General features: G+C 41.3%; 1 protein-coding gene across 10 annotated transcripts; it reads left to right on the top strand.

The window, feature by feature from the left end:
* The first annotated feature begins 3,809 nt into the window (after positions 1-3,809).
* RNF38 (ring finger protein 38) lies at positions 3,810-118,963 on the top strand. Of its 10 annotated transcripts, none has more exons than XM_070431191.1 (13): positions 3,810-3,884; positions 40,514-40,584; positions 61,516-61,665; positions 73,180-73,373; positions 81,131-81,344; positions 89,965-90,132; positions 91,587-91,757; positions 93,808-93,969; positions 94,272-94,378; positions 95,822-95,906; positions 99,539-99,660; positions 102,337-102,436; positions 104,514-107,975. In XM_070431191.1, exons 4-13 carry the CDS (start codon positions 73,267-73,269, stop codon positions 104,574-104,576), a joined length of 1,299 nt encoding a protein of 432 aa, XP_070287292.1. In that variant the 5' UTR covers positions 3,810-3,884; positions 40,514-40,584; positions 61,516-61,665; positions 73,180-73,266; the 3' UTR covers positions 104,577-107,975. The 10 variants fall into 10 exon arrangements, with proteins under 10 accessions (XP_070287292.1, XP_070287294.1, XP_070287295.1 ...); XM_070431193.1 differs by having other exon boundaries at positions 61,516-61,563; XM_070431194.1 differs by lacking the exon at positions 61,516-61,665.
* Positions 118,964-138,575: the final 19,612 nt, after the last annotated feature.

Here is a 138,575-nt window from a genome sequence, read left to right on the forward strand (position 1 = left end):
GAAATTCAAATACACGGTTAAACCATGAAAACATTACCCTAGGTGAAATAAACCAGACACAAAAAGACAAATATTGTATGATTCCATTTGTATGAGGTACCTATAATAGGCAAATACATCAAGATAGAAAGTGGAATAGAGGTACCAGGGGGTTGGGGGGAGGGGAGAATGAGAGTTATTTAATAGGTACACAGTTTTTGTCTGGGATAATGAAAAAGTTCTGGAAATGAATGGTGGTGATGGTTGAATAACATTGTAAATGTGGTTGCTATGAAGTAAATTTTGTGTCCCATCCCCTTCCCCCACTCATATTGAAGTCCTACCCCCTAATGTGACATTTGGAGATGAAGCCTTTGGAAAATAATTAGGTTTTGAGGTCATGAAGGTGGGGGCCTCAAGATGAGATTAGTAGTCTTATAAGAAGAGAGACCATAGAGTTTGCTCTATTCTCTCCCTATCAAGTGAGCACACAGAATTCCGCCATTTACAAGCCAGGAAGAGACCTCTCATCAGAAACCAAACATCTTGATCTTGAATTTCAGGCCTTCAGAATTGTGAGAAAATAAATTTATGTTGTTTCAGCCAGCAGCCTATGGTATTTTGTTATAGCAGCCTGAGCTAAAGACAGGAGTTAATGCTACTGAATTGCATACTTGCGAATGGTTAAAATGATAAAATGATGTTATGTATATTTTAGCCACAATTAGAATGGAAACAAAATGTGAAATGGGCAATTCTGCTATCTTGCATCTCCTTTGCAAATCTCTGTATGCCAATCTCAGAAGGGCATTAGTAACTGTATTAGTATACTAGTAACTCTAGTCCAATTCCCTCAGCTCTTCTGCCTTACATGGATGAAGACAGTGAGGGTCATAGAAATGAACTGATTGAACTAGGATCACAGTTATCTGTTCCTCATCCTGTATTCCATCTTTAGGGATGGCACCACTATCACCCAGTTGCCTGAGTCCAAAATCTTTGTTATCCTTGATTCTCGCTCATTGTCCTCAACAGCTACATGTCTTGGTGATTCTACCACCTTAATATTTCTCTATTCCTACCATCTTTGCACCAGTTTGGGTCCCTTTCATCCCTTGCTTAATAGCTTTTTAACCACTTTCATTGTTTCACTTCTTGTTCCTCTCCAATCCATTTTCTACACAGCAGCCAGAGTCTTTCCAAAATTCAATCTGATCACATCATTCTCTCCCTAAACCCTTTAATAGCTTCCTTTAGTTACTTGTGTTAAGTTCAAATGTCTCAACATGGCATTCAAGTCTTTTCATGGTCATCTGGTCTCCTCTCAACTCTCCACTCTGATCTCTCCACTCATTGCCCAGGCGATACACTTAAGCCCTATTGAACGTGTGATTTCCTGAACACACCAGGCCCATCTCTCTTCCTGACCCTTGCTGGAGGATGGAAATTTTCAGAGCTAAAGGTCACAGCCCACATGGATATGGTCCATTCTTTCTTTTGTACCCCTTAATTGGCAAGATGAGGTGGCCCAAGACCTGGTCTGGCTCTCTCCTTTTTTCCTTCCTGGCCTGCAAGGCAGCTTCAGGCGGCTCCTTTGGTTACCGACTACAATTGCTTGCTTGCCCCTTTTCTTCTAGGGCCGGTGGGCAAGGCATCTGACTAACTTAGAGTTGTTAAGAGCTGAAACTGGGGTTTGAGCTTTGGGGTGGAAACATTTTGTTCAATGTTGCTGAGACCTATCAAAGGAGATAAACATGCCACAGTTGTAGGGCATTCTACAGTGGGCACTGGGACCGAGGCCCCACGTAGTAATACAATGTTACCTGCCTCTTCTGTGACCAGAAAGTCAAGGATGGGATTTAGGAAATATTAAGTTCCTTGACCAATAATAATATTAAAGTCTTCCCAGCCCACTGTCTCCCAACCTGCTCTACCTGATAAACTCTTACTCATTCTTAAGTTCTTATCTTCTAAGAATATATCTCACCGTCCTCCTCCTCCAAGGAGATTTGTAAAGTCTTTGAATGCTTGGACTATATGTCTTCATCATTGTATCCCCCACTGCCTGGCATTGCTGATGACCCTATGAGTGAAAGATCACGCCCCTAGTAAGTGTCAGGGTGGAGTTTGAAATGTTTTTTTTTTTTTTAAATATATATATTTTATTGTTTCTTTACAGAGAGGAAGGGAGAGGGATAGAGAGTTAGAAACATCCATCAGCTGCCTCCTGCACACCCCCTACTGGGCATGTGCCCGCAACCAAGATACATGCCCTTGACCGGAATCGAACCTGGGACCCTTCAGTCCATAGGCCGATGCTCTATCCACTGAGCCAAGCCGGTTAGGGCCAAAATGTTTGTTGCTAAAGATTCATCTCTCTCATGGGGTCAGCCTACTTCTGCAACACTTTGCCTTGTCAGTTTGTGGCTCGATCTCTCTCTCCTCAGTCCCCAGCTGGTGGCTGCATGTAGGGGAAGGCTGAGGATAATACTGTATTGAAATGATCCAGTCAGCAGTCTAGCTGCACCCTCACCCACGTGGCTGTACTTGCAGGCACTCCTGCACATGGCTGAGTTTTTGTTTTGTTTTTGTTTTTTTTCTCTCCCCTATGGCTTCCATATGAGAGTCAAAAGAAACACGAAAAGGAAATGGGTTCAGGGACCAACATCCCATCCAAGAAGAGGAGGCTGCCCCGGGGGCCATGAATCGGCAGAATCCCCCCGGAGGAGAGCTGTCAGCACAGCTCCGAAGGCTGTCCGCGCCTCCCCGCCGCTCCCCGTGGGAGGGCAGGCCCCGCAGGGTTGGACGGTTTCCCGTCGGTCTTTACAAGGGCGTTTAAAGCACGAAAAGGGGGAGCAAGTCAGAGACTGGGGCGCGGGGCCGGGGCTGAGCCGCGCTGGCTGCCGTCCCTAATCGAGGACGGTCTCTGGACTCGGAGAAGGCGAGGCGTCTCCCCTCGGCCGGGGCTGCCTCCGCTGTCCCCTCGGTCCGGGGGACGGACTGATCGCCGAGACGGAGCCGGCGAAGGAAGAGTTTCTCTCCTAAGTGTGGGAAAGGGAGAAACTTTAAGGAAACAGTCAAGAGAGGAGACTGCGCCTACGGTGTGGGGGGGAGGGGGTGTAGGAGGAGGGCGGCCGGGGAGGCGCAATCGTGGAGCGGGCGGCCGGCGACCAGCACCCACCCCCGCCCCCCGCCCCAAACCCGGCCAACTCGCGGCGCGGACACCGGCGTCGGGTCGGCAGGGCCGCGGGGCCCCAGACGGAGCCCGGCCGGGGTCGCCCGGCGCCTGGATCGGGAGGCCCGCGGCCGCGCCCCGGGGGAGGAGCGGCCGCGAGAGGCGGCTCCCGGGCCGGCGGACCCCAGCTCCCCCGCCCCCGCCCGCAGCCGAGGACCCCCCCTCGCCCCGCCGGCCCGGCCCGGGAGCCGCCGCCGCGGAGCACGCCGCCCATTGGCGCGGCGGCGCGGCGTCCCCGCCCCCTCCGTGTCCCCGCCCCCTCCGCCGCCGCCGCTTCCCGGCTCCGCCTCCTCCCCCTCCGGGAGCCGCCTCCGTCGCCGCCGCCGCCGTCGCTGCTGCCGCCGCCGGCCCGGGCCCAGCCAGCGCCCGCCGCGCCGGAGTCGAGTCGCAGCCGGAGCCGCTGCCCGCGGCCCCGCCATGAGCGGAAGCGCCGCCGCCGCGGTCGCCGCCACCTCAGCAGCCGCGGCCGCCGCGCACTTCCAGCCTCCGTCGTCGTCTCCCAGGCCGGGCCCCGCGGAGCTCGGGCCCCCGCGCCGCCCGCGCCCCCCGCCGCCGCCGCCGCCGCCCCGGCCCGAGCCCGCCGCCGCCGGCCGCCTCAGCCCTCCGGGCCACGGGCCTCTGCGGGCGGGCGCCCAGGGTGGCGGCGCCTGCGGCCGAGCGCTGGGAGCAGGTACGGGTCCAGGGGCGGGCCGGGCGGGGAGGGGGGCGGGCTGGCCCCGGGGCGGGGGGCCCACCGGCGGCGGTCCGGCCGGGCGGCCCCGCGGGGTGGGCGGAGCGCGGGCCGGGTCAGCTTTGTCCGGCCCCCGAGCCCAGCGAGCCGTGTCCCCGCCGCGCGGCTCACAAAGCGTCCCCCGGCGGCAGCCCCTCCCCCTGGCGGCCGGGCAGGACGCTCGGGTCCCCGCTAGGCGGGGGAGGAAACTGAGGCTCGGCTCCCGCCGCGGGAAGTGACTGGCCCAAGGTCACGTCGCGGCTGGGTGTCCGTCCCGGCCGGGACCGGGGCCACCCTGGGCGGCGGGGGCCGGGAGCGGGGGGAGGGGTGGGGGGGAGAGGAAGGGCCCCCCGCTTCCGAGAACGGGGGGAGGCGGGTCCGGGCGGAGGGGGTCCTGGCCCTGGCCCGCCCACCCAACGCGGTTGGGGGTGCTTGGGAGAACGGGTCTCTGCGGGGTGGGAGGGGGCCGCCGGGGGGCTTGGGGGTGCCCTGGGGAGCGGGTGTGGGGAGCCGCGGAGGAAGAGGCTCCGTGCCGGGGGTGCTGGGGCGGGGGGCGGGCTTCCCGGGCGCGTGGGTCCGCGCTGGGAAACTTCTCGCGGGGACCGCCCGGGCTCTGCCGGGCCACCTCCCCCCCCCCCCCCCCGGCGCGGACTGCCCACCCGGCCGGAAGGAGTCGCGGGGAGGTCTGCCTCCTCTCGGGGAGACCCCGGCCCGAGCCCCGCTCCTGCCCGCAGCAGACGTGCCTAGGCGGCCCCGGTGAAGGGTTTCCGACACCGTCTCCCCCGGTGATCTGAACGGTCAAACTTGCAGAACCCCCGGGGAAGGAGTCACTCCCAGGCCCGAAGGGGAACGGAGGCTGGGAGGATTGGGACAAGTCACCGGCTTGCCTGGCATGTCAGGCGGGACCATGTCTTGCATGGGACGCCCATTTTTCTTCGGGTTGGTGATGAGTTGGGTTGTTTTTACTCTGGGTGCATCTTGGAAAGGGAAGGAGAAGGCTTGGGAGTTCCGGAGGAAGGGGGGAGAGAGCGAACGTGCTACGTGTTAAAGGCGATCAAAAGGGGTCCTGAGGAGCTAGTCGCTGTAGAATGGGGGACAGGAGAGGGTACTGAGTCATTGTGGCGGAGGGGAGGGGAAAGGGTGGGGAAAGGGAGGGGGCAGTGTCTAGTCCAGAGGAAAAGATTGGGATGTTTCAAAGGGGGAACCAAATGTGATGCGTTTGAAAGGTGTCTGTTGGAGGTGAGTGGTATCCTGCAAGGTCGAGGAATAGCTATCAGTCTGCAGTCATTTCATTTCTTTAAGTAAAGACAGTTCTAGTACTTTGACATAAATGTTTTAGCTTTCACACACCCACCTCCATTCTCTTTCCTGTGCTAAGGCTGCGGGCCCATAGTAGTGTCTTGGAAGTAAGGCTTGACAAAAGAGAGGAGGGAAGACTAATTAGCAAATGCATTAATTAGGGCCCTTTGTCCAAGATGATTCCTTGTTTAAGTCAGCTGTTTTCTTGCTGCCCTCCTGTACCTCAGCTTTCCAGCTGTGGGGGCTGCTGGGAAGAACTGCCCGGATTCAGACAAGATGAGTTAGATTTTTCTAAAAAAATGTGAGATTTTTCTAAAAAAATGTGAGAAACACGTATTTGGCAGATATATAAAAGCATGAAAATTTATTTATCAAAGACTTGCAATCAGGGAAATGCAAATAGAAACAACAGTGAGATGCCATTTTACAGCCATCAGATTGGCAAAACTTAAATGCTGTGATAATAAAGTGTTAGTAAGGTTGTGGGGAAATCAATTTTTCATACTGCTAGTGGGAATGTAAATGGGTCCAACCACCTTGGAGAGTAATATAGTGAAGTTTAGTTGAAGGAAGGCAAACGTACCTATTTACTCAAAGTGTCCATTTCATTTCTGGTATATACTAGAAGAAGTCCTTGCACACTTGTCCAAGGAAATAAGTACAAAAGAAGTATAAGAATACTCATTGCAGCTTAACTATCCATCAACAGGGGAACACATACATTGTTAGATTGTCCCACACAATTAAAGCATTGTGAAAAAGAAACTATAGCCACGTACATTAAAATGGTTGAATCTCACAAACTTAACATCAGGTGGGGGAGCAAGTAACAAAATTTACAACTATTTCCACTTGCATAAAGTCTGAAAATCATAGCTTGTGGCCACTGTGTACTACGTAGTAAAATTATAAAAATATACATGGTATGCATCGAGAGGTCTCTGGTTCGATTCCTGGTCATTGCACATGCCTGGGTTGTGGGCTAGATCCCTGGTAAGAGAGTGTGAGAGGTGGCCCATCAATGTTTCACTCTCATTGATATTTTTATCTGGCTCTAAAAATCAATAAAATATTTTTTTAAAATGCATGGTAAAAGCACCAAATTCAGGGTAGTGATTATTTCTGAGAGGAGAAGGTGAGCAATGGGATTGGAGGGGATACACAGAGAGCTTTATACTGTAATATTCTATTATTTTAAAAAATCTAAATCAGAAAATTGCAAATTAAGATTTGCTTATCTTGGGTATGGGGTACAGAGGTATTCATTGTATTATTTAAAATATTTTCGGGTGTTTGAAATATTTCTCACATGCAAAAAGTGTTCTTTGTTTATAGAGCACATGGGTTTTGTCCCATAATAATGAAACTAGCCACAGGCTTTAGTCCTGTACAGCCTATTAGGCATGCAGGCAGGTGATTCTTTTCTCACCCGCTTCTGACCTGTAAAGCCAAGTTTTGTGTTGGACTTTTATTTTGGGACTGCTGAAAGGTGTGGAGGATTTCCCAGTGGTTCTAAACTTTCTAGTGTAGCTAGGTTAGCAGTTTGAGCTTTATCAAAATATAAATGCTCCAGGACATTTTGACTTATCAGATGTAGGGGGCGGGAGGAGACCCAGGAATCTAATGCCCACTAAAGATTGAGATCCACTGCCTTGGGCTCCTTCTGATTCTAGGCTGTACTCCATCTCAGCTTTGCCCCTGTCTAGCTCCTTCCTCTTGCATGACTGGGACTAATTTGGATCCATGTAATACTTAGCTCTTTTGTAGGGCATAAAATAATGATAGGGATGGAAACCATTGAGTGTTCATATCCAGTTTGTCTTTTCCTCTTATTTTCATGCAGGTAGCTGAGGGGCCCACTACCCACTATTTAGCAGGTTTTACAAACTTTAACCAATGTGTCACAATATGTGGTTTTATAGTTAGGATAGGAGAAGCCAAAAAGAGTCTAACACAGCAGTTCTCAACCTGTGGGTCGAGACCCCTTTGGCGGTCGAACGACCCTTTCACAGGGGTCGCCTAAGACCATCCTGCATATCAGATATTTACATTACGATTCGTAACAGTAGCAACATTACAGTTATGAAGTAGCAACAAAAATAATTTTATGGTTGGGTCACAACATGAGGAACTGTATTTAAAGGGCTAGAAGGTTGAGAACCACTGGTCTAACAGAAGGAAAACTAGTAGATTTTGTGAAAGTACCAGTAAACACCCAAAGGTAAAATGTATGTCCTCATGCCTTTCTCTGAAGGTGAGAGTGATGGTTTGAGTGGTTTATTATCTGACTTGCAGCTGAATTTCAGCTATTTGAACCGATAGTCAAAGATAAGGGGCTTTAGGAAACAACTGATTATCCCTCGAGATGGAAGTTTCCTTCCTCCCAAATTTGCTAGTTTTCCTTCTCTGCTAGACCCATTTTGCTCTAGTCCTAATATGTTTAGGAATTAATTTCTTTAACAAATGTGAGGATTTCTGGTAATGTAATTTGGAAAATGCCTATTTGTCTTTGATGAGGTTCTTTTTTCTGAAAACCTACTTTGGAGGTGCATTGTTGCCCCAGGTACACTTTTGCAGGGCTGCTGTGCAGGGTTGTATGGATTGTGCCCAGCACAAGGGGACCTGTTTTGAGTGGAAATCCATTCTATGCTCCACTTACCGATATGAAGACCGCGTATGCAACTGTGTCCCCTCAGAGAGGAAGTGTCCTTTTCTAATTCTCACAAAGTGCTTTATGATGTAGTATGGCCCCGTAGTTTTGGAGCTGTTGGTCCAACTGTAACTAATTGTGCCATCCATACTCATCGTGGGCTCTGTAAAGAGGGCTGGTTGGTGCTGGGCCTGGGACTCCCAAGAGTTTTCTCTATGTGAACTTTTTTTTTTAAAATATATTTTATTGATCTTTTACAGAGAGGAAGGGAGAGAGATAGATAGCTAGAAACATCGATGGGAGAGGGACATCGATCAGCTGCCTCCTGCACATCTCCCACTGGGGATGTGCCCGCAACCCAGGTACATGCCCTTGACCTGAATCGAACCTGGGGCCCTTCAGTCCGCAGGCCGACGCTCTATCCACTGAGCCAAACCGGTTTCGGCTCTCTATGTGAACTTTTCATCACCATGCTCAGTTGAATCAAAGAGTTCAGTTTAACATTGTAAAATTTGTTATGGAGCTGGAGAAATAATACAGAATAAATTATTTAGAAAATACTATCATGTATGGCAAGACAGAATGAGAGAGAAAGCGTTAAAAAGACAAAGCATCTGGTAAGTGAAGGAAAGTAGTTATGCACCACATTTGCTCTTGCATTCTTACAGTGCTCACTTTGAGGGGGAAATACAATTTTATTTTCCTCTTCCTATTCCCCTTACATAGCATTTCTGAATTTCTTAAGACCTTAGGCTTTTTAGCCAATTTAAAAAATATTTACCCATTTGTATTTTCCATTAAGTGGTTGTTTATACTTCCTGCTGCTTCATTTTTTTTCTTGGGGGGGGCGGTGCTGAAGCAAGGACAAGGCTGGACTTTCTACTGCTTTTTCAAATAATAGCAGTGTGTTTTTCAGAACAGTTGTCATGGAAGAGTGCTGTTCTGCAGGCTCAAGGGAGAGGTACATTTGAAGTGGTTTCTGTTATCTTTATTATTATTTTAAAACATGATTGAGGGTGATTGATTGAGAGTTCCTTTGTGGTTTTGCTGCTGTTTTGAAGGAAAATTTTAAAGAAAACGTATGTAAATAAAACAAAAAAGGCTTAAAATAGTCTTATCCCCACACAAGAAGAATAAACAGTTCTCACCTATAGACTATACCTAAAGCAGTTTCAGTTTATTTTTTTTTCCTGTTCTGCTTAAATGAATATTAGTGCTATTCTAGCAACTACTTAGAATAGTTAATTGGAGTGATGTTGGGCAGGTGAGGAGGAGATTTGATGGGATTATACTAGGGTTTATCATATTTCCCTCCAGTCATTATATGGAAAATTTCATCTGCTTTTGTGGGGAAAAATGAGGGGGGGGGATAAGGAGAGATTGTGAGTTTTGATATATATAATCATTTGACCTTCTTGAAAGAAAAAAAAAAAAGAGGGAAGAAGTGGTAAGAAGTCAAAGACATACATACATGGAAGAGAGAGTAGCAAGTAATTAAGCAGAAGATATTTTGTAGTGCTTTGGGGATGTTCCTTGAGTTGAAAGTTGCCTGTCTGTATCAGTTCTGCTTCAGCACCTTTGATTTCACTGTCTGCAGATGGTGCTCACTGGTCTTCAGTCGAAACCGGTTTTGTCAAAAGCTAGAAAGTGAGCAGTTTTAAAGACTAGATTGGAAGTAGTAGGATAGGCTAAGTAAAACAAGTATTCATTTCATAATCACTTTTGCAAATAGAAGTTGGGACTGTCATAATTAACAAAAAATATTTTTATAAATTTGTCTTCCCATGTAGATTTTTGTTGCCACCGCAATACATATTTGAGCACCTACTGTATAGCACTACCACCAATACTAACTACTGCTTCACTGGAGTGATGGCCTTCATTGGTAGAGACTCAGAGACTTCACTACCTGAGTTCCTCAGAACAGTATAGAGGTGTGCTTTTTCTCCCTTTTTAAAAAATGTTTTTACTGATTTCACAGAGAGGAAGGGAGAGGGAGAGAATCATTAATCAGCTGCCTCCTACATCCCCCCTCCTGAGGATCCAGCCCACAACCCGGGCATGTGCCCTGACCGGAATCCAACTACGATCTCCTGGTTCATGGGTTGACACTCAATCACTGAGCCACACCAGCTGGGCTTCTCCCTTTTTTAATGCTTCCTTCTGCTCCTTGGCCTTCTGGTCTTGGTGGTGATCTACCCATCTGTCAGGACAGGCCCATCCCCCGTTTCCCCCATGGGCAGGGTACAGAAGCTTTGCAGATCTCTTGGCTGGGCACCCAGCAAATAAAACCCCTCAAACAATATTGAGTCAGACCCAAGGGCCACCATTGTGGTTCCAGCTCCCCTTCATGGCTGCCTGTGTTGCCACCACCCACCCTTTGCTGTGGAGCCTGGAAGGCGCCCCCCTCACCCCCAATCATACAAAGAGGTTTTGTGCTCTGAGGATGTTCTAAAGGCAGGATCATTGTAATTATAATTCCCTAAGCACAACGAAGTAATGGGGGTAGGCAGGGTAAAGATGGTATCCAAGTACTTGTTGGTAGGGAGAAGTCAGGCGGGGATTAAAAAGCATCTGGAGACAGTACCAAAATGGATAATGGAGTGTTGTTGGTAATGCTGATGGGAATGTGTTTAAGTGAATACATTTCAGGTTTTTAAAGTCTAATACTTGCAATTTTAAAAAAGCACAAGACAGCTGAAACTTATTTTTTTCTTTTCTTTTTTAGTCTAGTCTAAATTATACAGTTACTTTAAAAGTACATTAGAAGAAGGTGTGTAGAAGTCCCAATCTACTTTGCTTTATGATTCTGTTGCCAGAATGATTGATTGCTCAAGAAAACCACATAAATAACTTGCTTATTATCCAAGGGTGCTCTTACTAATCTCTGTGTTTGTATGTCTGTGTGTTTTAAGTTTCTAAAAATAAGCACTAACTGACATATTTGGGAAGCTGATTTCCCTGTACTACCACCAGCAAAAAATCGATCTGGGCATGTAAACTCTTATATCAATCATCCTATGTCATGATGTGCTTCCAAGTTCTGTTGGTATTCTTTGAACATTTTTTTTTCTTACTGTGTTAAAATGGACTATTACTATATTACTCTTACTAGTGTCTCAAACTTTTGTGTTTGTTTTTTTTAAAGAAACGCACTAAACAATTGACTGCAGTTAGGATATTGGACTCCAGTACCCCTTCCTCAAGGTGAAGGGAAAGGGGTCCTTTTTGTTGTAATTAGCACTGACATCTGTGGTGAGTGAAGCAGCCAGGTAGAGAATGTTTACTCCATGGAAACCTACGGCTACTGTGAGTTGGCCTTTCCTCTAATTACTTGTTGGAATCAGGTCAGGAGTTGGACCTTTATTTTTACCATGTAGCATGATTTTTGAGGAAATCCACTCTTTTTATTGACAAGTAAAACTGTATATATTTAAAGTGATGATCATATATATATGTGTGTATATATGTATACACACACATATTGTGAAATGATGTTAATACATCCATCACCTCACATAGTTACCTTTTTTTTTTTTTGTGAGAATGCTTAAGATCTATTCTCTTATAACAAATTTCAAGTAGACTAGACAGTATTAACTGCAGTCACCATGCTGCATGCACATTAGATCCTCAGAACTTATTCATCTTATAACTGAAGATTTGTACCCTTTGATTAACATGTCCTCATTTCCCCCATTCTCCAGCCCCTGGTAACCATCATTCTACTGTTTCTATGAGTTTTACTTTTTAAATTAAAAAAAATTATTTTTTTAGATTCCACATTTAAGTGGGATCATACAGTATTTGTCTATTTCCCTTAGCATTATGTTCTCCAATTTCATCCATGTTGTTGCAAATGGCAAGATTTTCTTATTTCTCATGGCTGAATAATATTTCATTGTATGTATGTACCACATTTTTATTCATTAGTCTGTCAGATACGTAGGTGTTTCCCTGTCTTAGCTATTGTGAATAATCCTGCTGTGAACATGGGAATGCAGATATCTTGAGAAAATCTACCTTAAATTTATCTTAACATGATACTCCTGGGTAGTCCATTATAAAGACATCACCCTAGTAAGCCTTTGAAAAGACTACCAATTTGACAGCTAAATTTTATGAGGTTTAAAAATATTCAAGAATTAGCTTTAAAAATTGACCTTGCCAGTTTTTATTATTTTTCATTTATTTGAGCAAGTTGACCTATCATGAATAAATTGTTATATGAAAAAAATAGACAAGGATTCATTTTTATCTACTTTAAAAAGTAAAGTTGATCCCCACCCACCCTCACTGTTTTAGGCAAGTATATTGATTAACAGTGACTTATATTTTAGCTTAATAATAAACTGTTATTTGGCTACTTCATTTGCTTCATCTATAATATCTATTTCCTTTGGGGATTAACCTCTGACTCTTTTTACTTCAGTGCTCTCTGGTGGCCACTAAATGATAAAACATTGAGTGCCTACTATGTACCATGCACAGTGAGGATTTCAGGTATGGTTTACATATGCAACAGTTCAGTGATAGATTCTGACAGTGTGGTAGCAGAGCAAATGCATTTTGGGGTCTGCTAATCCTTCATAGGACAGAGAATGTCACAATTGCATTAATGGTCGTGATATGATTTAACCTTGATAATTAACATCGCTAAAGCACAGATCTAATCAGCTCAAAAAATTAAGTGGCTCCCTTCTAAGTATTTTTTAGACCTTGTTTTCTAGAGAGGGGGAGGAAGGGAGGAGAGGGAAGAGAAAGAGACAAGCACCAATTTGTTGTTCCACTTATTTATGCATTCATTTTGATTCTTGTATGTGCCCTGATGGGATTGAACCTGAAACCTTGGCATATGAGGATGATGCTCCAAACTGAGATACCTGGCCAGGACCATTATTATTATTAGTAGTAATAGTAGTAGTAGTAGTAGTAGTAGTATCATCATCCTCCTCACCCAAGGATAAGTCTTTATTGATTTTTAGAGAGAAAAAGAAAGAAACAGAGAAACAGAAACATCACTGTCATAGAGAAACATCAACCAATTGCCTCTCGAAGGTGCCCCCAACCGGGGATCAAACCCAAAACCTAGATAAGTGCCTTGACTGGAATTTGAACCCAAAACCTTTTGGTATATGGGATGACACTCCAACCAACTGAACCACCTAGCCAGGGCAAATATGTCAATAATAGTGGTCATTTATTCTCTGCTTACTGTATGCAATGTTCTGTTCTACGTGCTTTACCTGGATTAATTCATTTAATTTTCACCACAATACTCTTTGATGCCATCATTATCCTTAATGTGCAGATGAAGAAACTGGAGCACAGAGAGGTTAAATAACTTGCTAGAGATGATGCAGTTAAGAGTGTTATCTGGGATATGAACCCAAGCCGTCTTGTTCCAGAATGTGTATTTTTAACCATCATGCTTTACTACATCTCACTTTAGATCAGCGTGGGTCGCGACCCCTTTGGGGGTCGAACGACCCTTTCACAGGGGTCGCCTGAGTACATCCTGCATATCAGATATTTACATTACGATTCATAACAGTAGCAAAATTACAATTATGAAGTAGCAACGAAAATAATTTTATGGTTGGGGGTCACCACAACATGAGGAACTGTATTAAAGGATCGCGGCATTAGGAAGGTTGAGAACCACTGCTTTAGATAGTCTAAGCAAACTTAGCTGTTAATTTTGGTAACAAAAGATTGAATATAAAAAGTAATCACTGTTTTAGCCAGTGAAGAGGATTTCAGTCTGTAATGTACCTTTGCTCTTCCTGATATTTATTTTCCTTTTTTTTAAGTTCTGAATTATTGTATTAGGATTACTTAATTGATTTTTTTTAAAAGTCATTCATTTTTCACAAAGGGAGTAGGAGTACCTGTATTGTTTACTTCAGATCAGGCATATTTAAATTCCTTCTTAGAAAATCTATGTACTCTGATTCTGAACTTAACTGAGTGCTTGTTTGGGTACTTACACAGAGACAGAACTTTTCAAGGAAAAATTTGACCCTACCTAGAGCAGTGGTTCTCAACCTTCCTAATGCCTCGACCCTTTAATTCAGTTCCTCATGTTGTGGTAACCCCCAACCATACCATTATTTTCATTGCTACTTCATAACTGTAATTTTGCTACTGTTATGAATCGTAATGTAAATATCTGATATGCAGGATATATTTTCATTGTTACAAATTGAACATAATTAAAGCATAGTGATTAATCACAAAAACAATATGTAATTATATATGTGTTTTCCGATGGCCTTAGGTGACCCCTGTGAAAGGGTCGTTCTACCCCCAAAGGGGTCTCGACCCACAGGTTGAGAACCGCTGATGTAGAGGAACTTCTGAATCCCACCTTTTTGTGGATATGGGTACTTCCCCACCACTCCAAAATCAGCATAAGGATGGATGTTAGACTTCTTTTTGGCCTTAATTTGCACACTAAACTGATTTGTCACAAGCTAAAGCATAAATGTATCCCCCTTTATTCAGTAGCACAGAATATGAACATTTCAGGCTTCAGTTGGAGAGCATGGAGTTGGGTTGATGCTGTCTGAAACAGTGAATCATTTGAGGAAATAATACAGTATAGTGGTTCCCAAATGAACTACTTCAAAATTGATCGGAATTCTCTATCTTTAGATGGCCTAAAGTTGGAATCATGAGATTGAGTATATTTTCTCATAAGCAATTATAAATGGTGTTTCTAATATTATTTCATCTATATTATGGGCTTCATAGGCATTGGTGGGCCATCCATTTAGAAAATGTTCTATGGCAAATGGGATGCTAAGGTCAAAACAGTATTTATAGACTTTTGGAACATAGCCTGTCTTTGAGTCAAGTGCCAATTCAATCTTTTTCTCCTATTTTGCTTATGGATACCTAGAAAGGAAAAAGGAATGCTCTGTCTTCCGAATTACTAAGCAATATGGAATTAATTCATAGGAAGGATATATTCTTTTTATTCAGGCGGGATAAAAACTGGTTAATTTAGATAATTGAGGAATTTCGACCCATATATTTGTTTGTTTGTTTAGGAACCTTAGCCTTGGAACATATCTAGAGTTATAATATGTTTGGGGGCTCTGATGGGAGACATTATTGTTAACTATTTTTCCTTTACATCAAGAATATGAGTCATAATCTCTTGTGATCTAATGATTTAATGTTTCTGTTAAAAGGTGTGTATGCATGTATTGTTGAAAACAGAAGTTATTACTATTTCATAATATTTTTTAGCTTTAACTTTATATAAATGCTACCATTGTGTACTTAACAAAAATTAACCCAAAACACCAGTAAAGGCAACAAATCAAAAGATTTGCCTTATTAAAATTAATTTGTGTGCAACTCATGAAGTAAATTTCCTTGTTGAAATCCAAGCTAAAGTCAGAATTTGATTCTAGAAGGTATCTATAATAATAAAAGGGTAATTTGCTACTTATACCAGACGTTTTGCGGATATCATTCTGGACATCCTTCCTGACGAAGCTGGGGCGAGAGGGAAGCCAGCCTCTCCTGGGTGCCTGTCGGCGGCCTGAGGAGGGAAGCCCGAGTCCCAGGTACCAGAGGGAAGCTGGTGCCGGCAGCCAGGGGAAGGAAGGCCTACTCTTGCACAAATTTTCATGCATCAGGCCTCTAGTAGACAATATTGTACATAATTGTGAGTCTAACTTTTTTTTTTAACATTTAAAAAAATTGATTTTATAGAGAGAGGAAGGGACGGAGAGAGAGAGTGAAAGAGATACATCGATGTGAGAGAGAAACATCTATCAGTTGTCTTTCATACGCAGCCTGATGAAACCCGAACTTGCAACCTGGAGACAATGCTCCAACCAACTGAGCCACACTGGCCAGAGCTGAGTCTAACTTTTTGGTAGAACAAAATCTTTTTTAAAAAATGAACTGTCTCAATTGACAAGTGCTTTTAATATAAACAATTCTATGAAGTAAGGATAGAAATCAAATGAGTTTTACCTTACCAAAATCTTTCTATAGCACATTTGAGATGCAAACATGTTTCCTTTCAAAATAAAATTGTTTGATGGAATAGTTTTCCTGATGCTATGTTATTAAAAACCCAGGGCCCAAATTTAAGGCTTGGTTAAAGTACTCTTTGTTTCTATGGAAGAAAAGTTACCAAATTGAAAAGGGGCTTTGAGTCCAACATTGTTTTAGGAAGAGAGAGGCAAGTCAAGTTGGGTATGGACCCCTTAGACTAGAATCCCGTGGTCGGCAAACTGCGGCTCGCGAGCCACATGCGGCTCTTTGGCCCCTTGATTGTGGCTCTTCCTAAGCCTTAGGAGTACCCTAATTATGTTAATAACAATGTACCTACCTATATAGTTTAAGTTTAAAAAATTTGGCTCTCAGAAGAAATTTCAATCGTACTGTTGATATTTGGCTCTGTTGACTAATGAGTTTGCCGACCACTGGACTAGACCATCCTACTTCCTGGGTGTCAGGAAAGCTCAGAAGAGAGGGGGGGCTGTGTTGCTTTGGGGCGGGGCGTAAGCCTGGTAGGAACTAGAAGTGAAACTGGAAGTGCCTTGAAAAGCAGATCGTTGTATGAGGCTAAGTCAGGCTGGATTGAGCAGTGATACTGTATGGTTCTCAGGCACAAATGTGTATGTTGTTCCCATGGCAGATTTCCTGAGAAAGTCACCGTGTTTGCAGTTGACTCAGGACAGACCTGAGACTTTGTGGAGGAAAATAAGAGAAGAGCAAAAGGGAGAGGCTGAGGCAGGTGCCTTAGGTTGCTGGTTTTGAAAGAAAATTTCTGAGCCTTTGAGGGAAGGAGCAGGAAGTTAAAGGTGGAATTCTGGTGGCATTTTTCTGTCCCTACAAGCTGTGTGGAGGCTGAGGCTACAGCATGGAAGTGGAGGGTAGATACACTTGTAGGTGTTGGTAAAGGTATTCTTTTTTTTTTAAATATATTTTATTGATTTTTTACAGAGAGGAAGGGAGCGAGATAGTTAGAAACATCAATGAGAGAGAAACATTGTTCAGCTGCCTCCTGCACACCCCCTACTGGGGTTGTGCCCACAACCAAGGTACATGCCCTTCACCGGAGTCAAACCTGGGACCCTTCAGTCCGCAGGCCGACGCTCTATCCACTGAGCCAAACCGGTTAGGGCGGTAAAGGTATTCTTGAACAAAAGATATATCCTGCCATTTGTTTTAAAATGATAGTGACTGCCAGAGGGAAAGGGGCCAGGGCGGGGGTGGGGAGGTGGAAGAGGGCAAAGGGGGGATAAATGGTGGTGGTGGTGGAAAGAGACTTGACTTTGGTGGTGAGTGCACGATGCGGTGTGAAGAGATGTGTTATGGAGTTGTACTTGAAACCTATATGGTTTTATTAACCAACTAGAGGCCTGGTGCACGAATTTGTGCATGCGTGAGGCCCCTCAGGGTGGCCTGCAGGGATTGGGCCCCAGCTTGTGCCCCCAGCCTTGCAGCCCCAGCTTGCGCCTGGCACCCTGCCGTGGCCTGGTGCTGCCCCCTCACGTGCTCTACCGTCCTGTCACAGTCCCGCTCTTGTCGGAGCCCATTGGGGCTGCAGCGCCTCCACTGCTGCCCTCCAGCACCGCATCACCAACACCCGCCATGTTCCACACCGCCCCCTGGTGGTCAGTGCACATCATAGCGAGTGGTCGAACTACTGCCCGAGGGGACAATTTGCATATTGGGTTTTTATTATATAGGGTGTCACCCCAATAAGTTAAATGAAAATAAATAAGTAAATAAATGATGGGTCCCCTCTACAATATTAGCTATACAAACAAAAATTAGCTAGTTGTATGTAATTTTATTATACCTGGGGTTAAAATTGAAATTTACTTATTTTAAAAGAAAAATGAGAACTTATGATATAATATTGACATCTAAGAGCAGTAAATTTCCAGGGTGGTTTAATGGTAGTTATGTGTTATCTGTCAGGCACAAAAGATGACACTAGTAACATGTTCTGCCCAACGAGGGCATGCAGTGCTGATCTTTCCTACAGGAGTAATAGATTCAAATTCAAAGAGACTAAAAACCACTGGTCTTTCTGCTGGCCTCCTCTCTTCCCAGCCCCAGAAACCACGCATAGATACTGTGTGTGGATGGGTGTGGGTAATATGGATTGGGGTTAGGTTTATGGCTCTGAGGTTGACCATTGCTGCTCACACTTTAATTTACATATGCGTCACCTGGGGTTCTTATTAAAATGCAGATTTCTAGTAGGGGCACTGCACTGGTGTTGGTGGAGTAGTGGCACACATAATAGGTCTCAGGGCTGGTTAAAAGGAAGATTACAGGGCCTCACTTTCTGAGCTTTTGATTCACTTAACTGGGGTGGGGCCTGATATTTTGTATTTTAAACAAATTCCTAGGTGATGCTAATACACTGGGGGGGGGGGGCATATTTTGAGAGCCACTGGGATACAGTATAAAATAATCCTGAGGAGAATCAAACCATCGATTTTGGCTTCTTAAGCATTATTTTATAACAGCTGCAAATGGTGAAAGAACGTTTGCAGAAAGGAATAGAGTAATTAATGCTGTTCCTGTTAAGCAAATAGTACTTCATATTGGTAAAACAATTCTATGTGTTTTGTTTTGGTGAGTATGTGTCTCTGTCTAGAAGAATATTAATGCCAAACCCCACCAAAATGATAATAAAGATTATTACTTCTGGAAAAAGAACCAGGATTATAGAGGGTGAGATTTTAGTTTTCTATGTAAAGTTTTCATTTTTAATGCAGAGATTGTACTTGTTTTTATGTAATTAAATTTATAAAAAGGTATAAAATCTGTGCCAGTTATCTTCCACGTACTTCTCCAGGTGTATCCTCCACCCCTTTCTACCTGGCTTTCTGCCCCAGGCAAAGTGCTCCCAGGTCCTCTGACTTCTTGTGTTCAGCATTAAGAGGAGAGTGAAGGGAAGGAGGAGAATAAGACCAGAATCATTATCACCCCTCCCCTCGGGAGCCTGCGATTCTATTACCTGGGTTCTGGTAATCTTTGTCTTCTGTCTTTTTGGGGGCCAGAGTGATAGTTGTTCTGCTGTTGCTAATCCTAGTTTCTCTTCCATGCTCTGCAGTATCTTGTAGACCTCACTTCTCAAATTTGTAATTATTTCTTTTATAAATAACTTCCCTTCAGATTATATTCTAACTAGAGGCCTGGTGCACGAAATACATGCAGCCCGTCTTGTGCCCTCTCGCAATCCAGGACCCCTTGGGTAGAGTCCCTAGACCTAGCTGGCGATCAGGGCCTATGGGGGCTTTCCTTCCCCGGCAGCTGGCTCCACCCCTGCCGCTGCCACTGCTTGCCATTTGTGCGATATTGTGCCCCTTCCCCCTCACTCCCCCGCCACTGGTCACCTCCCTCTTTGGGGGACAGGTGTGGGGTGCAATTGCTTGGCTGGCCTGGGCCTCCCTCTGTGGGGGGATCGATTGCAGGGCCCCCAGATTGATCCTCCACAGAGGGAGGCCCTGCCCACCTGCCGCAGCACCGCCAGCTGGGTAGCCTGGGCCTCCCTCTTTGAGGCGATAGATCACCCAGCAGAAGGAGGCCCTGCCCATCCGGCCTGGGCTCCGCAATCAATCGCCGCACAGAGGGTGGCCTGAGCCTCCCTCTGCAGGGTGATCGTGGGGCAATGTTGGGGTCCCCCGACTAATCACACTGAGCCTTGTCGGCTGGGCCTGCCTCATTCTTAATAGCTGTGTGGTATTCCATTTTATTTGATATGGACTTACCACAATTTAAACAATTCTTTATATATTTAACATGACATTTTAAATCATACACTGAATTCCCATTTAGTACTTAGATCTGTTTCTATACCCTCTTCTGTTCTATTGGTCTGTCTGTATTTTGGCACCAACATTACATGTTTTACTTGTAGTTTTATACAGATAAATGCTTATTTTGAAAAAGACTTGGCTTTTATTACATACTATTTTCTTTCTAAAATATTTAAAAGGTTTTGGTCAGGATTACAAAAAAATCCCATTGATACACTGATTGGAAATGCATTAGATTTATTAAGTTGATCTCTTCTCACTGAGTCTTTTCATGTGTCAACCTGATTTCTTTCTACTTAACTCTTGTTATGTACCATAGTATTTGCCTTAGTGAAGTTTTGTGGTTTAATTCACATTTGTCAGTTCAATAGTATTTTACATTCTTGTTGCTTTTGACAATGGTATTCTTTTTTTGTTATACTTTTTGAGTTTTGCCATGTTAGGAAAAACTGTTGATTTTTATATACTTATTTACAAACCTGATGATTTCCTGAGCTTTGTAATTTAAATAATTTTTCATAGTTTTTTTGTGTGGGTATTCCAATTGGACAACTTCATTATTGACAAATTTTGATAATTTAGACTCCTTTTCAGTATTTTCCTCTCTTATTAATTTTTTATTTCATTGGCTAGACAATAACACTCAGAAAAAATGTCATGTACTCAACTTTAGTCTAAGGAGGCTGCCTCAGGTGCACTTCACTATTTGTGGGGTTGACTGTGGGTCTGAAACGTAAGTTAAAGAAGTATTTTTATTTATTAAGCATTTCCTTAGAAAGGATAAGTTTGTCAAATGCCTTTAAACAGTTACCTACCTTTAGAGATTTGTTTTGACCTGTTTATGTGCTGAATTATGTTCATTAATTTTCAGTATGGAATTATCCCTAAATTTCTGGAAGAAACCTCATAGCTGGATTGATTTGTTAATATTTAGGGCTTTATTATATATTCACAAGAGAGAAGACCTGTAATTTTACTTTATTTTGCCATTCTTGATAACAGGATCTTGGTATCATGGAAAAATAATTTTTTTGGAAGGAGGGACAGTAACCATTATTATTTTGTTTTTTAGTTTGTTCCATTTAGTCGTCTTCGTCGTCTCCTCCTCCTCCTTCTTTTTCTTTCTTCTTCTTCTTTCTTCTTTCTTATTCTTATTCTTATTCTTATTCTTATTCTTATTCTTATTCTGTCAGGGTGGGAGGGAGGAGACAATTTTGGTGAATTCGATTTTCTTTTTTTTAGAAAATTAATCCTTTTCCAACTTTAAAAAATGTATGAGTTCATTTGTATTATTTTACTTTTTAAAATTCTATCTATAAGTATAACTTTATCATCTTTCTTAATCATATGTAGTTTTAAAAAACATGTCTTTTAGATAAGGGAGGGAAGGAGGGGGAAAGAGAGAGAGAGAGAGAGAGAGAGAGTGAAGAGAAACAGAAACATCGATCTGCTGCCTCCCGCATGCACCCTGACCAGGGATTTGAACCACAACCTGGGCGTGTGCCCTGACCTAGAATCGAATGGTGCACAGGACAAACACTCAACCAACTGAGCCATGCTGTGGCCAGCGCTGTATATTTTTTTTTAATTTTATTAAATTCTGTTTCTGCCTATTCATCTGTAAAATAGGTAAAATGAAATAAGCTGATGTATGTGCATACTACATAGTAAGCAATCAAATGATGGTTAGTAGAATTTTTTTTTGTTACTATAATTTAAAAAAAAAGATTGTCTCTTATTCTTGGATTTATTATTTCTCTATTTTTGTATACTGTTTCAGGAATTTCTTTTCTCATCTTTATTAAATCCTTTCTGTATACCTTAAATCTAAAAACTTGTATATAGTCATGACAAAAATATACATTGCAAAAATTCAAACATTACAGAAAATAAAAGTCCCTTTATTTGAATTCTTAAGAGATCAGTGAGAACAGGTTGGTCTGTATGCTCATGTGGGTGTGTGCTTTTTACTATACATTTACATACATATGTGTATAAATTTATAAAAAGTGGGCTCATACTATACTATATTGTTTTCAAACTTGCATTTTTCCACTTTATGTCTTAGATCTCTTTCCAAGTCAGTATTCATAGTTATTCTTTTTAAAAATCTTTATTTGAGATATGATATACATATAGAATCATGCACATCTTGAAGTTTGCAGCTCAGGAAATCATCACAATGGAAACATATAATGTAACCAACAGTTCAATTAAGAAATATAATATTACAAGTACCTCAGAAGCCTCTCATTGTGATCCCTACCCCATTCTTTTTAAAAATTTAACAACTTTATTGAGATATAACTCACATTTTATACAATTCACTCGTATAAAGTATGCAGTTCAATGACTTTAAGTATTTTGGTATATTCACAGTTGTGCAACCATCACAACTGTCTAATTCCAGAATCTTTTCATCACCCGAAAAGAAACCCTGTACCCATTGGAAGTCACTCATTTTCTCCCATCTCAGCTCTAGGCAACAATGATTTAATTTCTGTCACTACAGCTTTACCTATCCTGGACCGTTTATATAAGTAGAATCGTATAATATACAGTCTTTTATGACTGGCTTCTTTTACTTAGCGCAATGTTACCAGGTTCATCTATATTATAACACATATTAGTATTCATTCATTTTTATGGTCAAATAATATTTATTGTATGGATATATCACATTTTATTTATCCATCCATCAATTAATGGATGCACCCACTATTAGACTATTATGAATAATAATATGAGCATTTGTGTATTCGATTTTGCATGGACTTATGTTTACATTTCTCTTAGACACACACACACACACACACACACACACGTGACATTATTGAGGAATTGCTAAACTGTTTTCTAAGGTGGTTGTACTATTTTATTTTCCATTTCCACCAGCAATATAAGACACTCCTAATTTCTTCACATTCTCATTAATAATTGTTGTTACCTATCTTTTTTATTATAGCCATTCTACTTGGGGTGCATTGATAGTTCATTGTGGTTTTGATGTGCATTTCCCTAAAGGCTAATGATATTGAACATCTTTTCTTGTATTATTGGTCCTTGTAGATTTTAAAGAGACTTAAAGTTTCTCTAATTGTTAGAAGCAGAACTAAATAGTATCTTTTGTGTCCTCATAATTTTTAGGCATACATTTGAGTACATCTATATTTATTCATTAATTTTTTTCTTTGTAAATATAATCTGGAGTTTTATTTACTTATGTTATTATTAATTTTTTGTTGTTGTTAATCCTCACTCAAGGATACTTTTTCCATTGATTCTTAGAGAAAGTGGAAGGAAGGGAGGGAGGGAGGGGAGGAGGGAGAGAGGGAGGGAGGGAGGGAGAAACATTGATGTGTGAGACACACAGCGATCAGTTGCCTCTCATACATGCCCCAATGGCATGTATGAGAGGGGAGAAGGATCAAACCTGCAACCCAGGTACATGCCCTTGACCAGGAATCAAACCCAAGACCCTGCGGTCCTCAGGCCAACACTACAAGCATTGAGCCACACTGGTCAGGGCTATTTATGTTATTTTCATAGATTACATATTTTGTTTTGAGGATGATTTTTTTTAATGTCATGCAGTTATGTAGCCAGATTTATAAGAGTTATGTAGATTGCCGGGACCGGTTTGGCTCGGTGGATAGAGCGTCGGCCTGCGGACTGAAGGGTCCCGGGTTCGGTTCCGGTCGGGGGCATGTGCCTTGGTTGCGGGCACATCCCCAGTGTGGGGTGTGCAGGAGGCGGCTGATCGATGTTTCTCTCTCATCGATGTTTCTAGCTCTCTGTCTCTCTTCCTTCCTCTCTGTAGAGAATCAATAAAATATATTAAAAAAAAAAAGAGTTATGTAGATTTATTTGTATTTCTAATTGTTTTGCTGTTGTCTTCCGTTTTCAGTTATACTAGTACAATAAATGTAAATCAATTTATTGGGTGAGCATTGCGCTTTCCAGGACATGTTTTACAGATTCTGTATAGGAGTATTACTGGTCCAAAGTCTGTATGTCTGAGGCTTTGAAAGGCCAAAACTCAGAACATCAGGGTATGATTGAGAAGGCACTAAACCAGAAGATAGGAGCCCTAGTAGTTCCTCATATCCATCTTAAGAAAGTTCAGAATTCAGGCTTCTTTTATGTCAAGGGTAGGGAAAATGGGAGGAGCTGCTTTTGTAAAAACTCTAGCCCAGCGGTTATCAACCTGTGGGTCGCGACCCCTTTGGGGGTCAAACGACCCTTTCACAGGGGTTGCCTAAGACCATCGGAAAACACATATATAATTACATATTATCTTTGTGATTAATCACTATGCTTTAATTATGTTCAATTTGTAACAATGAAAATACATCCTGCATATCAGATATTTACATGACGATTCCTAACAGTAGCAAAATTACAGATATGAAGTAGCAATGAAAATAATTTTATGGCCCAGCTGGGTGTAGCTCAGCAGTTGAGCGTCGACCCAGGAACCTAGGGGTCACCAGTTCAATTCCCGGTCAGGGCATATGCCCACGTTGCGGGCTCGATCCCCAGTGGGGGGCGTGCAGGAGGCAGCCGATCAGTGATTCTCTCTCATCATTGATGTTTCTATCTCTCTCTCCCTCTCCCTTCTTCTCTGAAATCAATAAAAATATATTTTAAAAAAATAATTTTATGGTTGGGGGTCACCACAACATGAGGAACTGTATTAAAGGGTCGCGGCATTAGGAAGGTTGAGAACCACTGCTCTAGCCCAAGCAGAATTCCTCTAATATTAGCATATCTAAAGCAGAAGCTATTTTTAGCCTGAAGGCCAGAGGGAAAAAACAGGCTTGAAATAGATGGAATCAGAGAGACTGAGCATTTCACTATTACAGGAGTGTAAGAGTAGATGATCTATGTGACTGATAAACCTGACTCAAACATTTCAAAGGTATGATTAAGGTTTGCATTTTATTGACATAATCCAGAGCTTTGTTTGCTTTTAACTCATCAGGAATTTCGAGGTAGTATTTTCTGTCAGTTACCTTTCCAGAGAGACTAGCCTGAGGTAGGGAGTCTGCAGGGAAAAATGATGTAGTCTGTTTCTTGGTGATCAGAGAGATGAATAGGAATACCAGATGGTCAGACTGAAGAGCATGGTTCCATCACTTGGGAGAAGCACTTAATTCCAGAACAATTTACCTACTTGCTTTTGTTCAAATATAATAGGTACAGATCTTCACATGTATCACTGTTCCCTCCACAACTCCTTCTCTGAGTTATTATAATAATTTTTGTTCAGTGTACTTTGCTTTACCCAAAAGTCAAACAGTTTATATTGAAAACAGCAGAAATACTCCTTGAGGAGTCTATAGGGGATGACTGACGAGATGATATTATTGGGAGTTTTCCAAGGCCTAGGGGTGATTAATCCAATTTCATGGGCTCAGAAACAGGGCTTTTTTTGTATAACTATGGGGGATCAGACTTTCACTATCTAAAAAACAGAAGACTTGTATCCAAAATGAAAGTACCAGCTTAATAATTTATAATGTGAAATGGCCTTTTTAATGACTTACATGCCTCAAATAAATATGAGTGTCTACTGTGTAACAGGCTTACTGGGTATACAGTAGTAACAAAACAGATAAAACCTCTGTTCTTATGAAGCTTACATTCTGGTGATGTGAGATAGGCAGTAATTAATATATAATCTATACATATAAAAAGGTAATATGCAAATTAGGCCAGGGTGCTGTAATGGTCACGACCAGCTCAGGAGGAGGGACCTGGCGCGGGCTCAGAGCCTGAGAGAACAACAGACAGGGCGGCCCGTGCCCGGCTTCGGAGCTGGAGAGAACAACCAGCAGTGGGGCCAGCCCCAGCCCTGCGGTCATGGCGCTGGGCTGCTGGGGCCGGAGCAGAGACACAAACTCGCAGGGGGGCCAGGTTCAGTTCTGATCAAGGGCATGTACCTAGGTTGCATGATCCTTTCACAGAGGTCGCCTAAGACCAGCAGAAAACATATATAATTACATATTGTTTTTGTGATTAATCACTATGCTTTAATTATGTTCAATTTGTAACAATGAAAATACATCCTGCATATCAGATATTTACATGACGATTCATAACAGTAGCAAAATTACAGTTATGAAGTAGCAACGAAAATAATTTTATGGTTGGGGGTCACCACAACATGAGGAACTGAATTAAAGGGTCGAGGCATTAGGAAGGTTGAGAACCACTGATTTAAAACCATTGGTCAGCCCTAGCTGGTTTGGCTCAGTGGATAGAGCATCGGCCTGAGGACTGAAGGGCACATGCCTGGGTTGCAGCCCGATCCCCAGTAGGGGGTGTGCAGGAGGCAGCCGATCTCTCATCGTTGATGTTTCTATCTCTCCCTCTCCCTTCCTCTCTGAAATCAATAAAAATATATTTAAAATAAATAAAGCCATTGGTCAAAGAAGACCTCTTTGCTGTGGTGATAATTGAGCTGAGACTTGAAGGATTATGCAAGTGCAGAAGCCTGGGCAGAAGTGTGCTTACTGTATTCAGGGAACTGGAGGGAATCTGGAGTAGCTAGAGAGTATAGTGGTAGGAAGTAGGATGGTGAACTTCTAGGCCATTATAAACACTTTCTTTTTTACTTTTGAGATGAGATCACTGAGTAGAGGAGTCATGATAACCATTCCCACAGCAGGATCACTGTGGCTGTAGGGGGATAAGGATTGAAATAAGAAAAGTGGTTTACGAAGTTGTTCTGGTAGAGGAGGAGATGAGGTGAGGAGAAACAGGTCAAAAGCCAAGATAGAAACAGGCTGCTTAGTGTACAGTCAGCCCCCCATCAGTTCTCATCAACTTGAATCTTTTGACTTCCTGAGACTGCTCTTGCCAAGATCATCAATGACAGTGAATTACCAAACCAAGGGATACTCAGACCACATCTCACTGCTGTGTCTTGCCAGAATTCTCTTTCTTGAATCCCTATCTCTTGGCTTTTGTAATCTCATAATCGTGGTTTTCCTCTCACTTTAATGTGTATTTTTTGTTTATTAGCCCCATACCCCAAATCACTACAGGTTTGAGTTGCTCAGGGCTTGGTCCTGTACCCTGTCTCTTTTGTGATCATTTGTTCCCAAGGATTTTAAATATCATTTATATGCTGAGAATTCCCAATTTCATATTTTACAGGGAGCTCATATTTACATGTCAAAAATGAAAATGTTTATCCAGCCAAAACTGGGGATAACTGTGTCCCGTTCACTCTCTCCCCCTAATTTTTCCCAGCAGATAATGACATCCCATTGCTTAATCCAGTTTCTGGGAGTCATTTTTTTTTTTTTTTGCACCTGTGTTTTTCTCCCATACCCTTCTCCCCCACATCCTTCACCAAGTCCTTTTCAACTCAGCTCCAAAATGTGTCTTGTATTCTTCCATTCTATTTTATTCCATTGGAGCCATCTCATCTATCCCCCTAAACTACTACTCTGTCCTTTCAACTGGTCCTCACACTTCTCTGGCTTCCCTCCAGTTTTCTCTGCACAGCAGTGAGAGCTTTTAAAAGAATGAGTCATATGGCTGCTTAAAACTATTAATTGGCTTTCTGTTGCACTTGAACTTACCTGGTTTTTCCTTTCCCTCTCTTGAGCTGTTTTCACTGCATAGGCTACTCAATGCCCGTTGAGTGCTCACTCAGCTCCTTCTTATCCATTAGCTCTCAACTTTTCTCTGAGGCTACCCTGGCTAAAGGAAGTTCAATCTCTGCTCTCCCATTGCTCTCTCACCCTGTTTTTTCCTTTGTAGTACTTACCACGAGTCACAATTACTCATTCATGGATTTACATATGTGGCCCAGACTCTTGTCCCTCTAGGTTTAGAAAGACAGATGAGTCTATTCTTTGCCAGAAAAATGTGGTCTTGGTTGTAACTGATCACAAAGAAAGTGCGTTCAGATGAGGCTGCAAATGACTTTTCACTTTGTCTTGGGTGTGTTCCCAGAAGCTCATTCTCTTTCTCTTCTTCTTTTTATCCCTTTCTATTCTGATATCCTTCCGTTTGCCCCAAACTGGGAAGATCTTTGACAGCTTATGTTCAAGCTGAAGTTGACTTGTTCCTGGTTCCATTCAGTAAGATAGTTTTTAATCATCATATTCTTCAAAACTGAACATTATGTACAGGACACACCAAGACCTCTCTCTTACTTGGCCATCTTGCCTCATATAACGTTGATGTTATCTAATGTTGATGTTATCCACGTACCTCCTTCCAACAAAGGGATTGGCATTGGTAAGAACAGAGGAAATGAAAGGGCCTGGGGTCTTCCTGTCAAATTGTCTTCGTGACTGTAAGCAGCATTAGGCAATAATGTGTTTCCTGTGTTCATCATCATGATTTACCTGGCGCTTATATAGTGCCTGGTACTTAGTAGCTCCCAGTACATAGGCATGGAATGGAATTTGAGCACAAATAGTAGCTCATCTGACAATTTCATCTAAGCAAGGGGTGGGGAATCTTTTTTTCTGCTAAGGGCCATTTGGATATTTATAACATCATTTGCAGGCCATACAAAATTATCAACTTAAAAATTAGCCTGCTATATTTGGTCAAACATTTAATTAACTCACCCCTAATCCTTGGCAGGGCCAGACCAAATGATTTCATGGGCCTTATGTGGCCCGTGGGCCAGACATTCCCCACCCGAGATCTAAGTGATGGCAGGGGGTGAGCTTGATGGAAAATCTCTTCCTCTCAGCAGTAAATGCTTCTAGTATCCAGACTATTTGTTTGTATTCTCTCCTCTCCCCCCCCCCCCCCCCCCCCCTCAACTGTCTCTTTTCTGGGTAGAGCTAGACATGAATAAAGTTTGGGCTCAGAAACTTTCTCATTGCTGATTGCCATCTATAGGTGGCTCTTTGCTTCTTTTTTTTTTTTTTAATTTATTGATTTTTTACAGAGAGGAAGGGAGAGGGATAGAGTTAGAAACATTGATGAAAGAGAAACATCGATCAGCTGCCTCCTGCACACCTCCCACTGGGGATGTGCCCGCAACCAAGGTACATGCCCTTGACCAGAATCGAACCTGGGACCTTTCAGTCTGCAGGCCGATGCTCTATCCACTGAGCCAAACCGGTCAGGGTGGCTCTTTGCTTCTTTATATGTGCTCATGTAACTGATTAAGCCCAGTAAGTTTCCTGGGCCTAGGAAAAGCCTGTTTCCTACCACTGTGTTTTGATTTACCAGTACTTCACTCTCTGGATCAACCCAGTTCTGGGGTGGGGAGTGGGGTGGTATGCTGCAGGCACTTGCACACACACATACTCTATTGTCACTCCATTTATTCCAATATGTATGTGTATATAATAGCTTCACTAAACCAATTTAGATGAAAGTTCTTTTTATACCTGCCTCTGAATTTCTTATTTAGTTGCTAAATTTGGATTAGATTAGTTTCTTCCTCTTATGGTCACTTACTCCTAGGGAAGTAAACCATCAGTTTTGCAAATTGAAAACAATTTTTAATACCCTACTACCTTTTTTGTTTGCTAGACATTGGGTTGCAAAGAAAGTGTGTGGATAATTAACTCTGTGTTTATATCAAACAATTATGCTGTGCCTATAAATGGGAGAATTGGAATTCCAGTATATTTATTGGCCATCACTGCTTTTAATCTTCAATAACATCTTATAGTCAGTTGATCATGATTTTAAGAAACCACAAGAAAAAATATTATTATTATTATTATTTTTTTAAATAGCTAAGCTGTCATTTTTATTATTTTTTTTACAGGGAGGAAGGGAGAGGGATTAGAGAGTTAGAAACATCAGTGAGAGAGAAACATCAATCAGCTGCCTCCTGCACACTCCCCACTGGGGATGTGCCCGCAACCAAGGCACATGCCCTTGACTGGAATCGAACCCGGGACCCTTGAGTCCTCAGGCTGACGCTCTATCCACTGAGCCAAACCGGTTAGGGCGAAAAAAAAATTATTTTAAATTACATTTGTGATCTCTAATTGGAAGCACTGATTTTGGCCCTGAGTATAGTTTTTAGTAGATATTAATACTCTGCCTTTTAATATCTAAAAAATAAAATAAATGGCTTTTTAAAAAATTGTGTTAAGTTCAAAATTTTACCCTAAAGTGTTGGATATCAATAGCCTAAAAATACATAGGTGTAAAAAGAGCATTTGTGCTGATGTTACCAATCACTGTGAAGAATCTTGTGTTTACAGATTTCCTGAGTAAATATTCCTTCCTCCATTTTTCCTTTTGGAAAACCGTTAAAATTCATTCTTAGCATTGCACATGGTAGTAGAAGATGAATATGAACGTAAAAATTTCCAAAATCCACAAACCTCTAAAGTGAACAGTATTTAGTGGTAGTAGAAGGAAAGGAGGATTTCTGTGTAAGCAACACACAGTATTTTTAGTTAATGTGTTATGTGGTCTGTATATGATGGAGTATGTGTACACACACAACGCACACTCTCTCTCTCTCTCATGCATCCGGTGTGTGAAATATAAAGGAATTCTTCCTTTTTTGGAAAACGCTAAAAAAAGCTCTGTGATCAAAGCTTATAAAACTTTGTGAACAAAGCTTATAAAGCCATGATAATGGATTTATCCTCAAAGTACCAAAATGAGGGCAATTCCCCATCACTGATGTTTGACAGAGAGGTTTTCTTTTGGACAAGTAAAAAGAGTTAATAACTTAACACAGGTTAATAAATTTAACCCTAAGAGATGGTAGTACTAATTGAGATAAAGTAATTTCAGGGATGGTTTTTGCTAGTTTATGGATCCTGGAAGGCCCTCCAACGGTCTGAGGGACAGTGAACTGGCCCCCTGTTTAAAAAGTTTGAGGACCCCTGCTTTAGAATCAGGAAAAGCCCAAGACCTAAGAACCACCTGCAACTGTGGGCCATCTTCACATATGCATCTTCATTCTGTGCTTGGGATGGGTGCTCCCAACAGACCATGTGTGGCCTCTTGCATCAGCTTAAAATAATAGCCTCTTGCTCAGCTTGCCCTGTCGTAACTGATAAATTGAGTGAGGTTTCCATTCTTTTGTAGCCATAATGAAAAAGGGTGGCTGTCTCTCTTTTGTTCAAAGTGTTAGAATTAAGAGTTGGAGTTCACTCAAAATACTGCTATTATTGTGACTCCTCTCTACCCCACCCCTCTTTAGTAGCCCATCACCACTTGTATAGAGCATCTCCAGACTTTGTTTCTTGGTTCTTTCTTTCAAGAAAGCGGCGGGGGGGGGGGTGGGGGGGGTGAGGGGGGGGGTGGCGGGAGAGGGAGAAATGTCATCCAGGTGGAGTTTTTTCCTACTGATGCTAGAAAAATTAAAAATTAGTGTCCTAAGTTTTCTGTGATCTGGTCAAATGGCAATTTATGAAAGGAAAAAAAAGATTAAGGAAAACAAGTGCAGTTGTAAACTGATTTGCTCCTTAGCTTCCTTGTATTGGAGATAGTTGAGAGTTGAGTCCTTTGTATAATTGTACTTATTATTAAAGAAACAAAATCTTTTTTTTCTTTATTTTATAAAATATATTTTTATTGATTTCAGAGAGAAGGGAAGAAGGAGAGGGAGAGGGAGAGATAGAAACATTCATGATAAGAGAGAATCATTCATTGGCTGCCTCCTGCACACACCCTACTGGGAATCAAGCCCACAACCTGGAATTGAAGCAGTGACTTGGTGCATGGGATGATGCTCAACCACTGAGACATACCACCTGGCAGAAACAAAAGCTTAATTGAGATAAAGTACAATACTGCATTGCAGTTACTCTATGAATTTATTTCTGCATACATATGAGGGTTGAATACTGATAAATTTGATTTTCCGTATTTGTAATGAATGAGGTTTACTTGGATACAACACAGAGTTTTTGTTAACTAGTATAAATATGTAATCTTGGAACTCTGCTATCTAGTTATAGGATTTAAAATTAATGTATAATTGATACTTTTATTATGCATAAAGTGTTTTCTCACATTTTAAAAATACCTTGAGAAATACAGTATTTGTGCAGTACTGATGTGGCCAATGTTTTCTGGGGTTTAAAAATATGAAATCTATACACAGTGTTTATAACATTGTAGGCGAAATTTTAATACTTGTTCTGGAAAAGTTCAAACATATACAAATGTAGAAAAACTAGACTAATGAACTCCCATGTACCCATCACCCAGGTTCAACAATTACCAAATTATGACAGTTTCATTTCATCTACATTTTCACTTATTTTCCCCATAACTACCTTGGATTTTTTAAAATTGATTTTAGCCCTAACCGGTTTGGCTCAGTGGATAAGAGTGTCGGCCAGCGGACTGAAAGGTCCCAGGTTCGATTCCGGTCAAGGGCATGAACCTTTGTTGCAGGCACATCCCCAGTGGGAGGTGTGCAGGAGGCAGCTGATCGATATTTCTCTCCCATCGATGTTTCTAACTCTCTATCCCTCTCCCTTCCTCTCTGTAAAAAAATCAATAAAATATATTTTAAAAATAAAAATAAGAAATAAATAAAAATTGATTTTAGAGAGTGAGAGGAAGGGAGAGGGATAGAGAGATAGAAACATCGGTGAGAGAGAAACATCATTGATTGACTGCCTCACACCCCCTACTAGGGATTGAGCCCGCAACCTGGGCATGTGCCCCAACTGGGAATCGAACTGCGATTTCCTGGTTCCTGGGTTGATGCCACATCTGCCGGGCATACCTTGGATTATTTTTGAAACAATTCCCCCCATACCTACCTTGGATTATTTTTAAAAACAATTCCTATTTTTGGGCAGCCATGACACTGTCTTGCCACCTGGTGGCAGCATGTCATAGTTTGAAAGTTATTAAGTCCTTTGAGACTGTAATTAAAAATAAAGGAATGGATCTGATCACAGAGGGAAGGCAGGGGCGGGTGGGTGAGTGGGAAGAAATCAACCAAAGAACTTGTATGCATATATGCATAACCCAGGGACACAAACTATAGGGTGATGAAGGCCTGGGGAGGGAGTGGAACAGGCTAGAAGAGGCCAATGGGGGGAAAAGGTGAACATATGTAATACTTTGAACAGTAAAGGTTTTTAAAAAAATAAAGGAATGGAAATGGGGAGTTATTGCTTAATAGTTACAGGGTCTCTGTTTGGGGTAATGATAAAGTTTTAGAATATAGATAGTAGTAATGGTTGTACAACATTGTGAATATAATTGATGTCACTGAATTATACACTTAAAAATGATAAAATGGTAAATTTTATGTGCTGTATATTTTACCACAATAAACAAATACCAAAAAAAAGACAACCTCATAACAGTATATGATAGCATATAAATACATGAGGAGATTCAGTAGTATGGTTCTTATAAAAAGAACTATTTATTTTCATACTATCTTTTTGGGGGAGAGAAAGACCTAGATCAGCCTTTAAGTCAGTGAGCTTCCAAAATTACTTTGAACAGCAAAACTATATATATATATAAAGAGGTAATATGCAAATTGTCCGTTACAGTGTCACAGTAACAACCGAGGCTGTGCACGCATGGAGCACCGCTAGGTCCCTGCCACCCCCCCCCCCCCCCCATCACGGGCAGCGGCAGTGGCTCCCTCCTACCTCCCCAAGCTGCACAGCTTCCTCCCGCCTCCTGCGGAAGTGACACGGCTCCCTTCCACATCCCACAGAAGCGGCGCAGCTCCCTCCCACGGAATCAGCGTAGGTCCCTCCCGGCTCCCACAGGTGCAGGCGGCTCCCTTCCAGCTCCTGTGGAAGTGGTGCGGCTCCCTTCTGGCTCATGCGGGCGCAGGCAGCTCAGCTCTCTCCTGCCTCCCGCAGAAGTGGCGTGGCTTCTGTGGAAGCTGCATGGTTCCTTCCCGCCAGCTCCCGCTGGTGCACTGCGGCATCCGCTGGCTCCTGCTGAATTGATATGGGTCCCTCGTGGCTCCCGCGGAAGCGGCGCGGCTCGCTCCTGGCTCCCACAGGCGCCAGTGGCTCATTCCCACCTCCTGCGGAAGCGGCACAGCTCCTGTGGAAGCAGCGCAGCTCCCTCCCATCAGCTCCCGCGGAAATGGTGGGCAGCCTACTGCACACGATATTGCGTGCTGGGCCACTAGTCCTATATAATAAAAGGGTAATATGCAAGTAGACTGAACGGCAGAACAACCGAACAACCAATCAAAGTGTAATATGCTAATGATATGCTAAGGCTGCTCAACTGCTCACTATGACATGCACTGACCACCAGGGGGCAGATGCTCCGACCCGTAGGTTAGCTTGCTTCTGGGTTCCATCCAATCGATACTGAGGGAGATGGGCCAGACACGCCCTGGAGCTCTCCCACAGTCCCTCTCCAGCCAGATTGTGCACCAGTAGGGTCCCTCAGCCGGGCCTGCACCCTCTCGCAATCCGGGACCCCTCGGGGATGTTGGAGAGCCGGTTTCAGCCCAATCCCACAGGCCACTCCTCTTGGGAGGGCGACAGACGCAGGGCTCATGGCTGGTGAGCACTGCTGTGGCAGCACGAGCCTCTCCTGATCGGGACTTACTGGGCACAAGTCCGAGGCAGGCACAGTGGGGCCAGGATGAGCGGGAGCGGCAGCTAGGTGCTGCCAGTGGCGTTGGACTACGGGTTTCAGCCCAATCCCTGCAAGCCACCCAGAGGGACCCCACCTGTGCACGAATGTGTGCACCGGGCCTCTATTGGTAAATAAAATATTAAATTGGAACTCCTTGTAAGGGTGTAGAAAGCTTCTTCCATCTAGTTTAGTAAACTCCACTGCTTCCACCCAATTGTAGGGCCCCTACATGTTTTAAACTATGGCAAATCTTGGAACAGTTCCTTTAGACACCAAAAAGCCATTATTCATCAGTTATAGAAAAGATCCAGGTATCAGTGGATGTTACATAACTGGTTTATCGTTCAGATCTTTTTCAATCTGAGATAATCATATACTCAGAACTTCTTTGAGGGGGAGCGGAGATGTAGGCACTTTCTAGGGAACATTGCAAATTATAAGAAAACGTGTAGTGTTCTAGATGCTCTGAGTTCAGAGCTGGAAGTGATCTTATATTATTTAGTCTTTCATTTTAAAGATACGGAAACTGAGTTCCAGAGAGATTGGTTTGAACACTGCCACACAGCTAGTCAGTCAGTGGTAGGGCTGTGCATGTTGTACTTTACTATGGCTACTTAATAGCACAGATGTGTCAAAAAAGAAAATGGCTCTCTGCATATGTCTAGGGACAGGAATAAAATTCATTTTGCTTTTTTCTCTCTCTCTTGTTCTTTTACTTGATGATTGTGAGGTACAGTTATTAAAGACCAGAAAACTCAATCAACTAGAATATCCAATTCTTCTGAGAAGTCTGCTTTGAAAGGTTTTGTTGTATTTGGTCATTTCAATTTGCATTTGCACTTGCATAATACTTTGATATGGTTTATTACAATGAACACAAATCTAGTAGTTGGCAGGGAGATGGTTTGGGGGTCGTAGATCACTGACTTTGGCCTTAGGACCTATTCTGCCCATGCTCTGCCATTACGTTTCTGTATGTCCCAGGGCAAGTCACTTCCTCTCAGTGGACCTCAGTTGTATGCTCAATGTAACCTGGTAGAGATAGACTTGATGAGTTTAAGGGATCCTGCCAGCACTGCCAACCAGAGCTGTTGAGCTTATGTAGGCTTCAGTATTGCAATGAAGAATCACCCTTTTCCATGTATTTAAGTAAAAAGAATTCACCATGTAAGTCGTGGCTTCTGCTTTGAAGTAGCTCTTGGTCTAGAAGCAGCAAAGCATTGTGTGATGTGGTGTGCTATGCAGAGGGCTCTCTCAGCACGGAGGAAGAGTGTCTAAATCATGCTGTTTAGTCACAGTGATGAGACTGTGGAGTCAAAATTTCTAGCCAGATTCAATCACAAGAACTTAGTCTAATTTGATGTGTATTTACACTTAATAAACAGTCAGTTTTTATATTTCATTTTTATTTTAATACAAAGAAACAATTGTTTCCAGACCATTTCCTTATCTCAAATTCAGGACTGACTATTGTATTTTGCAGTGTAATTGTCTCTGGGAACATGACAAATAGCGTCTCTGCTTTACATCACTACTTTGCCCCCTGGACCAAAATCAGTCACTGATACTCTCTGCAGTTGCTCTGTTTCAATCGTGATCTCTTTATGTTCCCTAGTTTTAAACTTTGGGCTCTATTCCCTGACTTTAGTCCTCACTTCTATTCTCTTCCCTCAATTCCACACATTTTTCTGACTCTTCCCAGGATATTCTCTCTTTGTCCTTACAGTACTGCTGATCTAGTTTCTTTTTTTGGTCCCAGCATCTTCTGCTTCCTCAAGTATAACCATTTTTTAATGTATATCGGGGACTCCTTTAGTACACAGATGAAGTTTATAGACCCCTTTGGAGGAGAACACTTTTAATTAATTGCATAAAATAAAATACATGAGATTACGAAGGAAACCAATTATATTGGAATGTAGTTATCAAACTATTAAAAGCTAATTTGTGATAAAATATATTTGCATCTTTATTAATGCATTAAATAAAACATTTTAACAGTGGGTTCAATAGTTATTGTAAATTCATAGTAGTGATAAGTATAAATGATATTTCATTATGCCTACAGCAACTATATTATATGAAAATATACAGACAGTCCTCGGGTTACGTTGGACTCAACGTACATCGTTTCGTGGTTACGTCGCCATCTCCCATTTATTTTTTTAAAAAAGTTCCAACTTTTCGACGTATGTACATATGTGCTTTATGTTTTTTATTATTTATTTACCACAAGTAAAGGTCATGAATTGTTATCTTTCTTTAAAATTTTTTTTTACTGTTTCACTTCATTACTGCTGTGTATGTGCTCCATGTGAGCGATGTAGGTGCTTATGTAGGTGGGTTCGACTTCCGGCAAAAATAGCGTTATGTTGCACCATAGGAATGGATCTCCGACGTAACCCGAGGACCTACTGTATACTTTTTTATTAGTGACAAAGCCACAGTCACTGTCAATACTAATGTGGTTTGTTGCTATATTCATAACAGTGAATTTTTACATTTTAGTTTCAAGTTAATGAAAAGAAAGATACAGTTTTATTCCTATGTAAATCTTGGGTCCCAGGTTAAGAACGTGAGAACTGTAATACTGGTATGAACAAACCATTGAGCGGGTCATCAAGTGGAAGTGCAGTCCTTGTCTGCATGGAAGCATACTGCCACTTTTGTCCTCTGGCACCTGCCAGTCAGCATTCATCATGGGAGAGGATTCAGACATGAACTTTATGCCTTGAATAGAGTGCCAAATTAGGTTTTGAGCAGGAATAATAACTTTATAAAATGCATTTTTTTAAAAAAAGCTGAATACCTGTAAACACTGTCATTTAATGTAATATGTTTGGCTGCTGTCAAGTTTCAGAAATTGGCCCCTTTGTTCTAGTATAGAAAGTTTCTTCTTTTGTGGCTGGGTACTTCATTCTCTGATTAGCTTATCCAAAGCTGCCTAAAATCTGTGTTTCATTCTTCAGAAGTTCAGTTTGAGCTCTCTGTCTATACCCTTTGTCTTATGGGGCAGGGACTGCTGGAGAGAGAGGCTGGTGCTTGTGTGCATTCATTCACTTCTAGGATGCTTCTGCGTTGTTTCTAGCAAAGGGCCTTTCCCTTAGTGGCAAAAGATTGATATTCAGGGCAAAAGGTCAAAGAGAGACCTTGCTCATTTTTACATTGGGTTGAATTTTTTCTACTGTTGAGGCTTTAAAAAATTTTTTTTAATAGTTTTCTTATTGATTTGAGAGAGAGAGAGAGAGAGAGAGATTTTGAAACATGGATCTGGATCAAACCTGCAACCCAGGCATATGCCCTGACCAGGAATTGAACTACTACTGGTGTACAGGATGATGCTCCAACCAACTGAGCCACACTGGTCAGGGTTTACTGTTGAGTATTAAGAGTTCTTTAAAGACTTTCGGATACCAGTCTTTCCTTTATGAGATACGCATTTTGCAAATATTTTCAGTTGGTCTGTAGCTTTGTCTTTTCGTCCTCTTAACAGTGTCTTTCACAGAGCAGAAGTTTTAAATTTTAATGGAGTCCATTTTATCATTTTTTTTTTCTTTTATGGATTATGCTTTTTATGTTGCATTTAAAAACTCATTGTCACCTTCGCCAGTTGGGCTCAGTGGATAGAGCATTGGCCTGAGGACTAAGGGCACATGCCTGGGTTGTGGGCTTGATCCCCCCCAGTGGGGGACTTGCAGGAGGCAGCCAATCAGTGATTCTCTCTCATCATTGATGTTTCTATCTCTCTATTTCCCTTCCTCTCTGAAATCAATAAAAAATATATATTAAATAAATAAATAAAAACTCACTATCAAGCCCAAGGTCATTTAGATTTCTTCTGTGGTATCTTCCAAAAGTTTTGCAGTTTTGTGTTTTACATTTAGGCCTGTGATCAGTAGATTTTTATTGATTTCAGAGAGAAGAAGGGAGAGAGAAAAACATCAATGATGAGAGAGAATCATTGATTCACTGCCTCCTGCACTGGAGAATCATTGATTCACTGCCTCCTGCACTGGGGGTCGAGCCAGCAACTGGATATGTGCTCTGACCAGGAATCAAACTGTGACCTCCTGGTTCATAGGTTGACACTCAATCACTGGGCCACAGGTCTATGATCTATTTTGAATTAATTCTTGTGAAAGGTGTAAGGTCAGTGTCTAGGTTCTTTTGTTGTTGCTTTTTAAAAAAATGTGGATGTCTTTTCATTTATTTTTAATAGTCTCAGAAGTTTCTAAATTGCTAAATAATGTAATTATCATTTTTACAGCTTTCATGGAGTCTTAAGTTTTTGGCGATGGTCCCAAGTAATTCTCCCCCACAGTCATTAGGTGGTATTATGTAAACTGTTTCCAACACTATTTCATCTTTCTTAAACTGTGTCCACTAGAAGTACACGTAACATAATATGTTAAATCCAAGGATTTTGTGTAAGAATAAAATAATGTCTGTTTTGATACCTCTTGGTAGGTATCTAATGCATACTTACAATCATCAATTCTTAGGGTTCTTTTTACCAGTATAACTTCAGTATTACATAATACTAGATTAATAGGAGACTGAAAGTATAATTTTTACTATCTCCTTGAAACACATCGACCATATTTTTGACATAATAGTTTATGCTGTGATTTGATTTGTCCTTCTGGTATCCCAAAATATTTCAATATTTGAGTACATTATTACATAACCTTTTTTCTAAATCATGTTTTGGAATATGTTATATGATGTTAACTGATTCCAGTACCGGAGGGAACTCTTATCCATATTGTATGTTTTTGGCAACTGTACCTCCTCCCCACCCCATCCTTCCCAGAATTGTTATCCAGTGGCAACACTTATTAATAAGGTTATTTCTGAAAAATAGAAATTGATAATAAATGTTAAATGTTTTTTCCAGCTTCTTTTGATGTGAACAAACTTTTAAAAATTGTGTGGTTTTTTTCCCCTAATACTTTGTTGATAAATTTTCTTTTATTGAGGTTAAGGGATCAGGCTTTTCTTAGGTAAATATGAGTAGATTATGGTGACACTTTATTACATATGCTGTCATTTTTGCTAGATAGATACTTTATGCTACAATTTTATATAGTATTCTTATTCCTTTGTTTGAGATGAATTTGTTTTCTTATTTTAATCCTTTTAATATTTTATAATCAATGTCATGCAAAGTGAGTTGGGAGACAACACCTTATACTGGGTAGGTTAGGAACAGTCACTGTCACTGGGATTATAGTATCTGTACACTTGAAGAAATTAACTGGTAAGCCTATGTATAGTAAGGAGTTTTTATCCTTTGAAGTTTAAAAAATAATTTTCTCATATTTTCTGCTATTGCCAATTTAATTATTTTCTTATTTTCTTTTTTATGAATACATGAGTAATATATAATAGAAATCAACCTTTAAGCAAGTCTAAAATAGTAATTTCAATAAGTATGAAATAAACATTTTCAGTATTAGGAAATGTGTCAAAGTTTAGTTGGCAGTATTCTTTCTCAATGGCATATGGAATAATTGGACATCTGAATTGATGGCATCATATATTTTATAAAATATGGTATTTGTCACTGTAATGTCCATAGGCATGGCAGTGGGGTGTCCTAAGGTTCATCTAAATAATTACACATTAGAAACTGTAACTTGTCAGTAAGACAGTAGATCTTTGACCTACCATTTTTCTATATGCTATGAGGTAGGAGCCAAAACTTTTTTCAAATGACTAATCAGTTCCAATCATTTCTCAAATAATCATTTGTTTTCCTATTGGTTAGAAATGTAACTGTTATCATAGAGCAGTTATTATTAAGAGATGGTTCTTCAAATGAAATGGTTGGGCATATAAATAATATATATTTTTAAAGTAGTAAAATCTATTTAAAATCATTTGATTGTGTATTGTATTATTTATATGCTGAGAATTTTTAGGGTCAGTTTTTTTCTTTTTCTAAGTATGTATAGTCTGAAAGGAGTATACTTTTTTTCCTAAAAAGAAGTTTGCCTTAGGTGGACTTACTTTGAAAGCTAACCCCTCAGTATAGTAGAAAGTGGTGAATTAGGAGTTTGAATAACAGGGTTTTAGTCTTAGACCTGCCACTTCACTGACTGCTACTTTGTGCAATCAGCCTCTCCAAGTTTTGTTGTGCTGAGTTAAACTACACTAATAATCCTTATCCTAGTGTTGTTGAGGATTAGATGGGATAATGGATTTAAAAGCACTTTTACTTGGGAAAGCAATTTAAATGTTAGAAATTATCCATGTTAACTTTTCCTCCCTTTCTCTTGTAGGTAGTGTTGGTGCTTCTTTTCAGTGCCAGTCCATCCATCACGACCACATTTGTCATGATGACAGTGACAAGGTGAGGTCCATGTTGATGTTTATCATGGTGAAACTGCATGCTGCCCTTATATGCTGGATCCACATGATTAACGCTGGACATAGGCCGGTGGAGTTTTGAAATGCAGAGGGCCTTGCTGGTTTGTGTGTCTGATAATTAAACTGCTCCAGAAAACTTGAGGATAAAACTGTCAGCTGGATTCTTGGCAAGCCCTCCATATCCTTACCCATCTCTCTCTCCCTGTCACCATGCTTCCTCTTTTCTTGCACAGCCTGAATGGATTATTTTAATACATGAACAAGTGCTCCAGAGCTGATAACTTTCTCAGCAATTTGTGTCTGTTTCCAATTTGAAATATCTTAGACATTCCAATTAGGTTCATTTTTGTAGTTGATTGTGTTAGATTATAATTTCTTCTCATACTTACTTTGTTTGTGGGTATTTTTGTTTTGTTTTGTTTTGTTTTTTTCTGTTTCCCAAGCCCAACTTAAATGTTGAGGATTGAGAATGGAACCTATCTGATTCATGCAAAAACAAACAAAAATACCTGGTGGTTTTGTTTCATTTTGGTGTTTTGCTTCTGTTCTTTTTATCTCTAAGAAACTTGATCTTTTGGGGGCTTTCCAATACTCATCAGCACTCTTGATGGCCTAACTCTTGCAGTGGATGCTAATGTGGGCTTTGTGTTTGGAACATCTGGCTGCTGATGTTTGATGGGCCTAAACTCAGTCTTTTCCATCATCAGTTTCTAATGGCTTCTCTCCAGTTTCCTGTGTCTTGTATGCAGTGTGTATCACTCTCTATAGCTTCTCCAGGCATACCAATCCAGGTGATCTTCTTCTCTGCTGTTTTAATCAAGATCCTCCTCCCTCATCCTGTTGGAGCTCAAACACAAAGTTAGTTGATCACTGGGATTTTCCAAATAGCTTTCTTTGTTCTGTGTTGATCTCTCTGTCTTTGTGAGCTTTGCTCAGACATTTGATTCTGTTTACAAAGAGAGTGGCATGTTTTTAACATTCCAGAATCTCCTTTATTACTACAGTAATCCAGAGCCATGGGTTTAACTTTTATCTTCTTTTACAAGCAAGCCACTGAAAGAACCTTCTAGATCAGTGGTTCTCAACCTTCCTAATGCCGAGACCCTTTAATACAGTTCCTCATATTGTGGTGACCCCCAACCATAAAATTATTTTTGTTGCTACTTCATAACTGTAATTTTGCTACTGTTATGAATCGTAATGTAAATATCTGATATGCAGGATGTATTTTAATTGTTACAAATTGAACATAATTAAAGCATAGTGATTAATCACAAAAGCAATATGTAATTATATATGTGTTTTCCGATGGTCTTAGGCGACCCCTGTGAAAGGGTCGTTCGACCCCCAAAGGGGTCGCGACCCACAGGTTGAGAACCGCTGTTCTAGACTGTAGAGTTGGCTCCATAAACTTCCGTATACCACAATTTTAGAAATAAGCATTTGAAAATAAAAGTGATGATAGAGAGAAAAGGCAAAATCACTTTAGGTAGAGAGAGAGGAAGGAAGAAGGATGGAGAGATGGAATCATCACTGAGATTGATGCCTCCATCATGCCACCTGCTGTGGATCAGGCCCAGAATCTGGGCATGTGCCCTGATCTGGAATCGAACCAGTGACCTCTTGATTAATGGGCCAGTGTTCAATCATTGAGCTACACCAGCCAGGCTGATTTTGTGCTTTTAAAAATGGGATTTTTCCTGAAATACCTGGGGAAGGGGAAGAGAAGTTTAAGGGATTTTGTCACTTAATCAGTAGATCAAAGAACTTTCAGAGATGCTCTCCTCTCTTTCTTGCCTACCATGTGTGTACTTGGGAAATGGGGACAATGGATTAGGATCTCGTGACTATTTATAATTTTTTCAACTGATTCAGTCAGTAAATAATATGTATTGATTGGCACTTACGTAACGCATCATGATACTAAACAAAGATTCCTGTTTTTTTCATGACTGTACAGTCTTAACTGGGGGGAGGCAGACAATAAAACAAATGTAATAGATAAATTATATAGTATGTAACAATGAACACAGTGGATTAAAGAAAATGTAGAGCAGAATAAGTGGGATGAAGACTACCAGGAGTTGCCCTTGCTGATTTGGTTCAGTGGATAGAACGTCGGCCTGCCGACTCAAAGGTCCTGGGTTCGATTCTGGTCAAGGGCACATGCCTAGGTTGTGGCTCAATCCCCGGTAGGGGGCGTGCGGGAGGCAGCCAATCAATGATTCTCTCTCATCGTTGATGTTTCTATTTCTCTCTCCCTCTCCCTTCCTCTCTGAAATTAATAAAAATATATTAAAAAAAAAAAAAAAGACTACCAGGAGTTGGATGGTCAATTGCTTTGAATAGGATCTTAGGCATCATTCTGGGTAGTAGAGTGGTAGGTAGCATGTTAAAAAGGCTTATGACATTTCTTTGTATAACAAATGGGTATTGGATTTGCAAAAACAAAAATGAATCTGCTGCCTGATATATATATGGCTTGGATGTGTGCGTTTTCTCTCTCTCCTCTTATCTTCCTTTGTACCCCTATCTCCTCCCTTCTCCCTTCTTCCCTCTCTTGTTCCCTCCCTCTCTCCCTCTCAGAATTAAAGGGTTTATAGAGCACAGTTAGTCCAACTCTGTGGGAGAAATGACTTCTTCAGGAGTCACCCAACAGTGGGGCTAGACCAGATCTTCTATCCCAATACAAGTCAGGTAAAATAATTCCTTAGCTATTCTGAACACATTGTCAAAACACATATTGATGCTTTGCTTATTGTCCTCACTTAACTTTCAGGCATGGCTCATTTCTCAGATTTGGGAATAAAAGTGATTTTTCTTAAAAGTTGACTCAATTTTAACTAATCCATGTGTGATTGGGGGTGGAACCAGGAGTCAGGCAAGGAGAAAAATGGCCAGTCCATTTTTTGGGTCTTTCTTCTACAGCCTTGGAAGTGGTGGCAAGTCCCCAAATTTTATGGCTTGGCCTGTTTTCCAACTTAAGTTTCTCTGCTGATGTACATTGGCTTGTAGCCTATTGTGCTGGTATCAATTGACCATTTAAGTTTAATAATAAAAGACTGGTTAATGATTACAGTGCATTGAAATACCATCACAAGGAAAGGAGAATGTTTTGTGGACGTGTGTGTGTGTGTGTGTGTGTGTGTGTGTGTGTTTTAAAGTTATTAGTTTTTAAAATCAGTGCTTTTTAATAGAAACGACTTGACCAAAAATCAGCTACAGAATTCTGAGGCCCATTAAAACAAAGTTTAATGAGAAACCTGCATGTTCTTTTGGTCAACACTGTAACTTTCTATTTATACTACTTAGGTAAAAGACCTAAGAGTTGCCCATAATCTATTTCTGGTGTTATATTTGCTGATACTTTAGATTTGGATAATTCTGTTAATGTTTTTTCTGAATGGGAACTTCTGTTTCTTTTTCATTTTGTCTTAAGGGGAGGAATCATCTGTTTACATATTAAAAACAATGGAAGGAGGTCTGTCGGTATAACACTAAATAGATTAGGACAGATAAGCAAAGAGTAACTTTGTGTGTAAGCTAGTTTATAAAGGCCAAATTCTGTTATATTAGAGTCTATGTGCTACATATAAAATATTGTAGTTACATCAATATTGAATAAATTTGTTGGTATGTCAAATTTTTGTTTACAAATACTGACGTAGTTTAAAAACCTAAAGTGAGACTTAAATAGTATTGAGCATTGTCTTGCTACAGTTAATTGTATCTGGATTCTAGGAAAAATAAATGATACTGGGAGTTGAAAAAAACAACACATTGATACTAATTAGCAGTCACTCCCCAGCTCCTGACAATCTCTGATCTTTCTGTCACTATAGATTTGCCTGTTCTGCACATTCTATGTAATAATCTATATAATAAAGGGTAATATGCAAATCGACTGAACAGCGGAACGACCAGTCACTATGACGCACACTGACCACCAGGGGGCAGACATTCAACTCAGGAGCTGCCCCCGGGTGGTCAGTACGCTCCCATAAGGGGAGTGCTGCTCAGCCAGAAGCTGGCTGACAGCTGGCGAGCATAGTGGCGGTGGTGGGAGCCTCTCCTGCCTCCATGGCAGTCAGACATCCCCTGAGGGCTCCCGGACTGCAAAAGGGCACAGGCCGTGCTGAGGGACCTCTCCCTCCCCTCCAGTGCACGAATGTCATGCACCGGGCCTCTAGTTTCATGTAAATGGAATCACACAATATGTGGTTGTTTATGTCTGGCTTCTCTCACTTAGCATGATGATTTCAGGGCTCATCTGTGTTGTAGCATGAATCAGTACTCCATTCCTTTTTATGGGTGAATAATATTTCACTGTAGGGACCTAACACATTTTGTTTATCTGTTCACTAGTTAATGGATATTGGTTTATTTTCCAATGTACCTGCACCATTTTGCATTCCAGAAAATGCGTCAACACTTTTTGATTGTCTTTTAAATTATAGTGAGTGTGAAGTGGCATCTCATTGCGGTTTTAATTTGCATTTCTCTAGTGACTAATGACATCTACCAGGATTCCCTAGAGGAGATCCAGTTCTCATCAAACATGGGGGAGGTTACAAGATATTCACGTGGTCTGATCCACTTAGAGAACATTCTCATGTTTCTTGCATCTCAAACATTTTAAACTCTCTCTCATTACCATGTCCCTTTCAGCAATGCTTTTTCATTGTTCTGCCCAAAGTGAAGGAGCTAGTTGTGCGTCTCTGTTTCTTTTTTTTTGTTGTTATTCTTTTTTTAAAAAAATATTATAATAAGTATTACAAAGGGTATTACATGTGTGTCCTTCCCCCACCCCCCGCCCTTGACAATCCCCTGCCCTCCCTTACCCCCCCAGTGTCTTATGTCCATTAGTTATGCTTATATGCATGCATACAAGTCCTTCGGTTGATCTCTTACTCCCCTCCCTTCTGCCCCCCAACCCTCTCTGGCCTTCCCAAAGCAGTTTGACAATCAGTTTGAGGCAGCTCTGCCTCTGTATCTATTACTGTTCAAAAGTTTGTAATGGTCTTTATTATCCATGAATGAGTGAGATCATGTGGTATTTTTCCTTCATTGACTGGCTTATTTCACTTAGCATAATGCTCTCCAGTTCCATCCATGCTGTTGCAAATGGTAAGAGTTCCTTCTTTTTTACAGCAGCATAGTATTCCATCGTGTAGATGTACCACAGTTTTCTAATCCATTCATCTACTGATGGGCACTTAGGCTGTTTCCAGATCTTAGCTATGGTGAATTGTGCTGCTATGAACATATGGGTGCAAATATTCTTTCTGATTGGTGTTTCGCGTCTCTGTTTCTTAATCAGGGCATATACCATTAATTATTTTCTTGAAGCCCTTGTATAAGTACAGCCCATCACTGGCTTTTCAGATCATATTTTCCTTTAGTGCCTTCTTTGCCTGTGACTATTCAATGGATTTTGTAAAACTATATTAGCAGAGTGTTATTTACACTCAGATTAAGCTTCTGGAGCAATTTAGAGTGAGAGTCTTAGCAACTAGAATTTCTCCTACGATGTGCCTTGTTCACCAGAACAGAATGAGCAAGGGGACTTTGAGATCTCTGCCTCAAAGGTACATGTTAAGGAGGGTCATGCCTCAGAGTCAGCTCTTTCCCATTTACTGTGCTCAGACATGGAACATATATGATGTATAATGCATGTTTTATTTGCACCCTAGCCACTCCATTTCTGGCATGGTGTACGTCTCTTATTTTTTTCTTTCTAATTCGGTTTATTCTGGGCATCTGGTTTATTCACTCATCCCTCTTGAACTCCTTCCTGGCTGATGACTTTTCACCCTGTATCTGTTTTAGCTTCTTCCCGCCTTCACTGTCTTAAGAGTTCTTCCTCCATTATCCCCTCTGCTATGGAGCAGTGCCTGGCATCTCTCACCTGCACTGTGGGTCTGACACTCTCTTATGCCAAAGCCTATCCTATATAATAAAAGGGTAATATGCAAATTGACCCTAACGGCAGAAAGACCGGTCACTATGATGCACACTGACTACCAGGGGGCAGACGCTCAATGCAGGAGCTGCCCCCTGGTGGTCAGTGCACTCCCACAGGGGGAGCTCTGCTCAGCCACAAGCTGAGCTGATGGCTGTGATCGCAGTGGCAGCGGTGGCGGGAGCCTCTCCCACCTCCTCGACAACGCTAAGGATGTCCGACTGCGGCTTAGGCTGCCATCAGACATCCCCCGAGGGCTCCCGGGCTGCCAGAGGGATGTCTGACTGCCAGCTTAGGCCCGATCCCCTCAGGGAGTGCACTGACAACCAGAGGGCAGTTTCTGCATTGAGCATCTGCCCCATGATGGTCAGTGTGCATCATAGTGACCGGTTGGTGGTGGCAGGTGGACATCCCCCAAGTGCGCAAATTTTTGTGCACCAGGCCTCTAGTATAGCTATATTATGGAAGGTTTTCAGTGAGTTTGGATGCACTTTTACAATTATAACTGGCAGCTGCTGATAATTAACCTTTTCATTCTGCAGGGATAACAGGGATGAAAGTGTCTATGCTGCTTGTTTCACATTAGATCAAGTTTGGTCATGCTTGTAGATTCAGCATAGCCTGAATAGTGCTAAACCAATACACCTTTCCTCTGAGTAGATTAATCTTATTACTTCTTTTAACTGGTTTTGGTAGAAGTAGGGGAACTTTTAGGGGAGGAGGATGAGCAGAACTTGCTTCAGGAAATTTTGAAATTTTTTGTGTCCTTGTTCCTCTCGTTTACTACCCACTCTGTTTCTGTCCCCCATTTCTCCCTGGGAATTTACCTATTGATAAAAACATTAGAAATGTCACTGTGGTAAAGTATTTACATATCTTTGATGAGACTCTTGAGCTCTTGCCATGTGCTAGACCCCTTGCCAGAGTCAGTGAGGCTTAGTCTATAGCTTCAAGGAATTTACTGTCTAATGGGCAAAAGAGTCAAGTAAATGTATATTTGCAAAGTTAAGAGGATTAATGCTATTTTAGAACAGAGTAGAGGCTACTAACTCAGCAGTGGTGGTTGAGATTGGAATGAGGTTGCAGTCAGGAGACTTGGCAGTGGATATGATGGTAGCACAACCCCTTTTCTGACAGTATTAACAGTGGGAAACTGCCTTCTTATCATAGAGGTCACAGACTTCCAGCAGGAAGGCCATTCTCTACCCAGCACTTTCTTTGGCAGGGCAGGGCCCAAAAGTGTGTAGCTTTTCTTTTCCTGATCTTTTTCCTTCATGCGCATGGTTCTTCGGCATCTGGACAAGTGCTTCTTTATCTTCAGCTTTTCAATCATGCCTTTCAACATGTTAAACTAGGAGATGCCCCTCCTTCTTTCTTTTTTTTTGTTTCTTCTATCAGCCAACATTCTCCCATTATGGATGTCAGTAATATACAAAGGAGAAATGGGACCTGCCCCAGAGGAGCTTATTAGAGGGGGAAATAGCCATTTAAAAAATACTGTCAGGTGTTGTGATACACGTGTGTAGACTAGGATAAGAAACCTACAGCCTGTGATCATTTCTTTTGTATAAAGGTCCTTCAAATCAGCAGTCGCCAACCTTTCAGACCTTGTGGACCACCAGTGGTCCGTGGACCACCAGTTGGCGACCGCTGCTTCAAATAACTATTATTTAGATACTAGTGGCCTGGTGCCCGAAGTGCACGGGTGGGGTCCTGCCGGCCTACCCGATCGGAGTACGGGGGGCGATTGAGGGTGGGGCTGTCCGGGGGGAGGGGCCATGGGCAGTTGGCTGGCTGGCCCTGCCCCCTGGCTGAACTCCCAGTCAAGGGGACAATTTGCATATTAGCCTTTTATTATATAGGATTCTTTGATATCTAGAAATGAAAAAAATTGAGCACAAAATCAAATTTTATATTTACTGTTTGGCAGACTACTATTACTTAGGTAAAATTTATGTGTAAGTATTACTTATAAAGTGTATTTGAAAACATATTTCCAGCAGTAGTATCCTTCAAATTGACAAGATTGTGAGATAGTTTTCTAGAAGCAGATTGTGAGTTTCAGAATGAGGAAAAGACAGAAAATCTAACAAGAAATCCATAATTATTCAAGAAATTTAATTCCAAGTTCAGTTGACTAACCAGAAAATTCTACCAAACATTTAAAGAAAGCATAACACCAATCTTACAGAAACTCTTCCAGGGAGTAGAAAGAGAACACTTTCTGATTTTATTTTCTGAGGCTATTATAACCTTTGTAACAAAACTTGACAAAGACATTACAAAAATATAAAATAACAGCTCACCTCATTCAAGGACACAGATATAAAAATCCTAAACAAAATATTGGCAAACCAAATCCAACAACACATAAGACATGTTTTGATATCAGAGAGGGACAAACATTAATGATGAGAGAGAATGATTGATTGTCTGCCTCCTGCAATACCCGGAGGATAGAGCCCGCAACCCAGGCCTGTGTCCTGACCTGGAATTGAACCCATGACTTCCTGGTTCATTGGTTGACACTCACCCATTGACCCACACTGGCCAGGCAAGACATTTTTTTTTTTTAATTAGAAATGTAAAGTTGGTTTAACACCCAAAACCAATCATTGTAATTCACACATTAACAGAAAAAATCATATAATTAGCTCATAGATTTAAAAAAAAAAGTAAAATTAAACATCCATTTATGTTAAACTTTAAACAAAATAGAAATAAAAGAGAACTCCCTTAATTTGCTAAAGAGGTTACAAAAAAAACCTACTGTAAAAATACTTAAATGTGAAATGTTGAAAGTTTTCCTGTTTTGAAATAAGATAGAAATGCCTGCTCTCACTGTATCTGTTTAGCACTGTACCAGAGATCCTAGCCAATACAGTAAATCAAGACCAAAAAAGAAAAAGAATAAAAGGAAAATGTGTTGGAAAGAAAGATACTGAACAGTCATTATTTTCTGCCAACAGGATTGTATGTATAGAAAATTCAAAAGAATACAGGTAAACTATTAGAATTAATAATCTATAATAATAAAAGCATAATATGCTAATTAGACTGGACAGCCGAACGACCTTCCGGGCGTCCTTCCAGACAAAGCTGCTGCGGCGGGGGCCGAGGCAGCAGTGGTTAGGGGCAATCAGGCAGGCAGGCCAGCAGTTAGAGGCGATCAGGCAGGCAGACAGTGGTTAGGGCGATCAGGCAGGCAGGCAGAGTGGTTAGGGGCAATCAGGCAGGCAGGCAGAGGTAGTTAGGGGCAATCAGGCAGGCAGGCAAGCAGTTAGGGGCATCAGGCAGGCAGGCAGAGGTAGTTAGGGGCAATCAGGCAGGCAGGCAAGCAGTTAGGGGCATCAGGCAGGCAGGTGAGTAGTTAGGGGTGATCAGGCAGGCAGGCAGAGTGGTTAGGGGCGATCAGGCAGGCAGGCAGGCTAGCGGTTAGGAGCCAGTGGTCCCAGATTGCAAGAGGGATGTCCAACTGCCGGTTTAGGCCCGATCCCTGCAGGATCCCTGCAGGATCGGTCCTAAACCGGCAGTTGGACATAACCTGAGGGGTCCTGGATTGCAAGAGGGTGCAGGCCGGGCTGAGGGACCCACCCCCTGCCCCCCTGCCCCTGCACGAATTTCGTGCACCGGGCTTCTAGTTATATAGAAAACCTAGATAAAGCTAAGAAAAATGTGCAAGACCGCTACAAAAAATTGTGAAGCATTATGGAAAAAAATTAGTGACTCAGACAATATAAGGATGCATCTTGCTCATAGATAGAAGATTCAATATTGTAAAGAGATCAGCAGCCCTTATATCATCTCTAGATCCAGTGCAGCCCAATCAAAATATCAGGTGTTATTGACACATATTAGAATGGTAGGACACCAGAGTAGACAACCCCAGTAACCAGACATATTTAAAAGAACTTCAGTATTTTCCTGTTTGGTAAGCATTGTTTTAGTATGCAGGTTTCCTCCATTATCTTAAAGTAGAGTATTCCTGTGAAACCTTTCATAAGCTGAAGTGGCATAAAGTGCACATCTTGCTAACAAATGTGCAAAATAAATCAAGATAAAGCACAGATACTCAGATACAGTTTAGAGCAATGGCAGCTTGCTGCTGAGATGCTGAGTGTAGCTGCCCATGACAGAGCTTGGTGGTGCCACTCTTTCTGCACAGCAAAACAAATGCTCATCCCCTATTTTTGCTAAATCCTCTTCAGACTCCTTTTGGCTAGCAAAAACAGGCACTAATGTAGTTCTTCCATAAAAGTGAAGTGATACAAAGCAGGCTTTTGAAATGTGGGGGATACCTGTATTTTTATTTTAGATGTGAGGGGACATAAATGACTTGGGTACCTCAGGAAGAAGTTTTTAGTAGTCATTCATATTTTTCATATGTGTTGTGAAAACCAATTTTAAAGGGCAGTCTTGGAGTCAAAATTCTCAAGAAGTTCTTCTTGCAAGCAACTATTCCTACAAGTGCTGTGCTGTCCCCTAGCTACATGTGACTATTTAACTGATCTGGTCATCACGTTAGTTGCACTAGCCCCATTTCAAGTGCTCAGTAGCCATATGTAGCTGTGGCCACCTTTTGGATGGTGCAGATGTCAGACATTTCCATCACTGCAGAAAGTATTATTGGTCACCTCTAACAAGACTTCCCTTTTTTTAAAAATCAGACACCAAATAAAGTTATAGGTGGACTGGAGTTGAACAAATGCTCTGGTATAATTGGCCCACCTTAAACTTATCTTTGGGTATTTATTAGCAGGGCACCAGATTTTTTGGTTAAGAAAATCAATTAGAGAAGAAATTGCAGTACGAATTTCAAACTATTCAACCTTGAGGGGAGGGAACATTGTTTACATCTAGGCAGACTCCTTGGGTTAAGCTTTAAGAGCCCAGGTAGCTAAGATCTTAACCATTTGAGAAGGGTTCTCAAGGAATTTGCCTCACAAAGGGGGATTCAGATAAACTGAACTGTTAGGAACCCTGGAGGACTGTAGTAGATTTTTGCTGCTGAGATTCAGCACTTGAGGAATCTGACTCTTATGATTGGACAACTCTCAAATGATAATTTCCCTCCCCTTTCCCAGTATTTTTCCTCCTTTTTCCCTCTCAACACATAGCCCATATCCCAGTATACAGGAAAAACTGTTTCAGGGTGGTATTGTGTAAGGAAGCTTGTGTATCTGAGATTCTGGTGGAAGTTCTGTAATGTCAGGTCAATCCACAGCAGCAGAGGAGGAGTTATGAGGAATTCAAATGTTAAAAATGGATTGCATTGGGTGTAAACGTGTGGCTGGGATTTATGACTCTTTACCGTGAAATGGAAAATAAAAATGTAAAAAATTGGGTGTAATCATCTCCAAATTGGCTGCTTTGTTAGATTGGCAGAGTTCTTTGAGGGAAGAATCAACTCTGTAACTGGGTTATATAATGGTGGTTGGGGCTGGGGGAGGGGTTATGTTCATAGGGGCCCTTATCTCATTCTGGCTTTTCTTTGTCCAAGAATTGTAAAAACCTTTGATGTTATTGCTGGAGTTTTGAGTCAGCAGTTGTTAAGCACCTGCTGTTGTGTTTCAGGCTGTATGTAGGTTTGGACCTTGGGGTGGTTACAGAGTCAAAACAGAGTCCCAGTGCTGAGCCTGATCTGGGAAACAGATATATACAGATAATTACCATATTCATACATAGAGGTTCAGAGGGTCCTCCAACATCATTTTAGTCTGATTCCCTAATCTTCTACTAGAGGCAGCTTGAGACCAAACTGGGAAGGAGACTTGTTTAATGCCAAAAGAACTAAGAACCCGTTTTTTGTTTGTTTTGTGTGCCCCCCTCCCCCATTAGACCACTGTAAAATATGATCACTATCCTTGAAGACATCATCTAATTCCTATCTGCTTAAAGCCCACTTCTTCCATAATGGTCCCTTGACTGCCATCCTTTTCTCGATACCACTTAACTATCTTTTCCTTGTATTTATTGTGCTTTTTATGGAAGGTCTTACTTCCTCTTTTAGATCTTGAACATGATCAGGTCACCAAGCCGGCTTCAGCCTTCTTACCTCTCATTTCCCATTCTCAGCAAGGTCTGAATAACTGTCACTTTTTAATTAAGCCTTACAGTCAGGTAAGTTGGGTTCGAAAATGCTTGCTCCTTTGTGAGACACCTTCCTCTACATCAATAAAAATTCCTCAGGCCACATGAATATGTATTACGAATTTGAGTGAGCTCAGTCACTGTTTGACTACTGAGTTTTGGAGGTGGGAGGCAGGGACCAACAGCAACAATTTAGGGAGTGTGGGAATGGACAGAGCGAGGGAGGTGGGCTAGATGGGGCCGCGGGGGCGGGGCTGCGCAGGAGCCCGGTTGCGCAGGGGCGTGGTGCGCGGTCTGTTGCCGGAACTAGTCTGAGTCGCCCGCAGCCCCGCCCCTTCCCCCTCGGGGTGGAAACAAAGGGGGCTCGTGCTGAGCTGAGGGGGAAAGAGGCGGAGCGTCTGTTGGTCGGTTTTGCGAGCTCCCTGGCCCGCTAGGTTTGTTCCCAAGAGGGGGCGGGGCTGGGGTGATCAAGAACCCAGAAGGGGGGAGGTCCGCGTGCTGGGCGTCACGCGGCCTAGTGCGAGGGGCGTCGCCTGCGCGCGCAGCGGAGAGGAGTGCGCCGGCGCTCGGGAAGCTGGTCTTGGAGCCCTGCGGTGGGGTGCAGCGGGCGGGGCAGCAGCCCGGCAGTTAGGGCGCGGGGGTGGGGAGCATGGAGCCCCCGAGGCGTTAGCTGACTGTCAGCTCCGGGTGTGCAGCTGTCGTTTCCTGGCGCGCCCCATCCGTGTGATGGTACCGAGAGGAAGGAAGCGCCGTGACAGCGCCTTGGTCGGAGCCCGGGTTCCGGGGGTGAGGAGGCCCGGGGACAAGGGAGCTGGCGAGCTGGCCACTGGCTGGGCGAGAGGTCACAATAGGAGGCGGCGGGCCCGCTGGGGGCCACGGGAGCAACCCCGCAGGGCGGAGCCTTCCCTTGCAGGTACTGGGAGGCGCGGCCGTTGGTTCCCGCGCGAGGGCGGGACGGCCCTCAGGCCGTTGGGAGGCTTCGGGCTGCGGCCAGGCGGAGGTGTAGTTGTCCGGTGTTCGCAGGGGCGCGGCCGGGCCGCGCTTTGTCTCCCAGGCGGTGGCGAGGAGTGGGGCCCAGCCAGCAGGAGCTCCAGCCAGCTGCCCCTGGCAGATGGCCTCGCTCTCTGGCTACCTTCCTGTTTGCCAAGGCGCAGGTGAAATGATGTCACCCAGGAGAACGTGGAACCAGTCGGAAGGGACCTTTCTCGCGTCCTTCTGCCACAGCGGGTTTCTGGACAGGCTGTATTTTGTTCTCAGGGGATGAAAGTTCTTCTTTTCAGGGCTGAAGAATGAGAGAGGTTGGTTTTGAACCGGGAGTTTTCAGATGATTCAGGGCTAAAAAATAAAGTTTACATTGTCGTGTGTAAGACTTGAAAGGGACCTCGCTTTTTCTTTGTGCTGCAAAAGTGATGTATGCCTATACTCAGAAGTTAGGCATGCTAATTCTTTCATCATAAATAGAAACATGAATACTTAACATGTAACGATTGCTAAAATCATATGAATGGCATTTTTTTCTTAAGGAGGCGCACTTAATGTACGAAAATGTAAGTATATGTCTTTTTAGAGCCTATTTGGCCTTGATTGCAGTATGGTTAACACATCACAAAATTCCTTTAAATAGCAAGCAGCCCTGGTAACTAGGCTTAAATTTTTTTTAATCCATTCACACAGTTTTTATGAAAACAATAAGGATCTAGGGACAGTTGGAATCAAGGTAAAATGGTTCCTGTTTTTGGAGAATACGGTCAAATAGAAATTGGATTTATATAGAAGTGACAACGCAAGAACAAATATAGGTATCAGATCAGTGGCAGTGAAGCTGGGACGTACTGCAATCAAAAGATGAAATTAATAACTGGATTTTCCCTTTTCTCCAGTTTTTGCTGGCTTAATATCTCACTAGCATAATATCTTTCATTTTTTGAAAAACCTATTAAACCTTCAGTCTATGGTAGGGCTTTGATTTTAAGTTGATTTTTATCATTTTCTGTAATGCCTATTTCCAAGAGAATTTGTGGCTTTTTAGAATCTATAGTTGAATCAGTTTTGCCAACAGACTAGCCATGTGAGCCTCGGGTCTTCATCTGTAAAATATGAGAGTTTATTTTAAATGATTTTTGTGGTTTATCTACCTTTGATATCTTTTGTGATTCTAGAGAAGGTAGTTTGTGATTGTATATTTGTGAAGTTTATATACCCGTTTGTTTTTAAAGCTAAATTAAGTTTGCAAGTGTTAATCTGAATAAAAATTGGGAATTTACTAGAGTAGCCTGATTTTTGATGAAAGGTGGACAGAGCATGTTAGATATAACTAAGTCTGATAGCATCATAATGTAGAGTGTAGTTCTATTGTCTCTCTGCCAACAGCTTTGGGTCAGACTTTTAGTTACATTTTATTTGTGCTCACTTTTTACTTTTTTCCAAGGCCATAGGTGGGAAGCATGGCTAAAAAATCCTTAGGTAAAAATCTCCAAAATGATTGATCAGCATGGAAAGATTATTGATCAAGATTATCTTTGTCTTCTATTTCCAGTCTATTCTATCTATTTCTCTCTGTGCTGCCCCAGTTTTGGTTAGGCCACCACCATTATGTAATTCATTTTGCTGGGAAGATAGTTCTTGATTAGTCCTATGATTGTTCTGTAATGTCTAGGTCTACTTACTGGTTTTCTGGTTGTTTTCCTATTGCCTCTGTTCATTTTCACTTCTGTGCTACTTCGGTTAATTCATGGCTTGCTTTATTTGAGAGTGTACAGATTGTAAATACACATTTGAACCCAACAGGTCTAGTTCATTCAGCAAATGTTAAGTTCCTATATCTGATATTGTTTATCTGGAGGAGATAAAGCAAACATACAATAGATGAGCGAGAAATTTGAGCAAATAGATGAAGAGGGGCCATGTATACAGTCACACACACACACACACACACACACACAGATATCTTTTCATGCTCCTTTTTTTTTTAAGGATTTAAACACTTTACCTTCTCCCTCTATTTGAATACTTTCCTCTAACCCAGTGGTTCTCAACCTTCCTAATGCCGCGACCCTTTAATATAGTTCCTTATGTTATGGTGACCCCCAACCATAAAATTATTTTCGTTGCTACTTCATAACTGTAATTTTGCTACTGTTATGAATCGTAATGTAAATATCTGATATGCAGGATGTATTTAGGCGACCCCTGTGAAATGGTTGTTCGACCCCCAAAGGGGTCGCGACCCACAGGTTGAGAACCGCTGCTCTAACCCCTTTTGTTAGGGGGCCCAATTATCTTCATTTATAGTTTCTGTTGAATTGCTTCACTAGACTGAATATCTTTGAGGGCGAGGACTGTTTCTTTTTTCCCATTGTATTCACAGCATCTAACACATGGTAAATATGCAATAAATATTTGAATTAGTTATGATTTTTATTTAATAAGAATCATAAAGAGCATAGTCACACTTCATCTTTTCAAATACACACACAATTTTTGTATTTATTTGAACTACTTGTGGTCTGGACTTTTTCTAAATCCATGTAATTCTTAGAGCTAAATCTTGAAGAGTTAGCAATCTACTAAGAAGTTACCAGTTCCAAGTAAAATTATTTTAGACACATTTCCTTGAGGGGAGAATAATCCTTGTACAGGCAAATCTGGATTTGTGGGAGGGAAGGAAAGAAACAATTTATTAAAAGAATGTGTAACTCTTAATTTTTTCCTAATCTTTATGTCCACTTTCTCAATACATGTAATATGCCTGCTTTCCCCCCCTAATAATTTATGGGACTGTGGAGTGGGAGAAAGGGTAGAGTGGAACCTTCCCACTACTTTCACCAATCCTGGCTCTGCTCTGCTTCCAGAAATACATGGACCCTTAACTCAAGAATGGGAATAGTAGTTTGTTTTTAAAAAGGATTGCCCCAGTGCTTGACAGCAATGATTCCCTCCCACCACCCACCCTGTAGGTAGTACCAGTCCTTAAATGATTTAATGATTGCATAATAATCCACCAAGCATGGGTACCATACTCTTATTTAGCAAATAACTTACTTGTTAAACATTTAGGTTACTTCTAGTTCCCTTTTAAATTATTGATATTAATGTGCTGTGATGAACATGTTTTACATATGGTTTTTCCCATGTTTTGGAGTATAACCTGAGAATTTATCAGAGGAAAATTACTGATTCAGACTTTTGAATTGTTAATAAAATCTACCTGATAACTTTCCAGGTGATTAACATTTGCCACCCTGGAAACAGTGAGACTATTTGGATAATTTGAATTTGACCTCTGCATTTTTAGATACGCAGACCTGGCTGGACCTTACAGAGTAAGTAAGTGAGGGACTTGGAGTCAACACTAAAAAAGACTCTTCATCTTTTGTTTTGTTTTTCCCTTCTTCTATTAGGCTATGATTTGAATGCTGCTGACCAGTTGCAAGTAACAGTGAATAATTTTTTTTCCCTCTAGAGATAAATGTGGCTATTTTGGAGAAGGCTGTTAGGGCTTTGAGCACTTTATTATGTAGAAAGCACATTACTTAATACACCTGCACATCCTGTGTCTCACCTTTATCAGAAAAATGTAAATGAATGAAGAAGCAAGCTGTATTCACAAGCTATTTTGGAGGAAACAAGTTCTGGCACAATATCTGGACCTAACTTCTATGTGTTTTTTTAGTACGATAACTGATGATAATTATCACACCCTCTAAGACAAAGGTTAAATTCTTGATTATATTATGGTTACCAATCAGGGAAAGGCCACATTAAACGAAAGATAAACAGAAGATGTCTTAAAATAGTAATGTGTTGGTACTCAAAAGGTTAAATTATTTTAAATAACTTTTCGTTTTGTGAAGCATTGCTTTTCTCAGTTATGCTGGGTGGATTAGCCATACAATTATCTATATATATAAAAGCCTAATATGCAAATTGTCCCCTCAGGAGTTCGACCAAGAGTTTAACTGCTCACTATGATGTGCGCTGACCACCAGGGGGTGGCGTGGAGCAAAAGGAGGCCCCAGTCAGTAGCTGGAAGGCCCTGATCGGCCCTGATCGCCGGCCAGGTCTAGGGACTCTACTCGTGCATGAATTTTATGCACCAGATCTCTAATATTTAAATAAACATTAAATATGAGAAGTGTGTGAGTTGCAGGTTTAATCCCATCTCAGGGATGTTCTCTTGGCATGAATCTTTAAATATAAGTTGCATTCTGGGGAAGGTTAAAGTTACCATGTCTTTGTAATGTTCAACACTTGCATGTTAGAGAAAAATAGAATTGTATCAATTTTCAGATATAGTATAACCTCAGTAATTTTTACTGAGGGAGAATTAGAGCAGTAATGGAAATTTATGTCAGAAACAATGTAGAAGGAAACAAATATATTTAAAAACACTTAATTATAACCCTAGCTGGTTTGGCTCAGTGGCTAGAACATCAGTCTGCAGACTACTGAAAGGTCCTGGGTTCCATTTCAGTCAAGGGCATGGACCTCAGTTGCAGGCTCAATCCCGGCCCAGGTGGGGCACATGCAGGAGGCAACCAATGGATGTCTCTCTCAACATAGTTGTTTTTCTTTCTCTCTCTGTCTCTTCCTCTCCCTTCCACTCTCTAAAAATCAGTGGGAAAAGTATCCTCGGGTGAGTATTAATCCCAAAAAAACTAAAACAATATAGCTTTAAACAGGCCTTGGGGAATAATTGTTAGTTACTAAACCAACTATATTATAAAGAACAGTGTTACTTTTAAAATTCTTAAACCATAGGGTGGTTTTGTGGGCTCAGTATGAACCTTAGAGGAGATAGGCTTGCCTTTAAATTTTAGCTCTTAGTATTTATGTGTGGCTTTAAGCAAATCAACTAATCCTGACTGGCAGTGTGTAAAAGATCAGAGAGTCCAGTTTATTTGAAGTTAGCTATTACAAGATTAAGATTTTTAATACTGCTTATTGCTTTAAGATGTCTTATTTATATCTTTTATAATCAAATTAATATAGCTAAAATTCCAGAGAAGAAACTTTCCTTTGAATGTGGTACAACAATTGACATATATAGTGTTAATTTTCTATTGTGTAATAAATTACCACAAATTTAGTAGCTTAAAACACAAATCTGTTATTTTACAGTTTGCCTGGATCAGGAGTCCTTGTATAGGTTAGCTGTGGGGCTCTCTGTTTAAGGTCTTACCCGAGGGGAGCTGTGATTTCATCAGAGACTTGATGTCCTTTTCCATGCTTACTGGTTGTTGGCATAACACGGTTCTTGTGATTTTTCTTGCTAGCTGCCAGGTGACCCCTCTCAGCTCCTGACCCATCAGGTCTCTCCCTCGTGGCCCTCTTAATGTGCGTTCTCACAACATAGCATCTTATTCTATGGGTTTGACAGCAGAATCTCTTCAGGAAGGGATCTATTCCTCTTTGAGGGCTTTCTTTGATTAAGTCAGGCCTACCCAGGATAATCTACCCTTTGTGATTGATTAAATCAAACCAACCGACTTGGAATTTTAATTATATCTGAAAATCCCTTCATCTCTGTGAAGGAGTTTGTATAATTTAGGTCATGTGATTTAACCTACTCATGGGAATAAAATTCACTGTATTTACAGTCCTACCCATACACCAGGGAGGGAGGGATCATACTATGTGCACTAGAGGTGGGAGTCTTGGAGGCCATCTTAAAATTCTAATGGCTCCCCAACACACACACATGATTGTGCCTGATTTTATCTTATTCAGTGGGGGTATCTGGTTTTTTTTCAAACGCATCTATAATTTTTGTCCCAGATCTGTATTAACTATAGGAATTGAATATAGCTTTTCTCCACTGTATTGTTTGTCCTCCCTTTTTATAGACAAATAGAGCTTCTGACCAAAAGATATTGCGGGTAGGAGAGGACTATGCTTCAAAATTATTAACTGTGGCCCTAGTGGCCAGGGTTTGCCAGTTTCAGTTTTCAAAGGAACAAGAATTAAGGAAAGGAAACCTGATTCTCTGATTTTGTTTTCGCAGCCAGCTACTTGGAGGAGCAGTTTGTGAGAGTGCTATTCATACAGACTACTTTAGGTATGATAGTTGAAGGCAGATGGCCTTATTAAAGTAACTCTTCAAAGATACTTTGTAGATTATAAGCTTAAGAAGATTGCCAAAAGAATGTGAAATTGACATAAAGGAACTGACTGTTTTGAGAAGAGGAGAGAATTGCCAAAAGTGGTAAAAAGAATGTCTTAGATTGAGGAGTCAGGAATTTGAAATATATTTTCTCCTATGAAATTTTTTCTTACTCTTACCTTCAAATAAACCAAGCTCCTACTTGCATTCTAATTTTTTCCTGTATTATGGCATTTTAAACATTATCCTGTAGTTGGCTACTTGCATCCTTTTTAAAAACAAACAAACTAGAATAAGCTTTTTGAGGGTGGGATTCGTGTTTTATCTTTCTTTCTAACATAACTCTTTGCTTACAGGAGGCAGCCAGTAACTGTTCCTTGATTCAGCAATTCGTACTTCATCGTAGTGGTAAAGGATATTAGCACATTCATGTTTGTAGTGCAGAGATAAGCTTTAAATTTATGTTTAAAACATTTTGTGTAGCAATATTAATAAATTCTAAAGTTACTGCCTGCAAGTGTTTCGCTTTTACTCCTAGGAAGATCTTTGGAAGTAATTTTCCTCCTAACCCAACAGGCATGGTTATCTATTTACCAGGCTGATAACAAACCAGAAACAAAAATTTATAAAAGAACCAAGTAAGTTGATTATATCGGGATTATTAATAGCTAGCAAGCCACTTCATGATCTGTTTCTGCCTTGCTCTATAGCTACTTCCTTATTGACCAGCTATACTGAACATTTCGTAGTTTCCTGACTGTCGCTTGCTAGTTATCCTTTCATAGCACCTGGTATCTATCATTATCAGAGAAAGATGATACTCTTTATATTGTACAGTGATTTGCTTTATTTTCATAGCATACACTTCTTGAAGGTAGTAAACCATGCCTCTTTTTGGTTTATTGCCTGTCACAGAATAGATACTCATGTAAGGGAATGAATGAGGCAGTGAAGAAGACTAAAAACACATGGTCTTCAGTGTACGGACAGGCGGGTCCACAGACCCTCACCCCAAGGGGGAAGTTCGCTCCGCTGCACAGTGGAACAGGTGATACTCATGATGTTCATGATTTAAAATGCTACAGATGAAGTATATTTACATATGAATCTGAGAGGATTAACCTGAAATCCAGTCGTGAATTTAAAACATGCAGTCATTTACTTTGGGGCTTATGATCTGGCCTTTTATTCCTTAGGAAAGTCGCTAGGTTTGTGTTGAATAGAGGTGAGATTACCATGGTCTTGTTTTTTATGCCTATGATCTCTATAGAAGTTTTGCCACAAATGTTCTGTAATTATTTGTCTTCTTTTGCACAGTCATTTGGAAGTTTAACTAAAAAATAAAATGAGAAAATATATTGATCTTAGTTCAGGTGGACACTTATCTTTGAGTACATAAGATATATAATTTTTTACCTCAGTTTTTCTTAGCATAAAGTCTTGTCTGTATCCTTTAGGATTTCAGAATTAATACCAACAGAAAAGATATCAGTAGAAATTATATGGGAAAAATAGGAAGGAATTTGTGTTCTTGAGCAGTGCTGTTTTGCCTTAAAAGTTTTTGTAAGAGAAATCCATTGCCAGAGGCAACCTTTGCTGACCTTAGCATTTGTTTTGATGTTTAAGGTTAATTTTTAATTTTTTTCCAGTCTCTGCTAAATCAGATTCCTAGAAAATCCAGACTATCCTTCATAGGCATGATTCTCCACATTGGTGCAGCTAGCCATGAACTATCCTTTTCTTCTCCCTCTTTTTCCCAGATATCTCCCGGGGCCAATTCAGCACCTCTACCTGGCCATCCTAACAAGGTGATTTGTGAAAGGGTGAGACTTCAGAGCCTGTTCCCTCTCCTCCCAAGTGATCAGAACACTACCGTTCAAGAGGATGCTCACTTCAAAGCTTTCTTCCAGGTTCTTATATATTTACCCTTTCCCTACGTAGGGCTGAAAATCACAGATAACATTCTAGGTTGTTTCTAGGAAGACTTGAAATAAAATTCTCAGTATCTTCCCTCTTCTTATTTTCTGTTCTGTGTGGGAATAAGTATTCTTCTTAGAGGACTTCTTTAATATAAAAATTTCAGCCTGCTTTTCTGAAGAATGTTTATCTTCTCTTGAGCTGCTGTTTATTTTTTGACCATTTATATTCTTGTTTTTTTATCTTTTGGTCTTAATCACTTGTCCTAATAGGCCAAATTCTGTAGGCTAGTAGAAAATAATATTACAGAATATGTGAAATTGTGTAAGCAAGGAAAAATGGAAGCATATAACATTTTTTAAAAAGCTGTCACTAATTTGCTTAGTGCTCAGAGTTATATACTAATGCATATTTTAGAGAGAAAACATTGTTAGTTGCCATCAGTGAGTTTTGATACCTGTGGGTAAAATGTGATTTAAAATTTCGTTACATATTAAATGAAAATGAGATGTGAATGGATTGAAATCATTGTTATTAACAAAATTACTAATGTATGCATATATATATATATATATATATATATACACACTCATTAACTACTAAACTTTTAATCCATTAATCCATAGGTACCACAAAGGAAACTCAGTTACAGAATTGCTTCTTGTTTGCTAAGGTTTTGTTAGCAAATGTGCCCATGTTACGTATTTGTACATGTGTATATAAACCTACTGAGGTGTAGTGAGAGTTGCTAATAAGGCTAGAAGTTTTACAAAAAGCCAGCTCATTTTCTTTTTGTGTGGAAGTGACAGGTTGCAGCTTGGGACTACGTAGTTTTGAAAGAGGAATGTGTGAAACATTAAATTGAAGATGTCGAATTTCTGAAGCTAGCTGTTTAGGTGATTCAGCATTCTTCTATCTGATATTCCTTGTTGGAATTTGTGCCAGGTTCTCTGCTTTGCATGTATTATCTCATTTTGTTTTTAACCCTCATAATAAACTAATCATGGATGGTTTTTCTAGATGAAGAAACAGGCTTGGAAAAGCACACCAATATGCCCAATTACATAGCTAGTTATAGGCAGAGCAGAGACTCAAATCCAACTTTTTCTGTTTCTTATCTACTATATTTGCCCACTTACTGCCCGTTACATATCAATAAGTATTTCTTTAAACACAATGCAGTACATGTTAAGAGATACCATTTTCTGTATTGAGCTGAATGGCATATTGAATGCCATTTTTGATATGGCATTAGACTGTAATACCTTGATATTTAGACCAATAAGGGAAAAGTGACTTAGTACCTTCGCTACTGCCACCAAAAAACAGTTATGTGATGTTTTCTATGTTCTTTATTCTTTGAGTCTTCAGGCTTTAACTCAACATTAACTTTAATTTAAACTCAGAGAAATGCCAACTGCAATAGATTTATACCCATGTTTTGAAAATAAAACAGGACTTAGAGCTGATTCTATTTGGGTGTTTCAAAAAGGTGAAAGATATTGTTACTTATAGTCCTAATTTAACTTACATCTTATTTTTCTCTAATTTGAGAACAAGGCCCTCAGTGTACTTTGTCACCAAAGGAGACTGGAGATTTTCTTTGCCCATTTATTGCCCTCCCACTGTTCTGCATGAAGCAAAGGAGTATGTCCTTCTCACATCTCCTTTGAGATACTGTCAGATACCTTCAACTAATTTATACCAAAATTAGGTGTGGTTTTTTAGTTCTGATTATTCTTCTCATCCTTATAAAACTTGGTTGCAACATTAAAAAGAGACCTTACTCAGCTATGTTCTGTCCTCAGAAAGTTTAATGTATTCATGTTTTCTTACTCATGGCTTTTCCCCCAAGTTCCTGCCCTCCCAACTCTTTCTACCTTTCCTTCTCTTTGGAATACTTCATTTTAAACAGGTTCACTTACCTCTTCTTCTTCTTTTTTTTTTTTTTTCCTTAAAGCACCTCTCTACTTTCTTATCTTAGCTAAAACTAGTATCTTTTCTAGGATATCATTTTCCCTGCAGCCTTCTCTAGGGAAAAAGAAATTACTGATTTTTCCCATTCTAAGCATGGTTTTGGGTATGTGGCTAATAATTGAAATGGTAACAGAGGAGAAGGAAAGTTGACAATTCTCCTGGATCCAGGTTTCCAACCCCAGTTTTTGAACAAAAAGCTCATCTTGGTTTTGATCTCTTTTTGTCATTCATCTTCACAGTTTATCAGTTTTGTCACTGTCCTTGTTAGCTTCTTTTTTACTTGCTTGCTTTATATTGTATTATGTCTAGTAAATACCTTTCCAATTTTGCATGCTTTTCTAATTTTTAAAATTATGAAATATTTCATATATGCAACTATAAAGTGTACGGTAAACACATGTATAATTTTTAAAAAAACACACACAACACCATCCAGCTTAGAACTCAACTGTTACCAATATTTTTGAAGTCTCCATGTGATCTTCCATGTTACATCTATCTGCTGCCTTGGATAAACCTCTGCTGAATTTTGTGTTAAGTATCCCTTTGCTTTTCTATATGGCCTTATCACATACAGTATCCCTCAATACTGTATACTATTTAGTTTCCAAATTTAATATAAATGGTATCATACTTTGTATATTTTTGTCATTTTGAGATTCACCTATATTGATGCATGTGGCTGTGTTGATGAATTAGTTTCCTTCTTTTAGTATTCCAGTTATTATATGACTGTACTATAGTTTATCCCCTCTCTTTTTGATGAACATTTGCGTAGTTTCCATTTTTTTACTATTATTACAAGCTATGCTGCCATGAATATGCTTGTATGTTTCCTGATGTACATTTAGTCGGTATATTAATTTTTCTGTAAAAGGGATAGCTTTGTATTTATTGCTCAGGTTTTCTTACCAAAGTGGCGCATTTCCTTCTCTATAAAAAATAAGCTGTATTTAAAATAAAAATCAAAGTGTCTCATAATTAAAAAAAAAATTTTAAATTGTGGTATAATTGATATACGGTAAAACTTACTCTTTTATTTTTTTAAAAATATATTTTATTGATTTTTTCACAGAGAGGAAGGGAGAGGGATAGAGAGTTAGATACATCGATGAGGGAGAAACATCTATCAGCTGCCTTCTGCACACTCCCCACTGGGTATGTGCCTGCAACCAAGGTACATGCCCTTGACCGGAATCAAACCTGGGACCCTTGAGTCTGCAAGCCGATGCTCTGTCCACTGAGCCAAACCAGTTAGGGCAAACTTACCCTTTTAGTGTAGAGGTCTGTGAATTATAACAAACTAGAGGCCCAGTGCACGAGCACTGGTGGGGGGGCGTGTTCTATGGGGATTGGCCCGCTAGCACCACTCATCCCAGTCAGCTGAGTGGCGCTCCCACTGTGGGAGTGCACTGACCATCAGGGGGCAGCTCCTGCGTTGAGCGTCTGCCCCCCTGGTGGTCAGTGCGCATTACAGCACTCTAGTCGTTCTGCCGTTGGGTCGCTGGGCATATATATATATATAAATAAATAAATAAAATAATAAAAGTGTAATATGCTAATTAGACCAGATGTCCTTCTGGACGACCTTCTGAACGAAGCTGGGGCTGCGAGGGATGCCCAGGTCCAGGTTGCCAGAGGGAAGCCAGCGCTGGTAGCCGGGGAAAGGAAGGCCTACTCTTGCACGAATTTCATGCATTGGGCCTCGTGTGTGTGTGTGTGTGTGTGTGTGTGTGTGTGATTGATATATATATGCATGCTTATGGATTGTGGAACCACCACAATCAAGGTGTGGAATAGTTTCATCAACCCCCAAAATTTCATTTCTTTGCTGTTAATCCCTTACAGTTTTACAAATTAGCAGTTTCTGTATTTCCATCCAATTTAACAATTGTGATTGAAGATAGTATGCTCTCATGAAATAATAAGGTACATTGTGGAAATTTTATGTCTGGCACAGTCCTTAATTTCAGAGATGTGTGTGTATGTGTATATTTTAATGACAGCTATGTAATAACTTTTTTGTAAAGTTACTAAAGTTAACCAAGTGATTGAAATTTTGACAATTTATACATATGAAGAAATAAAGAAATTATAGACTTAATAAAAATCCAGCCAAAATATTAGAAATTTTTTATTTTAGAACTTTACAGAGTTATCCTTAAATTCATAAGGAAGATTATTAAAGAACTAGTTTCACATTGGTGAAATTTTAACTGTTGTTAAATACAGTGGATATTTTTCAGCCCTGATTTTACATGACACCTCAGTTGAATTCTTGTAACTCTTATTCATCTGGCTTCCACCACCATATTGCATTCTCCTCTCACCAACTAATTACTTGGAGTTTTTCAAGGTTTAGTATGGGCCTCTGTTTTCACTGTATAAACTGTTTTGGGCGACTTTGTCCATGCCTGCAGCTTCATTAACCTACCATCTATATAATAAAAACCTAAATTTATATTTCTAGTCTATGAGTTTTAGCTGTCAGCAGAATAACTCCACGTTGTTATCTCAGAGGAATCTCTTGATTTCAGGTTATTCTTAATATTGTTTTTGTTTTCGTTGGTTTATGCTTGTGCTTTATTTTTTATTTTATTGGTCTGTGTTTACAGTTTAAAATTACAGTTACAGATTCATGGTGTATAAAATATAGTGCTTCAGTGGAACTACATATAGTTGAACCTTGAACAACATGTGGATTAGGGGTACCAACTCCAACACAGTCAAAAATTCTCCTGTAATTTTTGATACCTCAAAAACTTAAGTTGTCCCTCAGTGTATCCAAGGAATTGGTTCTAAAATCGCCACAGATAGCAAAATCCATAGGTGGTAACATCTCCTGTATAAAATGGCATAGATCAGTGCTCTTTGCATCTGTGGACTTCCAATCATATATCAAAAGCAGTACAGGTATTTGTTCTAAAAAAGCCTAGTATATGTGTACTCACATTTTTAAGCCTGTGTTGCTCAAGGGTCAAATGCTTTTTCATCCACAGCTGGGAATCTATGTGTGTGGGGGGCTTGATGAAGTTATACACAGTGGGTCAGCACCCCTATCCCCTGAGTTCAAGGGTCAGCTACATATATATGTGAGTGTATATATGTGTGTGTGTGTGTGTGTTTTAAATGTTTTTTTTCCCATAGCATTTAGCATTTAATAATCTCTGATTAGCTTTTTTGGAATCATGGAATGCATCCTATGTCTCCAGGGCTGTTTTCACTTCTTTGTTGTTAATCTGAGGATATTTTTTCCATTGATTTTTTTTTTTTTTTTTTTTTTTTTTGAAAGAGTGGAAGGGGGAAGGGAGGGGTAGAGTGAGAGCGACAGAGAGAGACACATCAGTGTGAGAGAGACATATTGATTGGTTGCCTCTGTGCACTCAACTGGGGCCAGGGATTGAACCTGCAACCCAGGTATGTGCCCTTGACTGGGAATTGAACATACGACCCTCTGGTGCTCGGGTCGGTGCTCTAACCATTTAGCATATAGGCCAAGGCTGTTTTCACTTTTAATGATGATTTGGTATTAATAGAGGTATAGCCCTAGCCAGTTTGGCTCAGTGGATAGAGCGTCGGCCTGTGGACTGAAGGGTCCTGGGTTCGATTCCAGTCAAGGGCACATGCCCTGGTTGCGGGCTCCATCCCCAATATGGGGTATGTAGGAGGCAGCCAATCAATGATTCTCTCTCATCATTCATGTTTCTCTCTCTCTCACCCTCTCCCTCTCTGAAATCAATAAAAATATATTTTAAAAAAGAAGAGATATAATCCTATACTCATTTTATCAGGTGTTAAATACTAAGTATAAAAACTAGTTAGCTAGTTTTCCTCTGTCCTTCCTCACGTTCTTCCTTCATCCCCCTCTTCCCCTCCCTTGATCCCTAAACCTGCACCTGAATTCTCTACTGTAATATCAATACAGTACTCTACCAGTATAGTATTTGTACCTGGTTTGAATCAACATCTTAGGGATTTAGGTTGTCAACATTTGGTACTTTCAAAAGTCAGCCACTGGCACAGAATCAACAGAGAGAGGCAGGAACTTCTGAGAATTCAAAACCAATGTTTCTGTCATGGTGAATTCATTCTTAGGGACTTTCCCTAAGAGAGTCCCTTATCTCTTAGTTTAGTGATTCTCAAAGTGTAGTCCCAGGCCATTAGTAGCAAATATTACCTGGGATCATGTTAGAAATGCAAATTATTGGGCCAATTCAAATTTTCTGAATCAGACTGGGGAGTGGGCCCAACAATCTGGCATTTTTTTGACCCATACAAAAGTTTAAGAACCACTGGCTTAGGTCAGCAATTTTCAATCTTTCTCGTGGCACATAAACTAATTACTCAAATTCTGTGGCACAAAATATATATATATTTGCCAAATATGACCAAAAAAAAGGAATAATTTTGATTCATTAACACCAGATAGCTATTGTGTTGGTTGTTGTTTTTTGTTGTTGTTGTTTTTTTAAGTTCTAGCAGGGGAGCTACTTATATACCCTTGGTCGAAGACTGGTCCTCTTCTCTCGGGGAAAGGTCATCCTCTTCAATGGAACATGCAGCTTCGGGAGGGACGCACATGGATTGGTGAAGGAGTAGGGGGAAACCCATGTAACCAGTGAATCAACCCTGGTGGTCAATGGGTGACAGATGTCACAGCCAGATTGTCCTCACATCTGGCTGCTGTCATTTTTTAATTTGACAATCTAAAGGAAAAGAGGTCAGGCATTGCACCTTTTAAAAATTCTAGTGCCACACTAGTTGAAAATTGCTGGCTTAGATAAGTTGTGAGTATCCCTTTAAATTCTGCTTTGCTTTTACTTCTGTCAAGCATCCTTTTGGTAGCCTAGTTCTGGACCAGTTGTATATTAATTTCTAAGTTTAGAGGTTCATAGATAACATGGGCACTGAAAAATTTAAACCCCAAACTTGGTGTGACAAGCTAACCTGTGGTTTAAATTCTTAGAGGAGTAATCCTTCTTCCAATTACCAATCCAAACTGAGTAGACATCTCTGTCGTTATGGACTCTCTATTACCAGTGAGCTGACTTTTTCTAGTCTTCTCTTTTGTTGAAAGTATTGGAAAGTTTGGCTGTGCAGGGGTCTTAATGATAAGACTTTGTCCTCTGTCCTCCCTGGGAACATCAAAAACCAAACCTGGTTGTCAGTTATCCTCTTTCTTTCTGGTCCTTAGTAATTTCCTCTTTTTTCCTTTTTTTTCCCCTGAGTTCAGCAGTGCATTTAAAAAGTATTTTTTGTTGTGTTAAGCCATTATTTCTAGATATTTATATTGGGATTTTCACAGTTAGTCCATGATTTTGTCACAGAAGTCTTTATATCATATCAAAGTTTACAATGTTGCTATTTTTTAAAATTTATATATTGATTGATTTTTAGAGAGAGAGAGAAAAAAAATCATCGATTTATTGTTTCACTTATTTATGCATTCATTGTTGATTCTGTATGTGCCCTAACCGGGCATTGAACCCACAACCTTGGTGTAATGCGACAACATTCTAACCAACTCAGCTAGCAGGTTAGGGCTGTTCTATTCTCTAACTATAATAGTGATATTTCTTGCCTTGTCCTCAGTTAATTATAATAATTGAAAACCATTAGACATCCTTTATATTATTAGGAATATCTATATAGTTGTTGCAGAACCAGGTAGCATGTTTGGCCCATTGAGGAGGAGATGGAATTTTCAAACTGTTAACTCAAAGAATGCTTTAGGTGACAGAATGGTATGGATTTGTTTTTCCTAAACACTCAGATTGCTTTTTATGTTTCTTATGGCAAGAGATCCATGTGCTTACATTTCATTAAGAACTTCCAAGTTCTTACTGTTTTTGATATCCACATTATTTAGGGTATTTTTCTCAGAGTCCTCTGACTTCTTGTTCTAATTTGGAATTATTACTTTTTGGACCTGCCATCATCCTGTAATTTCTTTTCACTTCTACTGTTTATTGGTTCCTTTATCTATACTAATAAAAGGGTAAAATGCTAATTAGACCAGATAGACCCGACGTATTACGGCCATCCTTCCTGACAAAAGCTGGGGCCCAGACGAAGCTGCCGGGGTCCCGGGTGCCTGCCCAGGCGAAGCCGCCTGGGTCCCCGGTGCCTGTAGCCGGCCAGAGGGAGGAAAGCCCGGGTCCCAGTGCAGGGGCCGAGGCAGAGGCGGTTAGGGGTGACCAGGCAGGCAGGCAGGCAAGCAGTTAGAGGCATCAGGCAGGCAGGCAGAGTGGTTAGGGGCGATCAGGCAGGCAGTCAGGCGAGCAGTTAGGAGCCAGCGGTCCCAGATTGCAAGAGGGATGTCTGACTGCTGGTTTAGGCCCGATCCCTGCAGGATCCCTGTGGGATCGGGCCTAAACCGGCAGTTCGACATACCCTGAGGGGTCCTGGATAGCGAGAAGGTGCAGGCCTGGCTGAGGGCCCCCCCCTCCACCCCCACCCCACCCCCCGTGCACGAATTTCGTGCACCAGGCCTCTAGTTTGTATCTATTTCCTCACGTGAAAGAGAAGAGCTTGCTCACTCACATAAAATCAATCAAGTAAATTCCTCTGAACAGATATGTGAGAAGCAACTTGTTTTTCTTTTAATTAAATCTTTATTGTTGAAAGTATTACAGATGTCCCCCCCCCCCATTGACCCCTTCTACCCCCCCCCCCCCCCCCCAAGGCTTCACCACCTTAATGTCTGTCCATGGGTTATGCATCTATGCATACAAGTTCTTTGGTTGATCTCTTCCCACCCACCTATCCTCCCCTTCCCTCTTGAGATTTCATAGTCTGATTCATGCTTCTGACTCTGGATCTATTTTGTTCATCAGTTTATTTTGTTCATTAGATACCACATGTGAGTGAGATCTTGTGATACTTGTCTTTCTCTGACTGGCTTATTTCGCTTAGCATAATACTCTCCAGATCCCTCCAACAACTTTGTTTTTTAAATCCTCACTCGAGGATAAGTTTTTCATTGATTCTAGAGAGAGAGGAAGGAAGAGAGAGAGAGAAACATTGATTGGTTGCCTTTCATAGGCACTCCAACCAGGGAATGAACCCACAACCTGGATAGGTACCCTAACTGGGAATTGAACCAGAGCCCTGAGGATGACACTGTAACCAATTGAGCCACACAGGCCATGGCCTGAGAAGCAACTTTGAATCTGGCAAGGTCATTGTTTTTGCCTTCACACTAGATTAATAGTTTGATTGGAATATAAAACTCTATATCATTTTCCCTCAGAGCATTTTTAGCTTTTGTTTTCTGTGGGAAGTCTAATGCTAATCTAATTTTTGTTTCTTTGTAGGTTACTCCCTCTTTCCTTTGTTGGAAACTGAGGATTTTTTGGTAAAGTGTTGCTCATTCTTAAAAAAAAAATTGTTGCTCATTCTGACATTTTTTTAAAAAATAAAATATCTAAATTTCAATGGTTATTTTTTATTTTTTAAGTTTTAAGATGATCAGAACATAACTGAAGTTCTTACTAAAATCAAGGGGTCAAAACAAGTATACTTGTAATAGCACTGTTAAATCTAGGGAGAAAAGGTTAGTGTGGCAAAAAGTTACAAAGAGTATATGGTTCTGAAAACTATTTTGTTTTAGTTACAATGACAAATTTGAAATAATATTCTTAAATATAGAAGGAAAATTATGTGGTTTTTGGAAATACCTCTGTTAAAATATTTGGAATGATCAAAAATAACCACTTAGCAGTTTGCTTCTTTCCTAATAGTTTAGTCAGTTCTGTTTTATGTTATCTCTTAAAATCTAATGTTGTAGTAAGTAACACCATATACTTACTGATTTTTTTGCTAGCAACAGGTACCAATTATATTACAATCAAAAGTGCTGTATTACCCAAATAATTAGAAGTGGCCGAGAGTAGATTGAAGTTAGGAGAGGTTCTTTTAGGAACACAGCCTTAATCAGACTCTGAGTTCATTTGTAATTTTGACAGTTTTGGTGAGGCTCAATTGGGAAATTGAGTTGTGTGGAGGGAGTTAATTCAATGAAGTGATTCATACCAGTTTTATAGCTAGTAAGCAATGCTATGATTCTTGAAAACTTGAAACTATGTGCCAGCATGTAACATATGTAAGTTTTGAATCATCCATTCCCATGATCTATCTGAAACTCCATGTTTTACCAAAAATGCTGTGACATTCTAGTTGAGAAGTGATAATCTAGATCATCAATTTTTCATTGTTTTTCATCTCATAACATACAGAACCTACTTACTGAAATTCTGTGGCACACCAAAAAATACATATTTTGCTGATTTAATCCAAAAGAGGTATAATTTTGATTTATTTGCACCGGACAGCTATTGTTGTATTGGCTGTTGTCATTTTTTAAATTTGACAATCTAAAGGAAAGAAAGGTCAGTGCCCCAACTAAATATCCAGGTAATGCATGTTTTAAAAATTATTGTGGCACACTGGTTGAAGATTGCTGATTTAGATCTGTTGACTATTTCTTTTTGTCTGTTTTATATAAGCCTTATTCTATCCAGGTAACTTTTATTAAAGAAAATAAATGTAATGGCCTTAAACAACAGAAATAAGGATGCTGAGGAGTGTGGTTTAGAATCAAGTCAAGGGCCTACTTAAATTATACCCCCTCCTAAATTGATCTCTCAGCTACAAATTGATTCCTAAAAGAGCAGCTGTTAACTGATGGGAGAGCATAATGGAATTTCTCAGTTGAATGGAGATTTTAACCCTTTGAGTGCCAATCAATATCCTAGGAACTATGCTAAAATTGCCAAGGCATTTTTGCTGATTTTACAGCAGTTTAGGGAAAAAATTATGAATCGCAAGTAAATGAAGTTACATATTCAATATCTTCCACAAAATCATCATCTTCACAGCAAGAATTGACATATTTAGCAATATCACCATCACTAATAAAAGCAGACTTAGAACTGGACACTGCAGGAGTAACGAGATAGAGCTCCCGGCACTTTTGGCGAAAGGCAGGAGGAGCGCGATTGCGCTCCCCGGCACTCAAGGGGTTAAAGAGATGGTTAAATACCATACAATTGCTTATTACCCTATTGTGTACCTTGTATGTTGTTATTTGATGAATTTTATGATTATTTTTAAGAAACAGACTTACTTTTCATTTGATATTACTGTTTATCTCTCTTCTCCTCTGTCCCCCAGAATCTTTTTCTTTAAAGGTATTTAATTTTGGTTTATGGTGTATTTTTTCCCTCCTTTACACTTGAGGGTAAATACATTTCAGCAGTTCTCAACCTGTGGGTCGCGACCATCAGAAAACACATATAGCATATCAGATATTTACATTACGATTCATAACAGTAGCAAAATTACAGTTATGAAGTAGCAACGAAAATAATTTTATGGTTGGGGGGTCACCACAACATGAGGAACTGTATTAAAGGGTTGCAGCATTAGGAAGGTTGAGAACCACTGATATATTTAAATAACTGCATACACAGTAATTTAAAATCCTTAAAAGGTCTTATTTGGATGATTGATTTTTGTTGCATTGGCAGAGTGAAGATAGTCCAAGTCCCAAGAGACAGCGCCTCTCTCATTCAGTCTTTGATTATACATCAGCATCACCAGCTCCCTCACCACCAATGCGACCATGGGAGATGACATCAAATAGGCAGCCCCCTTCAGTTCGACCAAGTCAACATCACTTCTCAGGGGAACGATGCAACACACCTGCACGCAACAGAAGAAGGTTAGTTGATTACAATTTATTTCTTAAATTTTCTTCCATTGGTAAGTTTGTGTGTTTTTTTCTGTAGGCATTTTATAAGCACATCAACACATATGTACTTGTACACTCAAACATGAAAAATGATATTATAAGTTTAGACTTCGGCATTAGATTGTGAGAATTTATTTAGCTTGTGGTCAACAGAAAAAGAAATTGAAAGAGGCTAAAGTGATTTACCTAAAATCAATTCATAACATTATATATTAATTCAATTACCTTATGGTTGTTGAAGACTTTTTGCAGGCCAGCCTATAATCCTGAATATGGAAAAATGCATTTTATCATTCACAATAGGAAGAAGATTAAGGAGATCCTAGAAATGAGCTACCTCTTCTCCACTCTGTTGCTATTTCTTCTGTATCTTCCAAGGCAATTGGGAGCATAATTAGCTTTCTTACAAAAGTGTGGACTCTTTCTATGAAGAGTGATTGGTGTTTAGTTCAACTCTCAGTCCTCTCTTTCATGGGATTTGGCCTTTGCCTTTCCTTTCTAGGGGAATACATTTCTTCCTGAGCTTCTTCCTCTTTGGTTGTTGTCTAAGGTCATACGTTTCTTCTTCCAGTGAAATAGTGCATCTTTAGGGTGGGACAGCTGTTTTCATGTTCCATTTGTTGATAACCTAAGAAATATTGTTAAATCTTGAGTTAGGAAGACTTTATGGGTGGAATCTTTATATCTCTTCAAAAGCCTAGGAATGCAATTATTAGATCGTAAGAAATGCTCTGGACTAGAAAGGGCGTGTTAGACGTGCCTGTTTCCACATGGTAGTAGGAGCTAGCTCTGGGTTCTCAAATTGAAGAAAAGTATCATGCTCTACATTCACGGTAATACAAAGGAGGGATGCGGAGAGCACTTACCTAGAAAACCAGCTACCCATAAGCCTATATTCTACCCGGCAGTGTGTTACTCTCCTTAGTCCATTCCCCCTTTAATACTTCAATTGTAGGCTAGCTATAAGCTTAACTGCCAGATTTTCTTCCAGAAGCAGGCTGTGCAAATAGATTCAATATTCAACAATAGTCTAGCATAATTTCAACTACAAAGATGAACACACAGAAAGAAAATTACTAAACATTTGAGGAAAACCCAACAATCAAAGAAGAGCACTGAACTCAATAAAACAAATAACTTGAAGAAATGGAATGAACAAAATAGACTTAGAATAAGTGGAATATGAGAGAGATGTAAGAGCAGATTGATTTTTTTTTTAATTTTTATATATATTTTATTGATTTTTTACAGAGAGGAAGGGAGAGGGATAGAGAGTTAGAAACATCGATGAGAGAGAAACATCGATTCAGCTGCCTCCTGCACACCTGCTACTGGGGATGTGCCCGCAACCAAGGTACATGCCCTTGACCGGAATCGAACCTGGGACCCTTGAGTCCACAGGCCGACGCTCTATCCATTGAGCCAAACCGGTTAGGGCGAGCAGATTGATTTTATAAAAATCAACTAAAATTCTTATTGGTAAAATTAAAAACTCAATAAATGAACAAAAAAAGTGTCTTCATTTATGGAATATCAAGTGGAGGAATCTTCCCAGACTGTAGTGTAAAAGGGCAAAATGGAAAATGTGGGAAAGAAAGTTTTTATGTAGTCCTAGCTGGTGTGGATCCGTTGGTTGGAGTGTTGTCCCATGCACCAAAGGGTGTCAGGTTCGATTCCTGATCAGAGCACATACCTGGGTTGCAGGTTTGATCCCCAGTCAGGATGTGTGCGAGAGGCAACTAATCTCTCCCTCTCCCTCTCCCACCATCTCCTTCCTGCCCCCCCCCCTCCTCTCTGCTTTCTTCTCTCCCTCTCCCTCCTTCCTCCTCCCTCTGTCTAAAAATCAATAAGCATATACTTGGGTGAGGATTGAAAAAAATTAAGGGTAAAATACTAGAAGAATAGAACTAGAATGTATAGCTTCCACACAATGAAACAGATAACAGCATACATAGAAAATTCAGTCCAACAGAAGGCAGGAGGAAAGAGCTTTGCACTATTTACAAGTGATAAACCTAAAACAAAATGACAAAGTAAATATCTATCACCATTGTAAAGTCAACTGAAAGAAATATTTGTCCATCTTTTATCACTATTTCTCATTTCTAAATTTTTCTCATAGTTCTTTCTAAATGTTCTATCACAAAGACACACAGAGATTTAATGAGAGGAATACAGGAAAGATAGGAACCAAAATCGTAAAGGGACTTACATGTCAGAATGAGGACTTGGATCTTAATTTGTGTTTGGTGTGAGCATTATTGAAATTATTTTACAGTAGGGAAGTGAGAGTAAGAGCAAGTGATAACAAAATGAATCTAAAAGGGGGCTCTTAAAGTGTATAGGCAGGTTGAGATTTTTATCAGGAGATGAGTGATGTGAGCATATAGAATATAAAGAATATATAGAATATAAAGCTTACACATCTTAACATCAAATAAAGACTTAAAGATGATGCTATATCATAATTTAATTGAAAACATTTTTCTTCGCCGAAACCAGTTTGGCTCAGTGGATAGAGCGTCGGCCTGCGGACTGAAAGGTCCCAGGTTCGATTCCGGTCAAGGGCATGTACCTGGGTTGCGGGCACATCCCCAGTGGGAGATGTGCAGGAGGCAGCTGGTCGATGTTTCTCTCTCATCGATGTTTCTAACTCTCTGTCTCTCTCCCTTCCTCTCTGTAAAAAATCAATAAAATATATTTAAAAAAAAAAAAAGAAAACATTTTTCTTTTTTTGTGATACATAAAACAGTCCTTTAAAATATTTTTGCAGATAGCACCCATCTAGTTGCTATATGGGATACTTGCTGCTGTATTCAGAATTACTTAATTAAAGCCAATTAGCTCTTCAAATCCTATATAATAAAAGGCAAATTGTCCCCTCGATCGGGAGTTCGGCCAGGGAGTGGGGCCAGTCCGCCAACCACCCACGGCCCCTCCCCCTGATGGGGTGGGCCAGCCAGACCTCACCCATGCATGAATTCGTGCACCGGGCCTCTAGTAAGTAATTAAAATAAAATACTGGTACAGATATAAAGATACGTTATGTGCAAAATACATGAGTTAGTATGCATGGATAAAATTTCTTGTTATGTTCTCTTAGAGACTAGAGACAGTGGTATGACTCCCATGTAGCAGTGAGCACACCTGGCTTCAAAATATCAGCCACTCTGCAATTAAAGATTCCAAGGCTCTTTGGAGACCTGGTTAATTCCAGAGTTGGTGTAGGGAAAATATAAGATAAACCGCAGCATATTATGGTGTCAGATATTAAGGAAGTGCTCAAAAGGATAAGGACATAGTGAAAGGTCACAGGAACTGAACTTGAAAGTGCTCCCATTGGATAAAGTTGAAAAAATTTCAGCAACAAAATAAAACAGTAGTGTATATTATAACCAAAACTAGAGGCCCGATGCATGAAGATTCGTGCAAGAATGGGCCTTCCTTCCCCTGGCTGCCGGCACCGCCTTCACTCCAGCCTAGAGCCGCCTTCCCGCCTTCCCGCCTTCCCACACTGCCCAGAGGCCCAGAGTGGCTGGGGCAGTGCGGAATCCATCTCTGGCCGCTCGGCGCCTGTGTATGCAAATTAACCCACCATCTTTGTTGGGTTAATTTGCATACTCACTCCTGATTGGCTGGTGGGCATTGAAAAGCTGCAGTCAATTTGCATCTTTCTCTTTTATTAGTGTAGACTAGAGGCCCGGTGCACAAAAATTTGTGCACTTGGTGGGAGAGGGGCTCCCTCAGCCTGGCCTGTGCCCTCTCGCAGTCTGGGACCCCTCAGGAGATAACGACCTGCTGGCTTAGGCCTGCTCCTGGGTGGCAGAAGGCAGGCCCAATCCCTAGGTGCAGCCCCTGGTCGGGCTCAGAGCAGGGCCGATTGGGGAGTTGGGGTGCTGCCCCCTGTCATGCACAGAGCAGGGTGGATTGGGAGGTTTCGATGCCACCCCTAGTCACGCTCAGGGTAGGGCCGATTGGGGGGTTGGGGCACCGCCCCCTGTCACACTCAAGGCAGGGTCGATAGGGAGGTTGCAGCGCCACCCCCTGTCACGCACAGAGCAGGGCCCATCAGGGGGGTTGGGGCTCCGTACCCTGTCATGCAAAGAGCAGGGCCCATCAGGGGGTTGGGGAGCTCCCCCCGTCACGCACAGAGCAGGGCCGATCAGGGGGTTGAGGAGCTCCCCCCTGTCACTCACAGAGTAGGGCCAATAGGGGAGTTGGGGCACCGCCCCCTGTCACACACACAGCAGGGCGGATCGGGGTTGGGGCGCCGCCCTCTATCACCCACAGAGCAGGGCCTATCGGGGTTGGGGCACCGCCACTGTCACACTCAGGGCAGGGCCGTTGGGGAGGTTATGGCTCTACCCCGTCACACACAGAGCAGGGCCCATGGGGGGGGGGGGGGGCGTTGGGGCACCGCACCCTGTCACACACAGAGCCGCAGGGCGATCAGGGGCTTGGGGAGCTCCCCCTATCAGGCACAGAGCAGGGCTGATCAGGGGATTGGGGGGCCTTCCCCTGTCACGAACAGAGCAGGGCAGATAGGGAGGTTGTGGCCCTGCCCCCTGTCACACACAGAGCTACAGGGCGATCAGGGGGTTTGGGCGCTGCCCCCTGTCACGCTGATCCCAGTGCCGGGAGGCCTCGCGGCTCTGCTGATCCCGGTGCTGGGAGGCATATTACCCTTTTACTATATAGGATAGAGGCCTGATGCACGGGTGGCGACCGGCTGGTTTGCCCTGAAGGGTGTCCTGGATCAGGGTGGGGGTCCCCACTGGGGTGCCTGGCCAGCCTGGATGAGGGGCTGAGGGCCGTTTTCAGGCAGGCGGGTGACTGAAGCACCCAACCGCTCCTTTTTTTCTTTTTCTTTTTTTTATTCTAGGCCAGCTTTAGCTCTGAGGCTCGGCTGCTAAAAGCAGGTTTCTGGCCTTTGTTTACCTTCTGTATTTGAAACAATGTTGCGGTCCTGCTGGCTGAAGCCTGGCTGACTGAAAGGAGGTTTCTGGGGTTTTGTTTAGCTTCTATATTTATCACAGTGTTTCTTAGAGAGCAGCTGAGAGGCCGGCAAGGCAGGCGGGGAACCTGGCTTCCTCCGTCACTGAAGCAAGCAAGCCTCCCTGTTCGCGTCAGCTGCCTGGCTGCCGGCTGCCATCTTGGTTGGCAGTTAATTTGCATATCTCAGTGATTAGCCAATGGGAAGGGTAGCGGCCATACGGCTAATTACCATGTTTCTCTTTTATTAGATAGGATAATAAAATAAATATCCATGAGCACATGATTATAAATAACAGTAAACAAATATATGGGAAAGATGTGACAGCTGTTCCTTAAAGAATTCCAATTAATACATGTAGAAGAAATAAGGGAACTAGAAAATCACTATTAGAATACCATAATGATTGTTGACCATTCATTCATACATGTAAAATTATTGACAAACTTTCAGTAGAAGCAGATTAGTAATTATGAAGGAAGAATGGTTTTGTAGGGGGTGTTGGCAGACACCAAGTTAGCCAAGTGGTCAGTGATATATAAATATATACCAATGATGCATACTTATGTACTATGCTCCTTACTATGATGTATTGAAAGAGCATGTCACCTCTGTATCCTGTCCAGTAATGTATAACCTCAAGCAGATCATGAGAAAACATCAGACAAACCCAAGTTGAGGAACATTCTAAAGAGTAAATGTCTATGTCTTCAGAGGTTTCAAGGTCATGAAAGATAAAGAAAGACTGAGAAAATGTGACAGATTGGAGAAATTAAGTTAGGAAACATGAAAACTATATGCAATAATAAGATCCTGCCTTGGATTTCAAAACAGTGATCGGGGCCATTGGTGGAAAAACTGATAAAATCTCAATACATCTTGTTCATTAATTGATGGTGTGATGCTGAGGTTTCTTTCTTTTGATAATTTTTCTAAGCTAGTGGAAGATATTAGCATGAAGGAATGCTAGTTGAGGGTTTTGCGAAACTATATGAAAATTATCTCAGAAAAAAACATTTTAAAAGTGAGTTTAAGGTGGATGGCATCTTAAATTCAATGAAGTACAATATATAGATTTTGAAGGAAAAATGCAAAAAAAGAGATATGCTAATAAAAATGAAAGAAGCAATTCATGTAGCAATAACCTGGGGGATGGTATCAAGAGCACTATTGAGGAGTTAATGCCACAAAGGAGTGTTCTTTGTTTTCTCTAAGATTGAGCAGTTGGGAGTGAGAGGAAACAAATTTAGAGGTACAAAGTGGGACAATTGAGAGAGAAATGACCTGACATCAATAAAGATTTCTGAGGTGGCTGTGCTGCTGTGTCTATGAGGTGGTTGTTTAGCCTCTGTTACCGATATTGAGTACATTATAATGAGACTTGCTGCTTTTTCAAGTTGCATTGGTGCTGAGCCATTGTAAAAAGCAGTTGAAATAAATTGTGGAATTATAGGAAAATAGAAAATGAAAGTCTAGTCAAAATACTTGTTAAATTTGTGTTAAACTATGTAGATGACTAGTGCAGGGAGAGTAAAAGTGATTTCCTTCAATAATCAGATTCTAACTGAAAATCCTGTGTATTATTGGACTATTTATCTGACACTATCTCCCAATCATTTCCATTCTCAGCATTTACTCAATTCTGTTATATTTGTAGTTGTCAATAAATGTTCTTTAGTTATTTCATGAATTTTCTACTTATTTTAAAAATTGTCATTTTGGGCATATAGGAAATATATCTTTCTGTATGTTTTAGACAAATGTAAAAGTTCCCATTAGGCATATGTGAAATGAATACGGACAAAGGTATGTGGAGATTAAATTTTGTTATATAGCTGAAACTGGTTTGGCTCAGTGGATAGAGCGTCGGCCTGCGGACTGAAGGGTACCAGGTTCGATTCCGGTCAAGGGCATATACCTGGGTTGTGGGCACATCCCCAGTAGGAGATGTGCAGGAGGCGGCTGATCGATGTTTCTCTCTCATCGATGTTTCTAACTCTCTATCTCTCTCCCTTCCTCTCTGTAAAAAAAAATCAATAAACTATATTAAAAAAGAAATTGTTATATAATGCTTATAAAATAAAGGGAGAAAAATAATAGGTTAAAACCATATGAAATTGCTGATATTTGATAATTTTTGTCTATAAACGAGAAATTTCATGCAATTAAAAAAGTGACAGTAGTTAGCTATTGATTTCTAAATACTTTCAGAGTTGAATACCAATTTTATTTTCATTATTTTAAAAATACACACATTGCAATGTATATGTAATATAATGTAATTAAGCTGATGGATGCTAGAAGGGAAGGGAATAAAATAGAGGGCAAAAAAGGTAAAGGAGAATAAGAAATACAAATTTCCAGTTTTAAAATCAGATCACGGGAATGTAATGTATGACAACAGGGAATATAATCAAGAGTATTGTGATAACCTTGTACGTTATCAAATGGTTATGATAAACTTATAGTAATAATTTCTTTAAGTGTTTAAATGTTGAATAACTGTTGTGCACCTGAAATAAGATAACATTGTATATTAACTGTATTTTAATTTAAAAACATTTTATTTACATTGTAAGTTTTTATAGGTGATAGGGAACTATAGCAATTATTTAATACTCAAGCTTACCTTCGCATAAATTACTGATGGATTTTTTAAAAGAGATAATACAGAATCCTGATACATCACATCATTCAACATTATAATGACCTTTTTTATATTTGCTGTTAACAGTCCTCCTGTCAGACGCCAGAGAGGAAGAAGGGATCGACTGTCTCGACATAATTCCATTAGTCAAGATGAAAATTATCACCATCTCCCTTATGCACAGCAGCAAGCAATAGAGGAACCTCGAGCCTTCCACCCTCCGAATGTATCCCCCCGTCTGTTACACCCTGCTGCTCATCCACCCCAGCAGAACGCAGTAATGGTTGACATACATGATCAGGTATGATGACATAATGTCCAAGAAATACAGATGCTAAAAGTTGGTGGCAGTTTATTGAACTTATTTGTATTTTATTGTAAATTTCTTTTAATTTTATCAAAAACAGTTTTACCTAATAAGCAATTTTAGACAAGTTTATTATATATAATAATAACAGTATAATATACTAATTAGATCGGACGTCCTTCTGGGGGACCTTCTGGATGAAGCTGGGGCTGCAAGGGAAACCCGGGTCCCGGACACCTGCCGGCGGCCGGAGGGAAGCCTGGGTTCCAGGTGCCAGAGGGAAGCCGGTTCCGGCAGCCGGGGGGGAAGGAAGGCCTACTCTGGCACGAATTTCATGCATTAGGCCTCTAGTCTATATATATAAAAGCCAAAGCAACCAGTCGACCATTTGATAGGTCGACCAGTAACTATAATGTACACTGACCATCAACTAACCAACGGGCACCAGATGCAGGGCTCTTGGCTATCGAGACTACCTAGCAGCAGCGCCTGGCCCGGGCTCGGGCTCAGACTCCTTCCCAGCCGCCTGCCATGGTCCAATCCCCGCAGGCCACTCCAAGGGACCCCACCAGTTCCCAAATCCGTGCACCAGGCCTCTATTTTTTTTTTTTTATAAGGATTGAAATGTAAATTCTACACAGCTTCCCTTGGAAGAAAGTTGTACTTTTAAAAATTAGGATCAAAATGCTTTGAAAAATTGATAAGGATGCCACACCTCTTGTGAGCTTGGTTAAGGAACAAAGGACAAATGTAAAGAAGGGTAGGAATAATTAATTAAAAGACATATATCCACACATGGGAAACATTCAAAGAATTTTGTTCAGTTGTGAAATGAAAATAGCACCTATTTCATAAGGGATGTTGGGAGAATTATGAGTTAATTCATTTTGAGCACTTCAACTAGTACAAGTATATTGTACTCAAGTATAAGTGCTCAAGTATATTACTTCATTACTAACTATGATAATGAAGTTTTATATATAACCCTGGCGGGGGGGGGGGGGGGCGCAAAAAAAAACTTGAAGTTAAAAATTGACTCAAGAATAATAGGAAAATTGGAATTACCACAGTAGTGTGAAGGCTAACTAGAGATTACCATTAAAAAGGCACAGTGACCAGATGGCTTCACAGCTGTTTTCTCAAATCTTCAAGAAACACTTATTTTAATAATATTTAAATGATTCCAGGCTTTTTTTAAAGGTAATTTTTGTAATGATTTTATGAAGCCAGCGTAATTCTAATACTAAAATAAAAGTGGGAATCCCCTCAAAAAACTCTCAAATACATAGGACTTTCTCAACAGACCTATAGAAAACACCATCTACCAATGTATCAAAAGAAAAATAACCTATGACCAAATGAGATTTATTCCCAAGTAAGAGAGGATCGTTTAATATAAAAGTATATTACATCAACAAATAAGAGAAGGAAAACCATACATGATTATATCAAAAGATGTTGAAAAGTCAGTAAAATAGTAATAAAAACTGATAGTTGGCTCATTGACTGAAGGTCACAGGTTCGATTCTGGTCAAGGGCATGTACCTCTTACCTTGTACCTCAGTTGCAGGCTCAATCCTCGGCCCTGATGTGTGTCTCACATCAGTGTTTTTCTCTCTGTGTCTCCCTCCCTCCACTCTCTAAAAATCAGCGGGGAAAAATAGCCTCAGGTGAGGATTAAAACAACAAAAATTTAATAAAAACTAGAATAAAATAAAATAAGAAGGAAATTAAATAAAACTAACAGCAAGTATCCTTACTGGTGAGAGATAAATCGGAAACTACAGAGATGCTTACTTTACTCTGTCCATTTTTACTTAATGTTATAGTAGAAGTTCTACCAAATGCAATAAGATATGTAGTAATTAATGGATATGAAAAATTGAAAGAAATAATTGTATCTTTCTCACCCTCATATAATTGTAGAAGAAAACAGATTCTACTTTAAAAGATTTTGATATAGTGCCTAAATACAAATTAAATGTACAGAAAGCAAGAACTTACATTGATCAACTGATGAGTAGATAAAACATGTTATATCCATACAATGACTATTACTCAAAAATAATAAAGTACTAATTCATGCTACACCATAGGTTAATGTTGAAAACATGCTAAGTAAAAGAAGCCAGTCATGGAAGGCCACAGATTGTAGAGTCCATTTATGTGAAATGTCTGGAATAGGCAAATTCATAGAAATGGAAAGTAGGAATAAACAGTGATTGCTTATCATTAGTAGAAAAGTACAATAAATAATTTCTTCATACAATGGAATATAATATTACAAGGAATTAATCAGAATTCTGCCAGGAATGTGAGCAATATCTGCAAGATATTGAGCAAGAGAAGCAAAATTGAGGACAGTGTTATGTCCCATTTTGTAAAACATGACAATTAAATATGCTTATGTTGGACTACATATGAACACAAAGAAAAATATGAAGTATATACTGGACTTAGGTTGTATGTACTAAAGTGAAGGGAATGAGAAGGTGGTTAAATATGAAATCAAAGAAAAGGAGAAGACCACACTTCAGAAAAGATGAGATCTCATTTAAGACAAATTATGTGTTGGGTGTATATATTGAGAAATGAAATATATATGTAAATATTAAAACAACCTAAGATGTCGAAAATCTAAACAGACCAATAGCTGTGGCAGGAATCTATATATATATATATATATATATATATATATATATATATATATATATGTGTGTGTGTGTGGTGTGTGTTTGTGTGTGTGTGTGTGTGTGTGTGTGTGTATATAAAAGTCCAATATGCTAAGTGTCGAACCATTCGACCTGTAGCTACGACACACACAGACCATCAGGGACCAGACACTCAACGCACAGATATGGAAACATGGAACAGACATAAATCTCGGGGGAAGGAGGGTTGGGGCCTGCAGGGATTGGGCTAAATCCATGCACCAAAGCTTCCGACATCCCCCAAGGGGCCCCAGATTGCAAGAGGATGCAGGCCAGGCTGAGGGACCCCACCGGTGCACGAATTCATGCACCAGGCCTCTAGTTAAAGAAATAATAAAACTCCTGTCTTTAGAAATTACATCTGAATTGTCTAATCTCTAAAGAGCCAGCCAATACAGTAGGTCCTCAGGATATGTCACAGATCCGTTCCCTAAGGCACGATGTAATGTGATTTTTGCCGTAAGTTGGAACCCACCTACATAAGCACCTACGTCACTCACATGGATCACATACACAGCAATAATGAAGTGAAACAGTAAAAAAAAATTTAAAAGATAACAATTCCTGACCTTTACTTGTGGTAAATAAATAAAAAACATAAGGCACATATGTACATACATCGAAATAATGGAACTTTTTTTTAATATAAATATATGGGAGATGGTGACGTAACCACAAAATGATGTACATCAACCTGAGGACTGTCTGTAATTTATTACATTCCAATTTAAAATATTCCAGATCATAGTAAAAGAAGGCTTCCAAGTATATTTAATGAAACTTGTATAACCTTAATAATGAAATCTCGTAGACAATACAAAACTATCAACTGGTTTCCCTTTTGAATACAGCTGCAGATGTTTTAAATAATAAATCGTAGCTAGAGATATAAAAATCTATTAGAATTACTGAAAGAATTAATGTTAGCGTTTACTCTGGAAATGCAGGATAAGTTAAACATTAGGAAGTCTTTCAAGGTGATTAATTCCAATATAACAGAAAAATATTTTGTTAATAAGTGCAAAAAATATAAAATGTAGCTATCATCCTATATAATAAGAGCCTAATATGCTAAGTGCCTGGTCATCCATTCAACCTATCAAAGCGTAACATGCTAGTGACGTGCTAAGGCTGCTCAACCGTTGGCTATGATATGCACTGACCACCAGGGGGCAGATGCTTCAACCAGTAGGTTAGCTTGCTGCTGGGGTCCTGCTGGTCAGGACTGAGACAGGCTGGACATGCCCTGGAGCCCTCCCGTGGTGTCCTTCTCCCCCCCCCCCCCCCCCGCCGCCGCTAGCCAACCTCCCACATCTCTCCCTGGCCCTGATCGTGCACCGGTGGGGTCCCTTGGCCTGGCCTGTGCCCTCTCACAATTCGGGACCCCTTGGGGGTTGTCAGCCGGTTTGGGTCCAATCCCACAGGCCAGGCCAAAGGACCCCACTGGTGCACGAATTCGTGCACCAGGCCTCTAGTAATAAAATAATAAATAATAAACTGTTTTGCTTACAACTGTAAACTTACTTTTTATAGGAAATTACAAAAACTACACTTAAACTGCATTCAATATTAAATAGAAGATCATGATAGAAAAATTTTTGTTCTTAAAAAATTAGAACATTTTTTCTTTATTGTTGAAAGTATTACAGATGTCCCTGTTTGTTTCTTTGTTTCCCATTGACATCCTGTACCCGCCCTTCCCAGGCCTTCACCACTCTATTGTCTGTGTTCATATCTATAATCTATAATAATAAAAGCATAACATGCTAATAAGACCAGATAGCCGAACAACCTTCCGGACGAAGCCACGGCTGCGAGGGCCTAGCCCCATGCATGAATTTTGTGCATTGGGCATCTAGTATGCATATAAGTTCCCTGGTTTTGTTTTTTTAAAGCATTTAGCAAAAGATAAAACATAGACTGGGGTTTTTTGGGTTTTTTTACACATGACAAGCAATAGGTGCTTATTTCTTTCTCTTTTTTTTTTTGAATTAAATTTTATTTTTTATTGAATTTATTGGGGTGACATTGATTTGCAAAACCATACAGGTTTCACGTGTACAACTCAATAAAACATCATCTGCACACTGCATTGTGTGCCTACCACCCAGGGCAATACATTTATCCTTTTACCCAGTAATACCTTTGAAACAAATAAAAGCTACTAATATGTAAGGATATATATACCGTATTCAATGACATTTTTTACAACTAAAGAGGCCCAGTCGTGCACTGGTAGGGTCCCTAGCAGCTGCCGGCTGCCGGCCAGGTACTGCCGCTGGCTGGGGCCTGCCTCCCTTCCCGCGGCCGGCCCGCCCCCTGGTCGAACTCCCAGAAGAACTCTGGTCGAGGGGACAGTTTGCATACTACACTTTCATTGTATAGGATAGGATTATATTTGTATTGGCAAAAGAGTGAAAAGTAGAATGACCATTAGTATAGGAAAAATAGGATTGTGTTAAGTGAGTTTACTTGAAATATCTGGCTAGTATCAAAAAGAATGATTGCATTTAACTCTGAAGAGATATCTAGAATATTAATTGAAAAATAAGTTGCAAGATAATGTCTCATTTCTATTAAGAAAACAAAAACAAACATGACAATAATTTGTGGGTAATCATGCTTGTATATGTTTGTATGCTTATGGAGAAAGGTGCAGAGTATATGTTATTAACATTGTCGTAGGACAGGTAGTATGAGAATAAGACTGACCAAAAGAGAAGCAAATGATTTTAATTTTTTAAAAATACTATTCTTCAGCCGAAACCGGTTTGGCTCAGTGGATAGAGCGTCGGCCTGCGGACTGAAAGGTCCCAGGTTCGATTCCGGTCAAGGGCATGTACCTGGGTTGCGGGCACATCCCCAGTGGGGAGTGTGCAGGAGGCAGCTGATCGATGTTTCTCTCTCATCGATGTTTCTAACTCTCTATCTCTCCCCCTTCCTCTCTGTAAAAAGTCAATAAAATATATTTAAAAAAAAAAAAATACTATTCTTCAGCCCTAACCAGTTTGGCTCAGAGGATAGAACGTCAGCCTGCGGACGGAAGGGTCCCAGGTTCGATTCCGGTCAAGGGCATGTACCTTGGTTGCAGGCACATCCCCTGTAAGGGGTGTGCAGGAGGCAGCTGATCCATGTTTTTCTCTCATCAATGTTTCTAACTCTCTATCCCTCTCCTTTCCTCTCTGTAAAAAATAAAAAAAATACTATTCTTCATTGTTTCACTAGTTGCAATTAAACAAAACATTTTTTCCTATTGGATGTGGCCAGGTATTAGAAGATGCAAGCAGTCGTTTCCCCAGATTTTCTCTTTATTTTTTTAAAATTAAATCTCTATTGTTCAGATTATTACAGTTGTACCTCTTTTTCCCCCCATAGCTCCTCTCCACCCGGTTCCCACCCCACCCTCTGCCCTCACCGCCCCCCCCCCCCCCCCCCCGCCCACTATCCTCATCCATAGGTGCACGATTTTTGTTCAGTCTCTTCCCACATCCCCCATACCCCTTCCCCCCCCACCCCCAAGAATAGTCAATCCACTCCCTTTCTATGCCCCTGATTCTATTATAATCACCAGTTTATTCTGTTCATCAGATTATTTATTCACTTGATTTTTAGATTTACTTGTTGATAGATGTGTATTTGTTGTTCATAGTTTGTATCTTTACCTTTCTTCTTCTTCTTCCTCTTCTTAAAGGATACCTTTCAGCATTTCATATAATACTGGTTTGGTGGTGATGAACTCCTTTAGCTTTTTTTTATTTGTGAAGCTCTTTCTCTGACCTTCAATTCTGAATGATAGCTTTGCTGGATAAAGTAACCTTGGTTGTAGGTTCTTGGCATTCATCACTTTGAATATTTCTTGCCACTCCCTTCTGGCCTGCAAAGTTTCTGTTGAGAAATCAGCTGACAGTCGTATGGGTACTCCCTTGTAGGTAACTGACTGTTTTTCTCTTGCTGCTTTTAAGATTCTCTCTTTGTCTTTTGCTCTTGGCATTTTAATTATGATTGTCTTGGTGTGGTCCTCTTTGGATTCCTTTTGTTTGGGGTTCTCTGCGCTTCCTGGACATGTAAGTCTATTTCTTTCACCAGGTAGGGGAAGTTTTCTGTCATTATTTCTTCAAATAGGTTTTCAATATCTTGCTCTCTCTCTTCTTCTGGCACCCCTCTAATTCGGATGTTGGTACGCTTGAAGTTGTCCCAGAGGCTCCTTACACTATCTTCGTATTTTTGGATTCTTTTTTCATTTTGCTTTTCCAGTTGGGTGTTTTTTGCTTCTTCTTATTTCAAATCTTTGACTTGATTCTTGTGCTCCTCTGATCTGCTGTTGGGAGTCTTTATAATATTCTTTATTTCAGTCAGTGTATGCTTAATTTCTAGTTGGTCCTTTATCACAACCTCGAGGGTCTCATTAGATTTCTTGAGGGTCTCATTAAGTTTATCGGCGGTTTTTAGAAAATTCTTGAAAAGCCTTAAAAGTGTGGTTTTGAACTCTATATCCAATAGTTTTCTTTCCTCCATTTCTGTCATTTGTGTCCTGTTTTTTTGTCTCCGCATTTTTTTATGCTTCGCTGTGTTGATAGAGTGGCTTTCTGTGCTAGGTGTCCTATAGGGCCCAGTGGCTCAGCCTCCCCAGTTACCTGGGGTAGACACTCTTGGTGCACCCCCTTGTGGGCTTTGTGCACAGACTTGTTGTAGTTAAGCCTTGACTGTTGTAGGTAACACTGGGAGGAATTGACCTTCAGGCCAATTGGCTGTGAGAATCAGCTGTGTCTGCAGTGGGAGAACTTCTGTGCTGGAGACACCCCTCCGGGGCAAGACTTGCTTCAGTGGGGCTTTGGTGCTCACTGAGTCTGCCCCCTGAGTGTGTCCTTTATGGATCCGAGGAGCTGTAATCTGGATGGTCCCACTCTGACCACAAGGCACACTGGTTCCTGGATCTCTAAGGAGGTACTAATCTAGCCTTTGCCTGAGGCTACCCAGCAGGAGCCAGCAGTGACACAATGCAAGTTGCCCTAGGGCCTTGGGCCAGCTGCAGTTTGTTAGGTAATTATCAGATTGCAAAGGGCCAGGCCTTTCATATGCAAAAGCCTCCCTGCCCGGCTTGGGCGGGCCAGGGTCCCAGGGGATCAACAGGGTGGAGCGAGCAGTTATGGCTGCTCTCAGTCCTGCCCTCAAAGGCGGTGCTTCTCAGTGTCCCGGCAATCACTGCAAGCACCTCCGAGAGAAAGCTGCCCTCGAGTTCCAACTGATGCCAGACAGTCCCGTTTCTCCCGTATGAGTCTGAGTCCCCAGAGACTCGCCCGGAACTGGAGCTCAGAGCTTGAGACTCCCTCCCAATTGAAAAAGACAACCGTGTCTTCAGCCGCCATCCCTCTCCGCATGCGCCTCTGTACCTCTGTATTTTACTTCCGCACCACACCTCCTCTGAGTCTCGGTATGCTTTTCTCTTCCCTTCTAGTTGTAGAATTTCCACTCAGCCAGCCTTCCTGTGGTTCTGGATGATGTCCGTTCCGTCTTTTAGTTGTATTTTTGAAGTGGTTGTGCAAGGCAGCAATCTCCGGTGTCTACCTATGCATCCATCTTGGTTTTCCAGATTTTCTCTTTAGAAGAGTTTTCAGCAGTGTAGAAGAGTTAATACAGCATTTCATTTTTTTTCCTGGACTTTTTAGGATAGCTTTTTGGGAGAAGAGTTTAGTCCCAGTTCTGTGGGCATCATAAACTGCTTTTGAAACAGACAATTTTTCTATCCAATGACAAATAATAGTTTAGTTGAAACTGTTGGAAAAGTACATTATGAAAACTGTGCCCCTGAGGAGAATCAATAAATGACCAGGTTTTGATTTTCAATAGTTAATGTTTTATTCAAACAGTTAAAATTCTAACATTTTGCTTTTCTTTCCTAATAGCTCCATCAGGGCACCGTCCCTGTTTCTTATACAGTAACAACAGTGGCACCACATGGGATTCCGCTCTGCACAGGCCAGCACATCCCTGCATGCAGTACACAGCAGGTCCCAGGATGCTCTGTGGTTTTCAGTGGACAGCACCTCCCTGTCTGTAGTGTGCCTCCTCCGGTAAGTCTGGGCACTCCTCTGTAGAATGGCTACGTGTGTTATGTAAGTAAACAAAACTTAAGAGACTGGCTTCTGAAGCTTTTCACTCCCAACTAAAAAAGGCTATTTTGTTGCAATGGCTATCTCAATAGCTTTGTTATAGTAACAGTTTAATAAATTAGCTTTAAAATTTGGTATGTTTTTACATTAATTAAATTGTACATATTTGGATATCCTGAAGGTCAAAGCATGTTCCTTCATATATCAGCACAGTTTATAATTAAATCTTAATTTAGGTTAGCCTTGGATTATTAATATAGGATATCAGACTAGTTAGTAATAAAGTCTAGTTAGTGATCAGCAGTAATAGTCTCAGCACTTACGGTGTTTTGACAGGTACGTTGAATGCTTGGTCTTTTTATTCCTCACTATAGAAAGTCTGTGATAAAAATGGTATCCCGTTTTCTAGATGATGAAATGAAAATGACTTGCTTAATAGAGACAGTTAGTATGAGAGAACAGAGATTTCCACCCACTTCTTTCTGCATCTTAAACTTAAACTTTATCTTTGAATCTACCAACACCACCCCCACCCCTAGTCCAGCCTCCATATTTCACAAATGAGATTGCTGAAATCCAAGGGATTTAAATGACCCAAAGGGTCAATTATGTTTTCAAAGTAAAGTACTTCACTAAATATATTAATACAACCCTAAACCTTTGTTTGAATATGAGATTAAAAGGAACACCTATATACAAATACCAACCCATTTTAACATTAATTTACCCAAGCTTGATTTCTCAATCAAGATTATGGAACCAGTGTGCTAAGTCAGTAGACTTAAAATATTGAGAGACCTTAAATCACTTAGTTGTGAATTGGGCTCCTATAAATAAAAAAAATCTTAGAAATAAAAAATTTCCAAAGAGAGCTTCTTGGAAAGCAGTATCCACTGCATCTTAAAGTAGAGAGAGATTCCTCTGTTTTTCTCCCATTTCATACTTGTTAATAAGACTAAAGTAAAAGTTGGGTGTTTTGACTGATTTGTAAGAACTGTATAAAATACAGAATAATTACTAGTTACCAGTATTTTACTAATAGAGATAAACATACACTAGTATTTTATTAATACAGGTCAGTGGTCGGCAAACTGTGGCTTGCGAGCCACATGCGGCTCTTTGGCCCCTTGAGTGTGGCTCTTCCACAAAATACCACGTGCGGGCACGCACGGACAGTGCGATTGAAACTTCGTGGCCCATGCGCAGAAGTCGGTATTTTGTGGAAGAGCCACACTCAAGGGGCGAAACAGCCGCATGTGGCTCGCGAGCCACAGTTTGCCGACCACTGATATAGGTTATTAAAACATTTTGGCGGACTTGGCAATAACCTTTCTATCTCACTGTATAGAGTTTTGTTTTGTTTTTAATTATGTATTCTGATACCTTCAACAAGAAAATAACAATTTCTCTTACAGATGCTGCAAGCCTGTTCAGTTCAGCACTTACCAGTACCATATGCTGCATTCCCACCCCTTATTTCTAGTGATCCATTTCTTTTACATCCTCCTCACCTTTCTCCTCATCATCATCCTCATTTGCCACCACCAGGCCAGTTTGTCCCTTTCCAAACACAGCAATCACGATCGGTAGGTATTTCTACTTTTATGTCTTTAATATTCACAGGATGTTTAGACTTAAAAGGTAGATTAATTTAGTAGATGTAAATTGTTACCATTTAAAAATTTTAACTTGGGCATTCTTCTGGTTCTTTTTTTCTTTATTGATTAAAGTATTACATATGTGTCCTTACCCCCCCCCCCCCCCCCAATTACCCCTCCCCAATACCTCCCACCTTCCCACTCATGCCCTCAACCCCTGGTGTCTGTATCCATTGGTTATGCTTATATGCATGCATACAAGTCCTTTGGTTGATCTCTCTCCCTTAACCATTCTTCTGGTTCTTAAACGAATTAAGGACTTCAAAGACATACAAATTCATATAGATAAATGAGCCGAGAATTACCTTGGTTTCTTAAATTTTTCTAGTTATTTTATGTCACTTGTCTGATTTAAATTTGTTCCTTCGTATCTGTAATCTTTCATGAAGTAAATGTGAAGAAAAAGTCAGTTTTCTTGTTTTTTTCCTTTAATGTATTTCTAAAATGGAAGTGAAAATATTATAAAATTGTTTATACTTGTTAGGATAATATTCACTTATGCAAGTAAAGTAACCCTCTGAGCCTCAATTGGTTTTATTGGAGGCTTGTTTTCTATTGTGTTCTCACAAAAAGGTAGATGAGATAGTCTGTTAACATAGTTAATTCTGCCCTGGGACTGGAATATAGCTGAGAGGCATATTATTTTAGGGGTCTGGAGGAGGTAAGTACTGTATAAATGGAAGGAAGAGCACAGGAAGAAGGCCCACTTGTGTTTTGGACAGCCAAGTTGAACATCTGAATCATGCATTAAGAGAATAGGAAAGAGAACATATGGAAATGATTAGAGTGGAAGATTTTAGTCCTGTGAAAGGAACTGCAGCATTCTTCCTAATAGCCAACAAATAGAAACAGTGCAAATGTCTATCAAGTGATAATGAATAAGCAAAGTATGGTATATCTATACAGTAGATTATTATTCAACCACAAAAAGGAGTGAGGTATGACACACAAACTATAAGATGGATAAACCTTGAAAACATAATGCTAAATGAAAGAAGCCAGATACCAGGGCCACAATATTACATGATTCTGTATATGCGAAATTCCAGAATAGGCAAATCTATAGAAATGAAGGTAGATATTAATGGTTGTCCAGAACCTTGGGGAGGATTGAGGAGAAATGGATAGCAGACCTGACTACTAATGGGCATGGGGTTTGTTGTTTTTTTGGGGGGTGGGGGGGGGTGGGTAGGAATGTTCTGGAATTAGTGGTGAATATACAAAAATGACTTGTACTCCCCCTTATGGTGAATTTTACAGTATGTGAATTATATTCAGTAAGCTATTTTTTTTTTAATCCCACATGCTATTGCTTTACATACACTATGTGTTCTATGTGTTACTTGTACATTGTCTCAGTGATTACAACACACTTTTGAAATAGGCTATGGACGTGTCAGTTCTATAGATGACAATATTGAAGTTCCAATTAAGCAATTTACATAAGTCACAATGATAGTGACAATGCCAAGAATCTAATGCCAAAGCCCATAAACTTTCTACTGTAGTGTAATGCCTACTGTATCTTATCTCATTTAGCTCTGGTTTTGATTTATAAATAGATATACACCGTGTTCGATTTCATGTTAAGAGTTAAGTGTCTGAAAATCCTGTGTATCCACAGTAGGTCAGTGTATCCTATGTGTTGTAATTTTAGCCATGCAGTTGGCTTACTACATGACTTTTTGACTTTCCTGCTCTTAAGAGAAGGTTGAAATAGTGAAATAAATGTATCTTTTAATTGATATGTCTAGTCAATTAAATGGAAATGTTTAATGACATATTTCAAAAACTTTCTTATTGAAATTCAATTAAAGGCAGGAAGATTTTACTATGTATGTCCACATGTATGAATGTAGGTTCATGTGAACATCAAGAAATGTATGACTTCAAAAATATTGTGTGTGTCTGTGATTTTTATTATTATACTGCAGTATTTAAACACTGGAAGTACATTAGTTTCTTTTTCCCCCCTCAGCCTCTGCAAAGGATAGAAAACGAAGTGGAACTCTTAGGAGAACATCTTCCAGTAGGAGGTTTCACTTACCCTTCTTCAGCCCATCCCCCAACATTACCCCCATCTGCTCCTTTGCAGTTCTTAGCACATGATCCTCTGCATCAAGAGGTGTCCTTTGGAGTAGTAAGTTTTCATTCAATGTTATTATTTGCTTTGGTAACTTGTTTTGAGTTATTTCAATGTAACTCTACATGTTTAGAATTTTGAATGGATTGGTGTTGGAAAAGTGTATTTAGAAATATACAGATGTTTTAAACTAGTCATTGCATCCATGTGAACATTTAAGAAATATTAAATACCACTTGAATAGTAAAGAACTTTCTAGGTTGTTGGTTGTTTTGGGTTTTTTTTTAAGAGACTTTGACATTAAATATTTATAAAAGTAAAATGGTCTTAAATTGTCTAAACATTTTTTTCTCCTACAGCCTTATCCTCCATTTATGCCCCGGAGGCTCACAGGACGAAGTAGATACCGATCCCAGCAGCCAATACCACCTCCCCCTTATCATCCCAGCTTATTACCATATGTGTTGTAAGTTCTTTCTTATTTTAATGAGTTCTAAATTTGGCATTCTTGAGATTCTCTTTCTTTTATGAGGATCTTCTATGTGGTGTATAATTTAGAGTGTTAAATATTTGTTTGTATTTAATGTTAGTGGTTGGGTGGGGCTATTTAAGAGTGAAAGAGAAGAGTCAATGACAAGAGAGAAGTGGGGGGGGGGGGGGGCGGGAATCTTGAGCCATAAAATAGGTTTACCAAATCTAAAGGTAGGAAAGTTTAAAATTTTTGCTACTTTTACAACTGGCATCACTTGCCATCTTCTTTGATTATCCAGCTTTTGATACTGCTGTTTCTCTCAGTGGAAGAGAGAAAGAGAAGTTATTTCTATGCCTTATAAATACTCTGTTAGAGGTCCTGGCTGGTTAGAGCGTTGTCCCAATACCCCAAGGTTGCAGGTTAGATCCCCGGTCAGGGCACGTGAAAAAAGCAACCAATAAATGCATAAGTGAATGGATCAACAATTTGATGTTTTTTTAATTTAAAAAAAGGAAAATAAATACTCTGTTAGAATTAAGTTTGTAGCAGAAGCACTCATGGGTTAAATATATCTTTATTTCTCTCTCATGTAATGAAGTCCAGAAGTAGGCAATTCAGATATGATTTGTTTAGTCCCATAACTCTGAGGAATGATTCTGCCATCCTATGGCTTCCTCGATCTAAAATGGCTCTTCAGGTTCCAGCTCTTGAGTCAGCATTCTAGCCAGTAAAAATGAAAGTGGATCTCTTTGCCTACCTGCCTCCTCTCAGGAATACTTCCTAGAAGTTCCATGTATTATTCCTGCCAAATCCCATGGGCCAGAATGTAGTCTTATCTATAATTAACTGGTAGGAAAGCTAGGAAATGCTGTCTTTAAGGTCATGTGCCTATTTTACACTATTTTGATCATTGTAGCTCTATTGTAAGTCTTAAATCTGATAGGATAAGTCTCCCAACTTAGTTCTGAAATGATCTAAAGTCTTTTGTGTGAGCCATATAAATTTTTAAATCAAATTAGTTTCTACTTTATAAAGGGCTTGCTGAGGATTTTGGTAGGGATTACATGAAATCTGTAGATCAGTTGGGGAGAAAATTGACATCTTAATATTGACTCGTCTAGTCAGTTAACTTACACAGCATATTTCTCTATTCTTTTTAAGTTTATCCTTACAGTATTTTTGCAGTTTTTATTGTATAGGTCTTACATATATTTTGTTGAATTCATTCCAAATATTTTATGTGATTTTATGCAATTGTAAATGATATTTTTTAAGTGTCAGTTTTTGTTTATTGTTAGTGAAGTCAGTTTTTTTTTTTAAAGGGTTGCCACTGATTGACCCCAGCCATTTGTCCCTATACCACTGGACTTTGTTTTTCCTGTTCACTGAAGTAATGTAGTAATGTATCAATGCTCGTGTTGGTTATTTTCACTGCAGATCAATGCTTCCAGTGCCACCTGCAGTAGGCCCAACTTTCAGCTTTGAATTGGATGTGGAAGATGGAGAAGTAGAAAATTACGAGGTGAGTAGGTGAACTTTGAATTAAGTTGGGGAATATTGTGTGCATAAAAAGCACTGTAATACTCAACTCATTCATCTAATTAAACATTATTAAGTGAATCCTTTGTACATTTCAAGATACAAATATGTTTGAAAGAAGTGTTCAGCATCCTTAAGGATATTTTGTCATGTACCACACAGCTCTGATAGAGAGACTTTTGGTACTCTATTAGAGTTACATACAACTCAACTCCTATGAGAGAATGTAAATGAGAAAACAGTGAATTATAAATTGATGTTCTCAAAGATTTTGTGGAAGCCAGAAGTGTTTGAGCTGATTCTTGAAGAATGGGAAAACGTTTTCGTGCATAAGGTTGAAGCAGGGAAGTGCTGGATATTCTTGAGGAATTGCATATAGTCTGTGGCTAACGTGAGATTTGATTGGAAAGCTTGACTGGTTGTCCTTGAGTGTCCTGCTAGAGAATGGACAGAATTTTGAATATTATGGGATGAAGGAGCCGCTACATTTTTTGGTGCTAATGGATCTCTACTTGTATGAGTCAGAACTCTGCTAGTAGCATGAAGGAATAGATGGGAGAGGTTAAGAAGTTGGTGGTGGGGAAACTTATTTAATAGGTCAGGCAATAAATTATAAAACCATGCAAGTTTCGAACTATAGGAACTGCAAATAGAAAAAAGTACATCTTCAGAGACATTTTTAACATTTGAATTAATAGTAGAGTTAGGGGTGTGAGTGGGAGGGTTGCAAAAGAAGATGCTCTACAAAAACTGTAGTAGCCCACAAAGAAGGCAGAAGATGACAGTAGGTCAGGTAGATGACATCATCTAATTTAGATGATGTTGATGTTATAGTATTTGAAGATAGGAATAGGAGGTGCAGTTTAGGGGTTGGAAGGCAAATTCGGATTTGGGTATGTTGAATGTGAGTGACTGTATGTATGACTTGGTTTTGATACTGCCAGCTATCTTTCTCACCCCAGCCTCACGTAGTTTCTATTTATACAGTATGAATACAGATGCTCCTTGGCTTATGATGGGGTTACGTCCTGATAAATCCATTGTAAGTTGAAAATATCATAAATTGAAATGCATTTAACCTACTGAACATCATAGCTTAGCCTACCTGGTTTCTAATGAATGCATGTCGCTTTTGCACCATTGTGAAGTGGAAAAATCGTAAGCCAAACCATCGTTAATTGGGACATCTGTGCTGGAACACTTTTTTTTTTTTTTTTAGGTGAACTGAACCTGGGGAGAGGGAGGAGAGATCTCACACACAAACAATCTTAAAGCATCTTTGATTTGTTTTTTAAATGCATGTGGAAGAGATCAGGCCAAATGCTATATTCTTCTGTAGTTTTCAGAATGCCATTATATCACTTTCTTTCTACATATATAATCACACTGCAGTGTCCTTTGGCTTCCATTCCCAGATTCTTGAGAAAGGGACTGTAGTAATTTCCTGATTTTGTTTCTAGAACACTATGTTAGTTTTGTACAGAGCGGTAAGGAAAGGAGTTGGTTCTCTTTTAGGTATTCTTTTAGGTACTGAAATTGAGTCTTCTTTCATGCTACTGAAAGGACAGCTTTTCATTGAACAAATTATATACATATATCAATGGAAAAACAGTGATACTATCCCAGTGTAGGGAAGATATTTTGTACTTAGCATTGGAATCCTTTCTAGACTATATTTTGGATTGAATATGTTTGATCTTCTGCAAAGTCACACTTTAATTCAACCAAGAAAATCGTGCTTGCTTTTCTTTTATCTCAATAGTGTGCACACCTACAACACTCCCTAGTCCAGAGTTTTCACCACTTTTTTAGTCTACCCTATACATTCTTGCCTGTGTGCTTTTACTCCCCTTGATCCTTCTGCCTAATTATTTTTACCCCTTCCTCTACATTTTGAAACTACTTCTATGAAAGCCATTTCTAGTCCATTATCAGATCTAAATGTCTCTCTCCCTCCTTTTTGTTCTTATAAAACCATATGTAATGATCATGTTGTGCCTTCAGTTATCTTGTTGAGAGCTTGGTTATCATTACATTCTCCTTTCAATAAGGGCTTAATGAACATTTTATTGAATATAATTGTCATATTTGTATTAGTTGACCTAAGTGTCTTATTATATAGTAGAGGTATAAATATAGATAAGCTATATCATAAATTTTATATGCTAATTGTAATCAGCACCAATTTAACAACTTGTCTAGCATTTAGAAGAATTTAGGGGCATTCATGTTCACAAAGGGGAAGCAATTTTAGGTGACCTAATTCTCCAAATGAAACTGTACCAAAAGCAGTGTCATGATATTAAAACATATACCATTAGTTATTGAGATTTTTTTTTAGAAATTATTTGTTCTCTCATCTGTCATCATTTCTTTGTTACCCATTCTCTTAACCCTGTGGCAGCCTTTAAAGGGGGAAAGCAGCACACAAAGGGCTACCTGATTTTAGGATAAAGCAAATGAATAATTAGAGCCATTGAAAACTGGGAGAAAGGAGGTACTTATAAAACCAGTAAGAATAATAGCTGCGATATATTGAAACATCAACTATGCTAATATTCATGAATTCATAGTGATACTTAAGAAAACACACTCAGTGGTCTTATTCATCCTGCACTTTATATATAATTTATACTACTAAATGCAATTTGGTATGGGGCAGTTGCTCAGTATAGAAGTATTTCATCTAATAAATGAAGAAAGAATGATAGAATTAGAATATTACCATTTTACCATCTTTAGTGAATAAGTGAACCTATGCAGTGTTCCATCAGTGGCTGCTAACATGACAATTAGGTGTGGTAAGCTATGATTGAATACTCAAATCCACCAATTTATAGGAAATACAGGGGACAAGAAAACTCAAGTCAGGGTGGGGTGGTTCAGTCAACAAAATTCAGACTGAGAATTTCTACAGGCCATTGACCTGTTTTCTTCAATAAATACAAAATTTAAAAAAGATACTTGAGACAGTATCAAGCAATGGGAACAGATGGATTTATTTGGATCGTGATTTGAATAAACTATTTTTAAAAGTGTTTTGAAAGTAATTGAAACAGACATTTGACAAAGAATTATAAGGTGTGATGATGATGATGTGATTTATTCCCTTTTAAAAAATCTTTCCTTTTTTAGAGTGGTGGTGTTCAACTTGGGGATAGTTTTATCCCCAGGAGGATATTTAGCAACATATGAAGACATTTTTGATTGTTACAACTGGGTGGGAGGGTGTTACTGGCCTTTAGCAGAGATGCTGCTAAACATCCTACAGTGCACAGAACAGCCCCCCCCAATAAAAGTTATCCAGCCCAAAATGTCAAAAGTGCTGAAGTTGACAGACTGTTTTAAAAATACATACAGAACTATTTTATTAATGAAATACCATGTTTTAGTTTTGTTTGAAAATAATCTGGTATTTAGAAGTAGACAGTAATAGGTGAAATAAAATTAGCCATGGATTATTGAGCCTGGGTGATGGGAATATGGAATTTCATTATACTGTACCTCTTCTTTAGTATGTATTTAAATTTTTCCACAATAAAAGTAGTTTTTTAAAAAATTACTGCTATAGAAAAATTTAAAGAAAGTTAAAGTATATTTCCTTTTCCACAACAGGCCCTTTTAAACCTGGCAGAGCGACTAGGAGAAGCTAAGCCACGAGGACTGACTAAAGCAGATATTGAACAACTTCCTTCATATCGGTTCAATCCTAACAACCACCAGTCAGAACAGACTTTGTAAGTACATTTTTCTGATACCGCTCTGTTAAATTTTCTTTTCTACCTTTATGAAATAAAAGCATGAGAGCCATAGATAACTTGATAAAGTAACCTCTATTTCATAACCTTGGCCTATGTTGTCTAGTTAGGTAGCAGCTAGCCACATGGGGCTGCTTAAATTAAATAAAATTGAAAGTTAAGTTTCTTAGTAACACTAGCTAGTGATGCTGTATTGAAAGATGTAGAACATTTCCGTCACTTCAGAAAATTTTATTGGACAGTGCTGTTCTGGATTTTTAGGTTGCCTGTAAAGTTTATGGTCTCTGATTCAAACTGTAATATTTTATATATGATTAAAGTCTCATACAATTAAAGTTCAAAGTTTTTACCTAAAGATTCTGCTTTTTATAGTATCTTCTTTATAGCAACTCTACTGAGATATAATTCACATTTATAGTGATTCTTAGTATATTCAGTGTTTTGCAAACATCTTCACAAGCAAATTTATACCATTTTCATCACCCCAAAAAGAAACTCATTACTCATTAGCAGCCATTCCCCATTTCTTTCCAATCCTCTTCACCCTGGCACAAACCCCAACTAATTTTTTTAAAAATCTCTATAGAGGTACCTATTCTGGACATTTCACATAAATGGGGTCATATAATATACTAGAGGCCCGGTGCATGAAAATTCATGCACTGGAGGGGGAGGTTCCTCAGCCCAGCCTGTGCCCTCTCACAGTCCAGGAGCCTTTAGGGGCGGGAGGCGATGCCCCCATCACACTCTGCTGTTGCCACTGCCGGCAGCGCAAACCTTGGTCAGCCCTGGTTACCTGAGCCTCGGGTGGCCTTGGGCGGCTGGACAGCCACCCATCCAAGGCTTGCCTGCGCCTCAGGCCGGTCCTGAGGGGCTGAGGGCAGGTCCAGCCACACCACGAGCCTGCCACCCCTCTGGCAGGGCTGAAAGGACTGGGGGACTCTGGCGGAGCTGAGACTGGGCACTGCCATCTTGTGGCTATGGGTGCCACCATCTTTGTGATGGTCAATTTGCATATTCCCTCTTTATTAGATAGGATGGTCTTTTTAATCTGGCTTCTTTCACTTAGCTTGTGTTCAAGGTTCATCATGTCATAGCTTGTATCAGTATTTCATTCCTATTTATGGCCAAGTAATATTTGATTGTATGGACACACTAGATCTTGTTTGTCCTTTCCTCAATTGAACATTTGGGTTGTTTCCACATTTTGTCTAGTATTAATAATACTGCTGTGAACATTTATGTACAGATTTCCCTTGCTCCAAAAGTAGAGCCTTTCATAAACCAAATGACATGAAGTGAAGAAGCAGTTACCATTCATCTATATGGAAAAATTTTTTAGCATTCATAGCTCCAAAAAATAACCTACCAAATTATACCAAAAAACATAAAACATAAAGTAACACTAACATACAGTAAAAGCAAGAATGATATGATAAGTACACAGTCTATACAAAGTAGAAATAATATATGTACAATGTAGTTTAACTTATCAGCATTGGGAAAACTGAGAGCACTTTGGAACTGGCTGAGAGGTGGTGGTGATGGTGTGTTGGCTGAGTCATCAGAGGGAGGGGAGATCGGAGGTACAGGAGAGGAAGAAGGTCATCTGTTAACATGTAATTGTTTTCTGACTTCATCATGGGAGGCAGGTCACCACCATCTACACCTCTGTGCCATTTACCTATCTATTTTTGTTTCTTGTGCTTTCAGTATCTCAAACCATTGCGTACTTGGAAGTCACAAAGATTTACTCCTGTGTTTCTTCTAAGATTTTATAATTTTTAGCTTTTACATTTAGGCCTTTGCTCCATTTTTTAGTTAATTTTTGTGTATTGTGTGAGGTAATAGTCCAACTTGCATAATACTATCCAGTTCTAGCACCCCTTTATTGACTATCATAGTACTTTTTGTATTTACACATTGCAGATGGATCATGAGAATTCCCGTGTTTTCTATTCTAAGGCTTGTGGCCAATCACAAGAATACTTTAAAAAGATATTAGCTTGTAAGGACATGTAATAAATAACTTCAAAATGCAATGGTATTTAATTTTAAAGCGTGCCTTTAACATTTATGTAAAACATTTTTTGTACTCGTTCAATAGAAACTTAGATGGCCACTGGGTAAAGCTAGCAATGAAACCACTGGTCCGCAATGTGTTAAGACTAGCTTGGGCCCTAGCCGGTTTGACTCAGTGGATAGAGCACTGGCCTGTATACTGGAGGGTCCTGGTTCGATTCCAGTCAAGGGCACATGCCCAGGTTGTGGGCTCAATCCCCAGTGTGGGGCATGCAGGAGGCAGCTGACCAGTGACGCTCTCTCATCATTGATGTTTCTCTCTCTCTCCCCCTCTCCCTTCCTTTCTGAAATGAATAAAAATTAAAAAAAAAAAAAAAAGACTAGCTTGGATGTTAAACCGGAGATTTTCCTGATGATTTCTCAGTAAAGAAAAGCACTTTTACTGCATGTCTTAATATCATGATTTTTGTGTGTGTGTGTGTGTGTGTGTGTGTGTGTGTGTGTGTGTGTCTTAGAATTTAAATGACATTTTGATAAGTGAGATGGTAAGTGGTTTTTTGGGGGGGCTTCAGTAGTCATAACAAAACAGAACCAATAGGTTTTATGGTTAAATGACCTTTTTGCTTTTTTTAGGTGTGTAGTGTGCATGTGTGATTTTGAGTCAAGGCAGCTACTTAGAGTTTTACCCTGTAACCACGAGTTCCATGCCAAGTGTGTCGACAAATGGCTTAAGGTAAAGTGATGGCACCTGAGAAGAGAATAACATTGAATTTTCTTTTTTATTGAGCATGGTTTCATGTAGAGTAAGTCCATCATTGGTGGAGGGTGGGAAAGGAGGTAAAATTCAAACACAGCTTTCAATATGATTTCTAAAAATGAAGGGAAAAGGCCAGCAAAAATGAACTGTAAGCCCTAACCGGTTTGGCTCACTGGATAGAGCGTCGGCCTGTGGACTGAAGGGTCCCAGGTTCTATTCTGGTCAAGGGCATGTACCTTGGTTGCGGGCATATCCCCAGTGGGGGCTGTGCAGGAGGCAGCTGATCGATGTTTCTCTCTCATCGATGTTTCTAACTCTGTCTCTCTGTAAAAAACCAATAAAATATATATTTTTTTTAAAAAAAGAACTATAATCATCATCATGGGAGTGATTTTGTAAAACCTGAAAAGTGGTTATCTGTCTTTCATAATGAGTACTAGAGCTTTTATTTTTGTTTGAAAATAATCTGGTATTTAGAAGTAGACAGTAATAGGTGAAATAAAATTAGCCATGGATTGTTGAGTCTGGGTAATGGGAATATAGAATTTTAAAAAACTCCATCTCAACAAATGACACCACCATTTGCTGCGTTGCTAAAGCCAGCAACATAGGCATCCACTTGCTCTCTTTCTACAAAGAGACCCCTTGGGGGATGTCTGCTAGCCCAGGCTCAATCCCCCCTTGCAGTCTGGGGCTCTCACAGTCCGGGACCCCTCACTCCTTACCGCCTGCCTGCAGTGGAGGTGGGAGAGGCTCTCACCACCGCTGCTCTCACTCACCAGCCCCTGAGCCTGGCTTCTGGCTGAGTGGTGCTCCTGTGTTGAGCGTCTGCCCCCTAGTGGTCAGTGCGCATCATAGTGACCGATCGTTCTGCCGTTCGGTCGATTTGCATATTAAGGTTTTATTATATAAGGATGTCTTAACTTTCTCATGGTATATAGGGGTAAGGCCTGGGTTCATTATGCCAGTTTTCCTCTGAGGTTAGAAGGGGACCTCACTGGAGCTCCTTTGTTAGAGATTTACATGGGAACAAACCTCTAGTGCTTTTAATTCTGACCCTTTTTTCTTTTGTAGATATTAAAAATTTTTTTAAGTACAAAGGACACAAATTAGTTAACTTTATGTTGTGTGGGAATTTTTTAGAATATTCTCATTAGGAGATAATAATATTGGGTTAGATAACTTCCCAGTTTGGTAAGGAAGACAGATGAGCACAGATTAAGGGTACCCAGTTTAGCCCAAACTGAATCCTGAAGGTGAAGAGTCTGAACTTTTTAGAAAAATAAAGCATTAAATACACTCAGCCCTGACATGTGAGAAGAGAGAATAATCAGAAAACCACAGGTTCCATGTGGCTGATAACTAGTGTATGCTAGTGGCAAGAGAAGAGACAAATGTTCAGAAATGTAACCAGTGACCAGCTTATTGTGAAGTCACTGTAAAGTGTGAGATACCTTGAAAGTGATGTGGAAGAGAGATGAGTGAGATTGTGTGTTAGAAAGATCACTGGCCATTGTTTAGAGAATGGACTACAAGGAATAATTTCTGAGAGTCAGGAAGATGGAATAAGGATGTTCTGAGCCATACACAGAACAAATAGTGGCAATTAAAAGAAAAGGTCTGATTTGAAAGCTGTTATAATAAAGAAATTAGAATATTTGATGAATATGGATTGTAGAAAGAGAGCAGGTGGATGGATGCCTAGGTTGCTGGCTTTAGCAACTCAGCAAATGTGGTGTCATTTGTTGAGATGGAGTTTTTTAAACCAGTTAATTAAATTTGTCTGAACTAGTTATGGATAATGTCTGTATGGTGAAGGTAGACCCTTTAAAAAAATTAATCAAAAATAAAACCAAAAAAGTCAATCATAGGTTATTAGTTTTTTGAGATTTAATGGGGTATTTTTAAAAGACAGATTAAATGATTGCTTTGTACCCTCTTCAAAGAACAAAGAATGTAGAAACTATATGGGGAGTAAAAAGAGTTCCATTGCTTTTAATATGTTTCATTGTGTAAGTCACAATTCAGACAAGTTTTCTCTTTTGTGTTGTAGGCAAATCGTACTTGCCCAATTTGTCGAGCTGATGCTTCAGAAGTGCATCGGGATTCAGAATGACCAACCTAAGAGCACAAATTTAGTTTGGGTGTTCCTCATCACATGTATATACGGACTATCCATTGAACTTAATCTGTGTGGCTTCCAGCCCTCCCTTTACCAAAAGGGTCAATGGACCTTTCTTTGCACTGTGTGACTTAATCAACTATAAAAGCTTACAATTAGTCTTCATAATTATGGGATTGTTATACTAACCGTGTGATTGGAACTCCAAAGACTTTTTCTTTAGCTTAATTTTGTGTGTGCACTAACATTCCCTGGTTTTTGTGTGATCATTCCGAGTGTTGCTGCAAGATTACAGTGGACGTGATCTTTTAGCATGTGCTTTTATAAGAAGTGGTAGCTCCAGATGAATAGCAATCTACCTTATATAGAGCCTTCAGAAACTGTGAGTGGAAATGAATGCAACGTATGGCTGTTGGTGATAAATGTATCTCTGTGTGTGTGAGAGAGAATGTGTAACTACTTGTGTGCAGGCATGGTAGCTAATGTGTGTATGAGATCCTATATACCAGCATGTACCAAGAATGTGTGTGTAGTTTTAATTATGCTGCAATGTATAATCTGGTGTGTTATTTAAACAGCACTAGTACTGTACACTGGTTTTTTTCCTCCCTTGTGTTTGCTGTTGCACACTGATTGCTAAGGGTGCATCAATTACAAGCATTGAATACTCCATCCCCTTCCCTCCCAATGAATGGAATGAGAAAAGCCGCCTTCCTCTGCTTCAGGCAGCTGTCACCTTTTGTTCATTGGTGGTCCAAGTGGGTCACTTAAGAAAAAAAGGTGCAACAGATCTCACTCCATGAACCTGATCTTTTTATTCTGTTCTGAAAACTTTTTAAATCTCCAACTTGCTGTTTCCAAAAAGAAGGTGCAATATCATACATCGTCAGTTAGCAATATTAGCATTTCAATCAATGATTTGAATGTTGATACTTGTTTTTTCCTTTACATTTCCAGTAAGCTTCTTACAGGAAGTACTTGTGATTTTTTTTTTTAATGTTTAGATTTGTAGTCTATTCTGAAGATATTTGAGTAATATATTTCTAAGAATACCACTGGTCCCATGAAGTCTCACTTCCTTGACTTCCAACAGAACAAAATCTATTAGCTAACTCAGCTTGATTTCTGGTATATGTTCTTTGTTCAAGCTCCCATGGGCAACTAAGTTGTTTTAAGAAAACTGTATTTCTGTTTGTGTTAATTCACCTGCCAAGCTCCAATTCTGAAAGTTGTCTAGTTCTCTCAGTAAATGTGCTTCTCATCAAAACCCTCTATTCCAGGATGGATCAAGTGCTGTGACAGCTCTAGTTCCTTAGACCTGATGTGCTTTGATGTTTTATTGTTTTCCTTTTTGTTTTGTTTGAATGAGAAAAATATTATATAACAGGTGTCCAAAATACTTGCAGTATAAATGAAGATATGATTTTTGTATAAAAAATAATGCTGTAAAACAGGAATTGACCTTCATTTAGTTGATCTGAAATATTTCAATACATAGCTGTGTGGGGTTTTTTAATAGATTTATTGAGCATAATGCAGATTGTTTAAATTCAGTTTTCCAGCAGTGTTTAGATTCCTCTCTCATTCTTTGTGTGCTCAGCATTGCCTGCCTCTTCTCTGCGGTTGATGTCATTGCTTTGCAGTAGCACAAGCTGTGTAGTTCCAGTCAGGATTGTGATGATTTGCTGCCAGCCTCACTCAGCTTTCAGTTGGCTCTGTGTTGGTCTTCTACTCAGACAGTGTTAACTACTTATTACTGCCATGCTACTTGCCTTCCCTTGAAATCTCTATAAGCTCATCACAGCTTAGAGTTCAGTAAAGTCAATTGACACGGAAGCACAATTTTGCCCTTTTCCAGACACTGTTGCCTCTAGTCATACAAATAGAATTTTGCATACTTTCTGTTTGCCCTTAAATTTGTCAATGCATCATAAATACATCTAAACAGTGATAAAACGCACATGTTACTTTTAAATCATTAGGATATCCCCCACCTATTCCTGATGAATAAAGTTTGTTCAAGACCAAAATTATTGGCATAATAATCAGCTACATTACAAATCACGTAGAGTTTACTCTTTATTTTTTTTAATTAAAAAAAATCATGTTTAAAATGGCAAAAGCCCATCTTATACATACTCTTTTATATAGCTGCAAAAAATTTTTTATCTGTACAGATCTAACATAACACTACTACACTCAGTATTCATTTTATTGAAGCATGCAAGTAAAGCACTTTTTCTAATTTATATAGATACCTAATTAACAAGGCACATTGTACTAATGACTAGGAAAAGTAGCTCTTCCTTCCTTCCCTCTGACAATGAATTCTTGTCATTATATCCCTTTCCCAGTAAAATTTTGAGAGGCAGTTGGCAATTTAGGAGGCAGCAGGGTCTATTGGTAAAATTCTGAATTGTTGGCTCTTGTGACTGATCTCTTTGGGAATGTCTTTTCTTTGCATGGCCTCTTAGAGATGTGTGCAGACTTGCTTATTAAGTGGTTAGTACATATTAGGAGTATACATGCATGTGCTCTGAACCAGCTCAGACTCACCAAAATGAGCAGCTTTGTGGCTAGCAAAAGAGAAAGAGCAGTTGATTTGTTCCAGCTGTTGTCACCTTGGGTGATGCACCAGATAGCAGGCAGATGTTGGTTTGTTGCCTTCTTCCTCTTTCCTCCTAAAATAATATTGGCTTTACCATCTTAACTCTACTATGGGGTTTTGTTTTGGGGTTTTTTGTTTTTGACATGAATTATCATCTTTGATTTTTTTTTTCCCGCCAGCCACCCCCACCCTACCCCCCAAAACAACAAAACAAAAAGTAAGTCAAGGCCTCCAGGTATCGAGATCTCATTAGGATTTTCTGTCCTGATTTTTCTTCTTCTTTTTTAAGCAAAATTTTAAAAATGTGGAAGCATATTTAGATTTTATACACTCTCTCAAATGTGATTTGTTAAGATTCTTAAATTTGGGCCTCTTAAATATTTTGAATGAGATCTATAATTCACTTGTGCGGATATTTTTCATATATGTCTTTAGGCCTTCATTAGGAACCTATTTTCCCCCTGTTGTACATTGGGTTACCTCATTTTGCTGTTCGTTTCAGATTATGAAAGCTTACAGGGGTGTTTTTTGGAATCATTTGCTGAGTCATTTCCTCAAATCATATTCCATTGTATCAGTTAACATAGTTTTAAATGTATGTATTATAAATATCTGTAACCAAATCATTTGAAGGCTTGATAAATTTTTAACAAAGTTTGTACATTTTTTATGAAAGTTACTAGTAATGCTTTACTAAGTAGTGCAATGAATTTTTATTTTTAATCCCTGTGCCCAATTTTGGAGTTGAGAGGGTTGTTGGTAATAAATGTATGATGTACACTTAACATATTTTCTTGTGTTATGTTACTGTGTGGGAAGGGTAGGGGTTGTGTGTGCTTGAGGGAGGGGGTTGGAGATTCCAGCAAGAAGATAGAGCTGTTGAGCTACTAGCAGCTAGATTTAATTTTTAGACTATAATTCCAATTTTGTTTCTGCATTTGTGTAAACATCTTTGAAACACAAAGCAACTAGTATTTTAACATGTGGTACATCCTATATAATAAAAGCCTAATATGCAAATTGTCCCCTTGACTGGAAGTTCAACCAGATTTTGACCAGGGGCAGGGCCGGCTGGCCCCTCCTCCTGGCCGGCCGGGCCCGATCGGTCCCCATTGGGGTGTGCTGGCCGGACCCCATGAATTTGTGCACCGGGCCTCTAGTGATTATGTAAAAAGGCCTAAAAGATAGCCAAGTTAGCCATATTTGTGGCATAAGCTTATTGAACAGTAGAGAAGCCTAAGTTGGTAATGATTTCTTTCTTTACTAGAGGCCCTGTGCACAAAAATTTGTGCACTCGCGGGGGGGGGGGGGGTCCTGCTCCCCGGGGGATTGGGCCTAAGCTGGCAATCAGACATCCCTCTGGCAGCCCGGGAGCCCTCGGGGGATGTCCACTTGCCAGTGGGGAGCAGGCCTAAGCTGCAGTTGGACATCCTTAGCGCTGCTGAGGAGGCGGGAGAGGCTCCCACCACCACCGCTGTACTGGCAGCTGTCAGCCTGGCTTGTGGCTGAGCAGAGCTCCCCCTGTGGGAGCGCACTGACCACCAGGGGGCAGCTCCTGCATTGAGCGTCCGCCCCCTGGTGGTCAGTGTGTGTCATAGTGACCAGTCATTCCCAGTTGTTCTGCTGTTAGGGTCAGTTTGCATATTACCCTTTTATTATATAGGATAGAGGCCTTGTCCTGAAGGGTGTCCCGGATCAGGATGGGGGTCCCACTGGGGTACATGGCCAGCCTGGGTGAGGGGCTGATGGGTGTTTGCAGCTGGTCACACCCCCTTCAGGGTGGGGGTCCCCACTGCGGTGCCTGGCCAGCCTGGGTGAGGGGCTGATGGGTGTTTGCAGCTGGTCACACCCCCTTCAGGGTGGGGATCCCCACTGGGGTGCCTGGCCAGCCTGGGTGAGGGGCTGATGGCTGTTTGCAGGCTGGTCACACCCCCTTCAGGGTGAGGGTCCCCACTGGGGTGCCTGACCAGTCTGGATGAGGGGCTGAGGGCCGTTTTCAGGCTGGCCAAGCCCTCCACCCGCTGGTGACAGAAGCTCCCAGCCTCTCCTTTTTTTCTTCCTTTTTTTTTTTTTAATTCTGGGATTTACCTACCTTCTATAATTGAAACTTTGTAGCCTTGAGAGGAGCTCAGAGCCAGCCAGGGCAGGTGGGCGGGAAGCTTGGTTTCCTCCATCATTGGGGCAACCAAGCCTCCTGCTTGCTCTAGCTCCGTGGCTGCTGGCCGCTGTCTTGGTTGGGTTAATTTGCATATAGTCGATCTGATTGGCTGGTGGGCATGGCTTAAGGCGTAGCAAAGGCACGGTCAATTTGCATGTTTGTCTTTTATTAGTGTAGATATGTGAACCATAAGATACAGGAAATAAGATCACAGTAGACAGTTGGAGATAATTGACCATGTTAGTGACAGCTTACATCCAACTTACTGTCAGCATAATAATGGAAAGAGAAGCTTCTGCTTGTCATTTTCCATACATGTTTGTGTGATTCCTTCCCTTGGACTAAAAGAGGAAGAAAATAAAGGCAACCTACTTATATATATGCTGACTGTGTTACTTAAGAAGGAAAGTAGAGAGAAAACTGGGATCTTAAGCCAGCCAAAGGAATGACATTTCAATTTTTCATTTTTATTTTTTATTTTGTTAGCTTTTTTTGTTTGTTTTGCTTTTTTCTTTGTTTTCCCTTTTTTTGTTTGTTGCATTTTTTTTTGCTTTTTTCTTTGTTCTCCTTTTTTGTTTGTTCCTTTATTTCCTACTTCTTTTCACATTATTTTTTCACCCACGTGAGCAGCAGACAAGTGAGCGGCGTGCTCTTGTCCAGGGAGTGTCAGCCCCGTGAGCAGCCTGCCTCGAGCCTAAGAGCAGCAGCCTCATGTGGCCTGCCCCTGTCCAAGGAGCAGCAGCTGTGTGAGCGACCCGCTTCCCCGTCCGAGGAGCAGCAGCCGCACGAGCAGTCCTCCTACGTCTGAGGAGCGGCAGCCCTGTGCAGCCCACCCCCATTCGAGGAGCAGCAGCTGCGCACACCCTGCACTAGTCCAAGGAGCAGCAGGTGCACAAGCATCTTGCCCTCGTCCAAGCAGCAGCAGCCGCACAAGCAGCCTGCCCAATCTGAGAAACAGCAGCTGTGTGAGCAGCCCGCCCCCATCCAAGGAGCAGCAGTTCTACGAGCGACCCGGCCCCATTCAAGGAGCAGCAGCAGCCCACCCAGGTCCGAGGAGCAGCAGCCACACGAGCAGATGGCCCACGTCCGAGGAGTGGCAGCCCTGCGCAGCACGCACCAGTCCAAGGAGCAGAGCCACAACAGCCTGCTCCTGTCCGGCAAGCAACAGCCGGGTGAGTGGCACGTCCCCGTCCGAGGAGGAGCAGCCATGCGTGCAGCTCACTCCCGTCCAAAGATCAGCAGTCTCGCAAGCAGCCCACCCCCGTCCGAGGAGCAGTAGTCCCACAAGCAGCCCACCACATCAGAGGAACAACAGCAGCGTGCAGCCAGCCCCCATTCAAGGATCAGCAGCCACGTGAGCAGTCCGCCCCAGTTCAAGGAGTAGCAGCAGCGTGTGTAACCCGCCCCCATCCAAGGAACAGCAGTCTCGTGATCAGCACACCCTCAGTCTGAGGAACAGCAGCTGTGTGTGAAGCCTCCCCCCACCAGCCAGAGGAGCCTCCACAGCTGTGAACAGCACCCACCAGAGGAGCTGCTGCCAACTGAGGAGCAGCTGCTACCACAGCTGCCCAAGGAGCAGCCCCTGAACGACTCAAAATATAGATATGTCGGTGAGATCAAACATGGGTAGACAAAGAAACCCCCTAAGGAAAGAAAAGGAGGACTCGCCAGAAAAGCAGCTAAGTGAAACCGAGGCATGCAGCATGACAGAAAAAGAATTCACATTAAGGGTCCTAGAATGCATAAACCGGATGGAGGAAAAAACCAACAACTTATGCAAGAATCAAAAGGAAACGGATGAAAAAATAAATTATGTAAGAACCAAGAATAAATGAAGAGTGATATAGCTGCAATAAAAAACACCATTCAAAGTTTCAACGGTAGACTAGGAGAAGCAGAGGACCGAATTAGCGAATTAGAAGACAGGGAAGCAAAACACACCCAAACTGAACCGCAATTGGAGAAAAAAATTAAAAGACAGGAGGAGAGCCTAAGGGAGGTATGGGACAACATGAAACGAAACAACATACGAATAATAGGGGTGCCAGAACAACAGAAAGAGGAACAAGGGTTAGAAAACCTATTTGAAGAAATAATATCAGAAAACTTCCCTGATGTGGGGAAGAAAAAAGTCACACAAGCACAGAGAGTCCCAAACAAGGTGAACCCAAAAAGACCCACACCAAGACACATCATAATTACCATGGCAAATGTTCAGGACAAAGAGAGAATCTTAAAGGCTGCAAGAGAGAGACAGAAAGTTACATACAAGGGATCTCCCATTAGATTATCAAATGATTTCTCAACAGAAACACATCAGGCCAGAAAGAATGGACGGAAATTTACAAAGTGATGCAAAGCAAAGGACTGAATCCAAGAATACTCTATCCAGCAAGGCTATCATTCAAAATTGAAGGGGAAATAAGAAGCTTCACAGACAAAAAAAGGCTAAGGGAGTTTATCACCACCAAGCCAGTAATGCAAGATATGCTAAACGGACTGGTGTAAAAAGAAGAAATAAAAAGTTCAGAAAGAAAACAGGCACAAAAAATAGAAATGGCTACAAACAAGTACCTTTCAATAATAACTTTAAACATAAATGGACTAAATGCTCCAATCAAAAGACATCGAGTGGCTGAATGGATAAAAAAAACATGACCCATGTATTTGCTGTCTACAAGAGACCCACCTCAGAAGAAGGGACTCACACAGACTGAAAGTGAAGGGATGGAAAAATATCTTTCAGGCAAATGGAAATGAAAAAAAAAGCAGGGGTAGCAATACTTATATCGGACAAAATAGACCTCAAAGTGAAGGCCGTAACAAGAGATAAGGAAGGCCACTTCATAATACTAAAGGGATCAATACAACAAGAGGATATAACCCTGATAAACATATTCACCCAATGCAGGAGCACCCAAATACATAAAAAAAACTCCTGGAAGATAGCAAGGTAGAGATTGACAACAATATAATCATAGTAGGGGACTTTATTTTTTTTTTTAAATATATTTTTATTGATTTTTTACAGAGAGGAAGGGAGAGAGATAGAGAGTTAGAAATATCGATGAGAGAGGAACATCGACCAGCTGCCTCCTGCACATCTCCCACTGGGGATGTGCCCGCAACCCAGGTACATGCCCTTGACCGGAATCGAACCTGGGACCTTTCAGTCCGCAGGCTGACGCTCTATCCACTGAACCAAACCGGTTTTGGCAGTGGGGACTTTAATACACCACTGACATCACTGGATAAATCCGCTAGACAAAAAATCGGCGAAGAAACAGCAATCCTAAATGACTCACTAGATCAGATGGACTTAATTGACATCTTCAGAACATTTCACCCCAAAGCCACAGAATATACGTTCTTCTCAAGTGCTCATGGGACATTTTCAAAAATAGACCACATATTGGGTCACAAACAAAGTCTCCCCAAATTCAAGATTGAAATCATACCAAGCATCTTCTCAGACCACAATGGCATAATATTATAAATAAACTACAATAAAAACAACCCAAAACACTTGCAAGCTGAATAGCATGTTACTAAATATTGATTGGATTACCATTGAGATCAAAGACGAAATTAAAAATATCCTGGAAACTAATGACAATGAAAACAATCCAAAACCTATGGGACACAATGAAAGCAGTCCTGAGAGGGAAGTTTATAGCTCTACAGGCCTATCTCAAAAAACAAGAAAAAATGGTAGTAAATCATCTAACTCTACATCTCAAAGAATTAGAAAGAGAGCAACAAGAAAAGCCCAGAGTGAGCAGAAGGAAGGAGATTAAATAAAGATTAGAGCAGAAATAAATGACATAGAGACCAAAAAACAATACATAAAATCAATGAAACCAAGAGCTGGTTCTTTGAAAGGATAAACAAGATTGATGAACCTCTAGCCAGGCTCACCAAGAAGCAAAGAGAGAGGACCCAAATAAACAAAATCAGAAATGATAGAGGCGAAATAACAACAGACCCCACAGAAATACAAATGATGGTTAAAAAATACTATGGACAACTCTACTCCAACAAACTAGACAACCTGGAGGAAATGGACATATTCCTAGAAAAATACAACATTCCAAAACTCAATCAGGCAGGCAGAATCTAAAAATCTCAATAGGCCAGTAACTATGGAAGAAATTGAAGCAGTCATCAAAAAGCTTCCAGCAAACAAAAGCCCAGGACCAGACGGCTTCACAGGGGAGTTTTACCAAACATTCAAGGGAGAACTAAAACCTATCCTCCTCAGACTACTACAAAAAAATTCAAGAGGAAGGAACACTTTTAAGCTCATTCTATGAAGCCAGCATCACCCTAATACCAAAACCAGGTAAAGACAACACAATGAAAGAGAATTACAGGCCAATATCCCTCATGAACATAGGTGCCAAAATCCTCAACAAAATCTTAGCAAATCGGATCCAGCAGTACATCAGAAAGATCATACACCGTGAGCAAGTAGGATTTATCCCAGGGATGCAAGGATGGTACAATATCCGCAAATCAATAAACGTGATACATCACATAAACAAATTGAAAGAAAAAAACCACAGTCATATCAATTGATGCAGAAAAAGCATTTGACAAAACCAACACCCATTTTTGATAAAAACTCTCAGCAAGGTGGGAATAGAAGGATCATACCTCAACATAATAAAAGCCATATATGACAGACCCACAGCCAACATCATGCTCAGTGGACAAAAACTAACACCATTTCCCCTAAGAACAGGAACAAGACAGGGATGCCCACTCTCACCACTCCTGTTCGACATAGTACTGGAAGTATTAGCCATTGCAATTAGACAAGAAGAAGAAATAAGAGGCATCCAAATTGGAAAAGAAGTAAAACTGTCCTTATTTGCAGATGACATGATATTATACATAAAAAACCCTAAAGACTCCATCAGAAAAGTATTAGACTTAATAAATGAATTTGGCAATGTAGCAGGATACAAAATTAATGCCATAAATCTATGGCATTTCTATACACCAGTAGTGAACTTACAGAAAGAGAGACTAAAAAAAAATCCCATTTATCATCGCACCAAAAAAATTAAGTTGCCTAGGAATAAACTTAACTAAAGAGGTAAAAGACCTCTACTCAGAAAACTACAGGACATTGAAAAAAGAGATAGAGGAAGACATAAACAGATAGAAGAACATACCATGTTCTTGTATTGGTAGAATCAACATCATTAAAATGTCCATACTACCCAAAGCAATCTATAAATTCAATGCACTTCCCATTAAAATACCAACGACATATTTCACAGACCTAGAACAAACTCTCCAAAAATTCTTCTGGAATAAAAAAAAAGACCCCGAATAGCTGCAGCGATCCTGAGAAAGAACAAAGTAGGTGGGATCTCAATACCAGATATCAAGCTGTATTACAAAGCCACTGTTCTCAAAACTGCCTGGTACTGGCACAAGAACAGACATATAGATCAATGGAATAGAATAGAGAGCCCAGAAATCAACCCGAACCAATATGCTCAATTAATATTTGACAAAGGAAGCAAGAACATACAATGGAGTCAAGATAGTCTCTTCAATAAATGGTGTTGGGAAAATTGGACAGATACATGCAAAAAAATGAAACTAGACCACCAACTTACACCATACACAAAAATAAACTCAAAATGGATAAAGGACTTAAATGTATGATGGGAAACCATAAAAATACTAGAAGAATCCAAAGGCAACAAAATCTCAGACATACGCCGAAGCAATTTCTTCACTGATACAGCTCCTAGGGCATTGGAAACTAAAGAGAAAATAAACAAATGGGACTACATCAAAATAAAAAGCTTCTGCACAGCAAAAGAAACCATCAACAAAACAACAAGAAAGCCCACTGCATGGGAGAACATATTTGCCAATGTTATCACCAATAAGGGTTTAATCTCCAACATTTATAGGGAATTCATGCAACTTAACAAAAGGAAGATAAACAATCCAATCAAAAAATGGGCAAAGGACCTAAATAGACACTTTTCAAAAGAGGACATTCAGAAAGCCAAGAGATATATGAAAACATGCTCAAAGTCACTAATCATCCGAGAGATGCAAATCAAAACAACAATGAGGTACCATCTCACACCTGTCAGAATGGCTATCATCAACAAATGACAAGTGCTGGAGAGGATGTGGAGAAAAAGGAACACTCGTGCACTGCTGGTGGGAATGCAGACTGGTGCAGCCACTATGGAAGATAATATGGAGTTTCCTCAAAAAACTAAAAATGGAACTCCCATTTGACCCTGTGATCCCACTTCTAGGAATATATCCCAAGAAACCAGAAACACCATTCAGAAAGGATATATGCACCCCTATGTTCATAGCAGCACAATTCACCATAGCTAAGATCTGGAAACAGCCTAAGTGCCCATCAGTAGATGAATGGATGAGAAAACTGTGGTACATCTACACGATGGAATACTATGCTGCTGTAAAAAAGAAGGAATTCTTACCATTTGCAACAGCATGGATGGAGCTGGAGAGCATTATGCTAAGTGAAATAAGCCAGTCAATGAAGGAAAAATACCACATGATCTCACTCATTTATGGATAATAAAGACCATTATAAACTTATGAACAAAAATAGATACAGAGGCAGAACAGCCTCAAACAGACTGTCAAACTACAGCGGGAAGGCCAGGGAGGGTTGGGGGGCAGGAAGGGGGGGTAAGAGATCAACCAAAGGACTTGTATGCATGCATATAAGCATAACCAATGGACATAAGACACTGGGGGGTAGGGGAGGCCAGGGGATTGTCAAGGGCGGGGAAAAAAAGGAGACAAATGTAATACTCTTTGTAATACTTTAAGCAATAAAACAATAAAAAAAAAGAAAAAAAAGGAAAGTAGAAACAAAATACAAAAAAAAATTGAGGCCAAATAATAGATTCCAACATTATTTTGTCTTTCAGGAAATGGTCATTCTTTGGCGTAAGGGAAGGGATGCCCCCTCTGATTGGTCCCAGTACTCAGTTGACAGAAGCATTCAGAAAAGTCCTGACTGTTTCCCTCATTTTTCCAGCATATTTGAAAGAGTGTGTTGGACCCAGAATGTCAAGAAACCCAAAACTCGTGCTGTCTTATGGCAGTGGTATTTACAAAATATACGGGCAAACAAATCTTTGTCATCTTAAGTGAGCCATGCCAGGTACATCGATATCCCCAGTGTTGCATTGCATAAAACCTAAACAAGCTCCCTAAATCTAACACATCCCTCATCCGAAAAAATATTTTAAACTTGTTTTTTAAGTTAGAGTGAGAGCAGCAATAATTTTTCTCAAAAATTGCCTTCATACTGCTAACAGGTAAGTATTTGTGCATGCCATCCACACCAGGGGGCACTGTTGTACAAAACCAAGTTTCAAATAAAAGCCTTTGACATACAGACGGATTGATGGGGCTTATAAACGTCCAAAATGTGCTTTAATGGTTTTACTTGCAGAAAGCGTACATAAGGAAGCCTGCTTCTCAGACAGTTCAGGATCACTACAGCTCAGAGACTCATTCCTCCCTGCGCAATGTTGTACTTATTCCTTACTGAGTAGGACTTCTAACAGTTTAAGTGGTTTTTGAATGTTTAAACTGTTTTCTCCTTCCTCCCTCCCTTCCTCCCTCCCCTTCTCCCTCCCTGCTTCTCCTTTTTTCATTCCTGTTCTCAAATGCAACTGCGTGCCCTGGCTGGTGTGGCTCAGCTGGTTGAGCATCGTTCCATGCATGGTTCAATTCCCAGTCAAGGCACGTACCCAGGTGGTGGGTTCAATCCCTGGTGCATATAGGAGGCAGCTGATCAGTGTTTTTCTCCTTCCCGCTCCCTCTCTCTAAAAACCAATGAAAACTTTAAAAATAAATAAAATGCAACTTCATTTAGCTTTAAAATCAAGTTTTTGTTGTTAATCCTTTTTTTAAATTATTTTTTTCTCTCATTACCCTGGTTTAGGCTCTCTTCCTTTCTCTCTTAATTACTAATCTATTGAATCATACGTATTGTTTGTTCTTTTTAAAAAATATTTTTTTTATTGATTTTAGAGAGGAAGGGAGCAGGAGAGAGATAGAAACATCAATGATGAGAGAGAATCATTGATCGACTGCCTCCTGCACACCACCCATTGAGGATCAAGCCCACAACCTGGGCATGTGCTCTGATCAGAAATTGAACCGTGACCTCCTAGTTCATAGGTTGACACTCAACTACTGAGCCACACCAGCTGGGCACGTACTGCTTTTTCTGATAGTTTTTTAAAATAGAAAATTGAGGTCTTGCTGGATACCCAGCATGTTAGATAAAAAGGGGTAAATAGTCTTTGCAAACGTGATTTTTAATAACAGGATAATAATCCATTGTGTAGGTTATCAAAATTCACTTAAACGTTTCTCTGCTATTGACCATTTAGATTGCTCCATCTGGTCTATGAGAATCCTTGATGATCCAATTAGTTTTCCCTTTGAACCCCCTCCATATGGCAAACTTTGACATGTCATTCCTTTGCTGGAGCTCCCCGTGCCTCCCCATCACCTCGGTAGAGTCCAGAGTCCTTAGCATGGTCCCCAGGACCCTCATGGACTCCCTGCATTTCAAGGCTTATTTCTTACTACTCTCAAGTTTGCACTTTACATCCTACAAATGGAAACTATTTATGATTCCCTTACACACACTCCGTGGTGCTACATGCTCCAAGTTCTCTCCTCCCAGGAAGCCCTCCATTCCCATCTCTAATATAGTACTTTCTACATAATAACAATGTTACTACCTCAGATTATGTATTTTCTCCACTGACGATAAGTTGGTTTTTTAAAAATATATCTTTATTTTTGAAAGTATTACAGATGCCCCTCCTTTTCCCCCCCATTAACCCCTCCCCCAGGACATCTTTCGGTGTCCCTGGGTTATGCATATATGCATGTATGTTCTTTGGTTAATCTCTCCATATCCCCCCACCCCACCTTCCCTCTGAGATTTCACAGTCTGTTCGGTGCTTCTATGTCTCTGGATCTATTTTGTTCATCAGTTTGTTTTGTTCATTAGATTCCACATATGAATGAGATCATGTAATACTTGTCTTTCTCAGACTGACTTATTTTTCTTAGCATAATACTCTCTAGGTCCCTCCACGCTATTTCAAAGGGTAAGAGATCCTTCTTTTTTATAGCTGCTAGTATTCCATTGTGTAAATGTACCATTTCTTTTATCCACTCATCTACTGATGGGCACTTGGGCTGTTTCCAAATCTTAGCTGTTGTAAATTGTGCTGCTATGAACATAGGGGTGCATATATTCTTTCTAATTGGTGTTTCAGGTTTCTTAGCACATTGCGTATCGCTCACGAGTTTTCACGTGTTTCGCGCCCCATCTGACAATAATGAAGGCTCTCCGGAACCAGAGACAAATCTGTCCAGCCCTTCCCCTGGGGGTGCAAGGAGAGCACCTCGTAAAGATCCACCCAAAAGGTTGTCAGGTGATATGAAGCAGCATGAACCTACATGTATTCCAGCAAGTGGAAAGAAAAAATTTCCTACGAGAGCCTGCAGAGTTTGTGCCGCCCAAGGAAAAAGAAGTGAATCTAGATACTTATGTAAATTTTGTTTGGTCCCTCTTCATAGAGGAAAATGTTTTACTCAGTACCATACATTAAAAAAGTACTAGGAACTTTAGTTGTTTAAATGTTTTTGTAAATAAAAATGTTATAATTACTGAAAAACAACACCTAAAGTGCATTATGATCTGTAGTTACGATGATTTAAATAACGTGCAGTTTGCCCAAAAACGTGCGGTCCCTGGCGTATGTCTTAGAGATTTCTATGCGGTACGCAGTGTGCTAGGATATATTCCTACAAGTGGAATCACTGGATCAAATGGCAGTTCCATTCTTAATATTTTGAGGAAACGCCTTGCTGTTTGCCATAGTGGCTGCACCATCTGCATTCCCACCAACAACGTACTAGGGTTCCCTGTTCTCCACATCCTCACCAGCACTTGTTTATTGATTTGTTGATGGTAGACATTCTGACATGTGTGAAAAGGTACCTCATTGTTTTAATTTGCATCTTAAGAAAACATCATTTTCATGTATTTTAGATTTTCATTATGTTTTAATTTTTTATAATAAGCATGTTTTATTTTTAGAAGCAGGAAACTATCAAAGACAGCACTGAATGAATGAATGAATGAATGAATGGAAGCTACCAAAAAACAAGCTTTACCTCCCTCTTCTCTTTCATTTAAACACAGGGCTCTGACTGGTTGGGTAGGACTGCAGCTAGCAATTCATTCCTCTGCTGCAGGAGAACTGCCAGCACCAGATGCTTCTTCTCTCTGGCTGCCATGCCCAGGAGTGGGAGGAGGACTGGGAGCAGGACTGTGGTTAGGACCTCCATCAGTGGGACATGGGCACCTTGAGAGTCCTGTCTGTCCCTGGTGAGGCGTGCTCAGACCTCACTGCTCCCTCAGTTCTCCCTATCTGAGCGCAGCTCCCAAACCCTCACCTACTTTCTTCCTTCCTCAAGCTTCCTATGCCTCCTCCTTCATCCCCCATCCACTGATCTTCAGTGGTTGGTTCACTTTCCAATGAGGAAACTGAGGCACACTAGGACAAGGGCATTTACCCAAGGTCAACCAGGGGCTAGAGGCAAACCAGGGCTGGGACCCAGCTTCCTAGTAGCTGGTACCATGTTCTTTCCATGAGTGGTTCATGCAAGGGGACCTTTTTTTCCTTCACCCTCCCCCAACCAGCAATGCACCTACTTGCACTTCAGCAAGTAAATGGCGGGGGGGGGGGGGGGGGGGGGGGGGGGGGGCGGGCGGGGCGCAGGGACAGGGCTGTTTTGTTTGGGGCTTTTTAATATATATATATTTTATTGATTTTAGAGAGGAAGGGAGAGGAAGAGAGAGATAGAAACATCAATGAGGAGAGAGAATCATTGATCCACTGCCTCTGCATACCCCACACTGGGGATAGAGTCCGCAACCCGGGCATGCTCCCTGACCGGGAATTGAACCAGGATCTGGCTCATACTAGTAGTTCGACACTCAACCGCTGAGCCACACCAGCCGGGCTAGGCTCTGTTTTGTTTAAAGCACTGGGTTCCTAAGAAGAATGAGAGAGCACTCTTCCCTCCTCTGGCCCTGTGCCAACCTCTGCTCGGAACCTGGAGGCTCTGCCACATGGCAGTGATCTTCCCACACAGCCCACGTCTCCTTATCTACACATCAGCCGGGGAACTAGGGAAGTCTTCCTGGTGCAGCAGACACGGTGCTGGAGCCCTAGGCCCACAGCTTGGCAGTCCCCAGAGGGGGCCGTCCAGGGCGGTCCCTGGGCAGACAGCTGCCAGCACAGCCTCTCCCCTCTGGCCCACACGCCTTCCTCTTCACTCCTGCCCACACCCTTCCAACCCCCAAAACCGACTTAGAGAAATGGGGTGGCTCCAGAGTCAACATGTCCTTGACTCATGGCCAGTCTTCTTAATGAAACAGGGAAACCGCAAAGTTCAAGTGGATGTTTGGAACTGAGCTTTGGCTCAGACACTCAGTGATCAAATAGCAGCAGACCTTCCTGGGGGTGTTTGTCAATAGGCGGGGCAGCTCCCGGCAGGTGTTAGGGGTGAGGAACAGGCAGGAAGGAGCCAGCTGATGGCGGAGTGAGAGACACCTAAGGAAGGGCCTGGTGTCTCCAGGCCGCTGCTGGTTCAGCTCTGACGTACGTGCTGAGATCTCTGTGCTGAGATCGGTGTACAGTGTGTTGGAGATGGGGGTGGGGAGCGTCAGCCCTGGCCTTTTCTCTAGGTCTCCAAGGCCCTCCTCCCATCCTTCTCCCTGGCTCCATCCTGTTCTAAGTTGGCCCAGGGCAACACACAGCAACAAAGGGCTTTGTGTCTTCTGAAAAGGTTGAAATGGAACTCCACAAATCTGGTGTTTTCAGAACCGGCCCTTTACTGGCTGGGTTTGGCTGGGGTTCTGTGTTCTTAGCCTGTCGGTGGGCCATAAACTCACTCCTCAGGCAGGACGGTGAAGCGACAATAGACACTTCTCAGAACGATGCTTCTAATGCATAAAACAAGCACACAGACCTTAGAGGGAACTAGTCATGTGGAAATACAGTTATCAAAATATACACATGTTTATGATATGGGAAATAAATGCTACTTTATTCATGCATTAAATGCCAAGATCTAGCAGTAGGCCTAATAATGGCTGTGATTTTTTAAAATATTTTTTTATTTCAGAGGGGAAGGGAGAGGGAGAGATAGAAACATCAATGATGAAAGAGAATCATCGATCGGCTGCCTCCTGCACGCCCCCTCCTGGGGAATGAGCCTGGAACCCAGGCATGTGCCCTGACCTGGAATTGGACCGTGACCTCCTGGTTCATAGGTTGGTGCTTAATCACTGAGTCACACTGGCTCATCACGGCTGTAATGTTGAAAAAGTGATGAATGTCAGTGAAATTTCAAGACCTCTGCAACAACTGTAACATAATATGAAAGTATCTGTGACTCTAGTTGTGACACAGTGACAGGTTCTCTAGTACACGATGGTTTGTGGCCTACGTTCTCAATGGAAGGAATATCTAAATGGTAGGTAGAGGTTAGTCAAAATCAGGGTGTAATTTTTTCCTTACTACGTTTACAGACACTCTCAGTTCTATCTGTGAGCCCCCAAGTCAAGGCTTCTGCCTGCAACACGCCCTCTGCCGGGTAGTGCTGGTCCAGACCCCACAGCCAGGCCCCCCCCCTTGTTCTCCTCTCCCGCGATCCCTCTCCCCAGTCCTTTGTCCTCTCCTAGGTGCTATTGCCACAGCACTGAGGGCTGACATTTTCAGAGTAAGACTGACTTGGCAAGAGGCAGGGGTTGTCCATAACTCCCTCCTGCCCTCCTCCCCTACCGTGACCCAGCTGGGAGACAAGCAGTGTCAGACTCCAAACCCAGGCCCATGGGCATCCACCAGGCCGGGGCCTCTCTCAGAATAGTAATGACCGCCCCTGCCTCCCTCAGCTCTAGAAAGGGTTCATGCACACAAAGAGCAGCCAGTTGGGCCTGTAATCCGGGAACTTCCCAAAGTGGCCAGTGTGGGGGAGGGAGGAGGCAGCGGAGCGCTCCCCTGGCCTTCCTGTCTGCTGCTCAAGGGTTCTCGCCTGGTGCACCCCGACATGAGGGGCTTCAAACGTCATTTGGCAAAGATGTAATGGTGCCTTCCCCATCACAGGCGCTACTAACACTGGAGAAAAGGATACAACCCGAAACCTCTCCCTGCTGGGGCCAGACGCTGGCATATGTTTATTGTCTCTGTGTCCTTTGAACATTCACCAGAAAGCCTCTTTGATCAGATACAGGGGAAATAAAGGTCACGCTATCTCCTGCACACAGAACTCCGAGGCAGAGCAAACGCTGACCCACAAAAGGCAGGTATCTGCTTCTGCTTTTTTGCAACGAATTTAAAAACCTGACCATAAGACAGACCTCTTTCTAGATGGCTCATCTGGCCCCCAGCCCACATCCTGGTCACCCTGCACCAGACCTCTGAAGGAATCAAGGCAGCCTCAGGTATTTCATTCATTCACTCATTCATTCATTCATTCTTCGCCCATTCACCAAATGCTTGTTGAATCCATAGGTATGTGTTTGACCTGACACTGTGTATGTGGATGAAACCAATCTCAGCTCACAATCACTGTATTCCTTTTTTTTTTTTTTTTAACTTTTATTAGTATTTATTTTATGCCATAAGTTTTTTGTTTCTTCTGGGATATCTTTTTCCTTCTGTGTAACCTCCTCTTCTGGTTTAGGAACAATCTGCTCTTTTTTAGTAAGGGTCATCTCAGTATGGGGGAGAGCTGTGCATGGATTAGCGCACCCATGAGCTCAGGAAATTCTTCTTGTGAGCTTTGCTCACCTGGATGTGCTCAATGGCCAGAGAATCTGCATCTAAACCCTTAAGTTAAAAAAGGAAAAAGAAACGCTTAAGTTCAGCATTACTTTCTGCGTTTTTAAGCAGGTGCAGCAAAAATTCAGCACTAATAACGTCAATGACCCTGTGTCCAGCCCCACTGTTTGGCCTGGGCACACTTATCAGCTCCACGTTGTAACAATGGAATGGCACACATTGTCTATAAAACGATATCCTTAGATACTAGATGGCTTTTCGGACATGCATACCCTTGATGGCCTGAGCAGTTTCACTAGTGTTCTTAAAGTGAACACAAAGAGTTTGCATGGCCCTAACCGGTTTGGCAGAGCATTGGCCTGTGGACTGAAGGGTCCCAGGTTCAATTCCAGCTGAGGGCACATGCCTGGGTTGTGGGCTCAATCCCCAGTGGGGGTCCTGCAGGAGGCAGCTGATTGATGTGTCTCTCTCATTGATGTTTCTAGCTCTCTACCCCTCTCCCTTCCCCTCTGTAAAAATCAATAAAAAAAATATATATTTTAAAAAACAGTTTGCATGATTTGCATGACTTTGTGAGGTTTTCTGGATCTAGCGAACCGGTTTCAGAGCTCACCTCGGGCTGCTTGCAGGAAGAGGAAACGGGATCTCTTTTTAAATGGTCTTAAAGCCATGATCATGTGATGCTTTTTGTTTTTTCTAGAAATGCTTCTCAAAAGAAGGTAGCTTGTATCAGAAAGAAATCTATTGATAAGCCTGTGGGTTTGGGTTGGTTGTTATAAATACAAAATAGCCAGAGCTTTAGTTCTGGCCTGAAGAACTGAAGGGTGGAAACCTGCCCTCCTCTCCTTGTGGCCGGGGCCCTCTGCTCAGCAGGTGGGACCGTCCTATGGAAACCCTTGGCTCCAGGAGCCTGGTCTGCCTACTCTCATACCAACTCCTCAGCAGGAAATGTGTCCCCGCTTCAGCCTTGAGAATGTTTGTCAATCTTTGAGGCCCGTGGGTGCGTTTCCTGCCCACAGTGACCTGAATCCCTCTCCCCTGTATAGGCTCACCATTGTTTATGCTTCTGACCTGGTTATGGCCATGTGAGTTTTATTACATCTCTGGCATTCTCGCCTTGTCTACATTTAACATTGCCTTGGTCTTCTCTCCAAGTTCTGAAGACGCTTCTTCATAATATTTCTTGCATCTGAACTCTTTTTTCCAGTTGGCCCAAGCCCTCGTTACTTCATCCCTGGATAGAACCATGTACGTAGTGTCAAGTGCCTACTTAATGCCAGGCCTTGTTCTTTTTTTGTTTACTTTTTTTTTTTTTTAGCTTTATCCTATATAATAAAAGCCTAATATGCAAATCAAACGGTGGAACAACCAGTGGAATGACCAGTCACTATGACACACACTGACAACCAGGAGGCACACACTCAATGCAAGAGCTGCCCCCAGGCCCTGCAGGCCCCTTCAGGGGTACAATTATATAATACATAATCTGTATATTGCATTATGTGTTCACCACCCCAAGTCAAGTCTCCTTCCATCACCATTTATCCCCCTCTACCCTCTTATACCTCCCTCGCCCCCCTACTTTGCCCATTTTTAAAATTGGGTTATTTGTATTTTTTGTACTGAGTTGTACTTCCTTGTATATTTTGGGTATTAACTCCTTACCAGCTGTATGGTTTACAAATATTTCCTCCTTTTCCATAGGTTGCCTTTCCATTTTGTTGATGGTTTCCTCTCCTGTGCAGAAGCTTTTTGGCTTGATGTAGTCCCACTTGTTTATTTTTGCTTTTGTTATTTTTGCTTTTGGTGTCAAATCCAAAAACATCATCGCTGAGACCAATAGAAACTTACCCCCTATGTTGTCTTCCACGAGTTTTATAGTTTCAGGTCAAGTCTGTAATTCATTTTGAGTTTATTTTTGGTATGTTATAAGGTAGTGGTCCTATTTTTTTTTTTAATTATTATTATTTTTTAAAAATATATTTTATTGATTTTTCACAGAGAGGAAAGGAGAGGGATAGAGAGTTAGAAACATCGATGAGAGAGAAACATCAATCAGCTGCCTCCTGCACACCTCCTATTAGAGATGTGCCCACAACCAAGGTACAGGCCCTTGGCTGGAATCGAACCTGGGACCTTTCAGTCCGCAGGCTGATGCTCTATCCACTTAGCTGAACCGGTTAGGGTGGTAGTGGTCCTATTTAATTCTTTTGCATGTGGCTGTCCAGTTTTCCCAACACCATTTATTGAAGAGACTGTCTTTTCCCCATTGCATTCTTAGATCCTTTATCAAAAACTGATTGATTATATCTGTGTGGGTTTGCTTTTTTTTTTAAGTTATTGAGGTGACATTGGTGACAATATGTGTGAGTTTATTTCTGAGCACTCTATTTTGTTCCATTTGTTTATATATCTGTTTTTATGTTAATGCCATGCTGTTTTGATTACCATAGCTTTGTAATATAGTTTGGAATCAGAAAGTCTGGTGCCTCCAGCTTTGTTTTTCCTCAATATTGCCTTGGCTATTTGGGGTTTTTGTTGTCTCATACAAATTTTAGGATTTTGTATTTATTTCTGTGAATTTTGTATTTATTTCTGTGTATTTATTTCTGTGGATAAGGATTGCATTGAATATATATATATATGGCTTTGGGAGACCCATTTAGAAACTGCTTCTTTGGTCTAGTGCTATGGGGCTCATGGATGCAGGCCCCCTTGGCTATCAGAACTAGGTAGTTTGGGGCCTGTCCTTCACATGACAGTCTTAAAAGTTGGGGTGCTGGATGTATGGTCCAAACTCTTTGCTCCTCATGGGTAGGGAAATCACCCCCCTTTTAAAAAAATATATTTTATTGATTTTTTACAGAGAGGAATAGAGAGTTAGAAACATCAATCAGCTGCCTCCTGCACACCCCCTACTGGGGATGTGCCCACAACCAAGGTACATGCCCTTGACCGGAATTGAACCTGGGACCTTTCAGTCTGCAGGCCGACGCTCTATCCACTGACCCAAACCAGTCAGGGCATCACCCCCTTTTTAAAATGAGGAAATAGAAAACCAGGTTGTGGAAGTGAATTGTTCAAGAAATGCTCAAGAAAAGGCCAGGGGAGCGCTCCACTGCCTCACTCTCTCCCCCACACTGGCCGCTTTGGGAAGTTCCCGGATTACAGTCCCAAGTGGCTGCTCTTTGTGCTCATTAACTTGCTAGGTGTAATGATCCTTCTTCCCAACCTAGAGCTTTCATTTGGAAAAAAATTAACTAAATGTGTGGTTTATAGGAAAAAATTAACTGCAGGTGTGAATTTTAGAAAAATATTAACTATACACGTGGATTTTAGAAGATGAGACAAATTGACTATCAAGTTACTACTCTGACTCACACCCAGAAAACAAATATGCCCACAGTGGTTTATGTAGTAAAGATTTTACATAATCTTTACTGCAGGAGGTGTCAGGGCTATCCAAATGTTACACTCCAGAGCAGTGGTCGCCAACATTTCAGACCTCACGGGCCACCAGTGGTCCGCGGACCACCGGTTGGCAACGGCTGCTCCAGAGTACACAAATGCCTGAAATTGCGAAATAGAAGCTCACCAAGTTAGGTGGTTTTTAAAGTCACATGTACAGTGAGCAAGAAGTCTGATTTTTTTGTTAGGATTGGTTTACCCATTTCACCCAGGGTTTAATTCATTCATTCATTTAGCTAATGTTCCCTAAACATCCCTTAAGGAGCTTACTTCAGGGAAGGAGTCAGAAATGTGAAAAGTAAAATCCATGTCAGACAGAGTGAACAAACTGGAAGAGGTCCCGGTAAAGAAGGACACACTGACTGTTACTGAGTGTTCTGGTTGCTGTCTTTCAATATCTCGTAACCACAATATGAATTGTTCTGACAATCTCACCCTCCCTTATGGTAATGGACACACTAAGCGGCTGGCTGGTTGGTTTCTGAGATGTGGGGTAACTATTTATCCTGCTGACAGCACCAGGGGCCTGTTCCTCAGGACGGCTGACTGTCTTTACGCCTCAGAAGCATCCCAGGGTCTGAACCCAAAGAGGGTTTCTCAAGGCCTGCAGTGACGACCTCCACCTGTGGAGCCTGCTGACTGTATTGCTTTGACCACGTTTGTTATGCTGGCACTGGTAGGCCCGGCTGGCTTGTAGCCTGGTAAAAGCCCTGAATGCCACCTCCAGGGCTACAAATGGGATCAATCAAGAGCCACGCCAGGTCAGGGAGGCAGTTCTAGAAAATTGGGCAGCCATAGATTATTGCTGTTGCAGCATAACCCTGGTTGTGAGGGACTTAAAGGGATGTGCTGTTTTCATCTTTCTGACAAGTCTCAGTTGATAGAGAACATATCCAAGATCCTGCATTTGGTGTATTCCATCCCCGGGAACTGCTTTCAGGGCAGAAGCAGATACAGTCCAGCAGGATGAGACTTTTCATCTAAAACTAATCTCATAGATATGAGATGATAGAATAGCAGTGGGGAAACGTTAGGGGCAGGAATAGAATACTGGGGAATAGCTATGGTTATGGGAAATATTAATCATGCTCTGTTAACTGTGATTGCCTTGTGTTGGTTAAAGAAAGGACATTCTGACCTGGATGGGAGTTGTATGCCCTTAGGACCTGGGAGTCAACCTTGGACCGGGGAATTAAGAACTGCCTATCAAGCCTTAGCTGGTTTGGCTCAGTAGATAGAGCGTTAGACTGTGGAATGAAAGGTCCCAGGTTCGTTCCAGTCAAGGGCACGTGACCGGGTTGCAGGCTCGATCCCCAGTAGGGGGCCTGCAGGAGGCAGCCAATCAATGATTCTCATCATTGATGTTTCTGTCTCTCTCTCACTCTCCCTTCCTCTCTGAATTCAATAAAAATATATACATTTTTAAAAAGAACTGCCTATCATCATGGAAAGATTAACAACTTTGTTGCCCAAACAATGGAATCCCATCCCAGCCTCCTACTTCACCATGCTTGTGATTCTTTTTTTTTTTTTTTTTTCATGCTTGTAATTCTTGCTTCCATATGTAATCCCTGTCCTACCCTATATAAGCAGCTGGCTTATGGGGGGCTGCAGAGCAGAATTTTGTGGATGTTCTGCTGCTCTCTCATACTGCCAACAGTATTGGAATAAATGCTCATGTGATTAAAAAAGTTATGACACAAAATAGTAATATGGGGGAGGGAAGAATTATGACAGCACCCCAAACATTGCATTTTATTGCACTTGGGTATCAACTTGTTATGCATGTATTAGCAAAACCATTGCTCTTTCCTCATTACCTCTCTGTTCCTCAAGTTCTCCTTCAACACAGTCCTTTAAAAAAAAAAAATTTTTTTTTTTTATTGATTTCAGAGAGGAAGGGAAAGGAAGAGAGAGAGAGAAATATCAGTGATGAAAGAGAATCATTGATTGGTTGCCTCCTGCACGCCCCCTACTCGGGATCGAGACCGCAGCCCAGGCATTGAACCATACTTGAACACTGCTAATTCCTACAGGTTTTCCAGCTTCTTGGTTATCGGAAGAAGGGAAATGCCACAGTTTTCATTAGTGACCAGAAGTAGTTTCCAGAAGTTCTAACCATGGATCCTGTTGGCAACACTTTGAAAATTCAAAATGGAGTTTTAAACGGATGCTTTATGAGAATTTAGAAAGGAGGGGGAAAACCATTTACTATGTATATTGTCAATTACTGTGCTGGGTGACTTACATGTATTATCTCAATCCTCAGGGAATCTTGGACATGGGTGTTACGTATTGTCCTAATTTTGCTGGTGAACAGAGGTACTATTTGAGTAAGGATGGCAACACCCACCTGTAGATCAAGTCATGTAAGTGGAAAATTACAGTAATGATTCATGAGCCATCGTGATTGAAAGGTCACACCGTAAGTACGGGTGTACAATTCAATAAAGAGATTGGTGAAATGACAGCCAGCACGATTAAAGTCTTAAACAAGAACAACTGGGCCAATGCTTGGGCAGGTGCTCTTAGTTACATAAGTACAGCGAGGAGGCTTCTTTAGATCCCGTTTATTTAGGCCTCAGTTCCCAGCCAGCCTGCCAACACCCCCACCCTTCCTGGGCAAGACAGAGGGAATTCAGTATTAAATTCAGTCCACGTCGCTGCCTGCTTCCTACATCCAGACCTCAGTTCCGGGGCTCTCAGAGGGACGCATGCTCCAGGCTGGAAGGCAGCCCCGCAGCAGGAACAGAAAGCGGGGAGCCCTCCGCCGCATCTGTGATGTTTACTGATGCGAAAGGGCATGATGCCAGAAGTTAAAAGCTGGGTTGTCTTCTCCTCGATGCTTCCACTATCTTCCCTAAGAATGAGTCTATTGCTAAGAAACAGAAAATGCAATCTGGAGGGGGAAGGTTTACACTGTCCTGCTCTCCAACAGCAGAGCGAGGAGGCGACCACGGCGGCGGTGCCGGGTGCTCTCCACCCGCCTCAGGTCGGTGCCACGGCCAGCCCCGCGCTCCCACACCCGGGCTCTTCCTGTCAGTCTGGCCTCTCTGGGCCTCTTCGCCTTCCACTCGCTCAACACCTCCGCTCAGACACCATGTCTTGGAAAATGCAGAACAGCTCATGCCGATCCTGCACATCTCGGCTCTGCTGGCTCAGCCACGGAGGTCTCTTCGGGCCTTACCCCCCCTCTGGCTCTCTGGTCCTGACCTCAGTGCTCACCCTACCCTGCCCTCCTGTCTTCGCCGCCTCCCCTCAGTGTGCACGCTTTATTTTATTTTATTATTTTATTTTATTGACTCATAAACCTATTCCCCATGGAACACACACATGCACGCAGGGCCCAGACCCGCCTCTTAGGGTTCTGCAGCTTGTTAGCCAATACCCATTGGTAATAAGGCAGAACCTGGGGTTCCTGCCTAGCTCTGGGGGTGCAGACGCACCCACTCCGCCCCTGAGAGCCCGGCTGTGATTGACAGCCAGGCGGTGGCCCACCTGCTGCTCCTCTTCACCTGCTGCCAGGTCTGCCCAGTCACAGGCCCGCAGCACTTGGGGCAGCGCTAGGAAAGCGCCCCTGTTTTCGGAATAAGAGAGAGCTTCCTGCCGGCTGCCGGCAGGAACCCACTGGTGTTTACAACTGGTTTTGTTATTGCCCGACAAGAAGGACTCTCCGGAGGGCCCTCCAGCTCTGCCCTGGGCATTTCCGGGGTCTTTATTTCCCCTCGACATGGAGGAGCTTCCGGTCACCCCAACAGGCCGTGCCTCCAGAGCCCTTCTTCTTCTCCTTTTTTATTTTTCAAATCATAAAAGAAATTTAGAAAGTTTCAGAGGTAGTAAGTGAGCAGCTGGGAAACACGTTACAGAAGCAAAAGAGGGCGCTTGGAGCTTCGGAGAGAGAAAGGCAATGGGGGGGGCGGCGGGGAATGGGAAAGGGGTGTGTGTGTGTGTGTGTGTGTGTGTGAGCCCTTCTTTCTCCTGAAGCCCTCTGGGTCAGTGGTTTCACTTCCCTCTCACCTGGCCCCCAAGTCTCCCGCTTGTCTGTAGGTCTAGGATGCTGAGCTTTGAGTGACATCTCTCTGAACCCAGGTCCCTGTCTGCACGTTGCCCTGACAGCTGACTAGCCTGCTTCCTGCCAGCAGAAAGCAAGGCGGCTGGTCTGTGTCTCATTGTATGAATCTCCTTGTTCTGAACCTCCTGACTCCCAGGGATCACGCTTCCTTTCTGAAACCCCAGTTGTTCCCACTGACCTTCCCGGAGGCCTTGTCATAAGGCCTTGGACATGTCTATGTTTAGTCTTAGGCTCCAAAAGGGAACGAGCGGGAATCAAGCTATGTGGCCTCGCTCTCTTGCAGAGGCTGAAGGTGGCAGCTCTGTTTCCAGGTTCCTTTGCATAGCTGATTACATTCAGTTTGAATTTTGTAGAGTAAGACAATTGCTTACCGGTATTTATCTTTTTATTTTTTGAATATATTGTATTGATTTTTTACAGAGAGGAAGGGAGAGGCATAGAGAGTCAGAAACGTCGATGAGAGAGAAACATCGATCAGCTGCCTCCTGCACACTCCCTACTGGGGATGTGCCCGCAACCAAGGTACATGCCCTTGACCGGAATCGAACCTGCGACCGACCCTTCAGTCCGCAGGCCGACGCTCTATCCACTGAGCCAAATCGGTTAGGGCCCGGTATTTATCTTTTTATTTTTTGAAATCTTTATGGGCTCAGAATGCTCCGGTTCCTGTTGCATCTGCGCACTCTCCCCCTCCCCCTCCAATTACAGCATCAGCTGATGTCAGTACCAATAAGGCTGGTGATTAGAGGAAGCCTGTTTGACAAGGTCTGGGCAGCTACGCACCTCCCCTCCCTCCTTGGCTGACTTCCATGTATAGGATGCCCCTCGATTTTAAGTCTAACAATTTTAGGAAAAAACAGCGTCTTATACACGGAAAAATACGGTAAGTGGAACAACAAATTGCTGTTGTTCTCTCTGTCTCTGACTCTCTCAAATAAAATAAAAAAGATCTCTAACCAGCATGTTAATCCTATTGGGAGCAAAGAAGGCACTCTGAATATCTCTTAAAGTGACTGACTAAATGCATTTAGTGTGCATTGGAAAAATACATAATTAGAAAATTAAGCCTGTGATTTCACAAACATTATTGGTTAGGACAAGGCTAAGCTAAAAAAAAGAATTAATGTTGATTTCTGGAAAAATGTAAGTGACGTAACATTACAAGCAGATACGCCAGTCATCAGACTGAGAGACGCTGTCTCCCCCAGTGCCCGCATCGCCCGCGGGAGCCTGCGTCCGTCGGGGCTGGGGAGAAGGGAACTCACTGCGTGTCGGGCGCTGGGTGTACATTTTTCATAGGTGTCTCCAACCTGGTTGCAGCCCTCTCACTATTATCTCTGTAGAAGGATCATCGACCTTACAAAATGTAAGAATGTGTCCAAGACCAAGCAGCTGTCAGTGACAGAGCCTGAATTCAAACCCAGCTCCGGCTGACTTCACAGCCTTGCTCCTTTCGCTGTCTGCATGGAGAAGAGCGAGCCCATGTGTAGGAAATGTTCCACTCGGGGGAGGAGACACAGGGACGTTTCTTGGGAAGCTCTCTGTCTTGGGGAAGCTGGGGTGAGTCCATCTGCTGAGCTACTGTGGGGGTTTGATAAGAAATCACCCTCTCCCGGCCGGCGTGGCTGAGTGGTTGAGCGTTGACCTATGAACCAGGAGATCACAGTTCGATTCCCAGGCAGGGCACATGCCTGGGTTGTGGGCTTGATCCCCAGTATGGGGTGTGCAGATGGCAGCCAATCAACGATTCTCTCTCACCATTGATGTTCCTATCTCTCTCGCTCTCCCTTCCTCTCTGAAATCAATAAAAATATATTAAAAAAAAAAAAAGAAGAAGAAATCCCTTGTCTGCAGCTTTCATCCTAATCCGATAGAAAACGGAAAGAAATGAAAGCACTGGGAAAGGAAGACCTGCAGAGAGCAAGTCTGCCGCCACCCATGGCGCCTCATATCGGGAACTAAAACTATGGATTAGTCATTGCAAAATATTTTTACACGCATCCCCATATTTCAGGGACGTCTCAAGTTTTCACAATCTCCCCTCCCACAGGGATCGCTAGCCCCTTGCTACTCAAAGCGAGGAAATTTAGCGCAAGCCTCCTCCGTCTGCCTAACCATGTCATAAGCATCCGTTTCATTACTGCAGCCACCCCACGTCGATAGGGCAGGGGTGGAGGGGCCCACCTGTGAGGCATTGTTCTGAATTTAATGTTTGTGTCCCCTGACCCAAATTCATATGTTAAACCCCTAACCCCCTGTTCCCCCCTCCAACGTGAGGGTGTTAGGAGGGGGGACCTTGGGGAGGTAATTAGGAGTAGATGAGGTCCGGAGAGGGCAGCCCTGGTGGGGCATGGGATTGGTGCTCCTATGAGAGAGGCCAGCATGGGCTCTCCCTCTGCTCCAGCACAGGAGGAGGCAAGAAGTCGAGGTGTTCACTGTCTGCAACTTGAAAGAGGGCTCTCAGCAGACCTCACCCTGATCTCGGACTTTCCGTCTCCAGAAGTGTGAGTAGTAAGTTTCTGTTGTTTACAAACCACTGTGTGGTGTGGTGGTGACACAGCCCACACCGACGAAGCCAGGAGTCCCAAATGGCGAGGTAGGTAAAATCCCCTTTTAACCCATCAGCACCACAACTACGCCCCAGATTCCAGCCTGGGAGGGCAAAACACAGTCCTGCTCCCCTGCTCCCTCTCTCAGCTCCCCCTCGCCGCGCCCAGCTTCCTCTCACCCTCTGCGGGGCTGGAAGAAATGGATTTACTCTCCCTTTGCAAGAATTTTTCTTGCCTTGTCTCCTTGCTGTGGTGGCGCTTGACCTTGTCCCTTCTCTGGGGTCCCAGGGGGACGCAGTGAGGGGAGGGGAGGGAAAGTGAGTCTGGAGGTGTTTCTGAATTTTGTTGTATGTGTCCTTGCATTCCTCCTTTGGGAAGTCGGTACCACACGTTGGCGCTGGCCGGGTGCTCCAGTTGGGGAGGTAGGTTGGGGTGGCAGTAGGTTCTCCCCTCCCCTAGAGGTGTCTCTGCTTGCTTCTCCAGTGGCTGCCGGGCCTGCCTGGCAGCCTGAGCCTGGGGCTCCTGCAGGACCCAGGGAGTGCTCCCGGGGGAGGGAGGGAGTAGTCAGGGACCCCGAGCTGGCTTCTGGGGTGCTGGCACTGTCCATTTTTCTGCTTTGGGCAATGGTTACACAGGGTGTTTGCCTTGTAATAATTCATTCATCACCTTAAGATTTGTGCCCTTTTCTTGTATGTGTGTTATTCTTAAGTAAAAGTAAACTTTAAAATTTCCTTTTGTATATTGACAAAACTCCAACCTTAACTAGAAGTTCGTGTCTCAACCTAATGGACTTACACAGCACTGCCTCCCAAACTCTAAATATTGTGATATTTTCTTTCATTATTTTTAACAATGTCTATTTTTTTATTAAATCTTTATTGTTCAGATTACATTTGTTCCTCTTTTTTTTCCCCCCATAACTCCCCTCCTCCCAGTTCCCACCCCACCCTCCGCCCTCACTCCCCACCGCTGTCCTCATCCATAGGTGCACGATTTTTGTCCAGTCTCTTCCCGTATCTCCCACTCCCCTTTCCCCCCCAAGAATAGTCAGTCCATTCCCTTTCTATGTCCCTGATTCATTATAATCACCAGTTCATTCTGTACATCAGATTATTTATTCACTTGATTCTTAGATTCACTTGTTGATAGATGCATGTTTGTTGTTCATAATTTGTATCTTTACCTTTTTCTTCTTCTTCCTCTTCTTAAAGGATACCTTTCAGCATTTCGTATAATACTGGTTTGGCGGTGATGAACTCCTTTAGCTTTTCCTTATCTGTGAAGCTCTTCACCTGACCTTCAATTCTGAATGATAGCTTTGCTGGATAAAGTAATCTTGGTTGTAGGTTCTTGGTATTCATCACTTTGAATATTTCTTGCCATTCCCTTCTGGCCTGCAAAGTTTCTGTTGAGAAATCAGCTGACAGTCGTATGGGTATTCCCTTGTAGGTAATTGAGTCTCTTTCTCTTGCTGCTTTTAAGATTCTCTCTTTGTCTTTTGCTCTTGGCATTTTAATTATGATGTGTCTTGGTGTGGTCCTCTTTGGATTCCTTTTGTTTGGGGTTCTCTGCGCTTCTTGGACCTGTAAGTCCATTTCTTTCACCAGGTGGGGGAAGTTTTCTGTCATTATTTCTTCAAATAGGTTTTCAATATCTTGCTGTCTCTCATCTTCTGGTACCCCTATAATTCTGATGTTGGTGTGTTTGAAACTGTCCCAGAGGCTCCTTATACTATCTTCGTATTTTCGGATTATTTTTTCATTTTGCTTTTCCAGTTGGGTGTTTTTTGCTTCTTCTTATTTCAAATCTTTGACTTGATTCTTGCTCTCTTCTGGTCTGCTGTTGGGTGTCTGTATAATATTCTTTATTTCAGTCAGTGTATGCTTACTTTCTAGTTGGTTCTTTATCACAACATCAAGGGTCTCATTAGATTTCATGAGGCTCTGATCAAGTTTATCGGCAGCTTCTAGCAAATTATTGAAAGCCCTCAAAAGTGCGTTTTTTAGCTCTATATCCTCCATTTCTGTCATGTTTTTTTGTCTCCGCATTTTTTTATGCTTTCTTGGTGCACCCCCTAGTGGTCTTTGTGCGCAGTCTTGTTCTAGTTAAGCCTTGATTGTTGTAGTTAATACTAGAGGGATTTGACCTCCAGGCCGACTGGCTGTGAGAATCAGCTGTATCTGCAGTGGGAAAACTTCTGTCCTCTGGAGAGGTGCTAATCTAGCCTTTGCCTGAGGCTATCTGGCAAATGGCTCTGCGCAGGGCTTGGGCGGGGTGGGTCACACAGGATCAACAGGGCGGGTGGAGGGAGCAGTTATGGCTGCTCTCAGTCCCGCTGTTCCCAGAGGCTCTGCTTCTCAAAACCCCAGCAACCGCTGCAAACCTCGGAGAGAAAGCTGCCCTCACGTTCCGACTGATGCCAGACAATCCCGCTTCTCCCATTTGAGTCTGAGTCCCTAGAGACTCGCCTGGATCTGGAGCTCAGAGTCTGAGACTCACTCCTAATTGAAAACAACAACCGTGCCCTCAGCCACCGGCTGGCTCCACGCGCACCTCCGTACCTTTGTATTTTCCACACTGCACCTCCTCTGAGCCTCGGTATGCTGTTCTCTTTCCTTCTAGTTGAAGAATCTCTCCTCAGCCAGCCTTCCTGTGGTTCTGGGTGATGTCCGTTCCATCTTTTAGTTGTATTTTTGAAGTGGTTGTTTGTGGCAGCAATCTCCGGTGTTTACCTATGCCGCCATCTTGGTTTTTTTCCAACAATGTCTATTATTTTATTATAAAGCTATATTCAAGTTGTAGAAAATTTAGAAAAGCATAAATGAGAAAATAACAATCTGCAATTTTACTACCTAGACAACTACTGTTATTTTTTATTTCTTAGTGATATATATATATATATATATATCTTGCAATAGTAGGGTCATTTTAAATTTTGAAGCCTAATTTTTTCACTTAATATCTTGTGAACATTTTCCCATAATTAACTATACTTTGAAAATAAAAATTTACATGCCTACAAAACATTTTATGTTGAGTCATTATGCTATTCATCTGTTCATTCATCCAACCATTCTGCAAATGTTTGTTGAGCACTCACCATACTCCAGGCACTGAGCTGTGTGCCTGGAGCACAGTAAGAACAAAACAGACACGCCCGGCCGGTGTGGCTCATGAACGAAGGGTCGGTTCATGAACAAGGAGGTCAGGGTTCGATTCCCAGTCAGGGCACATGCCCGGGTTGTGGGCTTGATCCGCAGTAGGGGGCATGCAGGAGGCAACTGATTGATGTTTCTCTCTTATCAGTGTTTCTATCTCTCTATCCATTTCTCTTCCTCTCTCTAAAAAAATCAATTTAAAAATATTTTTTAAAAAGTACATAACAGACATGAACTCTTGTCATCAAGGAGGTTTCAGTCTATAGAGACAGAGAAAGTAAAAATTAATTAAACCAATAAAAATTCAAATAGAAGTTTCTCATAGAACTTGGCAAGTTGATTCTAAAATTTATATGGAAAAGCAAAGAATCAAGGGAAAAAGAATAGTAAAGAGCATCATAATAGTAGAATAGTTAAATAGTAAAGACCATATATCTGAATTCTGTAAGTTCTTTTTTTCCCCCCTTTTAAGATTTTTCATTGATTTTCAGAAAGAGGGGAAGGGAAAGGGAGAGAGAGAGAGAAATATGGATGTCAGAGCAAAACATCTATCGGCTGCCTCCTACACACCCCTCACTAGGAATCAACTGGAGACCTTTCGGTACACAGGACAACACCCAACCAATGAGCCACATTAGCCAGGGCTGAATACTATAGATTCTTTTTTTTTTTTAATCTGTTTTTATTTATTTCACCGTGAGGAAGGGAGAGGAAGAGAGACAGAAATCCCAGTGATGAGAGAGAATCATGGTTTGTGAAAGTGGTTGGGTGGTGCTCTAGTGTGGTCTGAATGTATTGGTTCTGGGGCTTCCTGAGAGGTGCAGGCCAAGGTCAGTTGTTGCCTGTGCCTCGCCCAGGGCCACCTGGTATGAGCTACAAAGTGATCTGCAGATGGTTGCAACTTGTGCAGGGCTTGGAGGTGCCTGGGAGAGGCTAAGCTGCAAACTGAGGCCAGCTGCCACTAGGCCAGGCTTGGGCTGCTTAGCATGAGATACGGGGCATGCTGAGGCCAGATTCTGCTTGTTTGGAATTTGTGAACCTTGAGAGATTTTAGGAAAGTCCACAGGATGAGCCAAGACAGGCCATTAGTATAGAAAAGCAATGGGAAGTAGCTTGGGTGGGTCCAAAAGTTGGGTGGAGCAGGGTCTCAGGAAATCACCAGGGAGAATCAAACAATGTTGGCCAGGTTAATAGAGACTCATATATGGCACTGGCCTGCAGCTGAAGGGCTTGGCAAAGGAATGGTGGCTTCTGTTAGCACTTCTGTCTGGGAGAAAGCTGCCCCTCCAGCCCTTGCCTTAAAGCCAGGCAATTCAGTTCCTTCCATATGTCCCTGGCACCTTTTGAGCTGCTACCCCAGCGCTGAAGCTCAGAGCGAATGAATCCATCAGTAAGTCCATGTGCCGGCCCTTTAAGAGGAACCCCTGGAACTCCAGCAGCTCTCCTTCTCCCTCAGCCACCAACCCCACTGGTTTTAACAGCCAGAAGTTAGGGGACTTCTCTCCCAGGTCCTGGAACCCTTGGCTGGGGATCCAGTATGGGGCTGGGACCCCTTGCTCCTCATGGGGAACCTCCATGCCGCTAAGATAGCCTTCCCCGTTTCTAACTGCACAGGTAGGTGTGGGGCCAGCGGGTTGTGTCTCCACCCCTCCCACCAGTCTTGATGTGGCTTCTTCCATATGGTACATCCTTCGTTATAGGACTTCGTAGTTTGGCTGGACTTCAGGCAGTTCTCCATGAGGGTTGTTCTGTAGTTTAGTTGCAATTTTGATGTGGTGAGAGGAGGTGAGTCCAGCGTTTATCTACTCTGCCATCCTGACCAGAAGCCCTATTCATCAGTCCTTAAAAACTGCAGTATAAAGTATTCTCTTCTTAAAAATTGATTACTTTAAAAACTATATTTAAAAAACTATATTAAAAAGTTGATTTCAGAGAGGAAGGGAGAGGGAGAGAGAGATAGAAACATCAGTGATGAGAGAGAATCATTGATCAGCTGCCTTCTGCACTCCCCCACTGGGGGTCGAGCCTGCAACCCGGGCATACGCCCTGACAGGAAATTGAACCATGATC

The sequence above is a fragment of the Myotis yumanensis genome, unplaced genomic scaffold (assembly GCF_028538775.1).
Source record: "Myotis yumanensis isolate MYYU_CA2020_CCGP unplaced genomic scaffold, mMyoYum1.0.hap1 SCAF_12, whole genome shotgun sequence".
Classification (NCBI taxonomy): domain Eukaryota; kingdom Metazoa; phylum Chordata; class Mammalia; order Chiroptera; family Vespertilionidae; genus Myotis; species Myotis yumanensis.

Excerpts from the sequence above, each read along its gene's own strand:
- RNF38 (XM_070431187.1), top strand. The coding sequence starts at position 53,380 with ATGGTACCGAGAGGAAGGAAGCGCCGTGACAGCGCCTTGGTCGGAGCC. Across the intron at positions 53,440-61,515 it reads TCGGAGCCCGGGTTCCGGGG|ATATCTCCCGGGGCCAATTC; the intron begins GTGAGGAGGCCC and ends TCTTTTTCCCAG. Across the intron at positions 61,666-73,179 it reads ACTTCAAAGCTTTCTTCCAG|AGTGAAGATAGTCCAAGTCC; the intron begins GTTCTTATATAT and ends TTGCATTGGCAG.